Source organism: Lepidochelys olivacea (assembly GCF_965140295.1).
Source record: "Lepidochelys olivacea isolate rLepOli2 genome assembly, chromosome: 5".
NCBI classification, from domain to species: domain Eukaryota; kingdom Metazoa; phylum Chordata; order Testudines; family Cheloniidae; genus Lepidochelys; species Lepidochelys olivacea.
The window spans coordinates 114,188,143-114,332,321 of NC_140415.1; the positions used below are offsets into that span (position 1 = coordinate 114,188,143).

At 43.1% G+C, this 144,179-nt stretch overlaps 3 protein-coding genes across 3 annotated transcripts; 1 reads left to right on the top strand and 2 right to left on the bottom strand.

Moving 5' to 3' along the window:
- Positions 1-19,783: 19,783 nt before the first annotated feature.
- MTAP (methylthioadenosine phosphorylase) lies at positions 19,784-75,546 on the top strand. Its single transcript, XM_084629105.1, has 8 exons — positions 19,784-19,928; positions 31,398-31,484; positions 39,084-39,142; positions 45,145-45,312; positions 58,726-58,828; positions 63,547-63,786; positions 67,621-67,743; positions 74,156-75,546. The coding sequence occupies exons 1-8, from the start codon at positions 19,896-19,898 to the stop codon at positions 74,192-74,194; spliced, it is 852 nt and encodes a 283-aa protein (XP_084485231.1). The 5' UTR covers positions 19,784-19,895; the 3' UTR covers positions 74,195-75,546.
- Positions 75,547-94,815: 19,269 nt separating this feature from the next.
- On the bottom strand, positions 94,816-98,407 carry LOC311520569 (cyclin-dependent kinase 4 inhibitor B-like; the record flags this gene model as incomplete). The annotated part of the gene is made up of 2 exons (XM_084628126.1): positions 94,816-96,049; positions 98,261-98,407. The coding sequence occupies 2 exons, from the start codon at positions 98,405-98,407 to the stop codon at positions 95,768-95,770; spliced, it is 429 nt and encodes a 142-aa protein (XP_084484252.1). The 3' UTR covers positions 94,816-95,767.
- Positions 98,408-116,954: 18,547 nt separating this feature from the next.
- On the bottom strand, positions 116,955-120,945 carry LOC311520568 (cyclin-dependent kinase 4 inhibitor B-like). The gene is made up of 2 exons (XM_084628125.1): positions 120,400-120,945; positions 116,955-117,525 (listed from the first exon to the last, which is right to left on the bottom strand). The coding sequence occupies exons 1-2, from the start codon at positions 120,526-120,528 to the stop codon at positions 117,244-117,246; spliced, it is 411 nt and encodes a 136-aa protein (XP_084484251.1). The 5' UTR covers positions 120,529-120,945; the 3' UTR covers positions 116,955-117,243.
- Positions 120,946-144,179: the final 23,234 nt, after the last annotated feature.

Consider the following 144,179-nt stretch of genomic DNA (forward strand, 5'->3'; position numbering starts at 1 on the left):
AGCACAGAAACAGTTTCCTTACCTCGTCAAATCTTTTTTTTTTAAACTTTCCCTTTGTTTGTTTTGGTCGTTTACGTTTAACACAGTACTGTACTCTATTTGCCTTCTTTTTTTTTCAGTCTCTGCTGTTGCCTGATTGTGTTCTTCTGGTTCCAAATGAGGTGTGTGGTTGATCGGTCAGTTTGTAATGTTGGTGTTCGTAACTCTGAGGTTCCACTGTAGTAACTTCTGTCAGAGTCCAATTAACCCCTTCACAAGAATACTAAAAACAAATCAATGGCAAAGTAACGTGAACTGCTCTAGCTCTTCCGCTTTTCATTTTTGCATAATGCGTGTAAAACTAAATCCGCCACACAAGTTACAACGAGCCATGGGAAGCACACGCATGTTGCAGGTCAGGCCTGAGGAAGCAGTGGCAGAGCTGTGTAGGGAGCGTGGCCACACTGTATCTGGCTCTAGTACATATTATAAGCACTTTTATGAACAGGTGGTGTGATGAATCCACATGCTGCTTGCACACAGATTCATTAGTTGGTAGCTAACCCATACACATGCAGCATCAGGGATAGACCCCAGGAGCTCTGGCTTTAGAAACACAGGACTCTACACTACTTTTACTTGAGCTGAGATCTCTCTCAGCTGATGCCACTAGAGGAAGGTCCCTTCTCTTGAGAAGCCACTGGAGAGAGAGGGAGACTTGATCACACTGAGCCAGTACATTTTATAGGGAAAGGAATGTTGAAGGTTGTACAATTAGCTAGTTACGTTGCGGATTTTTTGTCTGAAGCATCATGTATTGGCATCTTTGAGGGACAGGATTCTCGACCTGCTGGTCTGATCCAGTATAGCAAACACTATATTCTTATGTGCTGTGCCTAGTCTCAAATAACCATGATGCATTCATTCCTCTAAATATTGAGAAAAGCTTTAACAACTAGAGTAGAAAATCGGTGGAACAACTGCAAAACTCTTTTTGGCAAACCTTCTCCTAAGAAGCTAGTGGACAGAATCACCCCTGACTGTGGGCTCCAGTTTCTCAGTCCCACTGTCGCTGCTTGGGTTTGTGCTCAGATGGCACAAAGCAGCCATAACACCAGTTGGACTAGCTTTCTGAGGATTCCCCTTGTATACCTTGGATGAAGGGGAAGGGGGTGATTCGATTGTTTGTATACATCAGCAACCCTTGGTTGTCAAAACAGCCCCTTAGAGGCAGTTGCAACTGAGAATAATCCTAAATTATGCCTCAGGACCAACAACCCTAGAATCAAGGAGCCCTCCCTCCCTGGGCTACTCAAGCGTAATAAGGCCAGTCCTCAGGATCTGGCCCACAATTGAGATTTGATGCTTCCTAAGTTGTTGCTTAAATCTGTCTGAGAAAGAATTAGTGCAGGAAACTATGATGATTAATACATTAGAAGTTTGTAATAGTACAGATGATTTAGGAATACTTATATCACTTATTACAGTTTTGGGGAATGAGATATTTGGATCCACTATAGGTTCTTTCCAACCCCACTGATCTATGTAGGGGGACAGATACTTGAACAATTTAATGGTTAACAAAAATACATTTACATATATTTTTTTCTGTGCACATTGATCCATGGGGGTTTGACTGACTCAGGCTTGTACGTTGATCTGAAATACAAAGTGAAATATATTTCTGCCTCTGCACATTGTTAGGCAATGAGATAAAAAGCAGGCCAGGTCTCCGCTAGAAAAGGTGTCCCGGTATAGTTCTACCTCTAGAGCTACACTGGCAAACTCTACCAGTGTCGATGTGCTCATACCGGGTATCACGTATAACTAAGGCTGCCAGTCTGTCATGGAGGTCATGGAAGTCACGGACTCAGTGACTTTCCAGGACCTCCGTGACTTCTGCAGCCAGCTAGCATGACTGACCCCAGGGCCACCCGAGCAGCTCAGGTGGCCCCGGGTCCAGCTGCACTACTCCCCCTCCCCTCAACAGCGGTGGTCCTGGGCTACCCCCTGCCAGCTGTGGCGCGGTGGTCCCAGGCCAGCAGGGCCGCCCCCCACCGGCAGTGGCGGCAGCGGTCCTGGGCCAGTAGGGCCACCCCCTGCCAGCAGCAGCCCCCGTGCTGCCCCTCCCTGAGCACCAGCGGGCACCCCGGAGCCCGCCCCCAGCACCAGCGGGTGCCCTGGAGCTGCCCCTCCAGAGCCCCCCAGAACAGCAAAGATTTAGTCGGGGGTATACAGTACAAGCCATGGACAGGTCACAGGGCCGTGAATTTTTGTTTATTGCCCAAGACACCCCCCTGAGCGACAAAAGTTTTAGCGCTGAAGGGCACCAGTATAGACAGCGCCTTCTCACCAGGAGCTGTGCTCCCGGCAATAAAGCTACCACCCCCAATTCGGGGCGGGTTATTTTATCACCGGGAGAGCTCTCCCCTGCGGATAAAGCGTGACCACACTGCCCACGTAATGCGCTGCCGCGGCTGCGCTGTAACATGGGCAGTGTAGACATCCCCTCAGACTGCTGAAGCATGTGGTGAGAGAGACTTTTGCTTTGAATCCACTTAGCTTGTTAAGTTAGATCTGAGTTGTGTTTTACATTTGTTTTCTTGTAACCAATTCTGACTCTTATGACTCATTACTTGCAATCACTTAATGTTTCTTTCTGTAGTTAATAAACTTGTTTTATTGTGTTATCTAAATCAGGGTGCTTGGATTGAAGTGTTTGAGAAACTCCATTTGAGATAACAGGATTTGTGCATATCTTTTTCTATTAATAAACTGATATGAGCTTGTGTTGTCCACGAGAGAGCTGGGCAGGGCAAGATGAATATTTCTAAGAGAAAGTCTGGCACCAGGAGTTTTCTGGTGTTACTCTGCAGTGTAATTCAAGAGTGGCTGGCCATAGCACTCATACAGTATAGCTGGGGGTGACTTACATACTGGAGGCTGTGTGTGTGTGAGCAGACCAGGCGAGGTTGTTCTAGCAGCGAAGCCGTTTAAAAGGCACCCCTGGCTGGAGAACTGAGGGAACTCAGCTGTTCAACAGTCCAGATTGTACCCGGGGTAATATCACAGTGCTTCAGTGTGAAAGGTGCTATATTATTACTTGTTCTTAATCAGACATAGTTACTATGGTGGCCAACACAAGAAAACATAATTCTCTCATTGTGTTTCAGTTTTCCCGCTACCTATCCGCGACTGGTGGAGTACAGGATCATTTCCAGTATATTTCCTTTCTGGCTTCCAGGCTACAAGCTATTAAGCTATTAGTAACATTTAGTGATCTTCTACATTAGTAGCTCTGTCTTAAGTGGGAGGGTGAGTTTTCCTCATCTTTATATCTTGACATATGAAATTTTGAGTGTGCTTCTTATCTCAGCCCCCTGAGAATTTGCCATGATAGTAGCATATCTGACCCATCCGATGGTCCAGGGACATCTACATCAAACACATCACTGGCCACCAACAGTACCAGGAGGTGTGAGCCGGAACGACATCGTGCATCAACTATGGGAAAGGGACCGAGAGACTTTTTCCATTGGACCATATGAACTGGAACCATAAACTCACTGAACATTAAATCTCACCAAATGAGGGTCAATCCATCCTCATCACCGTATCCACTCATTATACTCCACACCTGAACATAGCCATTATATGAACAATGGACCCCCATATCTCAATGTCTGTACTTTGACCCGTCAACCTTTTACCCCCAATCGGGGAGCTTGCAGATTATGTATTCCTTACGCCACCTGTTCCTAAACAGATCGTCGCACCCTTTGATAATCTGTACCTTATTCCCTGATAACCAGAAACTTCTACGCTTCAACTCTGCCTTTTTCTCTCTTTTTTAACATCATCTTAACAAAATTATTATATCTGAAAAGATATTTCAAATTGAATTTAAGCCTGACCCTGGTGCCTTATTCTGTGCAGTGCTGGGTGCCCTGACTTCCCATTGAGTCAATCAAATAGTCCAAGAAAATACTGGAGCTTCAGCTCCACGTTCTGAGAGTCGGAAGTTGAGAATGCTCAGCATCTTTCAGGCTTGAGCACGAGCCGTTGTTTCTAGTACACAGCTGAAGACAAGGAGTTAATAAGTACTTTATGTGCACAGGTTTGTTCATAATCGAATACACAATAAATCATGTGTATTTTCTTTTTTTCTCCCCTCTTTTCAATGCTACAAGAATATGTGGAGTCCGTTCTCCCTTCGGCACGTGCACCCAAGTCCCATCAGTCTCAGCATAAATTCTGCGTGAAGGGGAGAACAAACATCGAAAGTGTTTAAACAGTCCAAGGTAGGAGTCTCCGAAAGTCAAGATCTGCATGAGTCAATGCGAAAGTTGTCAGTTTGACGTGACTGTCTTTTTCTTAAATATTTTTTTAATATGAATCTTCTTGCTTTGAACTAGCTTTAGCATAAGCAATGCAAAGTCCTGATGTGTGTGATTGGGACAATTACATCTTTACAGCATCTTTTGGTAAAGATATAATAATAATACTTAGTGCTTTTCATCTTCAAAGCATTTTAAAAATGTTTGCTAATGAATCTGCCCACCTCACTGAAACAGGTAACTGTTGTTATCCTCATCATCATTTGACACATGGAGAAACTGAGGGAGAGAGTTTGTGGTCCAAGGCCACAAAGGAAGTCAATGTCAAAAACGAGATTAGAACTCAGGAGTTCCTGCCTCCTAGGGCTGCACTCAGACCATTAGACCACACCTCTAAACCAGTTTTGCAGTGTTAGCCTATTTGAGAACAGAGGTTAATCTTTGTTCCCACAGACATTTACATATACAGTACAGCTGTACAGTGCTATACACACACACAGATGTGCATGGCCAAGATTTCAGTATTGGAGACGCCCAATTTGAGACCCTTTACAATAGGGGTGGGGAATCTATGGCCCACAGGCTGGATCCAGCCCTTTGCTCATTTTCATCTGGCCCTTGAGCCACAGACGTTCAACTCACCCACAGAAGGGGGTCGCCGAGACTCGGGGATTCCCCCCGCAGTGGGGTGACCCAGCACTCGCGGCTCTGAGACTTGGGGCTTTCCCCCCGGCAGCGGGGTGAGCTGGCACTTGCTGCCCCAGCCCCATGTCTTGGGGCTTCTTGGCACTGCAGGGCTGGAGCCATGTGTGCCAGCTCTCCCCACCACGGGAGGGAAGCCCCAAGCCTCCGCACTTCCCTGGGCAGGTGAGTTGAATGTGTGTGGCCCACCGTTGATTTTTCCAGTGGGTCAATGGCCCCTGATACAGAAAAGGTTCCCCACCCCTACCTTCAAGGCCTGATTTTTAGAGTTTCGAGCAACATATTTGGGTATGTACTGTTCACACTCACTGTTAAACTATCTCAGCTCTTGATTCTCATTTACACTAGCCCTCTTTACACTTTACATTTAACAGCGTAAAGGGCTTTAAACTAGGTGTAAATATAGTTTACTCCTACTTTAATGCCCTTTTGCACTGCCAGAGAGGTGTAAAGTAGCCTCATGTAAGTGAAAATCAAGCTTTTATGCATCATAAAATTATAATTTAAATAATGAAAATGTTAGTCATTTGCCAAACCATTCCTACCCACCCCCCAACCCTTAAATATTGGGGAGGAAAAAAAGCATTGTGTATTTCTTCCACTTTTGTAAAACTGACATGAGATTTCATTGAAAAACTCTTGCTTATTATTATTCAGATAAATTGATTTACATTCCATCATTTACAATATGAAGAACAAAGAGCTCCCTCTGGGGAAAATGCAAGGCTATAATTTTGTTTCAAGGGGTTCTGTGATGTCATAAATAAAAATTGAGCAGAAATTATAACCTCTTTAGTAATCCCATAAATGGTGCATTTTTTGATAATATATGGTCGTCCTGAAACAAAAATGTTGCTTTCATATTTTTTGAAGTGCCCGCTCCTAATTGAATGTGGCTGCTGCAGAGAGCTGACTACATCTTCAGAACACAGCTGTGTGACAGGGGAAGCAGCCCACAATGATAAACGTTAGGTTTAGAACTTCAAGGTTACAACCTACTGATGAACTGTCATTGAATGAGATTCCATTTCCCACTCCTGATGACATTTTAAGTTTTACCTATTTAAACCAGAGTTACCAAAAACATTTTCCTACTGGGAACAGATGCAGTAGGTGCACATTTTAAAATATTTAATCAATATTGTTACCCATGAATGAGTAAATAAAAGATCCCTCTAAAATCTTGGAAATTTGTATATTATGAGCCAGATTCTTAGCTGGTGTAAATTGAGGTTGATTTACACTAGCTGAGAATCTGAATCTATGTATTAATAGAGTTAAATTAGTGGGGCAGGAAGTTGAATGAAAGTTCCATACAAAACAACAGGATCTCAACTCCATCACTTTCTGAGAGATTTTTAATATATAAGCCAGATCCTGGTCTCAGTTATACTGGTATGTTTCGGAGTAGCAGCAGTGTTAGTCTGTATTCGCAAAAAGAAAAGGAGTACTTGTGGCACCTTAGAGACTAACAAATTTATTTGAGCAAAAGCTTTCGTGAGCTACAGGTATAAATCTGCAGTAATTCCACTGAAGTCATTTCGTGTCAGTCCAGAGTAGCTTCATTGTTGGATTTATACTGATATAACTGAAAGCTGAATCAGCTCTGTGGAACAGATGGAGGACCTATTTTTCATTCATTTTGCAAAAGATACTTGTCTTTCAGTCAAAGCAAATGAAATATATATATTCCTCCCCAATATATAACAATGCGTTGCATACATCATACATATATCATGTCAGTGTCAATGTCTCTGTTTTGTCCCATATATCAATCAAGCAAATTCCACATTAAGGTTGATCCTATGTCTGCGTGTAGACTGCACTATTGAACACAGAATCTGCCATAGGTCTAGGTACCTCCTATGTGAAAAAAACTCAGGTATCTTCCCCACAAATTTTGGGTCATCCAAAAATGAGTGAAGGCATGCCCTGCCCCAACCAGCTGCTATGAAGGAAACACCACAAATTGAAATTCATGAAGTTTCCTCAAAAAGATAAAGAGGACTTGTGGCACCTTAGAGACTAACAAATTTATTTGAGCATAAGCTCAAGATGAAGTGAGCTGTAGCTCACGAAAGCTTATGCTCAGATAATGTGTTAGTCTCTAAGGTGCCAAAGTACTCCTTTTCTTTTTGCAGATACAGACTAACACAGCTGCTCCTCTGAAAAATGAAGTTTCCTGACACTCTCATGGGATTATTTTCATGGTTTAACACAGTATCAGCAGCTGTGCAACTGAGCAAGAAACAAAAGCAGTAATTCAAATTCAGTCTCATAAAAGTACTGTAATTGTATTAGAGATTTGTTGATCTGTAATGTGAACCAAAAAATGTACATTTTGGTATTATTACAGCTTCTTTTACAAACTGTTAAATAAAACTGCTAACAACATGTAGTCACAGTTTTAAATTTAAGGTGCTTGGTATTAGTTTTCATGAAGATCAGTATTTCAACTGGTTTTTGTAGTTCTGACTGTGAGTATCCACCCACTATCTGGAATGTGTCAAAACAGTAGCTCAGCAATGCCAGGATACTTTGTCATATGGATGCATTAATTAGATCAGTTCTCAATCTTTTTCTTTTTGAGGCCCCTCCAAACATGCTATAAAAACTCCATAGCCCACCTGTGCCACAGCAACTGGTTTTCTGATTATAAAAGCGTTAGGGCATAGAAACCAGGACAACTGCTCAGTGCCCCATGCCACAGGGAGCCCCAAAAAGCTAAGTTGCTCAGGCTTTGGCTTCAGCCCCTGGTGGTGGGGCTCAGGGCCCCGGGCTTCAGCCCTATGCAGCAGGGCTTCAGCTTTCTGCCCTGGGCCCCTGTGAGTCTAACACCTGCTTAGCAGACACCCTAAAGCCTGTTTGAAGCTCCCCAGGGGGCCCCGGACTCCAGTGGTTCTTAGTCAGAATTAGATGTTTTAGGTGTGCACATCTCAGCTTCTCCACTTATGTATTTTTTACTTATAATCCTTCTCCAGTGCAGACAATGCCACTTACTTCAGAAACATTGTGAGTAGAGTTTTCCGATCATCATGAATGACATGCTCAGATTTACACAAGAAACCTGCAGAGCTGTACTCTGCAGGAGGGCTGATATCCCTTTGGACAATATTAATGTTACTATAGGAACTAATCCTGTTCAGATGAACTCAGTGGGAATTTTGCCACTGACTTGACATGGGAGCAGGATGTGATCTGTATATTCAGTGCTTAGACATCACAGTGACAGGTGTGTTGGAAATATCTAAAATAGATTACAGTAAAAGGTAAGTCTTCACGTTTACAGAAAAACGATTGTGTGTGTGTGCATATCCTAAAAAATGAATACTGTGATACAACTGTGGTATTTTTTTCTGTGAATAATTAAAAACTAGTAATTCTACCCCATGCATTTTTGCCAGATGATTCATAACTAGATTCCATTCAATGAAGGATAAAGGTAAATCTGAATACTATCCTTGATAACTCACACTTTGAATTCAGCTGTCACTGGAGAATGAGAAAAATCCCATTGCTTTCATTTACCAAATGCAGTATTATGACTGCTGCATTGAAATAAGAACCAGAGTTTAGCTTTACTAGACTCAGCTACTTTTCATTTGAACTCATTTCAGGTGACCTAAAATTCAGATGACATAAATACAATCCAGTTTTTACTAAAATGAAAGGTTTAGCAATATCTATTGCTCTATATAAAGACCTCTAACACAGATTGAAGACATAAAGAAGTACAGTGCTGGAAGGTAGATGAAGATCAACTTCCAGCTGAGACAAGTCTACTGTCTTGGTCAGAAGGAAGTTCCTTTTTACCTTTTTTTGGCAGGGTTCTTATATAACAGACTGTAAGGGCCTGGGTCCAATTCTCAGCAGCAGTACTGTACAGGACACACACGGTGAGTCCAATAACTGGATGGAGGACGCTAACAATTGGCCAAGTGCACTTAATTGTTATTTATTAATGTATATTTAGTACTTTTGTACCACCTTAGTCTGGCCACCATCTGGCAAATGTGAGCACTGCATCTCTGGACTGTTGATGCCTGCATTGTGTAATCTATGATAGATGAGAATGAATGAATGCAATAACTAGACCTTTTTGTATTAAGGCAGGTTTCAGAGTAGCAGCCGTGTTAGTCTGTATTCGCAAAAAGAAAAGGAGTACTTGTGGCACCTTAGAGACTAACCAATTTATTTGAGCATAAGCTTTCGTGAGCTACAGCTCACTTGACTGGATGCAACTCCGATGAAGTGAGCTGTAGCTCACGAAAGCTTATGCTCAGATAAATTGGTTAGTCTCTAAGGTGCCACAAGTACTCCTTTTCTTTTTGCGAATACAGACTAACACGGCTGTTACTCTGAAACCAATTTTTCAATAAAGTAACTTTTAATTAACAAAATAATTGCCAACTTTTCCAAAGCAGTTCATAAAATATGAAATGACTTGTTCTGACTAATAATTATTAAATATACATTTTTCCTATTTCAACTCTTTTCATTCACTGTAAATACTTTAAATAGTATATAACAGACAAACATCAGAAGAAATTAATAAGAAAGCACTGTCTTTTCAGTAGGAAGAGTAGGGAAATTTATATTTGTTCTTATGTGGACTGCTGTTAAATGATCAATATCAATTTCTTTAGGGTCTAGGTATGAGGTTACATATGAATCTCAGAATCTCTGCCTACGTTCATAGGTTTGTGAAAATAAGACAAATACAAGAAAGGAAACAAAATAATTTTGTTACTTTAATCAATAACCAATTAAACAGGTATCATTGCCTTATTCAGGTCATTGCAAGTGGTATTAAACCTGGAGAGATGTATTTCTTTATTTATAAAGAAAATAAGGACTTGGAAAATCACAGATTTTTTTAAAGTTTAGTTTTCAAATGTGCTAAGAACTGTTCTCAGGATTTTTCCTGGTAATTCTCAGATCAGCCTTTATTTAAACTGTATTGATCATCTAAAGCAACTGCTCTTTTAACTGATAACAGATCTCTTCAACTAAAGCCCAGTAAATAAAATCAAATTATGAACTCTCTTACAGCATAGATATGGAGTCCTTTTATACATGTGTTGCGGATGCGAGTTTGGTGGACTTTTCAGTTGATCTGTAACTGAGATACACTCTGATGTTTTGGGGGTGGTCTAACACGTTAGCACATCTTGCTTTTCATTTCATAGGATCAACAGCGTCAGACTTCTCAACTGTCTTTAACAGGTTACCTTTCCTCCCCTCTCATCCCCCCCAAGCCCTTTTGTGGTGGTGATGTTTGGAAGTGAAGGAATTTTTAGGAAGAGCAAGCTCAATACCAGAATGTTTCCAGGAATGTGTGAGGAGATTGATGAGAAATTGAGGGTTACCTCTTGAACTGTCCCACAACCAGAGACATTGTTACACTCTAGGGCACTTAGCATTTTTAGTTGATGCTTACAAATTGGATCAAATTAATTGTTTCTCCATATTATCTCATCCAGAGACCTGTGGAAAGCTATTCCTTGAAACTGTGGCATAATTCTGAGATGGATTTTAACTCCTCAGGACGCAATAAAAATGAATGTGCTTTCTTGTATGAAGTGGAGATTTCTGGAGAGTCAGAAATGAAGAGAAAGAGTCAAACCTAAATTGCTGAAGAGAAAACAGGCTCAATAAACAAGGCCCTTACTCAGCAAGCTACTTAAACATGTGAATACCCTCATTGACTTCAGTGGGTCTACTCTCATGCTTATGTGTTCCAGTAGCCTGCTAACTTGGGATCCAAATGGGTTACACTATTGCACAGTCTGCCCAAAGGTAATCCACTCTGTATGTTTCCAAAATATTCTGGAACCAGTGTGAGGATGTTCTAATATCACTGTTCGCAAAATATAGATTAGGACACAGCCACTAATGCTGCTGCTCTCAATAAAAATATTTAGGAATAGCTGGTCTGACAACAGCCACTTTGGGTGAGCAAAAAGCTATTACACGTGTGAAGAGTTCTGATCCAAATGTATAACAAAACAGAAGAAATTACTCCAACAGCTGATCTGCATTTTATTTTCCAAATAATCCCAGCTATTGTTCTTTTTGTAAATGTGTTTTAAGCACTTATATGCTTATCCAGCCCAAGCAGTTCAATATCTGTAAAAGGTGAAGGGCTAACCATATTTAGAGATTTAGATGCCCTCTGCTGATTTTCAGAAGTACTGTGGCCAGTTACAATATGTGAGCTCAATTAACACTATGATTCAGTAATCTAGAAACACTGTCTTAAGGCTATCTTTGTGTGGGTGTGGGAAGGGAGAGTGATATTCTCTTTCCAATGGTGTCTTACCCTTGTTTTGGTTTTAATAAAATCTGTCAAATATACAAGTATGCAGGGATTTCCCTATGCACACACACCAGGGGGGTGTACACTGCCCCCCTGATTTTCCCCAACACCCCCCAATGGTTAACTAGTTACATCAGTGTTGCCAATTTAGTCATTGGTTGGAAATTGGAATTGAAATTGAAATATTAATACACACTTTAAAAGCAAATACTGTGTAGGATAAAATGCTTGTACCTGAAAAAGTATAATAGGTTTGAAAAGTATGAACAAAGACTAGCTTCTTCACATAGCTGTTGTTTTTTCTGACAATTTTGGCACATTATAATTTCAAATTTATGATTTGTAAGCAAGATCTGAATGAGCTCTCCCCTGATAGCTAGTGATGAGCCAGGGGAGAGGGGAAAAGCTTCAGGACCAGACTGTATTTTCTCACCCACTTTGCCTAGGTAGACAGAGCTGTGTTGCCCAAGTAATCAGTTTTGGCTGGTGTTGGGTTACAAATCTCTTTAGTATTGAATGTGGGGGTCATGAAAAGTTGTTATCTTTATTGTATGAATAAAGGGCAGCGGAACTCTAACTTAGAGGGGGGTCACCCTCAATGCTTAATTTTTCACAGGGCTGAGCCCCAGAACCTCTAGGCTTGGCAGTTCATAGCTCCGGGACCTCTGGGCTTGCTGCATCAGTTATGAAAGTAAAAAACTTGCTTGAACTCTGGCACCTCTTTCATTACAAATTAAGCACTGGTCACCCTCAACTGAACTGCTCTTGCTAAGCAAGGGGTTTGGATGGCAGATCCCAGTGGACACGGGGGAGACAGGGGTTTTGCTTGGTGGTGTGGGCTCTGCCTAAGAGTCACAGGCACCATTTGACTTGCTCCTCTCCCCTATTTAAAGATAGAGCTTATTAGGCTCCATAGAGTCTTTTGTTTTGTTAAGTGACCACTAGAGCTGAAATCACTGATGATCAGGTTTAAGTGAAAAGAAAAGGAGTACTTGTGGCACCTTAGAGACTAACCAATTTATTTGAGCATAAGCTTTCGTGAGCTACATCGGTGCATCCGATGAAGTGAGCTGTAGCTCACGAAAGCTTATGCTCAAATAAATTGGTTAGTCTCTAAGGTGCCACAAGTCCTCCTTTTCTTTTTGCGAATACAGACTAACACGGCTGTTACTCTGAAACCTGTCATATGGGCTCAGATCGATGGTCTATCTAGCCCAGTACCCTGTCTTTCGACAGTGGCCAATGCCAAGTGCTTCAAAGGGAATTAATAGAACAGGGAAATTATAGAGTGATCCACACCTGTCGTCCATGCCCAGCTTCTGGCAAGCAGAGGCTCTCAGACCATGGTGTTGCATCCATGCCCATCCTGGCTAATAGACATTGTTTGACATATCCTCCATGAACTTATCTAGCTCTTTTTTGAACCCTGTTCTAGTTTTGGCCTTTACAACATCCTCTGGCAAATATTTCCACAGGTTGACAGTGTGTTGTGTGAAGAAGTACTTCCTTTTGTTTGTTTTAAACCCTGCTGCCTATTAATTTCATTGGGTGACCCCTAGTTTTTGTGTTACGTGAAGGAGCTTATTCACTTTTTCCACACCAGTCAAGATTTTATAGACCTCTATCATTTCCCCTCTTAGTCGTCTCTTTTCCAAGCGGAAAAGTCCCAGTCTTTTTCATCTCTCCTCATATGGAAGGTGTTCCATACCTCTAATCATTTTAGTTGCCCTTCTCTGTACCTTTTCCAACTCCAATATATCTTTTATGAGATGGGGTGACCAGAACTGCATGCGGTATTCAAGATGTGAGCATATCATGGATTTATATAGTAAAAGTGGAGAAACCAGACCGATCAGCAAAGCCAATGTTGACAAATTATGTGAAAAGGGTGCAAAACACCAGTCCTCTGGACTGCATCGACATGCAGAAAACCTTACAAGTCAGTCATTGTCAAAGCCAATTTTAGAAGTACTTAACAAGGCAGTTAAAAATGCTAGAGACACAACACAGTTTATTGAAACAAACATGGCTGTCACATCATACTTTCTCTTTAAGCAAGAGATACCACACACTACAAACTAGAGGCCAATGTTAAGTGCATTGTCATTTGTTAATCCTGAAATTGGACACTGGTTCCGATCAAGACCAGCAAATGGTCACTATCTTTCTGCAAGAAACTCAGCTGACTGGTTAGAAGCATGCGGTGTAACAGTGAAAGACTCAGCAGTTGAAAAAGTGAAGAACTCTCACCGCATTCAGAAAATGTGCATACATGGCTGATGAATGCAACAGTGCAAATGGGTGTCCAGTATTAGGTCTCTGCGTACGTTATCTTGATGTCAGTGGTAGGCCAGTGGATGAATTTGTAGATGTTCAGGTTATAGAAGACACATTGGCTTCATCTCTGACAATCCACGTCTTAGAAGAGTTAAGTGCTTGTAAATTGAACCCGAAAGAGATGGTGGTTTGTACATTTGATGGAGCTTCAAACTTCTCTGGAAGAAATGTGGAGTACAAGCTTTCCTCAGAGAAAAGTGTAATTCTAAACTCTCCAATACACACTGCAGAGGCCATCTACTCCAACTAGCGCTAGTATGAGCTCCAGAATTTTCAAAAGGCATTTAAAAAGCCATAAACTCTCTTTTTTTCAGCAAGAGTCCAAAAGGACTGAACGTCTTGTAAAATATAGAAGATACACTGGGATTGAAGTTCAAATTAGTCCAACCTGGGAAAACCCACTGGCTTTCTCAGGAGCGATCTATGGCTGTTGTCTTAAAATTACTGCAACCATTATTATTGGCTTTGGAAAGTATCTACTGAGATGGGACAGATCAAAGTAGTGGTGGACTACTATTGCTACTAAGTTCAGAGAAAACAATCACCATTCTCTCTCTACTGTTGAAACCACTTGGATCATTAACAATGCCCTCCAGGAATCTGCTACAACAGTAATAGATCTCTGTCCAGCAATGGAAGCTACACTTGGATCAATCAGAGAGATATCATTGAAAATGTACTGGAAGAAGCAAGATTTCAGTTCAGAAGTTGATTAATTAGCGCCCTTATATTGACTCCTTAAATGGCGCGGACAAGAAGTGTTTGTTAAGCCAGCTGAAAAAGTAAAGTACACTGACTTGATTCTTACATCGCTACAACAGCAACTTCTGGATTCTGTCAACCTCTATGTAGCTTTTACAGATGCCTATCTTATAAAACACGGACAGTTGAGTGAAGTGAGGCACTACCTGCAGTGGGGCTGCCATGTGATCAGGACAGAACAGAGAATTTGAACACAGAGTGGAATATCATACTATGGACAAATGAAGATTTGACTTCACCTTCTTTATCATCACTAGTGGTTCGACCCAATTTTAGTGCTATGGTTCCTGGGATGAAAGAAGTAGGAATTCATCTCTGTCTAGTCCCAGTCACAACAGCTACAGTTGAGTGTTCTTTTTCCTCATTGAATAGAATTTTGTGTTCTGAAAGAAGTTGCCTTCTGCATGATCATGAGCATATCTTGAAGGACTTGAAGTACCGGACACAAGAGAAGCCACCAAAAATGAATGCACTGCATTCGAGAAGTTCTTTAACAGAGTTATGCAAAATTACAAGAAGAAACCAAGAAGGATGTAGATATAGTGCTTCATAGTAGGCTTGTGTAGCCAACTTTAATTTGTGTGATGATTTAAAAACATTAGTTAAATCTAATAAAATGGTTGTGAAACATTTTTCAGTTTTTACTATGGTGCCATACAGCCCACCTTTGCCCTAACAGTCTCACCCCTCATCGGTCAACACCCCCCCCCCACGATTTCAATTTTTGGGAAAAACACTGCAAGTATGTCACATTAGATGTGATCTGGATGAGGCCCAAATGGTTAGGGCATGTTCTCTATCTGGTACTGTATTTTACGGATGCAACTAAGAAAAAAATTTGCACTCCTGGGACCAAATTTTGCATTTAGACACTCATGTTTACCTCTTATTGATTTCAGTAGGATTTGCTCCACTGCATGGATGAAATCTATTCTACCCTTATAAATCCCAAACTATCAAGATCTAGACTGATGGTGCACAGAAGTGTTAGGGAGGTGAGGCCGACCCCATAGACAGGGACTGGGCCTGTTGTACATCTACTATTCCAATTTGTCGACAAGAATAGCAAACAGCTCCTCAGTGGGTACTGGGGCCACTGGGTCTAAACATGCATTCTGTGGGTACCATTCCTTTGGGTCAAACTGCTTTATGGCATTTGTCATAAATATAAAGGAAAGGGTAACCACCTTTTATAGTATACAGTGCTATAAAATCCCTCCTGACCAGAGGCAAAATCCTTTCACCTGTAAAGGGTTAAGAAGCTAAGGTAACCCTGCTGGCACCTGACCCAAAATGGCCAATGAGGGGGCAAGATTCTTTCAAATCTGGAGGAGGGGAACAAAGGGTTTGGTCTGTCTGTGTGATGCTTTTGCCGGGAACAGATCAGGAATGCAGCCTTAAAACTCCTGTAAAGTTAGTAAGTAATCTAGCTAGAAAATGTGTTAGATTTTCTTTTGTTTAATGGTTTGTAAAATAAGCTGCGCTGGAGGGCATGTATATTCCTGTTTTTGAGTCTTTTTGTAACTTAAGGTTTTGTCTAGAGGGATTCTCTATGTTTTGAATCTGATTACCATGTAAGGTATTTACCATCCTGATTTTACAGAGGTGATTCTTTTACCTTTTCTTTAATTAAAATTCTTCTTTTAAGAACCTGATTAATTTTTCATTGTCCTTAAGATCCAAGGGATTGGGTCTGTGTTCACCTGTACCAATTGGTGAGGATTATTATCAAGCCTTCTACAGGAAAGGTGGTGTAGGGATTGGGGGGGATATTTTGTGGGAAGACGTCTCCAAGTGGGCTCTTTCCCTGTTCTTTGTTTAAAACGCTTGGTGGTGGCAGCAAACTGGGACAAGGAAAAGTTTGTACCTTGTGGAAGTTTTTAACCTAAGCTGGTAAGAATAAGCTTAGGGTGTCTTTCATTCAGGTCCCCAGATCTGTACCCTAGAGTTAGGAGTGGGGAAGGAACCTTGACAGCATTCTATCCTGGCCTATGGAGGCCCAGCAGGGAGACCCTTTCTGCAGCACATAGGGTTATATAGGTACTAGTACCCTTATCCACTGTGCTGCTCCTACTGGGGGCTTAAGTAGTGCAGAGGGATTTGCCCTGGCCACCACACCAGGTGTGAATGTCATCCATGAGCATATCTGAGGACAAAATTTTTCCCACGATGTCTGGGATCATTCTATTCAGAAAAGAAAATAGCACTTGGGAGTCAAAAATTGGATTCCTTTTTCTGAAGCCATTCATCTCCTGTAAACCACATTGTGTCTGTGCACCCTCATTTTCTGAGTCCCATAGTAGTGCATGGCGCTGTACAACCACAGAGAAAGGTACAGTCACTGCCTCAAGGAACTGTTTACAGTTAATGTGAAGCTATTGACTTTTATGCCGATTACTGAAGTATACTTCTAGGGTTAGCTCTTTCCAAGTACTGAAATAGTAAATGGTACTTTCCATGTCTTTCTCTCATAGTGTTTTAATATCAATAGCATGCAAATATACTGCCACCTGCAGGGTAGTGATTACTATCTATTTACAGTTTGGCAATAGTTAACTTTCTCACTATTTATCATAAACACGTGTTATCTTGAAATGGAGATATGTTTCCTTGTGAAAATATTTTTCTCCACTACATTCTAAAGGTGAAATGGGAGTTTTCCCACTGATTTCAATGGAGTCAGAATTTCATTCTTAGAGTTGAGGATGAGAGAAACATGATTTATTGTATTTTTGCTTACAGGACAGCCCAGCTTTTGATGCAGTTTAGTACCTGCACTTTTAGATGGCGCCCACTGACTTTTTTATATTTGATATGAACTTCTGTGAACAGATCTTCCTACCGAATAAACACTGGGTTTAGTGCGCAGTTTCTGCTATTTGCATCCTGTAAATAATACTTAATCAATCATTTATCAGTTTCTCCGCTCTTCCTTCTTAATTTTAGACGACACTGGATACATAGCTACAGAAAACTCTGTTTTGACTACACACACACACACACACATATATATACATATATATATATAAAACTCTGTTTTGACTACACAAATGCATATATACATCAGATCACTTCTAAGTTCATTCAGATCATATTTTCTGTAGCTATAAATCCAGTGTCAACATTTCTTTCTAATAAAAGAAAATCTGAATTTTAAAACATTATAACCTGCTTAAATTTTAGGACATACATCTTATTTAAGGTGGAAGAGGATTAAGAAGGGATGTGGGGAGAGATGATTGATTTATTTACGTTTGATGTTCTGATCCCACTGTAAAAGAGAAGAGGTGGGAAGAACCATTGTAGTATATGTCACCCACTGTAACCAGATGAATGTCCCAGAGTTGGCATTGGTTGAATTACTTTGTATGTCATAATGGCTCCTTGGCAGATGGTGCAGGCTGCTTTTACCCACAATAAAGGACAGGCCTGGCAGAAAATGGCCCCAGGATTGGGGGAGTGAAAAGGGCGTGTTTGCATTCATTCTTCTCTGCTGTGCAGAAGGGTCCTCATCTGCAGCTGAGGCTCTAGACTGATGCCATGAGCATACCACCTAACAATGAAGTGTTCTTGGGGCAGCAAATAGTGGGAGGAAGAGGGAAGAAGAGGAGGTGAGCAGAGCATCACCAGTTACTTCCATTCTGGGGTGGGCTGCCAGCTGATTTATTGATAATGTGTGGCACGTGTTTTTCTCTTCTGGCTCACATCAGGTATACACTGCCACTAGACACAAATTGAAGGTCTTCAGTCCCCTTGTGGACAATTCAGCTGAGTTCAGGTTTCACCTAGCTAACTTCTTTGATCTCCCAGGTGTCTCCCAAGGCTAGTTATCTTGGTTCCAACTCCTCAAACTTTTAAAATGTGATTGTCTTGGGTAATAGTGACTGTGGTCTGCTAGGTTAAGAAGAAAATCTCTTACTGTGCATAAGCAAAAAGGAGAGCTCTGTGCAAATCAGACTGTTTTAGATAGAATCTGCAACAATGTAATTTCAAACCCACACATAAGAATATAAGAACAGCCATATAGGAGTTCCACAGGTTGACTGTGCGGTGTGTGAACTCTTTGCCAGAGGATGTTGTGAAGGCCAAGACTATAACAGGGTTCAAGAAAGAACTAGGTAAGTTCATAGAGGATAGGTCCATCAACGGCTATTAGCCAGGATGGGCAGGGATGGTGTCCCTAGTCTCTGTTTGCCAGAAGCTGGGATGGGTGACGGGATGGATCACTTGATGATTACCTGTTCTGTTCATTCCCTCTTGGGCAACTGGCACTGGTCCCTGTCAGAAAACAGGATCCTGGGTTAGATGGATCTGTGGTCTGGCCCAGTATGGCCATTCTTATGTGTGGGTTTGAAAGGACATTGTTGTGGATTCTATCTAAAACAGTCTGATTAGCACGTTTACGAAATGTAGCATTGCAGGCATGGAAGCTTGGTCAGTACCCAACACTGCTATTTTGTTTCACATCACTCACCAGGGCCAATAATCCTCAAATATTTTGATCAAAATATTTATCTGTGAACATGTTGTGTGTCTTTTTGGTTTGTTCTGCACACTGCAGCGCTTATAGTAATTCTGTGAAACATCCTTCAGAATCTGTGTCCCCAGATGGAACAGGGCACCCTTTCCTTACCCATTTTCCAAGCGAGGAACAGTCCAGTTCTGAATAACAACAGATAACTGTTTCATGCTTTTTCCCTTTGAATAAGAACACGATGACTGTCACATTTGTTCAGGACGCCGTTATTTCTCTCCTGGAAAATATCAGTAGTCTTGCTAACTCTCTCAGGCACCAGTCTTGTGATATTTAGTGCTTTTGTGAAAGTGCCAGGTACAGAAATTGGGTTGTTATGTGAGAATCTCAGCTTTTTTGCCCCCCCCCCTTTTTTTTTTCTTTTTTTACAGTAAAATTTGTAGCCTTCATGCTTGTGAAAAGCTTGAAAACACGAACCCTCATCACAGGAAGGCAACTTTTTAAAAAAACACCCTTAAACGGTAATGGGTAAACTAATCTGACTGGGGGGAGGCCTGGTTCATTTGCGTACACTAGGGCTTGGTACTCCTGCCCCTGCCCTAGGCCGGCCGGCGTCGGCTCGCTTGGGAGAGGCAGATGCCCAGGGGCGGGTTTTCACAGCGCTCCGCGGGGCAGCAGCCGGCGGGCCCCCGGGGGGGAGCCCTGCGCGCGGGTAGCACCGACTAGCAGCCATCCTCCCCCGGGCTACGGCCCCGCAGCCGGCGCTGGACGGCGGCTGGCTCCCTGCGAGCGCAGACTGCGGGGCGGAGGGCGAGGCTCCCCGCGGCGCAGTGCGGGGCCGCCCGGGGAGCCGGCGCTGCCCAGCGGCTGCGGCTGCCTCCTCGCAGCAGGGGGCGGGACTCGTTCCGCCGACTGCAGCCCCCCGGCCGGCGCTAGCCTGGGCGGGCCGAGCCGGGACCGCCCCCTCGTCCTTCCTCTAGCAAACATGGCTGCAGCCGCGGCCGCCCCGGCCGCCAAGGTAAGAGGCGCTGCGGGCTCCCGCCCGGGCCCAGGCGGGGCGATTCCCGCCCCCCGGTCCAGCCTGTGGGTCCCCCCCCCCACGCGGGAGCCCCTGGCGGCCGCCGCGGGGTGCAGGCGAGTCAGGCTGGGGCACGTGGGCTCCGAGGGAGGCGCCTCTGGCTGCGGGGTGCATGTGGCAGGTTCCTGCCCGCGCCGGGGCGCATGGGCTCGGGGTGAGCGGCGTCTGCTCTGCTGTGATGCTCGGCAGCGCCCTTCGCTGCCCACCCTCCTGCCCCCGCTTCGGCCCCGCGCCCTCCCTGCTGGGGGGGGGGCACGGCCCCGTCGCCCCCCCCCCCTTTCTGGCAGGGCCCTGCTGCTCGTGTTACAGGGCACCCCCCCCAACGGCCATAGTGCAGACGTGTTGAGGCCTCCCACATGTGTTCTTGTCCAATAAAAGTCTCTTTGTCGGGTTTCCTTGTCGAGTCTGGAGGGGAGGCAGGGAGCTGCGGTCATTTACCATAAAGGCTCACAGGGTGCTGCCTCGGCCAACTAATAATAGTCAGCAGCAGCTGAGCATGGCAACGCGACAACGCTGGGTGTCTAAAAATCCAACCTTTAAAAGGAAAAGTTAGAGGCTGTTGTCGCACTCGGCATCCTGTGCTCTACCAAAAGCTATTTCTGGGCTCTGGTCAAGCGATGGGTAAAAGCATGATTGTTCGCTAGATCAGTGTCTTGTTTACTGTAGGTTTGCCAGGTATTGATTTGTTAACTGGCTGCTGGTTTGGGGATTTGCTTTCTCCCCCACTCCATTTATAGTACTCAGTGCCATAGTTAAGGCTAGGGGACCCTGCAGAATTCTGTTGTAGTCCTATCTTCACTGACCTGACTTTCTGAAAACTGTAGATGATCCTACATACGTATCTTGTGGAATAAGAGCTAGGAGAGGCCAGGTCCATCTGCACTGAGGCTCTGTGCCATCACACACTAGCTTCCCAGACCCCCTCTATGGGAGCGCTGCTGCAAGGGTCCACTATCCTCCAGCTCATGTGATGATTCACTCTGTTAATACTGATTTAGCATTAATTTAGGTGTTAAGATTGTAAACTCTTTGGGAGCAGGGACTACTTTCTGTTTTATGTTTGTACTGTAGCCTGTACAATGGGGTCTCTAGGCCCTATGATGCACACCAATGTCAGAGGCTCTGTAGTTTTAGCTGCTATGCTTAGCCCTTTGCCTGCCTCTGTAGGACATGCTTTTTGGACCTGGGAAACAAGGAAGACTGGAAGAAGCTCCCACAGTTCTTGAGGTCAATGTGTAGACAAGCAATTTTCCCTGTCTTGAGAGAAAAGGGAAGCTAATTTGGGGTATCTCGGTTGGTGTCTGCCTTTTCCGTGATTGGGGTGGGCCGAGTCTCTCTCACAGGGATATCTGTCCATTGAGGTACTATCTGCGCTGCTGTGCCCTGACAACCCACAGGAAGGTCTATGAAAGCAGGACTTGCTGCAGCAGTAAACTCTGTGGTTCCATGCTGCCACCAGGCCCACCTGCTGTGTTGCCTAGTTCCAGCCTCTTCTGACCACCCCAGGGGCCTGGGAAACAGGAAGAGGAAGAAGAGCAGCTGGACTGGCTTGTGGAAGGGAAGCATGAAGTCCAGTGCTGGAGCTGATGTGGGTTCTCTTCTTCAAGTGGTCACAGCTGTGTATTCCCCTCAGGTGCATGCATACCTGAGGGGAATGCATATCTGCACCCACCTCTCAAAGAACAGTGGTTACAGGTAAATAACTGGTTTCAGAGTAGCAGCCTTGTTAGTCTGTATCCGCAAAAAGAAAAGGAGGACTTGTGGTACCTTAGAGACTAACAAATTTATTTGAGCATAAGCTTTCTTGAGCTACAGCTCACTTCATCGGATGCATTCAGTGGAAAATAACTGGCTTTTATCTGTCAGTTCCTCTTGTCAGAGGGGAAGCTGCTCTAATGAGCCTTTGCTGGCTCCTTTAGAGAGAACTACCTGTCCGAGAGGCTGAAACCTGTCCCCAAGCATGATTAGCACAGTTGTGGCACAAGGAAAGAGGGACGGTGATTTCCCCCAGCTCCTAGTTAGCTCATCTTCTTTCTGCAGCAAACTTACTCTGACTCTGCATTGCCCCTCCCCACTGTGAAGCACTCGTCCTTTCCTCCCCAGCTCTCTGCAGTGGCTTCAAGTTGTTGCCAAAGGGTAGATAAGGGTGCTGGACTCATGCCTCTATGATTCATTCCCTCCCATATTGCACTAGGTTGTCCTCCTATTTGCCAATCTCCATTGTTCCATCTGCAACCACCCCTAAAATCCCTACCCACTTTCATATTCCCCCAACACCACAGGGTAGGTTGGGGGGGGGGGGGGCATACCTATCCCCCAGCAATGCCCACCAGTGTAATCCACTCCTCCATCCCCATAATGATGACAGCCTGCTCCTCATTCCTGCAACTTGACATAAGACCTTCCCTGCATTGGTGGCATTCCCAGAGATGAAAGCTGTCTGTGGGCTGTGATGGTAGCTCCAGCTCCTCAAACAGCGTCGTAGCAAAGGGCCCCTCTCTCTGACACCTGCCCGTGAGTTTAAATTGTCAGCTTTATATTACAAAGGGAGTGTGTTGAAATCCCATTGCACCCGTGCTTTTTGTTACTCGAAATTTAGAAACAGAATCTACTTTCTATTAGTGGAACTAAGTTTTGCTGTGATTTTTAAAGCAGAAAATAAAAAATAGTGTCACATGGATTGTGTTTTGGGAGGAGGGAAGGAGTAAAAGTAAGGTCAGTTAGGAAAAAGAACAGTTTGGCTGTATTGTGGATTCTCAATCAGGGAGTCACAATCACCCTGCCCATCCCATATTGCTTAATGAGAGGGGTTACAGCTATATCCTGGCTAGACAAAAAAGTAGTAGTGAAAATCAAGGAGGTAGCCCAAGTTCTACAGACATCGGCCTGTTTCATCAGCCAGCTGATAATATGATGAAGAACCCCATATCTCCAGTTTGCATTGTTGTCTTTAATTACAAAGTTTATCATTTTTACTGGATAGAACAATTCAGTTTGAAAAGCACTCTCTGTGGAAATTATCCTCAATCTTAAATTCTGGGCTGCAGTTATGTTGGCAGATATGTGGTTCCTAACTAAAACTAACTTAATTATTAGCCCCTTTTATTCATTTTTTTAGAATTTCAAAGAATAATAAAAACCTTTCACAATTTCTATCCTGATTTGTATGAGTTACAAAATTCAGCAAACACTGAAGAGTATTTGAACAATTTCCAGCCTCTGTTTAGATCGTAGTTTGTGATTGGTCCCATAAGGATATGGCTATACTGCAGTCACAGGTGCAATAGCAGCTTTTGTAGACATACTTTCTGGGCGAATTCTGTGCCAAAAAAATTAAAAATTCTGCGCACAATATTTTAAAATTCTGCATATATTATTTGTCAATAACACAATATAATCACTCCAGTTTCAATTATTTTGGTAACTTATTTCAAAATACCTGTCAGAAAGTATGTCAACAATACAGACAACAATGAAAAAAGATTCCCCCAGGAGTAGAGAGTTAAAGAAACCCAATTGGGGGTATGCTGGAGGGGGCTGTGTCTGCTCCCTGAGAGCCCAGACACCTCAACTCCCTCCCCCCAGCCGTGGAGCACCTCCCAGCTCCAGCACCCTCTTTCCCCCCAGAGCCCAACTGCAGGGCGCCCCCAGAGCCCAGATGCCTGCACCTCCTTCCCCCCAGAGCCCAACTGCAGGGCGCCCCTAGAGCCCAGATGCCTGCACCTCCTTCCCCCCAGAGCCCAACTGCAGGGCGCCCCTAGAGCCCAGATGCCTGCACCTCCTTCCCCCCAGAGCCCAACTGCAGGGCGCCCCCAGAGCCCAGATGCCTGCACCTCCTTCCCCCCAGAGCCCAACTGCAGGGCGCCCCCAGAGCCCAGATGCCTGCACCTCCTTCCCCCCAGAGCCCAACTGCAGGGCGCCCCCAGAGCCCAGATGCCTGCACCTCCTTCCCCCCAGAGCCCAACTGCAGGGCGCCCCTAGAGCCCAGATGCCTGCACCTCCTTCCCCCCAGAGCCCAGATGTCTGCACTTCCCTCTCCCCAGAACACAGCCACCGACAACTGCATTCTGCTCTCCCGCCAGAGCCCGGCTGCGGGGCACCCCCTGGCTCAGACACCTGCACCTCCCTCCCCCAAGACCTTTACTCCCCCCAGCTTCTTTACTGTCCCACAGAGGGACGCAGTGCCCTTCCTCACCCTTTGCCTGAGCTGGGACTCCCAGACCCTCTCCCATCCCTAGGCCGATGAGGATCAAGCAAGGCTTCAGAACTTGCAGAGCCTCCATCCCCACCAGGCTGGTGCTCTGCGAGCTACAATGACCCTAATGGCCACCAGCAGCTCTGCAGCCCCAATGCTGCAGGGGAAACATCAAATTCTGTGCAAATTCTGCATTTCACAGTGGCGCAGAATTCCCCCAGGTGTAATAGCTAGTACAGCTAAAAATAGCACTGAAGATGCAGCAGGGACCTGCGTACGTTTTCACGTTGCTAATCTGTGCAGAAGTTCATAGGTGCTGGAACTAGAGGTGGTGGTGGTGGGGTGCTGCAGCACCCCCTGCCTTGAAGTGGTTTCCATTATATACAGGATTTACAGTGTGGTTCAGTGTCTCTCAGCACCCCCACTATACAAATTGTTCCTGCACCCATGCAGAAGTCCATGCCAGTGTCATCTCTGCTACTTTTAGTATGCTAGTTAGATTAACGCTAGTGTGGGTGTGTCTACGTGACCTGCAAATCCCACCTTTGATTGCCATGTAGATGTTGTTTCTACTCCATATGAGGATGACTGAAACTTTGGACTCTGGAGTAATAAATATCTCATAATACTTCAGGTACAGTTTTTGAGGCAAATAATCATAGCTTTCAGGACTCTTGAGTATTTTCATGAACAAAGCAGTATTTGTCCAAATACTCATGATCTGTGAATAACACTAAAGCAAAAATAACCATTCTTATTACAAAAATTATAAGCAAATATTAATGTGATTTATTTTTCTTCCCTAGTCTGCCAATTTGGATTATACAGTGTATTAAGAATTTAGTTGTTTGCCTGCAATAACACACATACAGCACAAGGTGGCACCAAAAGGAAAAAAATCTGTTTATATACTACCGCACAGCAGATGACATGAACCAGGCTTTCACATGGAAAAGTATTTGGCACGTAACAAAGACCACAGTCTTTGCTTATTGAAAAGAGATGCCTGATGAGCTAATTGCAATATAATGACACGGCATCTGTAGGGTTTCTATAAACGTAGGGTTGTAGAAATTGAGAGCAAGAGACAGATTTTTGTTTTAGATTGTCACTGGGATTTCCACGTGGTGCTTTTTTATTATTATTATTTTGTTAAGAGATACACCTCCTTAGTTGTACAGCTAGAAACCATTCTGAGAGTTTAGATAACATACTTTTATTACTGACAAGGTATTGGGGGGGGCAAGAGAGGGGGTATGTGGTTTTGTTTGTTTTTTAAAAGCTCAACGTGATTTGAGTTCTTCCACTTAAAATTCAGACAAACACTGCAACAGTAACTGCCAATTGAAAAAAGCAATATTTTTGCTTTGTGTAACAGAGGGCAAAATTTTTATTTCTTTACGTGCCAACAGTGTGCTTGGGATTGTAAAAGACCACACAGTTAAAAACAGCCACTACTCTGAAGAGCCTAATCTAATTCCCATTGAAGTCAGTAGAAAACCTCCCATTGTCTTAAGTGGGAGTTGGATCAGACCCTAAAAGACACAAAGATGACTGGTTCCACCTGGAAGCCCAAGGAACATATAACTTGGAAGTGTATGTTTCTTTCTCGTTGTATTATTAATTTGATTGTGAAGGCTGCACAACTTTCTTTGATTGAAATATGCAGTAATAAATCAGTCTGCCCTCGGTATTCATTGTGAACGTGGGGCACTGACAGCTTAACCGTTTTGCTTTTCTGACTGACCCAAGAGAACATGCACCAAATCCTTATTCCTATGGATGTAGCTTTGTTGAAGAAGTCAGCATTTGCTAAAACTAAATGGAGATTCCCTCTTCGTTGCTAGCGCTACGCTGGAACTTGTTAACTCTGTGTGGGCTGCACCAGAACACAAAGCTTTTTAAAGAACAAAACCAAACCTGTATCCCCAGCAGAATACGAATTCACATTCTTCATACTTTCACTAACAGAAGATGCCACCATGCTGGCTGTGAATACTGTCCCCCTGTCGGGCACTCTGTGTAGAGGCCTGGTGGTAGAGCCAAGAACAGAAATGGTATTTCTTTGTATGTGTGTAACTTAGCTTGGTAGCAGCAGGTGGAGCTGGTACTACTTTGTAAGGCAATGGCTGATTGTGGCGGGCCTTGTTTAGAAAGCAAACTCCGCGTATGGTAATTAGCTTTTTATAACACAAATACAGAGTTATGCTAAACCGCATTGTTACATTTCAGGTATTATTAAGCACCACTCTTTGAAGGTTACAAGGTTAAAAAGAATACTCTGAACCCAAAAGTAGGTCCAGGGGCACAACTATGAAGTCCCGAGGGGGTTCTGTGCATAGTGGAAGTGTTCTCTGGTCCCTTTCCAGCATTCTTCTGGGTAAGCAAGGTTGAGTAATTGTAAAATAAGGTGTCTCTGTAGGTGCAGTGGGTTAGTTGGACTATAGCTCCTTAAACCTAGAAGGATACATAATTCATGTATCAAAAGCTGATCAAAACTAGAATTTCTTTTCTGTGGGAAATTCCAGCATTTCAAAAAATTTCATTCTGAATTGGAATGAAAATTTCCCACAAAGCATTTTCTGAAAATGTTTTGTTTTGGGTCATGTTTGTTTCATTTATGGCTTTTATATACCGTATTTTAATATTTTATATGTTTAAATTTTTTTTGTTAGGGTTTAAAGAATTTAAAATTTATATGAATATAAAATATATGAAATAGTGATTGGTAATTTGACATTGGTATTTGATTTGCTCATTTCTGGTATTCTGACTGGTCATTTGTAATATAATTATTTTGTTATACCATTTTTACAAGAATAAAAAATTATAAATAAATTTCAAAATAAAAAAGTTGTTTCAAAACAATATACCAAAACATTTGTATAAGTCTGAAATGGAAAGTTCCAACATTATCAAAATGCTTGGTTTCAATTTTTTTCTAAATTAAATTTTTATCCAAATCAACAGTCCATGGAACATTTTGACCAATGGAGATTTTCCAGTGGAAAAACATTTCTTCATACATTTTTTTTGACCAGCTCTAGATTTAGTGGTCTCTCTCTTCCCTCCTTTTTTATGTGTGAGTGGATGAAATACTCCTATATCTGATGATCACCTTTAAAGTAGCACAAATTAGTTTCAGAGGCATAGTTTGCTCTCATATTGTTTTTTAGAATAAATCCCTAATTACTGTTTCAGACATTGCTGGGACCTCCTGTGTCTCCATCAAAAAGAAGTTGAATGGACATAGAACCATCGAACCATAGGACTGGAAGGGACCTCGAGAAGTCACTAGTCCAATCCCCTGCACTCATGGCAGGACTAAGTATTATCTAGACCAGTGGTTCTCAAAGCCGGTCTGCCGCTTGTTCAGGGAAAGCCCCTGGCGGGCCGGACCGGTTTGTTTACCTGCTGCGTCCACAGGTTCGGCTGATCGCGACTCCTACTGGCCACGGTTCACCGCTCCAGACCAATGAGGGATGCAGGAAGTGGTGCGGGCCAAGGGATGTGCTGGCCGCCCTTCCCGCAACCCCTATTGGCCTGGAGCGGCGAACCACGGCCAGTGGGAGCTGCAGTCAGCCGAACCTGTGGACGCAGCAGGTAAACAAACCGGTTCGGCCCGCCAGGGGCTTTCCCTGAACAAGCGGCGGACCAGCTTTGAGAACCACTGATCTAGACCGTTCCTGACAGGTGTTTGTCTAACCTGTTCTTAAAAACCTCCAATGATGGAAATTCCACAGCCTCCTAGGCAATTTGTTCCAGTGCTTAACTACCTTATAGTTAGGAATTTTTTCCTAATGTCCAACCCTAACCTCCCTTACTGTAATGTAAATCCATTATTTCTTGTCCTGTCCTCAGAGGTTAGGAGAAAATTTATTTTTTTTTCTCCTTCTAACAACCTTTTTGTATTTGAAAACTTTTAAGTTCCCCCTTCTGTCTTCTCTTCTGCAGACTAGATAAACCCAATTTTTAAAAATTTTCCTCACAAATCATGTTTTCTACACCTCTTTCCTAAAATGTGGCATCCAGAACTAGACAGTCCTCCATATGAGGCCTTAACAGTGTGGAGTAGAGTGGAAGAATTACTTCTAATGTTCTGCTTACAACGGTCCTGCTAATACATCCCAGAATTATGTTTGCTTTTTTTGCAACAGTGTTACACTGTTGACTCACATTTAGCTTTGAAATCCACTCTCATCTCCCTCTCCCTCCCCCCCCCAAGATTCCTGTCCGCAGTACTCCTTCCTAGGCAGTCATATCCCATTTTGTGTATGCAATTGATTGTTCCTTCCTAAGTGGAGTACTTGACATTTGTCCTTATTGAATTTCATCCTGTTTACTTCAGACCATTTCTCTAGTTTGTCTGGATGATTTTGAATTTTAACCCTATCCTCCAAAGCACTTGCAATCCCTCCAAGCTTGGAATCATCTGCAACCTTTATAAGTGTACTCTCTATGCCATTATCTAAATCATTGATGAAGATATTGAACAGAACTGGACCCAGAACTGATCCCTGCAGGACCCCACTCATTATGTCCTTCCAGCATGACTGTGAACCACTGATAACGACACTCTGGGAATGGTTTTCCAACCAGTTATGTACCCATCTTTAGTAGCTCCATCTAGGTTGCATTTTCCTAGTTTCTTTAAGAGATCATGCAAGACAGTATCAAAAGCCTTACTAAAGTCAAGATATACCACATCTACCACTTCCCTCCTATCCACAAGTATTATTACTCTGGTAAAAGAAAGCTGTTAGGTTAGTCTGACAGGATTTGTTCTTGACAAATCCATGCTGACTGTTATTTATCTTGTTGTTATCTTCTAGTTGTTTGCAAATTGATTGCTTGATTATTTGCTCCATTATTTTTCCAGGTACTGAAGTTAAGCTGACTGGTCTGAAATGCCCCGGGTTCTCCTTATTCCCCTTTTTATAGTTTGGCACTATATATGACATTTCTCAGTCTTCTGGAATCTCTCCCATCTTCCATGAGTTTTTGAAGATAATTGTTAAAGGGTCAGATAACTCCTCAGTCAGCTCCTTGAATATTCTAGTATGTATTTCATCAGACCCTGGTGACTTGAAGATGTCTAACTTGTCTACGTAATTTTTAACTTGTTCTTTCCCTATTTTAGCCTCTTCTGATCCTACCTCGTTTTCACCGGCATTCACTACGTTAGCCATCCAATCACCACCAACCTTTCTGGTGAAACCCAAAACAAAGAAGTCATTAAACACCCTGCCATTTCCACATTTTCTGTTGTTATTTTTTCCCCCTCATTGAATAACGGGCCTACCCTGAACTTGGTCTTCCTCTTGCTTCTAATGCATCTGTAGAATGTTTTCATGTTACTCTTTATGTCTCTAGCTAGTCTGGTCTCATTTTGTGCCTTGGCCTTTCTAATATTGTCCCTACATCCTTGTGGTGTTTGTGTATATTCATCCTTTATACTTTGACCTAGTTTCCACGTTTTGTAGGACTCTTTTTTGATTTTTTTAGATAATTGAAGATCTCCTGGTTAAGCGAGTGTGGTCTCTTGCCATACTTCCTATCTTTTCTACGCATATTGCAGGCAAGCAAGGAAGGCTTCTTTGGTTGACAGCCTCCATCCTGGGTAAAAGTCTGTTCGCTCAATGTGAACGTCTTACGCAATTTAACCTGAGATAAAATGGTGTGGGGCACTGTGTAGGTTTGGGTAACTGAGTGCTTGGCTGAACTGGGGCTCTAGTCAGCCAAATAATGTTTTTTCTAGGAGGCTACATGGCCTGAAAGTTAGTAGCTTCTCAGCTAATAGCTTTGTGTCAGACAAATCTAACTAGTTGCCAACACACTTTCCTTTTTGTCTCTTCCCCATGCATCTAGAAGCAACTGCTATTGGGAGAGGAAGAAACTTAAGAGCCATACCTTAATGGCAATCAGGGTTAATTATATCAATTCAGGAGTTGCATTTCTGGGGACCATTATGTCCCTGGTGACCAGAGCTACTGAGGGCTTGGCTATGCTTGCAAGTTAGAGTGCATTAAAGCAGCCCTGGGTGCCCTAGCTCACTACCCGTCCACACTGGCAAGGCATGTAGAGCGCTCTGACTCCACGGCTAGAGCGCTTCTGGTACTCCACCTTGGCGAGAAGATTAACGCTTGTTGCACCTTGGCTGAAACGCCCGGGCGTCAGTGTGAATGAGGTTTTGCATTACTGCGCTCTGATCAGCCTCTGGAAACGTCCCATAGTCTCCTTAAGTCAAATGGCCACTCTTGTCATTGTTTTGGAATCGCTGCAAGAATGCGGATATGCCCTTTGAAAGCTCCGTTTCTGACATCCGGCATGCTTATCTGCTCTGGGACAAAGCAACCATTAGCGTGGACTTCTGTGTGGGGTGGGGGGGTGTCTGCTGTTGTCTGACCTTACAAGACACCATGCTGACATGCTCCCAGCCCCCCCACAAACCCACTCTCTCTCCCCCCACATAGACACAGCACATTCCCTGTCACACTCCACCACCACCATTTGAAAAGCACATTGCAGCCACTTGCATGCTGGGATAGCTACCACAATGCACTGCTGTCTGTGGCTGTTGCAAGAGCTGCTAATGTGGCCACGCCAGTGTGCTTGTAGCTGTCATTGTGGACAGATTGCAGCGCTTTCCCTACTGCGCTCTGTGAAGCCTAGTTTAACTCAAAGCGCTCTACATCTGCAAGTGTAGCCATGCCCTCAGTCTTTGTCCTTGTTCTTCCCATTGCAGAACAGGTGTACAACAATCTCGTATGAATACTATTTGTGTTACAGCCTTGATTACAGCATAAGTTGTGCTGATCTCTTTGGCATCAGTTATCAAGTTTGCCAGTTAACACCCATGTTTACTTTCACATTGGGGATAAATGATTAATCAGTGGCTCGCTCTTCGTGCAGTTTGATAACTTCTAAATTTGGTGTCTGTTTGAACTGGGGAGTGGTAGTCAAGCCTTTGTACTTGGGGAAAATTATATGAAATATGGCCTAAAGTGACATGCTACAAGTCTTCATGAGAAACCTGAGCTGTAGCTATAATGATTGGTGCTTTTTGGATCCTTGGTTCTGGGCCCATCTCAAGCAGAGATGAGTCAGAAAATAAACTGGGTAGCTGGCTAGAAATCCAGGGTTAGTGTCACTGTCAGATTTAACATGCAGTGTAATCTCTAGAGCTCTAATACTTATTTTTGTTTGTTTGTGAGATTGGAATTATTGGTGGAACTGGCCTGGACGATCCTGACATCTTGGAAGGAAGAACAGAAAAATATGTGGATACTCCTTATGGCAAGGTCTGTATAATATTTTTCTTATGGCTTGCTAAGATGCTTTTTTTTTTTTTTTTTTTTTAAGAGTCTTTTACTTGTGTGCTTTATGGTAAGTTTTTCAGCCTAGGAGGTACAAAGTAGACAATGCTCACAATAGATTGCTGAGTGTTGGTCAGTGTAATAGAGTTCCTGAAGGTCAGGTGGCAGTGCTCCCAGCATCCAGCCTCGCCCTGCCCAGGACAGCTTTTCAGTCTAGTTCCTCACCTGTGTGTTGACTTAGCATCATCTTGTGTTTTCAGTGTCCTTGCCTTCTCCTTACTATGAGGCTTATGCTCCATCTGCAGGAGAAGAAGTTGGTAGGTCAGCCTGTGCCTTCCCACTCCATCGGGCTCCAGCCCAGGCCCTATAAGAGTTAATTAGGATCTGGCATCTTGCAGTCTCTTCGGAGTTACCCTTCCTGGGTCCCTCCATCTCTCCCAACAGCTCCAGGTACAACGTAAGATATCAGTAGAAAAGGCAGCTAAACCTTCAGCCCCAACTGGGCACAGCATGCAGTCCTCTTCCTCACAGGGAGGCTTCTTCGGCACCCTTCTCCAGGAAACCCCAAGGTAGATGTGTCTTCCTCCCCACCTCCCCTTCTGAGCTGAGTTGCTCCCTCTTAAGCCTGTTCTGCAGTTGGAGGATGCTCTGCAGGTTTGGGGAGGTGGGGATACCTGGGCGCAGTGTGGGGTTTGTACACCGTATCACAGTCAGCTTATAATGACTGCGAGAAGCAAGGTGTTATAATGACAACCAAGTGTGGAAGAGAATACACCCCATTCTCCCCCACATCCACTGTTCTTTAAATATGATGAGATAAGAAACACAATGGAGAATTCTCAGCCCAGGGTTGGGACATGGTGGTTTGCAACTTTCCAATTCTGGGCTGCTCCACAGCCTCTGGCATAATCTAGACAGCCCTGTGGGCCTTTCTAAATTAGAGCAGCCTTCCCTGGCAGCCTCTGGGCCTCAGCACTACTTAGGATCTCTGCAGTATTACTTGCTGTGACCCCACCCTGGTACTCCCCCCTACACCAAGATTTACAAGGGGATCCTTGTGAGGCAGCCTTACGACTGTCTTTTGCTGGTCCTGTGCAGGGAGGAATTCCCTACCAGCCAGATTCTAGGCTTTCAGAGGCTTTATGTTACTCCATCCCTTTTACCAAGCAAAAGTGGCTGGAGCTAAGGTGAGAATCTCACCCTATGTCTGTTTGTTTAGCCAACTGTTTATACCTATAGTGCAAGCACATAGTAAGAGACAGTCCGTACCCCAGAGAGCTTGTAATTTAAATAGACCAGGCAGAAAAAGGATGGAAGAAAAGGAGTGTTGTTATTCCCATTTTACTGGTGGGGAACTGAGGCAGACAGCGTAAGTGACTTTACGTAGGTAGTGTATAATAAAATGGGAAATTAAACGCAAATCTTCCATAATATCTGCAAAACAGGAAACTGAGCACTGTTCAGAACAACCATCCATGTGATATTTTGCTGTATGTTTACCATCTTCTACCAGTGCAGTTCATAAGACATATGATACGTGGCAATAACAGTTATTTTATGGGGAGGAACCTGTGTGGAAACCTAAACCTGTATATCTTTTTCATGGGGTTCAACACTACCCTGTAGGGTCCAAGATCTGGAAGGAGAACTCTACCTCCAACAAAAGTGGTGTTGGGGAAGACTTTGTGAGTGTAAGGGACACGGGGGGAGAACAGAGTAAATGTGGACTCTGGCAATTGGCCATGGTGGGGAGGTAATAAGGTAGGGGGAAAGCTGAATTAGAGGAAGATATTTGAATTTCCAACCACCCTGTAAAATCTGCAAGAGTACTGGGAAGAGGATGAAGGGGACTTATTCACGTGCATCCCTCCATCTACCCCACCCTGCTCCCAAAACTAAAACAAGCGTCTCATATAGAACAGAGATCCTTTCACCTCTAAGATGTTGTCTTGAATCCAGGCTAGAATAGCAAAAACAAAATGGTTGCCATCTGACATTTCCCCTATATGAGATTAGCTGCTGGTTTTAGTAATGTTCTCAGTGGAAATTGTGCATATTGGAAAATTGCCATTGCAATTGACACCTTTTTATTGGCTGTCTTAGTATATAATTCTGGGGCTTTATGTACATGGAAGATTTAACTGTCCTCTTGCCCTTGGAAAGGTCTCTTCAGATCATAGTTTGGGGTAAATTGGTGGGACAATGTGGGGAAACTTTCATTATTATTAAATGTGCATATTGATGTTTTCTCACAAGCATATAGAAGGAAATTGTGCCATAGTGAGGGAAATTGAGAATTGGACTGATTGGTCTTGCAACTTTGAAATCTGACCCGGTGCACTACTGCTATGCCATCACAGGGATCCCTGCATTTCCCCCATCAAACCTCAGACTGCAAAGTGTACCAAAATATGATGATGTGGAAAAATGTCTCATAGCATCTAGATTGAGGCCACCAAAATAATTTTATTTATAATTCCAAATACACTTGAATCTACACTTTGCAATGTGAAAGAGCTAATGCATCAATCTACTGTTCTGTTCTCTGATTTTTCTTCTGATATGAGGTATTCAATTTCAGTAGATCTTATTAACTGTGGCTTTAAACACACACATTATTTTACTATCCTGCAGCATTAGCTCTGAGCTATGTTATGGATGATTTTAAGGTACACAGCAAATTTGCTGCGATACTTCATAAATTGATAAACACTAGCTGTGTAGTGAGTTGTGTTATGGAATGTTGTAAGAACAAAATCGCTTGGTAACTAGACAATAAGGGTTTTCTCTATCCTGATGCCTAAGGAAACTTTGCTCTCCCAAAGCCACATCTGGCTCAGAACAGTGAGTAAGCATTTGGTAAGGGATATAGCCAGGTTAATGAGATGTTTCAAATGTCAGTAGGTTAAAATTAAATAGGGACTTTCTAAAAAATCAGGATATGATAAATCCTCTGGACAATTCCCTTTTTCTAAAGGCATTGTGATTCCATTTCTGGCAGACTTTAAAGCATGATACATAGTCCAATAAAATACAGCACTTGAAGAGACCATGTAATGAGAATAAAACAGCAGATATAAAATCAAATGACAACTGAGATATTGTACTTAGCATTAAACTACAAATAGTGTTCCTATGGGAAGTATTAGACATCATAGCATTTCTAAAATTGTATGGGTGGATATTTTTAAACATTGGGAAGATAGTTAATAAATTAGTAATTATGATCAAGAAAGAAGTAAAATTAAAAGATTTTGTAAATGTCTATTTTGGTTCTAAGACCCAGGATAACAGTGGAATGACTGGCACTGAAGAAGGTGGCTTAAACTTTTTGGTGCACAGCTTCATTTCCACTAATTTAGGGCCTGGTTTTCAGAATCTCGGAGGAGTTGCCATTCTAATTTTTGTCAACAGGAGCCGCAGAAGCTCAACATCTCTGAAAATGAGGCCCTAAACCAGAGATGGGCAAACTAGGCCCACGGGCCACATCCAGCCCGCGGGACCCTCCTGCCTGGCCCCTGAGCTCCTGGCCCTGGAGGCTGTTTCCCGGCCCTTCCCTGCTGTTCCCCCTCCCCCACAGCCTCAGCGCACCACGCCACTGGCGCAATGCTCTGGGCGGCCAGGCAGCGCAGTTGCAGAGCCACCAGTGCTCCAGGCAGTGCGGTAAGGGGTGTTGGATAGAAGGCAGGGGAGTTGGGGGGGGTGGTCAGAGGGTGGGGAACAGGGGGGTTGAATGGGGACAGGGGTCCCTGGGGGGAAGGGGGGTGAATTGGATGGGGCGTTGGGGGGCAGGGAGAAGGGGTGGTTGGATGGGGCAGGGGTCCCGGGGGGCAAGTCAGGAATGAGAGGGGGGCAGTCAGGGGTAGGGGGTGGTCAGGGAGCAGGGGGTGGTGGATGGGGCTGGAGTCCCGGGGGGGGCTGTCAGGGGACGGGGGGTTGGATGGGACTGGAGTCCCGGGGGGGGGGGGCCGTCAGGGGACAGGGGGTTGGATGGGGCTGGAGTCCCGGGGGGGCCGTCAGGGGACGGGGGGTTGGATGGGGCAGGAGTCCCGGGGGGGCCATCAGAGAGCGAGAAGTGGGGGGAGGTCGGATAGGAGGCGGGGGGCCGGGCCATGCCTGGCTCTTTGGAGAGACACAGCCTCCCCTAACCAGCCCTCCATACAATTTTGGAAACCCGATGTGGCCCTCAGGCCAAAAAGTTTGCCCGCCCTAAACCTTTTAGTAAGGTAACAGGTTTGAGGATGGCAGAGTTAGTAGAAGTACCATCAACTTATTAGGGTATATGGCTCTATTTAAGCAATGGTATTTCCCAGTGATGGAGATGATACCACTGTGGGGTAAGGTTGGGAATAGGTAGGCAGGAAGGGGAGGGACTTTTCCATTTGATATACTGAGGCTTAGAGCTAGGTGAGAAATGGCTTTCATGAAAAGTTTCAAGATTTCAAAAACAACAAAAAATCTTGTTGTGTATCAGGATAATAAAACCCTAAAACTTTTCTAGTTTTTCATGGAAACTTGTGAGACAGGCACTTTGCCACCTCACAATAGCCTGCTGGTTAGGGCACTCAGCTGGGACATGGGAGACCCAGATTCAAGTACCTGGTTTCCCACATTCAGGTGGGTGACCTAGCCATGGGGCTGTGAAGTCAGAGTCTCTGTCTTTGTCTGGTTTTGACCAGAAACTCCATCCTGGACCTGAGAAACCTTCCCAATGAAAATTTCATCAAAATCGACCCTTTCCACTCTAAAGTTTTGGTTTCAACAAATGGACGTTTTCTGATGAAAACCCATTTTGTTGAACAATTCCTGACCCGCTGTATTTGTGGGCCCTCTAGAACACTAACAAGTAGGCTGCTGCCTAGGGCCCTTTTCTTCTCCCTCCTTCCAAGCTTTTAGGATGTTAGATGCTGAGGTGCAGTCTCTTCACTTTTTATCCAGAAAGTATGTTATCAGCATAAATGAAGGTAATGCACCATGAGTCCCTCTTAATGTCATTTTCAAAATTAGTGGCTGACGTTTTGTAGCACTGATTATGGGTATATAGAGCAAGGGAGATGGTTTGTAAGGCTGTCAAGCGATTAAAAAAATTAATCGCGCTGTTAAACAATAATAGAATACCATTTATTTAAATATTTTTGGATGTTTTCTTCATTTTCAAATATATTTATTTCAATTGCAACACAATACAAAGTGTACAGTGTTCACTTTATAGTTATTTTTATTACAAATATTTGCACTGTAAAAATGATAAAAGAAATAGTATTTTTCAATTCACCTAATACAAGTACTGTAGTGCAATCTCTTTATCATGAAAGTTGAACTTACAAATGTAGAATTATGTACAAAAAATAACTGCATGCAAAAATAAAACAATGTAAAGCTTTAGAGCCTACAAGTCCACTCAGTCCTACTTCAGCTAATTGCTCAGACAAACAAGTTTGTTTACGTTTACGGGAGATAATGTTGTCCACTTCTTAATCACAATGTCACCAAAAAGCGAGAACAGGCGTTCGCATGGCATTGTTGTTTTTTGGTGATTTGGGGTCTGTAGTTTCCTCATCTGAGTGTTCTTTTAAAACTTCTGAATGGTAAGTGTATCTAGCCCCCCCTCACACTACACTTCTAAACTCCCTCGCAAAACTCTCCTGTTCGCTAGCGCCTAGGGTGACCAGACAGCAAATGTGAAAAATCGGGATGGGGGTGGGGGGTAATGGGAGCCTATATAAGAAAAAGACCCCAAAATTGGGACTGTCCCTATAAAATCGGGACATCTGGTCACCCTACTAGCGCCTCTGGTCACATAGGAGCGGGCTTTTTAAAGCCCTGGTCTTCCTGAGTAGCCTTGCCCCCTGGTTAAGGGCTGATGGGTGCTAAAGGAATTAGGTATCAAAGCCTCTTTAAGACGCTCTTAGCCTTGTCTAGCAGGCCATTAGACTCAGCACACGGTCCCCCAAACAAACAGACCACACAGTATATTTCAGTTAAGCAGTAAGCACATCACAAACACAGACATTACAGACAACAAACTTACCCCAAGGGTCACGTAACCGCCCCTCCTTCACGTGGAGAACTCTCTCGCAAAACTCTCCTGTTAGCCACTCCTGTTTGCTAGCTTCCTTTTATTTACACACATGCCACACCACATCACACCCCTACCTGCTTGTTATTTTCTCCCTCCACCCCACCAGAGCCCCTCCCCCCTCCGTGCACTCCAGCCAGAATCCATACCTTTAGTCTAACCTCCTTAGACCTGGGTAGGAAACTGTTTTCCTGTATCATGATATTTTCATGATTTCAAAAAATGTTACTGTTCTGCATCAGGATGAAACTGAGATCTCTCGCAGTTTTTAACAAAAAACAAACCCCCCAAAATAACACAACAGAGAGAGATCCCTGACTTCAGAATACATAATAGCCTGATGGTCAGGGCACTTGTCTAAATCAGGCAGACCACAGATTTGAACCAAGGTCACTCATATTCTAAATGAGTGCCTTGACCATCACACTATTGTGAGGTGGGTCTGTCTCTGCTTTTGACTAGAAATGCCATTCTGGGTCTGAGAAAGCCAATAGGTTCCCACAGAATTTTGGTTTCAACAAATTGGCATTTTCCGACAATAAACTATTTTAATGAAAAATTCCTGGCCAGCTGTAAACCTCATGTCCTGTAGCCCTTCCACCCAGGTCCCTTCTCTTCTTATTTTTCCCAGGCAGATCTCCACCAGCCAAATTCAAAACTTGTTTTAAAATGAGTCTGTAAATACTTAAGACTATTAAGACCTAACATCTTTTCTTCTAAGAAGGTTGTATATGATGAACCAGTAAAATATGGGAGCCACTGATCTACTGTATTTCAACACTGCCTGAATGGTCAGTTTTTGCAAAACTCTCTCTAATAGTGCTGTAAGAAAAGAAAGTGTTATTTATAATGTTACTTGTATATCTTCTGTGTATATTTTTAATCATGTATCAAATTAACAAGTTTCCTGAAAACTCATCTGCTAATATCTTTTTTAAAATGCAGATGATCAGTTAACAAAATAATTAGCATTTCCAATTAAGGGGTGACACCTGTATTACATAGAATGCTATGAAAAAACAAAAGTTACCATGGATGCAATTACTTTTAAAGGTAACCTTAGTGTATTGGGTTTTTTAATGTTTATCATAGAAATTGAGGGCTGAAAGGGACGTTACAGATTTGTCTAGTCCAACTCCCTGTGCTGTCGCAGGGTTAAGTATACCTTTATAGATGTTTGTCTAACCTGTTCTTTTGTAACATGTTTGAACAGCTGTGTGAAATATGTGGTTGGACTTCAAATGTTAGTGATGGTATTAATACACTGAAACCATGTGATTGCAAAATATGCCCTTCCAGTTCTAGTTTTTAGTCATCTGTTTGAGTCTGCTGGCTTTAGTAATCAGTCACATTAAATTGCAGTTATTTATGAGCTGAAGAAAATGTGAGGTTACAGCAGTAAACTTTTATTTCTTTTCATAGTGATATTGATCAGCATAAATATCGGTTGATGTTTCTGATCTTGCTGGCATATTGTGACTGTTCCTTGTTTTGTTTTTTTGCAGCCGTCGGATGCTTTGATATTGGGAAAGATAAAAAATGTTGACTGTGTGCTTCTAGCAAGGTAAAGAGCTCTTCAAAGGATTTTTGCGTTCCTCATGTCTTAAATAAAGTGGTTTGTTGAAGACGTTTCCTTTTTCTGTCTGTGTCAGATGGACTAACTGCTTCTTATGACTAGCAAATTAGGTCTGATCCTGCAAATGGCAAAACTTCCATTGACTTCAGTTGGGAGAAGAATCAGGAGCTTAAAGTTGGTCTGTGTGACATAATTTTGTCCTTTATAGAGCAGTTCAGGCATCTGGAACTCTTGTAAAACACTATCCATTCACAAACCCTAGCTCAATTTCAGTCTCCACTGGTTCAACAGAACTTTGTTTTAGTGCTACACTGGACCCTCGCTAGAACGTGGGGTTCGGGATCCATGCGCGATACCGCATTAACGCGGGGATTGCATTAGACCGGGGGCTGCGTTACCATGGATTCCAATTTAAATATTTAAATTTGGGATCCATCGCTGTGACTGCCCTGTATGTGAATCCGTGCTATAGCAATGTGCTCTCTATCAAGGGTCTGCTGTATTAGAGACTAGAACTTTATGTAAGAGGTACAGCTGTTCTGATTCAACTCGTCCTTCCAGGCATAATTGATCCTACAGTGATCCAATCCACCTTTCAGTGACAAAGGCATTGTACTCTTTCAGATTTAAAATGAAAGCAGATGCAGTAAAAGAATCTGCTTTGTGGTGTTATCCAATAGAGAGAAAATACCATAGAAATGTAGTGTGCCTTTCACTTGTAGCCAAAAAAGGTTTATAACCACCTCATAGCTTTTGCCAGATCATTTCTGGGGTCCTTTGTAAGGCTGGAAATAGGTCTAAAGGTGGTGGGGGTGGAAATTTGAGGAAATGTTATCCAGCCACGTTTGAACTTAGTAAGGACTCTTCCTAGGTTTTTGGAATTTTTTAAATCTAATTTCATCTAGTCATGATGACAGCTAACCTGGGTGAAGGTTGAAACTTTGCATGTAAATGGTTCTTAAGGAGTTGTGCCCTTGCTACTTTTTGGGGGGGCATGTGGTTAATTTTTAGATGTTGGAAAGGAAAAATCACTCCTGTGCATGTTTAATGAGCATCTAAACAGTTCCTGTAGCTTCATGAAGCATTTCCCTCTGCTATCGGTGATGTTTTACAAAGGATGTTTGGGGTACTGCACATGTTCTGCCCTGACTGACTGACAAGAAAAAGTGCAGCTGCTGGAGACATTTGCTTGAAGGAAAATGTAAATGTGTCACTGTGGTTTCATCAGCAGAATCATCCGGTCTAATCCCCTCCACATAAAAAAAGAAAAGGGGGGGAAAAAAAAGAAAATACAGCCTTAAAGATGACTTGCAAAAGTGAGGGGTAGGAAGAAGGGGCTTGTTCCCTCTTTTCCCCCAAAAAATTGGCAGACTTTTTTCTGTTTCCTTTTTAAGTTAGAAATCTAGATATTGTTTACTCTGAAAGACACTCTGGCACCTGTAGAACTAGTGCAGTTATGCCATCACAAGGAACTGAAGGCCGAACAATTATGAGAGGTAAGGATTTTTAGCCAGACTATTGGAATTTTGTTTGGTTGGTTTTTTGTTGTTGTTAATGCCTCTTTAGCTCCAGTGAATGCTTGGTTGAAAAGATGACTTTGTTAAAGAGATAGGGAGAGCTGGGATGTGTATGCGTGTGCTGAAACTTTAGTGATAGAGAGAGAGCTCACAATATACGTCTTTGAGACCTCCAAGAGATCCTCCAGCAAATCTAGAGAAAATTGGATTTTGCATTCTGGATACAGCCAAGGTTTAATTTTTTGTAGGGCTGTCAAGCGATTAAACAAAATTAATCGTGATTAATTGTGCGATTTAAAAAATTAATCGCACTGTTAAACAATGATACAATACTATGTATTTAAATACTTTGGGTGGTTTTTACATTTTCAAATATATTGATTTCAATTACAACACAGAATACAAAGTATACTGTGCTCACTTTATATTTATTTTTATTACAAAAATTTGAACTGTAAAAAACAAAAGAAATAGTATTTTTCAATTCCCCTAATACAAGTGCAGTAGTGCAATCTCTTTATCATGAAAGTTGAACTTACAAATGTAGAATTTTGTACAAAGAAAACCCCTGCATTCAAAAATAAAACAGTGTAAAACTTTAGAGCCTACAAGTCCAATCAGTCCTACTTCTTGTTCAGCCAATCGCTCAGACAAACATGTTTGTTTACATTTGCAGAGGATAATGCTGCCTACTTCTTGTTCACAATGTCTCCTGAAAGTGAGAACAGGCTTTTGCATGGCACTGTTGTAGCCGGAGTCACAAGATATTTACATGCCAGATGCGCTAAAAATTCATATGTCCCTTGATGCTCAACCAGCATTTCAGAGGACATGTGTCCATGTGGATGATGGGTTTTGCTCGATAAGGATCCAAAGCAGTGCAGACCGATGTATGTTCACTTTCATCATCTGAGTCAGATGCCACCAGCGGAAGGTTGATTTTCTTTTTTGGTGGTTTGGGTTCTGCAGTTTCTGCATCAGAGTGTTGCTCTTTGAAGACTTCTGAAAGCATGCTCCATACCTCATCCCTCTCAGATTTTGGAAGGCACTTCAGATTCTTAAACCTTGGGTTGACTGCTGTAGCTATCTTTAGAAATTTCACATTGATGTCTTCTTTGCATTTTGTCAAATTTTCAGTGAAAGTGTTCTTAAAATGAACAACATGTGCTGGGTCATCATCCGAGACTGCTATAATATGAAATATATGCAGAATGCAGGTAATGCAGAGCCGGAGACATACAATTCTCCCCCAAGGAGTTCAGTCACAAATTTAATTAACACATTATATTTTGAATGAGCGTCATCAGCATGGAAGCGTGTCCTCTAGAACGATGGCTGAAGCATGAAGAGACATATGAATCTTTAGCACATCTGGCATGTAAATATCTTGCGACGCCAGCTACAACAATGCCCTGCCAATGCCTGTTTTCACTTTTTGGTGACATTATAATTAAGAAGTGGACAGCATTTTCTCCCATAAATGTAAACAAACTTGTTTGTCTTAGCAATTGGCTGAACAAAAAGTAGGAGTGACTAGACTTGTAGGCTCTGAAGTTTTACATTGTTTTGTTTTTGAGTGCAGGCATGTAACAAAAAAACTATATTTGTGAGTTTCACATTCATGATTAAGAGATTGCACTACAGAACTTGTAAGAGATGAATTGAAAAATACAATTTCTTTTATCATTTTTACAGTGCAAATATTTGTAAACAAAAATAATATAAAGTGAGCAGTGTACACTTTGTATTCTGTGTTGTAATTGAAATTGATATATTTGAAAATGTAGAAAAACATCCAAATTTTTTAATAAATTTCAATTGGTATTCTATTGTTTAACAGTGTGATTAATCACGATATTAATTTTTTAAAATCATGATTTTAATTTTTTTGAGGTAATCACATGAGTTAACTGTGATTAATTGACAGCCCTAATTTTTTTAATTTAAAAAGGGGGGGGGCAGAAATTTCCCATATTTTCTTGTGCTGCTATCTTCTTTTCTACTATGGTCTTTTCCTCTAGTAAAGTCACTGTCATGTGGGCAGTAATATGCCTCTTTTATGCACTATATAAAATGCGATCTATTTTACAGTTTCTCTTAAAGGTAGATAGGCCTTGGGTCCTGCTTGGCTTACTCTGGTCTTGACACCTCCTGAGGCTTACATAGTAAAATGTAGGATTTTGGAGTGGTTGCCATCTTCATACTACAGTATCTAGTTCTCTGCTAAGTAAAATCTTTTTTTGTTTTTTCTCTTCCATTTTCTATACAGAATTGAGTTTATAATTTTTAAGGGTGGATATAGCACACCTGCTAATATGTCACTATTTGAGTATGGTGGGTAGATTCTGTGTTTGCCTTAGTTTGCGATTTTATTTTCCTCTTTATTTTCTCCTTTCCAAACTCTTTTGTGGCTGGATGCAATTGCTGATTGTGGAAATCGCATCTGGTTGGATTTCTCCAATATTTGTTTCTTTGGGTACTTTTTGTCTTCTGCTGTGTTTCCGTTGGCCTTTTTCCCTTTGGATTCTTTTCATAGCCTTAACTATCTAGTTTATTAAAGATGAGGTCATGAAATATTTTCCAGTAAAAAGGAAAAATGTCCTATTACATAAGCACAGAAAACCAAGAGAGGCTTGAATTAAAAAAAAATAAATCTGTGAATTGGGTGGGGTAGTCACTGTAGTTCTTTCAGAGCTGAAGAATTTGAGGTTAGCCATATTACTTACCATGGCCCTTCATGTGATTACTGATATCCTTGATTATTTTGGTTAAAATAAGTTATGTGCCGCCCTGTGGGAAGTCTTGCATTACGTCCCAGGATTTTGCCATGTAAGTCCCATTAATATTAGTGGGGGTCGTGTGGCTACCTCCCACATGTTACTTTGAAATATAATACTGTCTGATAGCCTGTTTATATTACTAGTTTGGGGAGACTTGGGTCATTTCATTGCACTTATGTTTATGTAACTATTCTTTTTTTCCCCTGCCATCTATGCCTTAGTGTGATACTCCTTTCCCCTTCCCCTGCTCAACAAGAACATGGTACTCTGAGATACAGACATGCAAACTGGAACTTATAGTGTGTCTAATTATGCTTCTTTGTATATCTTTAAAACTATACACTAGGATTCCCAAGGACCAAACAACAACAACAAAATATTAGTAGCCTTATCCTGATATTAGGTGTATACCATAGTATTTTTGTTCTGCCTCTTTAGACAATGTCAAACACGACTCTCCCATATACCTTGGTCAGTATAGAACTTGATTGTCTGGACTGACGTGGACAGCAGTGTTCAATATCCTTTTTAACGTAGTGTATTTGACTGACGTGTGGTGGTCTAAAAATGGAGTTTATTACCATTCTGGAGAGGCTGGGTAAGCCATTTTAGATGCTAGTTTAGCAAACCCGGATGTAAGATTTTAATGTAGACCTAGCCCCGGGGTAGTATTGCATCCTCTTCCAAAGAAAGAAGGAAAGATTGAATGTCATACACCTTCCCCACCATGATTTGAAAAGATGAGGGGTGGAGGAAATACCATGTTTGTGCACTTTTTCGAGAGGGATGGGGTGTTAAATCTTCCACTCCCCCCTTTAACTTTTTTATCTTACTACTACAGGCTCTGTGAGAGCTGTGGATGGAAGGGTGAGCTGGATACTTTTCTGCCCATTTTATCATTAGACATTGCTGGTTTTGTTCTGAGTGCAGAATCTTATCTTTACTACTTATCTCTATTTATAATAGTGAAGATGTAAGAGGTAAAAGAACCCAGCTTGACTTTCAGATCCCAGATGGTGGTCATAATGCTGACAGAAAAATAACCTTTATATTTATAAAATTAAACACATCTGCTGCTGGAGAGGGATGATAGAATATTACAGTGTCACAGAGCCACTCTTCTTCTGATAACAGCACTGGCACATCATACGAGAAGTAACAATGGGGGCCAAGTAAATGGAACCTACAGACAGAATTTTTGTGTGGGCTCTTGTGCAAGTAAATCCATAAATGGATTACAGTACATGGGAAGTTCAGTATTGTCAACCCCTTGTCAACCAAGGGGTTGTCAACCAGTATTGTCAACCAAGTATTCAGAAACCATAAGATTTTTAAAAAAATAATAAATTTTGGGTACTTCATATTTACTTTCTGGGGTTTCCTACCATTAGGGTGCACTCAGGTCATGTTTTCAAGCTTTTCTCTACAACCATGAAAGCTAGAAACTTATTCTTTTTTAAAAAGTGAAAGCTGAAATTCTCACGTTCACATGACTCCAGGAGCTGATACTTTAAGAAATACATCAAATATCCCAAGACTCGTGATAAAATCCTCAGAGTTGGCAACAGTGTAAGTTATAATACAGTTCCATTTGTAGCTTTGCTAGGCAAATTAAATTTCCTGAACTCCTCATTGGTTGGTTGGTTGTTTAATTTTATTTTATTCATCTCACTTCCCACTTCTGTCTTTGCAGGCATGGGAGACACCATACTATTATGCCAACAAATGTCAACTTCCGTGCCAACATCTGGGCATTGAAAGAAGAGGGTTGTACTCATATTTTAGTAACTACCGCCTGTGGTTCATTAAGAGAAGAAATACAGCCTGGAGATATTGTTATGATCGACCAGTTCATTGACAGGTAAAGGAGCAATGTGATGTGTTTTGTAAAGTAGAGCCATCCAGTCATATTTGCTTTTAACTTAAATGGTAAATTCATTAGGGCAGGAAATGTCTTTTATTGTGTGTTTGTACAGCGCCTGGCACAATGGGGTCCTGGTCCATGACGGGGGGCTCCTTGGTGCTATGATAATAACAATTAATAAACATTTAAGGCTCACTGGCTTGAAGTCACAGTCTTCAGTATTGGAGCCAAAAAGGGAGCATCTTATGAGATGGGGAAAGGCTTTTGACTTCATTTCATGGAGGAAGTCACCTTGATGATTTTATTATTTGTATTATGGTAGCATCGAGAGGCCCCAACAAAACCCCAGTTGTGGGTGCTGTACAAGCACATAGTAAGAGGCAGCCTATGCCTCAAATATCTTACAGTCTAATAGACGAGAGAGAAAAGGTTGAAGAATGTGAGGATTATTATGCCCATTTTACAGATGGGGAACTGAGGCACAAAAATACAAAGTGAATTGACTGAGTGAGGATTGGGCACTTAACCAGGATTAGTGCATTCAAGTAGTAGCCCTTGCAAAAGAAAAGCTTTATTAAAGGCATTAAACAACCTGTATTTTTGTTTCAAATGCTGTTGAAGTTTTGTCTACTGTGTGTACTAGAAGAAATCCTGAAGCAATGCTTTCATGGCTGTGTAAGTCTAGATATGGACAAGGCCCTTTAGAGAATAAGAAAAAATAGGTTTGCTGAATCTGCACTGCACTGCACTGATCTGATCAACAGTGAAGATCTAAATAACTAGGATTCATTGTCAAGGCTCAGTTCCTGTATCAGATGCGTGGGTTGCAGCAACATGCATTTAAAAACACGAGCTACTATGTTCATGCACGCAGAAGCAGTAGCTATATAGGAATGGGAAGCACACATCTGACATGAGAATCTGGCCCTTGTTGCTACCAGATAAAACCACAGCTCTATTCTTCTTCGTCTCCTGGACTTTTAGAAGCATAAACTCAAACATAATGTAATAATGAGTGGATTGTGCTTGTCAGTAGCCTTTTTTTTTTTCTTTTCTGACTCTTCTTAGCTTTTAATTACTCAGTTTGTAGAAATGAACATATAAACAGCCTGTGACTTAAACTTCGTTAGTTTATTTTCCTAGTGTCTCATGACTTACCAGAATGAGATATGTCTGTTTGTGAGACTTTAAATGTTTACCCTTCAGCTCTCAGCCTGTCTGTGCCCAATTACGTGACACTGGCTTTCAAAGTATGTGCCCAAAAATCAGGGACAACACAAACTTATTTAAGGAGAGGAAGTATGACATTTACAATAATAAACAGTGAGGCTGCACTAGGACTGTGGGCTGCAAGGGTAACTTGTGCTCTGTTATGAGTTATGGCTTACTTAAGAGGTGTGAAACCTTTATTTTCATTTATAGCCCTGATCTTGAAGAGCAATATCTGTATTAGAGATGGGCCCAAATCACAATGTTCTGAACCCAAAGTGCACACAGGTAAATGGATCCAAGGTTTTACTTTGGATATCTACATCTGTTCTAAGAAAAGGAGTACTTGTGGCACCTTAGAAACTAACAAATTTATTTGAGTGTAAGCTCTTATGAAAGCTTACGCTCAAATAAATTTGTTAGTCTCTAAGGTGCTAACATAGCTGCTACTCTGAAACCTACATCTGTTCTGAGTGCATGTCTGTTAAACATGCATACAGTGACAACCAAGTTAGCAGATCTTAGTGAGGCAGAAAAGTAAACAACCAAGGCCATCATTTTCAAATTCAGGTGCCTACATTTAGGCACTCATATCATCTTTAGGCACCTAAATAAAAGAGGCCTGATTTTCAGAGGCATTGAGCATCGACAGCTCTTATTAACTTCTGTGAATGTCGTTCACAAGCCTACACAGAAGAGTCCATAGTAATTGTGCATATGACCGTGAACTTGCAGTGATAGTAGCTCTAGGAGAGAGTTAGTTCTTTAAGAAAGTCTTTAGAATTATTTTTGGGAGTAGCAGACTTGACTTATGCGCTTATCTCTAAAAATAAAAGCAAAAGCAATAATAATTTCATCTTTATAAACTGTTTTTAACTTGACAAAGAACTCAGCTTTGTTAAATTATGAATTGGGACAGAAATTAGGCCTATTTGAATTGTCTATAGAATTCTAAACACTTTAAAAGTGGAAAGAATTTTGGCAAGTTTTTTTTTTAGCACTGGGCATCTCTGGAGATAGACTGCCAGTTTTGTCCAACTGCATTGGTTGTGCTCAAGAATAAGGCCTCAAAATTCTGCTTCACTTGTGATGGAAAAAGGGTCCGTTGAGACAAAGCTAGGGATTTTTTAACATTATCTTGTTCAAGGACAAGCTGGATCTATAAAGTTTGGTTGGTTGACACAAAAGAAAATATGATTGTCTCAATGTCACACATTTTCCCCGCTTCCCTCCTCCGCCCCCCCCAAAAAAAACCCATACACACAAACCAGTTGTTTTGCATGTTGTACAGTGAGCTCCTCCTTCAAGGGCAAGCAACTTTAGGATTCTGTGTGATGACTTTTGGGTTGTGTAATTCTCACAAGTGGTGAGGCCAGGAATGATTCATTTTGGTCATCTCAAACTGTCACATATTCTGTATATGACTTATGCTATAGGGAAGTTATTTTAAGACTGATTTTTAGAGTTTTGAATCTTTGAGGGATATTTTGTATCCCTCCATCTGTTAAGCCAGGTGCCTTATTTACTATGACCCACCTGTGCAAGGTTCACTGAGGTTTCTTTATGGCTTTTTCTTCAAGCAAAGACTTGAGAGAGGGAGACGGCAGGAGAGAGAGAGAGAGACACACACATTCTTACTATTTTTTAGTTTATATATATGCATGTTATTTTCTGACAAGTAGCTCATTTGCTTAAAGAAATGTTGGATACTTGAGCATTGTTTATAGTGATTCAGGGGTCAAAGGCAGTGTATTTTCACTATGTATCTATTTTTGTCTCTTACTACATGATCTCATTGACACTATTCAATTAGACACCAGTAGAGGTGTGCTGATGTGTGGATGGATTTTTACTCTTGATGCTGACCAAAAACACTTCCGTGGTGTGTGTGGGAGCCACTAGAGTTCAGTTTGCTGCAAGATCCTGATTTTACTCTGACATCAGTGGATAATGGTTGTGAAATTATTATTTTCAACAGGAAATGAGGAGTAGTTTATGACATTTTGGGGTGCAGTCCAGACTAGTGAAGGGCTGTGTCACCCTGTCCGTGCAACATGGGGTGCCTTATCATGCTTTGCTACTGTAGTTCCCACCTGGGCCACTCACCAATAGTCTAATAGCATGCAGGTCACACCCTGAGAGTCTGTGTATAGCCACAATCCTGGTCCAGCAATTCTGACCTATCAGCAAACACATTTCAGTTCGGATTTTGGCTTCTGTTACTAATTTTGAATATAATGTTGTTGCATACACTTTACCATGATATTATTGACCATTGAGTTCTGAGTTTTCAAATGATATCTTACAAGGCATATTTTTTACAAATATTATTGCAGTAGTGTGTAGGGTGTGAGTACAGGAGTGTATTCCGCCACACACATGAAATTCAAGCATCTGCAAAAGAAAAAAATCAGCAGAGATTTGAATTAAGATGGGGAGATGCAGGAAAACTGCTGTAGATAGGAGCTATACAGGAAAAGACTCTTGCAGAAGCAGTACAGTGCTGAGACTGTGCAGCAGAGGGACCAAGTGGAGAGCAGTACAGTCAAGTGATAGGAGCACAGGGAGGGAAACAGACACAAAGGTCAAAGAAAGAGAGTGGAACAAATCCTTGGAGTGTTTTAAAAGAAGAAGGGTTGCTAATAACATTTCTGGTTTCCCAAGAATCCTAATGAAGGTGTAGTGTGTACAGTGCTTTGCTTCCCAAAGAGTCCCCTTCATTGCAGACTGCTTCCTTGATTACCCATTCCAGTTTCTAACAAAAACCTGAGAATGTTTTGGGGGATTAAAAAACAGTGTATTTATACCTTTTTGCAAATATGTGAATTTAATGCCAACGTTTTGTAAACGTACTGCATGTGTAACTTTTTGTTTGTGTGTCTCATCCTCTAGCAACTTAAGAGGAGTCTGTGGGAAAATTCCTCATTCTTTTATCCTAGCTTCTGGCAGTTTTACACTGCCTGTTAAGGCTGAATGCTTGCATGTCTAGGCTTGTTTTCTGCAGTGCCATTAATTTTAAATTGTAACCTCTCACCAAGTGCCTTTGGTTGTATGATGTGCTGTTTCTTGGAAAACTGAAACCAGTGTGATTTTAAATATAGCGCATGTCTAAGTGGCTGAACCCCTGATAGAAGCCCTTTTTGAAAAACTGTTTCCTGTATTTGCAGGTCATGCTGTAGCTCATTTATGTACATTTTGCTTAGAATGCAGTGTTGCCAACGCTTACAAATTTATCACAAGTCATGGTTCTTTTTATCACCTGCTCCTTCCTTCAGGCGATTTGGGAGCAGGTTGCTGCAGTCACCTCACTCTCACTTGCAACAGCTCCCATTCCCCTGGCCTCTGCAAGTACCTGCTTCCCTAGCTGCACCCTTCTCTCTCCTGCTGTCTCACCCCTCGCTGTTCCCTGGCTCCAGCAGGAAACTTCTACCCACCCCACTCTGCCCCAAGCCCTCCCTCCCAGTTCCCCTGGAGACCCTACTTCGTTAAGCTGCACCTCCACATTTTGTCTGTCCCCTTTGTCATTTACCCTGTCTGCCACTCCCCTCCTGCTCTTGTGTACTTAACCTTTTCCTGTCCGCCCATCTTCTTTCTTTCTTTCTTTCTTTCTTTCTTTCTTTCTTTCTTTCTTTCTTTCTTTCTTTCTTTCTTTCTTTCTTTCTTTCTTTCTTTCTCTCTCTCTCTCTCCCACTCTTACAAATCTTTATTTCACAGTCACCTCTCAGTTTTCCTCCTGTTAGCTACCTGGGGCAGCTGTACTAGTCCTAACCCATTGGGCATCCCCACATCCCTAACTACCCCTTATTCTTTAGTCTTTTTTTCTCTAGTTCCACCTCTGCCTTCCCTCTTGAATGCCTGCTTAAAAAAAAAAATTTGAATACCTTCAAAACGTTCACCTCATGAGTCCAAGTAACCATGTGATCTTACAATTGCAACTGAGGTGCTGTTTCTCCTTTCCTCCCCCTATTATTCGTTGCTCTCACTTATTCTGTCATGCCTAAAAGTGAGACAGTATAAGCTCCTCAGGGTAGGCACTGTATCTGTCTTGTTTTGTAAAGTGCCTAGCAAACTTAAGGCACTGTATAAATAATAAATTAGCTTTCAGTTATTGGTACAAATAACAGCACACTGATTTTCTCATTTCCTCCTAGGCTTCTTGCATTGCTTCTCTTTACAGGGTCCCAGTATGACTACATGGGTTAAAGACCTTTTGCTCAGACACACAATTGCAGAGAATCATGTACAACCACGATCTGAGTCTCAAAAGAGCAGAAAGCGTGTATAACTTGGCCCCAGCAGCAGCAGTCCCTACCACCTCCCCGCCACATCTTGTGGGGGCATCACATGAGGCAGGAGCCCCCACCTCCTAGAGTAGGAAAGAGAGAACACCAGATTGACATCTACCTAAGCATCGTCTGGACCTAGCACGTTGCCAGCAGCCCACCTCCCCTCACCCCTGGATAACAGCCTTCTGCTGTTGCCAGTTAATATAGTTCATCCTGTAGCTAAAGGGGGAGGCCGTTATAATTGGACATAATAGAATTTTGTTTTTATCTGTTTTTTTTTTTTTCTGGAAATGAACAATGAAATTACACACAAAAAGACTGCATGTAAAGAAAGTCAAACAGTCGAAAACTAGGAAATGCTAAATTTGCTGTTGCCTGCACAACCTTAATGCAGCCCCCTTGTTTAACTACATGATCACACACTATATTTCCTGCAGGACCCCTATCTTATGCAGTGCCCCGGCTGCATATGCAAGAGGGGGGCAGAATTAAGGTTGCAGGGGCAACTGTAAATTTAGCATTTTCTTAACTTTTGAGTGCTTGACTTTGCAACCTAAGTACCATTCTTTTAAAGTGCTTTTTTGTACGTAATTTTATTTATTAAGGGCCGGTTCTTTTAAAAATGTTGTTATTGCCTTTGATTATTTCTGTGTGTGCGTGCAAATTGTAGAAACTAATGATTTTTGTTTTATAAATGTAATGAAATAACTCCCTGATCTTTTCCCTGCTTCTGTCCAAAAATCCCAGCTGAGCCACAAACCACGTTGTAGGCAGTGACCACCACCCTCACCCTTTTCATAGACATTGCCTTTGAGAGAAGTAAGTCTGGAAGAGTTCTTTTGATGATACAAGCTGTTGTTTGTGAAGACCTACTGCACTGCTCCCCGAGGCACTGTGCAGGTTTCTGTCCCACCTGTTGCAGAGAGCTGCTGGTAAAAATGTGATGAGAATGCAACCTGTAGTCTGTTTGCACTGGAAAGTTCAGTGGTGAAGGTATGCAAAGCAAGCTTCTGGGAAGAGGTGTTACCACATTAAAAGGCTGCTTCTACATTTGTCAGTTTTGTTCCTCGAACTTTCTGTATGACGTACCACTGAGACAGTTACAAGGCAGGAGCTTCTTGCCTGGGTGGGAGGGAGGGGGTTCCTTAATGCCCCCGGAGACAGAACCGAGATACCACAAAAAAGAAAAAAACCGAGCACTAGGATTAGCTTTCATAATGAATTTTAGTTTTGCCACTTTGTTACTAGTAATGCTTTGCAGAGGAAGAAAGGGGAATGTGGGATGGACTTAATGGGACTGGGTGCGCAATGAAGTGGTTTTAGATTTAGTCAAATTTTGACCACTGGCATGGACTTAGTGATATAATATAACACTACAAGAAAAACGTAAGTTTCCATACAAAATGAAAACATTTAGCAAAGGCTACTTCTCTCAGCCAGTCTGCATATTTACAGTTTCACTTTGAAGAGTGGCTGTAAAAATAATATTGTCTGGCTCCATGTTTCTTGTGCCTCAGTGACTCCATATCAGATTCGCTCAGAGTACATTAACCCTATGGACAGCCTGCTGCTCTGCTTAAATCCAATAACAGGCTGTGTAAAGGGAGACACAGGCACAGGGGCCCAGCAGGGCACGTTTGCACACTCTCTTAGTCCATGGAAGGGTGGGGCCTCTGCACCAGCCCCACATAACATCCTTGAGGGCAAGCCAGGAAAGGAGGCCATGGATCCACCATTACCTGAATTCTGCTGCCTTCCTACTCTGTGCAAGTGGAATGAAGGGCTGGAATAGCAGTGGTGAGGGGTATACACTGCTGTCCCCTTCCCTGGAGACAGTCTGAGGTAATGGATTTCACCCAGATGTGTATACCTCCAAACAGTTCACCCCCATAAAGCTCAGTTACTTGAAATTCACTTCATGTGTATATAAGGCCCACTCCCCTGCAAGTAAATCTTTTTACTGCAGACTTGACCTAGACCTGAAAGTCAAACCTTGTTCTTTCTTGGGTCTTACATCATCATAAGTTCAAAGATTCCACAACAGGAACGTAGTTTTTAACTATTTGTCTTATAATGGGGCAGAAACCAGAATACAGTCTGGCTCCCTCTTGCCATAGCTGCATTGGCTCTGCAGGAAAACAAGAACCAAAAATTAGAAACCTCATTGGTAGATACAATTCTGGGGAGAAGAGAAACAGGGTACGGTTCTCATGGGTAATGTGATGCCACTATTGCATAGCGACTTTTTTTTCCTGTAACTGTTTGTCGTTCGGTTACAGGTAATTCCAGACTGTCTGGCAATATCTGCAGCCGTTACAACTAGTCATAACTTGAAATCCTGTTGCACCTATAAATCTGTCAGTGCACCTAGTAGTAATCACTTGAGATGGAGAAAGGAGCATGCCAAAAATCAAATTAGCGTACAGTTATGAAACAATCACAAGTGCTTTGGTAGTAATGCTGACTAGCAGTTATTCAGGTAATTCAACAAACGGCTTCTGCTAACTAATTGCATCCACATAACAAGGAAAATATCAATTATTCCTTTAGGATTCAGTCTTAAAACAGCAGGTGAATAGTCAGCCAGAAAAAAAGAAACAATAATATATATTTCACAAAGAGAGAGACACCTAAAGAGAACACAATTTAATGCTGTAATACAGGTAAGGGACCACTGATCAAAGTGTATGTGAGCCATAATGCTAATAGGGCCAAATTGTGGCTTGGATAGCGGGACTGCACAAGTAAATAAGTAAGAGGCCGTAAGGCATTCCCTTTCACTAGCTACCCACATCATCATAGGTAGCAGGGTAAGTGAGGAGGGAGGCTCTGTAGAGATACTCCATATCTTTCCCCCCCTCCACCTCCTGCCCTCTACACAAGTAGGTGAGAGGAGGTGGGCAGAACCTTAGCTCTTCCCCCACGCGCGCACACACATTCACACCTCACACACATTCACACCTCACACACCCATGTAACTGGCACATCTAGAGTGACAAGGTGTCCTGATTTTATAGGGAAAGTCCTGATTTGGGGGTCTTCTTCTTATATAGGCTCTTATTACCCCCCACCCCCTTTCTGATTTTTCATATTTGCTGTCTGGTCACCCTAGGCACATCAGACATTAAACCCAGCACAGTTTATTCCTTCCTTGGAACAGTGGGGAAACTGGGAGGGAGATTGTGACACATTGAGTGTGAAAACATTGTCAGAGTAGATATAGTCACGATCTATCCCTGGGGTAGCAGCTCCCACATATTTGAATCTATATTGGAAAGTCTTTGGTAAGGTTTCTCTATAACCTTTGGTATATGAGCCACAACTAGGGGCAGAAATAGTTCAAATATGGTAAGCAAGAAACTCCAGTCTGGGATTTGCTCAGGATCATTTCAAGTGAAAGTGACTGGCTAATAATGTCTAAACTAGAATCAAGCAGGAATAGGATTATCTCGCTTTTCATTTCCTCCCATTCTAAATAATTCATTAGCAGACACTTGACACAGGGAAATCACAGACTAGTATGTGATATTAAATTAACTGGATTCTGGTTGCCGCCCTGCTTTATCCCATAAAAGGAAAATTATGTTACTGTTTTGACACATTTCATATAGTGTATACAGTTTTGCTTACAAATTTAAATTGCTAACCTGTCTTGCTGTTGAATAGCTTCATATTGAAGAGAATAGTACTCCTTTTTAAACTTTAAAATGTTTTCTTCAAGCTTCCTTTAGTATAAACCATGCCACTGGAATTTAGTATTTAAAATATTTTTAGAAAAGTGCTTACTGGTAACTTGGAGGAGAGATTTTTTACAAGCAATGTGAATAATGCAAAGTTTTCTGCACACATCATTGTTCATACAAGTGTTTAAAGACAAGTAGAAAAAAACAAGAAACTAACTGTTCAAATATTGGTTTCCCCTCTTAACATAAACCAGAACTTAAGTGACATCACCACTTATTAAAAAGCTGGTGCTAAAATATAAATGAAAAACTGATTAGAATGTTGTACTACAGCTGAGCATGCAATATGAGCCAAGTCTTGAAGCCCTTATTTAATTTTTTTTAAACCTACCTTGTGCAAAAGAAGTTTTGCCCAAACGAGGATTGAGGAAGGACTTCAGACTTTGGCCCTCTCTCTGCTGCACAGGGGGCAGCATTTCTGAGTGATTTCCCAGTTATTCGTAATTCCTCCCTTTAAACCAAAAAGCCTAGCCATCAAACTATGCAAATCAGACAATATACACAATACATGCTTATAACACGGGACGGTGGAAAGGCTCCAAGGGATTTATGAGGGAGGAAAAATCTTGTGTGAATCTATCATTCTCAATTAAATCTTTAGTCTTTATAAGTGTTTGCAGAAAATCTTCTGTATTGTTCACAAATGTGGCTTTTGTTGTCCTTTCATTCAAAAATGTTAACCATAACTGTATTTTAAAATAGGGTGAGTAAAGCAGTGGAGAGTCAATACAATACGGTCAAAAATTATTCCTCTGACTCAGAAAAGCACTACAATATGTTGTTAAAGCTGTCCCTATTCAGGAACATACACACTCAACTCTCCAGATATGCTTAAGTCCCATTCGCTTCAGTGTGATTTAAGCACATGTTTAAAGTTGCAAGCACCATTCCTGAATAGGGATTATTTCCTAAATCTGACTTAAAAACCCAGTTAGGGAAACCCCCTTCTTTACAAACTTAATTTTTTTTCAAATAAAGCATTATCAAAAATACTGTCCCTTTTCTCTTGCTTTCTTCCCACTTTCTTTTTCCTTCCAGAAAGTAGAGAAATGTCACAAAAATAAAGCAAAACAAAACAGAGCCCCTTTTCCCCCCAACCCACAAAGACCCCAATCATGCAAATGTGCACGTGCATTACTTTTAGTGTGGAAAAGTCCTATTGCCTTCAAAATAAGACATTTTATTAAATTTGAACTGGGTCCAGCAAGGAGAGATACCAACTCTCCATTCATCAGAAGTTCCCGGAATGTTTCTACCTGTGATCCCTTTGACCTTGATCCTGCAAAGATGTCAGCATAGGCTAAAGTGTTTGCAGGATCAGGGCCATCATTATTTTAAAAAGAGTAGACTAGAGGATTTCATAACAGAAATTAAACTTGTTTGGACAGCCCCTGTTGTTTATAATGGAATAATGGACTAAGTGCTTCCAGAATACAGATGCAATCTCCACCTCTCTACTTCTGTGTCTCAAGCTTTTGATCAAATTAAAAAAGAAACTTAGAATTTATTAGGCATGAAAATAAAAAAAATTGTGGTTTAATTATGAAAAAGTTCGGTCTTCTGGGGGGAAATGTATAATATAAAAATATACTAGGCAAGGATTATAAACATTCAAGCATAGGGTCAACAAATAGTTAAATGTTTGGCATGAGGGTCAAATTTAAATATTAAAAACTATCTTTTTGTATTATAGCCCTTCCCCCACACACACACACTTTTTCTCTGTAATTTACCTTTATTTGTAATTTGTCCTATTTGAATTCTTTGGGCAGGGGCCTGCCTATTTTGCATGTATGCTAAACATCTATTATACCTTTGTGCACTATGAGTAAGGTTAAGATTTTCTCATGGTTACTTTTAGTAAAAGTCAGGGCAATAAACAAAAATTCACAGGAGCCAGTGACCTGTCTCTGATTTTTACTAAAAATAACCGTGGAGGAGGGTTTGGAGAGGAATGACAGCTGGAGCCCCATACAGAGGGACTGGCAGCCCCAACCCCAAAGTCCTGGCCAAAGCCACGGGGCAGGGACGCCAACAGCCACAGGGAGTGGGGGGAACATACAGGCCCGGCTCCAGCCGCAGTCACAGGTTAGGAGCACACACTCCCAGCTCCAGCCATGGGTGGGGTGCACAGCTCCAGGCCCTGCTACAGCTGCTGACAGCTGAAGCCAAAGAAGTCACAGAGGTCCAGTAAAGTCACAGAATCTGTGACTTCTGTGACTGAATCTTACACTTAACTATGAGTCGGATTTTCAAAACTTACTAGGAGATTTGGACACAGATCCCATTGCAAGTGTCCTTCCCTCTTATCCCTTCCTTTTATCTCTCTCTCTCTCCCCCATATGTTTTGAAAGAGTACAGCTGAACCAGGTCACTCAAACGGCAGAGAGTATTAAAGAAGCTAAAGAAAAATGGCCTTGTGTTCATGACACATGAGAGAGTGTTGGGACACCTGTGTTCCATTCTTCGCTCTGCCATTGATTCTGTGTGAACACGGGGCAGTCACCTCAGCTCCCTGTGCCTCCATTTCTGTGCTCCCGGTGATGAAGCTACCACCACTCGTTCGGGGTGGGGTTTTTTTATCGCCAGGAGAGCTCTCCCCCCAGTGGTAAAGCGTGTCTACACTGCCCACGTCACAGTGCTGCTGTGGCCATGCTATAACATGGGTCGTGCAGATACACCCTTACATTCATTAGCATTTGTGACGCACCTTGGGATCCTCAGGTAGGAGGAACTATAGACCTGCAAAGTAGTAGTGTTAAACTCCAGTAGGGGGACAAGTCATGTGTGTGCCATACCTTTGGCAGTGAATTGCTGTAGCAGGTTCCAGTGGCAAATAGTTACCACTTGTTGTGTATGTTGTGCCTCGGGAATACAGAATATTTAGTATTCTAACAGTATCTTGCCATCACACATTTATGTTCATTTGCAGCTTCCCACTTTGTAATGACACAGCCGTTAGAACAGAAAAACAGTTACATAGACTTAGTTCTTTTGTGTAGAGCTCAATGCAGCCTTCATATACGTGGGCACAACTCCCATTGCAGTCTATTTGGGTCATTCTTCTCAACGCCATGAAGTAACTTTAGATGGTAGCACAATTGTTTCCAAACCAGAAAGCTCAAGTTAAATCTTGGGGGGGATTCAGTACCACTCATGCCGAAACAGTGGTACGCTTGATGTATTCTGATTCTTATCTTGTCCACGCATAAATTATTCTTCAGTGTAGAACAGATCAGTATTAGGTACACATAATATTAACATACTCATGCCTGTATGCATGACTGCATCACTTGTCTAAAGGGGGGAAATCAAGTTAAGGTGGAACAAAAAGTTACTTAAAGTGAAGTTAACCTTTCAAGTCAACTAACTCGAACTTAAAAAGTCAAATGACAGGGCAAATGTGTTTTTTCCTCTTACTAAGTGGGGAATGGTTCTTGGAAGGTTTGTTTTCAGAGGATTTTCACCACCCAATTAACTGAATGGGTGACTCAGCACTATTGAGCGCGTAATGATGTCTTAGTCACAATTCTGACAGATGGCAAAATGGAAAGAATATGTTCTGTTAGCGATGGACAATTCTGCATTGTGTTGAGCTGCATGTTTGTTTGGTTACTTTCATGCAGGGAAGCAGTTTCCCATCTGGAGGAAGGGAGGTAGGGATCACCTTTTCAAATGGAAAGGTCTGCTTTCAGTTTCAAGCTGTGGACATGGATATAATTCTTTTGAGAAGAGGAGGACTTCTAATTTCAATATTGCTGTGGTTGAATTTGTGCATGTTTTGTTCCCCAAAGTGCCCATTTGTTCAGTGTAAGGTGACTGCCGCTGCTTTTTTTTTTTTTTTGGTACATTTATGAGTCATTCAAACTGGAGTTTGTTAGGAACTGAAAATTAATTGTCATCTTTTTATAGAAGTAATTCATACTTAGATTCCACTTGACTGAACTTAATGTTCTGTAATTAACTGATAATATGCTGCTAGAACTGCTACTTCATTCCCTTCCACCACAATTTCAGAAGATGTATATCAGGGCAAAACAGGTAAAGAATAGTGTTGGAGATGTTTATTAACATGATTTTTCATGCCCTTTCCCCATCAGTTGACAACTTAATCATTCAGCATCCATGAATTTCCTGCTGCTTCTATCTCTAAATATGCTCTTTTTTTCCAGGACTATCAAAAGACATAACACTTTTTATGATGGGTGCTATTCCAATCTTCCAGGAGTATGTCATATTCCAATGGCTGAACCATTTTGCACCAAAACCAGAGAGGTTAGTGGATTTCATAAGAAAAATCAAATATTTAAAAGCTGTTTGGACATGCTATAGACTGACTAAGTGGTTCCATAATCCAGGTGCAGTCTCCGCCCCTCTAGTCCTGTGTCTCAAGCATTTGACCAAATTAAAAATAAAATTAGAATTTGCTAGACATGCAAATAAAAGATTTTGTGGTTTAATGATGAAAAAGGCAGACCAAGTTCTGTCTTCCAGGGAAAAGAATGCCGATTGTGTAGTCATTCGTTTAAGAAAGCGTTTGGCAACCTGCATTTCCCCAGGGACTTTCATGGGGATGAAAGGCTTCTAAATTATTAATTACCAATCCATTAAAATGACATTGTGGGCAAACAAGGGAGAGAAAATTGAGGCATGCACCCTCTTTGTACTGTGTATGTTCTGAACTAGCACAGTAGGTCCTGATCCATGGCTCGGGCTCCTCGGTGCTACTGCAATACAAATCATTAATAATAACAACATAACAGTCACAGAAGGTACCAATGTGGCACTTGTTTTTTTACACAATGTCTGAGCAGCTTTACCCATGTATAGCATGTGACATAGCAGGATGAAGGCTTGTTGTCTTCATTTGATGGAATATATGGGCCCAAAGAATTAAAGGGGTTAATACAACCCAGTCATTAAACAGTTTTAACCAAGATTCAGCGTTTGGTATAGAGAGACTTTAGCCTGCTTAGTACCATGGCAAACACACCATTAAACATCCTTTTTAAGCTTTGAGTCAAGATAAGAAGCTTGATAAGAAGGAAAAAGAATTAAAGCATTTGAAATGTAAAGTAGTTAAATAAGGCTTTTATTTTAACATTTCTTGTTTCCTTTTCCTTTAACTGGAGAGTTTGTATAAGGAAAAGCCCCCATGTTTGACAGTCTTTTAGATGGTATTAAAGATGGGAATGGTTGTCCTTTTTTTGAAGAAAAGAGAAGCTAGTTGAAATGGGCTGGAGCTGTTGTTATTGATGATGTTGTTAAAGTCCAATCCAGGTTCCTAAGAAGACAAACCAAGACAAACACACACACAGGGGAGAGAAAAAACAGCCAAGATAGAAATGCAGCTTCTATCTCTGGTGTTGACTTTCATGTGCAACCTCGCTGCTGGAAAAACACAGTCCCAGCACATTGTCTTATTAGCCACTCTGAGACTGGGCAAACTCAGCTTTTATCTGCCTCTTTCTGTCAAAGGCTTATAGCAATGTTGTAAAATATGTAGTCTTGGCTAGCTAAGACAGATTCTTCTTAGACAGAAGGAAAAAGAAAGAAGATAGCACAGAGAGAAATAAGGCAGGGAAGGGAAAAGGATGCATTTTATGGGGGGTCTCACATCTAGGGTGACCAGACAGTCCCGATTTTGGGGGCTTTTTCTTATATTGGCACCTGTTACCCCCCACCCCCTGTCCTGATTTTTTACACTTGCTATCTGGTCACCCTACTCACATTCGAGATGGTGTTCAGGATTCAGCCGGAACTGGTGGAAGTGGTGATGTCATCTGCCTCTCTCAAGCCCTGTCTGCTCAGGACATTTCTCAGGATTAGGATGAAGAAGGTCTGGGGTCCAGGAGACAGTGCGGGTGGCAGCCATGATGGTAAAGCTTGCTAGTCAATTTTTCTCTCCCGAAGTTTCTTTCTTTAAGGACCCCAAAAGGAAGTGATGGGTGGAATAATCCATCCCCTGGTATCTGATATCCCCTAGTATGTTGGATACTAGGCCTAATGGATGGACAAAATAACTTTTGCTCATCAGCTGCTCCTGTTTACCAAGCGTGATCTTAACACAGTCCTTGAGTTACATCAGTAGGCCTTTTTATTTAGACTAATTCAGTCTTTCTCCCTTTTGTACCTTTTCCCATCAGCATTTGTGATTATAGGTTATTGTGACATCTTATGAACTTTTACTTACTTTTAAAGTTGAGCTCACAATCATGGTAAATTTGTAGGCCCAATTATTACAACAGGCTATATTTAATACTTTTAAGGATGGAGACTAATCTATTCTTATCCTTTTTAAATATTGCTGGTCTTATTGTATGTACCTTGGGATTTCTGTTATTTGGAGGAGGGTTGTGCTATTTTAACAATAGGAAATGCTGCTGTATTTTTCAGTATTGTTGTTTTAGGGAAGAGCTTGTTTATGGTTAAAAATGCCTTTTTTCAGTGGGGCCAGAATGTTCTTCCATCTGAGCAGAGGGAAAATGAAGAAGGAGATTCATGTTAAGAGTCTCTGCAGAATGCAAGTTGCATAATGGCATATACAGAGAGAGCACAGAATCACTTACAGAAATTATGGTCAGATTAGAATTCTAAAAATCTTTCAACCCACTTAGTCATCATGCTATCAGTTACCATTCCAAGGCAGACAAAACAATAGAGTGCTAAGCAGGTGACTCAGTCTATGTCCAGAGCATTTAATATATCAAGTATCAGTGCTGAGCTGTTAGCTCTTTTTACCATTTTGCATCATTGTAGGTAGATATTGTTTCTGTATAATTAACAAAAATAGTATTTCTCAGTGACTCAAGTTAGTCCTTTGCTTCTTACAGCAGCAATAATAAAAGGGAAGTTCTACACACACACAGTCATAACTGATGGAACCACATCACTGTTTCCAAAACAAAAAAATAGATAAATCATGAATCTAGGGCTCTTTGCAGTTAAATCGATAAATTATGAAGTTAAAGATAGATAATTTTATTGCAATTCAGATATTTTTCTTCAAGTTCTGATTTTATCATAATATGTTTGATCTATGTCCTGGAGCTTAGCATGTCATCAGAACCCCTCAAAAGGTGTATATTAGTATAATTCCCCTAACCCAATTGTAATAATTAAAACCATACAAAAATCCAGAACTATAAATGTGTTGTGGCTGGATGGAACAACTGGGATATGTAATTCGTAGATTTTTTTTAACAACTAAATATACAAAAAATATCAGAGAAAAATAAACTTTCCAGAATTTTTATAAACTGTAAATCCAAAAACTAAATTAAGAGAAGTTGCCCTGAAATACAGAATGAAAAAGGAATGATCCTTTTCTGTGTTATAATAAAAGGAAACTATTTTGGAATACTGTGACAGTTGATACTAGTTCAGAGATTGGAACTCACTGGAAACAATTTACAAATAGTAAAAGTGAACCGATACAGCAGGGGTGGCCAACCTGAGCCTGAGAAGGAGCCAGAATTTACCATGTACATTGCTAAAGAGCCACAGTAACACATCAGCAGCCCCGCATCAGCTCCCCCAGCTCCCAGTGCCTCCCACCCACTGGCAGGCCCACCGATCAGCATCTCCCCCTCCCTCCCCGCACCTCCTGATCAGCTGTTTTGTGGGGTCCAGGAGTCTCTGGGGTGGAAGGGAGGAGGAGCGAGGGCACTGCAGGCTCAGGGGAGGGGACAGGAAGGGGTGGAGTGGGGGCAGGGCCTGTGGCAGAGCGAGGGGTTAAGCAGTGGGCACCCCCCAGCACGTTGGAAAGTTGGCGCCTGTCGCTCCAGCCCCAGAGTCGGTGCCTGTACAAGGAGCCGCATATTAACTTCTGAGGAGCCGCATGTGGCTCCGGAGCCACAGTTTGGCCACCCCTGCGATATAATATTCCTGGTCAGGATTGCACAGACTAATGACCAACATCTAGTGTACGTCAACACATAGAGTTTAGCCACTGGCGTGGGAATTAAGAGAGAGGTATAACCCTCACATCTCCAAATCAATGCATTTCTCTCCAGATTTCCACCATGTTTCCCTCGCCCACATACTTAGACTTTTCTTAAAATTTCCCACCCTTGCCATCATCAGTTCAGCTCCACCTTTGGGAGCAATGGTGGTATTGTTCGTGTAAACTGGCCACCAGCATTTCCACTACCACATTGTTTAGACTTGTTCTGACCAGAAGTCTCACTGTAAGCAAGGCCTGGGTATCAAACACACTTGCTTCCTGTCCTCCTCACCCAGTGCTGGAAACAGAATCCCACTGGTATAATCTGGATTAGATGAGTTCAGCACCCACTACAGCAATGCAGAGCAGGCATCCAGGTATTTAGCCTCCTTTCTGACAATGGATGTTAAAACACAGTTGATCCTATCGTCATCAGTAGGACTATTTGTTTTCAGCCCTGAGAGAGGAAGCTGAAATGGGAGTGGGTTTCCTTGTTTGACACTTGTTGTCAAATTAGGCTCACATTCATAGTAAAAAGCAGGTCTGGCTAAACGATGGCTGGCGAGCCGCATGCATCTCTTTTACAGTTAAAGTGCGGTTCGTGGAGTGTCCCCTTCCCCCTGCATCCTACCTGTTCTCCACCTACCAGACTGGGGGAAGGAGTTCGGGGCTTCTGCCCTGCAGCAGGGTGGTGGGGCTAGGGAGGGGAGAGGGAGTAGGGAAGGCACCAGGGCTCGGGGCTTCAACCAGGCACCACCCTGCAAGGATGAAGCCCTGAGCCCCGGCAGGGGCCACCCCGCGGGGCAGGTTGTGAGTGTCTTGTGGGTCTCGAACTTCTGAAGATTATCGTATGCAGCTCTGAGGGTCAGTAAGTTTGGTCACCACTGGTATAAAGACAGCCTTATTGTGTGAAAGTTATTCAGGTGAGAGACAAGAGTACCCCCCAAAGAGAGAGATTTGTTCTTTACTTACTTCTCTTGTATGAGGAAATAGTTGGCTTCACGTAGGTGATTAATAATTTGCTATTTCTGTGATAATATTTTTGAAGGTTCTTATGGAGATTGCCAAGAAGCATGGGATTAAGTGCCACTCAAAGGGGACAATGATCACCATTGAGGGGCCACGTTTCAGTTCTCGGGCAGAAAGCTTGATGTTTCGCAACTGGGGGGCTGATGTTATCAACATGACCACAGTTCCCGAGGTGGTTCTTGCAAGAGAAGCCGGAATCTGCTATGCAAGTATTGCTATGGCAACAGATTATGACTGCTGGAAGGAGCATGAAGAAGCCGTGAGTGAAGCTTCTGTTTTGTTTGGTCTTGTTGTTTTAGATTATGGCAAATTATATGTAGTGCAAGTGCATAAAGTTATACAGTTCTTGATAGAAATCACAGTAGGCCCTTTTATACCAGACAAATTCTGCTCTTAATTATACCAGTTTATACCCTAATTCACTCCGTTGAAGTCATTGGAGGCATTCTGAAATAACAAAAGTGTTAGTGAGAGCAGGACTGAGTCCAATATCCCTGCTTTTTCCTTTAAAAAGTTCTCTTATCAGAATAAAACTGTTCACCTCTTATTGTGTGAATCAGGGTATGTGTATAAAGCCAGTTGTGACATCATTTTCCTGTAACTGACCTTGTCCTAAGTCTCTTGAGCTCTCCACAAAAAAACATATCCTTTTTAGTTCTTATACCTCTTTCTCATGTAATATATTCAAGAACAACCACTAACCAGCAGAATGCTTACGGTGCTTGCCAGTTGAACCTTAGTCATCACAGAAAATGGCAGCATCAACTGTAGGACTTGCAGAAATGCAGACTGTTGTATATATTAGTTAATACATGGTCAAAGCAACACTGTAAAATTGTTTGTTCTATATTTTTTATGTTTATATGAAATCTTTCCTAGCTTTTGGGTGGCATTTTGGTTTTGGCCTGAAAGCAAGTGTATTTAAAAAATAATTTATACAGAAAACTAAATAATTCCAAACTGGAAATGTGGCACTTTTTTTTTTTTTTTAACAGCAAGTGTCATTAAACATTGGAATCACGATGTCAAGAGATGTGGTGGATTCTCCATCACTTGTAGTCTTTAAATTGAGATTCATTGTCTTTTTAAACGAGACCATCCTGTTCAACCAATAGTTGAAAATAGAAAAATACATAGGTGAACTTCTGTGGCCTGTGTTGTGCAGGAAATCAGACAAGATGACTACAGTGGTCCCTTCTGGCCTTAAAGGATCTGTCTTGGATGACTTAGAAACAACAAATCCTGAATCTTGGCGGGGGTTACACTAGAAGTAATGGAGGAGGAGAAGGATCTTGGAGTATTGGTTGATCATAGGATGACTATGAGCCGCCAATGTGATATGGCCGTGAAAAAAGCTAATGCGGTCTTGGGATGCATCAGGAGAGGTATTTCCAGTAGGGATAAAGAGGTTTTAGTACCGTTATACAAGGCACTGGTGAGACCTCACCTGGAATACTGTGTGCAGTTCTGGTCTCCCATGTTTAGGAAGGATGAATTCAAACTGGAACAGGTACAGAGAAGGGCTACTAGGATGATCCAAGGAATGAAAAACTTGTCTTATGAAAGGAGACTCAAGGAGCTTGGCTTGTTTAGCCTAACCAAAAGAAGGCTGAGGGGAGATATGATTGCTCTCTATAAATATATCAGAGGGATAAATACCGGAGAGGGAGAGGAATTATTTAAGTTCAGTACCAATGTGGACACAAGAACAAATGGTTATAAACTGGCCACCAGGAAATTTAGACTAGAAATTAGACGAAGGTTTCTAACCATCAGAGGAGTGAAGTTTTGGAACGGCCTTCCAAGGGAAGCAGTGGGGGCAAAAGATCGATCTGGCTTTAAGATTAAACTAGATAAATTTATGGAGGAGATGGTATGATGGGATAACATGGTTTTGGTAATTAAATATTCATGGTAAATAGGCCCAATGGCCTGTGATGGGATATTAGATGGGGTGGGATCTGAGATACCCAGGAAAGAATTTTCTGTAGTATCTGGCTGATGAATCTTGCCCATATGCTCAGGGTTTAGCTGATCACTATATTTGGGGTCGGGAAGGAATTTTCCTCCAGGGCAGATTGGAAGAGGCCCTGGAGGTTTTTCGCCTTCCTCTGTAGTATGGGGCACGAGTCATTTGCTGGAGGATTCTCTGCTCCTTGAAGTCTTTAAACCACGATTTGAGGACTTCAGTATCACAGACATAGGTGAGAGGTTTTTTGCAGGAGTGGTGGGTGAAATTCTGTGGCCTGCGTTGTGCAGGAAGTCAGACTAGATGATCATAATGGTCCCTTCTGACCTAAATATCTATGAATCTATGAATCTAGATGACCCTTGCAGTCCCTTCTACCCCTATGATTCTAAATCTATGAAAGAAAAATCAACATTTAGGGCCAGATCTTCTATTGGATGTGTGTGCACAGCTGCCACTTAAATCATGGGGAGGGCATCAGTAGCAGAATTTTACTCTTAGTCCATTTATGAAGGTGCTGGTCAAAGCTCAATAGTTAAGTTTTTGTTTGTGGGGAGTGTTCTTTGTTTTATTGCATTTGAAGCACTGGGGGGAGGGATAGCTCAGTGGTTTGAGCATTGGCCTGCAAAACCCAGCCTTGTGAGTTCAATCCTTTAGGGGGCTATTTAGGGATCTGGGGCAAAAATTGGGGATTGGTCCTGCTTTGAGCAGGGGGTTGGACTAGGTGACCTCCTGAGGTCCCTTCCAACCCTGATATTCTATGATTCTAAGTTGGGATTCAATATCTTTGCTATCTAGGAAGAATACAGTGTAGCCTTCACAAAATTACAACACAGGTAAGGTATCTAAACAGCCTTATTGCTGTCCTGTAGTGATGCCCTGAGATAACGACACAATTATGATAAATGCAAAATGGTGTATGTAATCCCAGATTAAATGCAACTGATTTTTAAAGATGGATTTGGTTCTTTTTTTCCAGGATGATACCTTTACAAGACAGAAGGTTGTTTTGGTTCCTTAACTGTATATTTCCATACCTTTTGACATATTTGGATTTCTTTCAATTTTAACCTTAACTCTGAATTTTCTGGGTTTGCAGTGCTTGTGTTTGGGATATTTACAACACCCCTGTAGTGTATTTTACCCTACATTACTTATATGCATTCTCAACCCTACCTCCATCTTAACATAGTTTTGATCTGGAAAGAACCATGTTAGTTGCAAAATTGAATCAGTTTTCTGCAATATTGATCTGTCTGTGCACAGATGCGTCACAAAGATGCAGGCAAACAGCAGCGAGGATATGGATCCCTGAGAACTTCACTTGTTTTCTGCATTGATAGTCCCATAAAATGCATGTAATGGGATAGACACAGTCAGGATATTGTAGATTCTTCAGTTGAATTTTTGAAGACTGAAAATATTTATGTGCCTACAGTGTCCATTATTATACAGTAAGATTTCAGCCAGTGATGGCCCACTAAAATCTAACTTATACCTTCACAAAGAACATTGAAGCTTTGACTGATGCTGTGAAAATTACCTCACTGCAGCATTTTATTTAAAGCTGCCAATGTCATCCTGAGAATAGCAGTGGAAATTTTTCCTGCAGTTAAAACTTAATAGCCACTTTCTCAGGTTGTCCAAGGTTGTCTTTGTATAAAAAGTAATTTTTTACATTTTCAAACATTCTGTGGCAAGAGGTCTCACTCTACTCAGATGTGTCAGCTCAGTATTATTATAGTTACGAAGCATAAGATGGCTAGAGTAAACATAAGTCACCGTTTCCACACCAATGCCCCAGTCCTTCAGTCCTTACTCTGGTGAACAGTTTCATTGAGGTATCTTGAGTATGGACTTTGTAGAATCACTCTCCCATTGTACAATGTAACAAAAAAAGAAACTATTGAGTCTTTAAAAAGATCTCCTCTGTGGCTTGTTGTCATCTCAATTTAAAATGCATAGAGGATTTTTTGTTTTTATTCATGTGTTCTGTTCTGAGCTAAAACAGTTGGATGGGGGATGATACGTAGGGTGTTGCTTAATTAGGAGTTGAGTTTTGTGCAACATTATCTATTTTACAAACAAGTTTGAGAAAATCATTATTTTTTATTGTATTTCTAGGTTTCAGTGGATAAGGTTTTAAAGACTCTGAAAGAAAATGCAAACAAGGCAACAAGCATACTTCTTACTGCTATACCTCAAATAGGTTCCATGGACTGGACAGAAACTCTGCATAACATGAAAGTAAGCACAATATTTGAACAGGTTTTGGGGGGCACTGTGGGGAGAGGAGAAGGAAAGAAGTGCATGCTGTGTAAGTGTATGGCCCACGATACTGCCATTCAAAACACCATTTAAAAAAATGTGTGATTCAACAATGTCGCAATAAGCAAGGAAGTCACCAGGGGAGAAAGGTTCATTACAGAGTTTGACAAGCTTTATTGCAAACAGGTAGCCTCAATTTTACAACAAGTATTTCAAAAAGTAGAGGGACATCTGCAGTACATGTATTAAAGCTGTGGTACTCCTATAGCAAGGAAAAGTACAAATCTGCATGAGTCTCCATATTACAGACCTACATCTCTATTCCATGGAGAGCTCAAAATAATAGTGAGCCAAATGGAGAAGGTTAAACCCAATTGCACTTGTGAGTTTGCAAAAGGAAAGTCGTTCGGTGGGTAACACGAGGAGAACAATGTAGATGTTCAGAATTCTATTCACCCTGGCACTGCTGTGACAGTAGATGCACAAAGGGGGATTGCTAGGTTGAAAAGGAAATACCTTTTTGAAGTGTTATGGAGAGAGAATTTCAGACAACACTTTTAAAACATACAGGGTTGGCTTATGCAAATTCTGCATCTCAGCTTCATCCAGTCACTTTATACCTTTGCCTAGGGGAGAGAATCTTTGTCTCAGATGTTAAAATGTTGATCTCTTTCCTACTCCTCCCCATGCCTTCCTCATGCATAGGCACTTCCTGACTCCTCTTGACTCCCTTACTTTCTAGTGTCAGAGGAGCTGAGGGGGACAGAGGGCGGAGTGGGGCTGTGAAGGGCAGGCAGCAGAGGCAAGCCAGGTATGTGTGGCAGTCTGAAGGAATGAAGGGCTGTGTATTGGGGAAGGAGGCTGTGTTAGGGAGAGTGGTGCTGTTTAAGGGAGGGAGGCCTGGGGACAGTAAACAAGACCAGTCCGTGAATGCTGATGTCTCTGCACTTTAAGGGCTCCCTCTGTGCTCCTCCCTTAGCACTTGAAATTTGAAGTTCCAACAAAAATTATTATTTTAAAAATCTGTGTTTTCATGTGGTCCAGTTAGCAGGGTGGATTTTATTTAAATCAAATTGATTTAAATCACTAGTCAGGAAGACTCTATTTAATCGTGGTTTTCTACATAAAAGTGCATTCTTGTTGGTTGTTATAACCTTAATACATATTCTTCACAACTCAGAGAGAGATGTAGGTTTCATTTTTAGAAGGTACACACTATACATTTTTAAACAGTGATTTATTTTGAAAACTTTTCAGATTAGTTTTACAGCTATATCAGAAAATGAGTGAAAATGAGTTTAGTTATTTCATTTACCAAAGGTAATTGAAGCAGATATTTATGAAGTCACTGGGAGGTGAACTATCTCCAATTCAACATGTTAATCACTAATATTTGGAGGATATTCTTGCCCTGCTGTATTAGGAGGAAAACATCACCAGACAAACATTTAAACTGTTTTTATTTAACTAAAACAACAATGTTAAGTATTCTGGATTTTTTTCTTCAACAGCAAACATATAGTATTTTAACAAAAAAGTTATGTCCCTCCCTTCTCACATTTATCTCCAGACTTCTTCTCCTTGTCCAGAGCTATTCCACCCCCAACAATCTTCTATTCATTGAACTTTTTGAAACTTTGCACTTTTAGAGAGAGGTAAGGGATTGACTCTGTGTACACAAATTTGCAGAGGGACAATAGAGTTGAGGTCTGTTATTTCTCACCTCTATATATTTATTTATTTAAAAACATTTTTGCTGTTAACAAGCATGTTACCTCTGGAGAAACAAATCCACAGTCTGAGAACTGTAAAACTAAGCATCTCTGATGGTATCTTGTAGACTGTCCCATTCGGTAGATAGAAAGATTAACCTAAATAATCTATAGAGAAGCCTGTAGAACCCCATAAGATTGGGTCCCTAATCCATGAATTATTGGAACTCATTTACAACACTTTTCTTAAACAGTACATGAACATATTATCTCATACTATAGAATTAGAATTTATAATCCCTATTCCATGATGAAATATCTTTGAGCTATAATGTATTTTAATTAAAACTATCTTTAGATAGGTTTTTTCCTCAAAAAGCATTTTATCAAAAAAATCTGATTTAAATAAAAAAAATCATTGATTTTTATTCACCCTGCCAATTAGTGGAGGAGATGTGAGTCTTATGTTTTTGATGTATTCAAAACCACGCTGTCTCAGGCAAAACTCAAGCATGAATCCTTAAACAAGTTTAAGCTTTGAATTGACCGTAGGGTAGGTTCACATGGCTACAATACAAAACCATAAGATGGGTCCCTGGCTCACCTCTTCCCTGCTCCAGCCTTGATAAGCCCTAATATTGCTTTGTCTTTTTCTGTCTTCTGGGAGGGGAGTTTAGTTACCTGTAATGCTGTCTCCTCCTCCCAACACTTGTGTGGGAGGCCAGCTAGCTCTCTTCACCCTCCTGCAGTCTTTGGGAAGTTGTGAAGCAGGTAGAGGAGGGGGGTAGTCAGCAAAGTCAACCTTCTTCCCCCTTCCCAATTCACAGAAATCATCCTCAGGGAAATGGACTCTAAAGTTTTTGGCTTTTTGGGTTTGTTTTGTTTTAATTAAAAATGATCCAGTGACCTCTGTTTGACCCACAGATGTTTTCAAGTTCACAATCACATGTCTTGCCGTGTCACTTGGCCACCTTGGGTATGTCTACATTGCAGTTAAACATCCATGGCTGGCCTATGTCAGCTGGCTCAGGCTAGGGGACTGTTCAATTGTGGTGTAGATGTCTGGGGTCCCAGAGCCATGGAGTCTATTTCCCTAAGGATGATTTTTGTGGATTGAGATGGGGAAAGAAGGTTGATTTTGGTGGTTACCCCCTTATCCCGAGTCCTGTGAGCCCGAGTCAGCTGACATGGGCCAGCCATGGGTGTCTAATGGCAGTGTAGATGTACCCTTTGTGTACTTCAGTGTCAGTTGTGGGGTTGTCCTGTCAGTTTGTACATCAGGGTGGGGCAGTGCTGCTGGCTGGAGAGAGCTGAGGTTCCCTGTGCCCTGAGTCATGAAGCTTCAGTCCTTCCCTTGTTGATTGTGGTCAGGTCTGAGTGTTTAAGGAGTGGAGAAAACGATACTGGGAGTAGCTTTTGGAATTTGGGATGAGGGTCTTGGAAGCTGCTAATGGGGCTGGGATCAGGAATAGGGAATTGCCTGACGTGAATAATTAAGGAATTGCTGGGTTGGAGTCCTGGAAGGAAGCTAGGAGGTTTAGAAGTTGTGCCAGGCCTGTGGCACTTTGGGAAAGTGGTAGGAAAGGCTGAGGGTTAGACAGTTTGGTAGGTTTTGCTGAGGAGGACTAGGATTTTTGAAGCACTGAATGGTGGTAAATAAGATTTGGGATTGGGCCTTATTGTTTGTAGATAGGGATAGAAACAATTATGGGATGGAGTAGGGACAGAGATACACTGGGTTTATGTTATAATTGAACCATACAGTTAAAAAATCCCCTCCCCCACTTTGGAGCTAGGCAAAGCTTTCTTCCATGTAAATTCTTGTTTGCCCCCTTTAAACGTCAGCAGTTTATTTTGTGATTAAATTTGTTTTTCTGACCCTGTCCTCTCTTCCTGTTTGAACTAAAAACAAAGTGGCAGCACGTGCCAGATCCCAGCTGGTATTCTGGGGGCCTGCTACACAGGTAAAAGAACAATCACCACTTCCATGCTTCAGCAGCTGTGTGCTGATGGACTGCTGTAAAAAGCTTGCTTCCATGAACAGCAATTCTGGGAAGCATGAGACTGGGGTCAGAGCCTTTGCCCTCAGCCCCTACTGGTAACACCACATCCCCTCACCCACTCTCCTTCCCTCTGCTCATTACTGTGGGTGGGGAAACTTACTCAGGGAGGCATTTGCCTCTTTCTCCTTCCCCTGCCCCCACACCTTGCAGCTGAAGTTTGCATGGGCCAACCTCCTCCATTAGAAGTTTTTGCAGTGTTTAACAGAGATGTTGAGTGAAATGTTCTTACTCCTGTGACAAGATTTCAGCATAGCATCTTTCACCCTGCCTGTCGTCTCGTGCCTGTTCTCCTGTCTTTTGCTCTCAGATATATTTCTGATCACCCTCCCTGGTCCTCTCTTCAGTGAGAAAGAAAGTGAACCTTAGTTTGGAGGTCAGAGATATAAAAATGAGCTTTAACCGTTTCATGTGGGTGGTTTGGTTTTTTGAGGGTTTTTTTGTTTGTTTTTTTTAAATGTCAACTCATCGACAGAGACACAAGGTAGGTGAGGAAACATTGGACCAACTTCCGTTGGTGAGAGAGAGAAGCTTTTGAGCGTACACAAAGCTCTTCTTCAGCCTGACAGCTTGTCTCTCTCACCCACAGGAATTGGTCCAATAAAAGATAATACCTCACCCATTTTATTTCTCTACTATCCTGGGACCAACATGGCTACAATAACATTTCATACAGCTCATCTACAGGTCAATTTTATATATTATCGAAGTTGTATTGAGTCAAACCAAGAGTCATCCCTGCTTCAGACTCTCCCTGTATTTCATAGCCTTCATAAATGATCATTAATAATAACCTCTCTGAAGGCATAGCAGTTGTACTAATGCTGCTCCTTTAAGGAACAGATGGGATAGAATGCCTGTAGGCTTCCAGAACAGTACATGCTGATGTCATTGCATTTGTGCCACCAACCAGGAAATACCAAAAATGTTAACTAACTTGTAAGCCCAAACACAGAATCAATTGCATAAGTGATGGAAGACTCATTTGATTTGAAAACAGATCTTATGTTTGTGATACTTTAGTAACAAAGCTAAGTAAACTATGTAGAGCCCTACATAGTTTTGTTTAGCAAGTGAAAGCTCATGAATAGCCCTTTGACTGATACATGTTTAGACTTGCTCTTTATTTAGCATATCCATGAGGTAGTCTTAAGTTTGTTACTATGCTATTCTATCTTGAAAGTATGTCCTCTATCTTTTGTTAGTCATTTGACTGGGGAAAACATTGGACAGAGAAAAACTCAGTCTCTTTGCTGACCAGAATTTCAACTCATGGGCTAGGTGATGATCAGTGATGGTGTTTGGACCCAACACAAAAACACAATACAGTTTAACACAGTGTGGCACAACCAGCAGTCTTGGGTTGAGAGTAGCTGAGTACTGGGATAGAAAAGAAATTTCATGTTAAGACTGCCTTCTAGAGCACATGTAGGGAAGTCTGTTCACACAAAGTGTGAGTGCCACACAGACAGACTCCAGTCCCCATACAGAGACCCACTGACTTTTGATACATTTAAAAAACAAACAAACAAAAAATCCCACAACATTTATTTGCCTAGATGTTTTAAATAATTCAAAGGCCTAATGTAGACAGGGCAAATTGTATTTTAACATGTTGGCTGATCAAGGTGGTTAGTAGGTAAGAGTTCAGGGATCTCCTTAACCAGTTAACACATGCTAAAATATAGTTTGCCCCTGTCTACAGAAGGGCTTTAAAATGTGTTTCCTAGCTAACCTTTTTTTTTTTAAATTAAATCTGAGTTTACTTGTACCCTAAGTGACATGTGTAATCACTACACTCTTGAGGCCCTGATCCAACAAAAGTGTATGTACATGAAGTAACTATATTCATGGGAATGGTCTCAATGAAGTCTATGTGCTTAAAAGTACTTGTGTGAAATGGGATTCCATGCAGGGTTTACTGCAGGATCAGGGAGTGGGGTCCAAAAGGGCCGAGCTTCTCCCATTAAACTCAGTGGAAATTGCGAGTGCTCAACATCTCTCAGACTCAGACACTCAGCTTGGCCCAGGCCAGTCCTTAAGTGTCATGAGCATTGTATTCGCTGCATACTATCTTAAGGAAAACAATAGTTTCTCATTACTTTCAATTTTCTGATGCTCAGGGGTTTTTACATAAGTTAAAGGAACATGCAAAACCCATTTTCTTTTTTAGCATTTTGTTATTTTCAGAATTTTAGGATTAAGTTTACTTTCAGATTTCTATAAATCCAAAGGGTGTGACCAAGATGCTACTTTTTAAACAGTTAAAGTACCCAAATATGGGACTTTTCTTAACTTTAGTTTTTAAAGCTAAGTATTAATTTTAATCTAGAACTTTGTGGAGTTGATTTGTAACAATCACCAGTTAGTATGTATGGAAAATTGTAATTACAGGGTACTAGGTTCACAATTGTTGGAGGTTAAAGGATCTGTTCTCCTTGTCTCACCATCTGGTTTTTTTCAGGGCTACTGCACACATCAAGAGAATTCATACCTGTTTCTAATCTGCATGCAATCAGCATGGTTTGCTGTTGAGAATGCTTTAAAATGTAAAGGGTGTGTGTGTGTGTGTGTGTGTTGGGATAGGGTATATTCAACTGTTTTGATTTTGTATTTCAGTGTACTGTGCAGTGCTCAGTCATGTTACCAAAACATTAAAAGCATGGATGGGCTCTGAAGTTTGGATGCTCAGAAGAAAGGAGAGGATCAGTCTTGAACATCTAACAGTTACAATGTTTTGGGAATTTGATGTTTAGCATGAAAGAATACAGTAAACGTTGCACTGGTCTATTTCTTGTCTGCTAGTAAAGTATCATGCTAAAGACTGTTGAAGAACTTACCAATAGCCTTGGAATTTGTTGACTGTGTGACTTGGTAGGGCAATGGGATAAGCATTCCATAACAAATTATCCTATTTAAGATCCTAGAACTTCTGTTCTTGTTTACAAACTTCAGATGAGAAAGTGCTTCATTCATCCTTTGCTCAATAATAGCTGTTCATTCATGGCCTGGAAGAAGGCAAGAGAAGAGGAGGGTTTAGATTGTGTACTCTTATTGATCAGTTTAAAAAAATAAAGACTTCAGAAAGTTAAAACGACAGAGCTATTAGCTGCTTTGCTATCTCCTTTTTCTGAGAGCAAACTATCTTTTATCACAGAAATATAACTGAAGGACTATAGGTTACTTAAGAAAATACACTGCAATATTTTTATATTTTTTTATATATGTTACCTGTATTGATTTTCACTGTTCACTTATGAAAAAAATTGCTTTCTGTGGGTTTGTGACTTGGACATCTTAAGCCCAAATTTTAAAAGCATGTCCACTTTTACTGCCATACTGTTTCCCCATAAGTAACTGTGCCAGCTGTTTTGCAGCAGCAATAATTTGGAGTTCAAATGTCACCATTTTAAATGTTTACTTGATTGCATGAGTAAATCAGGAGACAAACATCCAGATTTGTGTCTGCAGTTGATTGCAGGCACATATATTTACAGGTACTTAAATATTCCTGCAAAATTGGAGTCTGGATTTCAATCTCTTTAAAAAATTAGACTCATGAAACTTTATGAACTTATGTTTCTCAATTTTAGCTTGAGCTGCTTGAGTTTCGGAAGGAATGATGTCCATCAAGGATCTGATCCAGGGCCCACTGCAGTCACTGGAAAGACTTCCATTGTCTTCATTGGAGTTGTCTCAGGCCCTAATTAACTAAAACTGAAGTGACAAATTTAGAACAACATTTTGGCCTGATGCCACTGTCTGTTCTGTACACCAGGGGTAGCATTTTCTGTTACATTTGTCTACAGAATTCTTTTTCTTTAGTTTTATTCTGATTTACAGCTATGTTAGTGATGAATGTATCTGCTGTTGATTGTATCCCATGTATATATTCATGCACTCTACATCTTCTACTGCATATGCAGAATGAATACAGTTTGCCTTCAAGAAAATAATCTGCTGCTGCTTGTCTAATAAATAAACCAAATGTAACCTCCTGCTTCTATAAATTGTGTGGGAATGGCTTTGTTTTCTTTCTGGACATTATTCAGATAACTGAGTTTAGCCATTTGAATTCAAAAATACTGGATCAGCATGGAATTAGTCTATACGGTAATTCACTAACACTGTATTAATGGGAGTTGAAGATCTGGGAGTGTATTGTACTACTTTTGTGTACACCTATGCAAAACCTTGCATACTTAAGCAGAAGAGTACATGAGTTTAGATCTTAAGGACATATACATGAGTTTAGATCTTAAAGACATATTTCAGAAAGTAGAAATCCTGCCCAAACAATACAGATGAAAACACAAACCAGGCCAGGTGAGAAGATTGGAAATGAAAAAGGCAAATTATCACGATTTGTTAAGATAAAAATGAAGTCCTACATGAAGAAAAACTAAAGCTAAAGTATTTTAAAACATTTTAATTGTTGTTGTTATTGTATTGCGGTAGAACCTAGGAATTCCAAGCATAGACCAGCATCCTATTGTGTTAGGCACTTTATAAACACAGAACAAGAAGACATCGCTACCCAAAGAGGTTTACAATCTAAAAACATTAAAAGCAAGTAGTTTCCATGTGTGTCTCACTGTAGGCCCTTGAGACCACTAAGGTTAGGAGAGAAATTTAGATGTCAGAAGATAATTTAGTTCTACTTTTTTGCATCAGTCATCATTACTACAACCAGAGTTCTTTGAAAAAGTGAATAACTAGATGAAGGTGACCAGGGGGACACCATCATTAACATTTTCCAGAACTTTTTAGTAAGGTCCTCCATAAGATATTAAGACAAACAATCCTGATTGTTGTGGGAAAGGCCTGGCATGAATTTAAACTGGGTGAAGCAATAGAGAATAATTGTAGTAAAGGGTGGATCTTCAGTTCAGAACTGGCCCCAGTGCTGTGTTTTTGATTTGGACCCTGTTCCTGGTTTGAGAATTCTGCAGGTGGAAACACACTTGGGGCCTTGCAGAAGAAAGTGGACATCTATTAGTGAAATTTGCCAATAACGCAAAGTCATTTGTGTTAGTAAAATCTATTCAAAACAGAAAGGAATTCCAGATGGGATTTAATCATAGATGCTGGAATGTACCTAAAAAGGGAGAGCCTGTCGTAGGCCTCCTGCACCACTTAAATCCATTCCTTGACATTTCTAAGCCCTCTCCTGCTGCATTCTGTACAGCTGCTGCCAGAGACATGACGTTGGGTTAAATGCTCCAGTGGTCTGATCTGCTGTGGCTATTGGAGTTGTGAATTTAGTACTCCAATACTACAGAGAAAACACACATTGAAAATGGTTTTATGGAGTTATATTGTCATTTTAAAAAATAATTTGCTTCTGTCGGGAAGTGTTTTTGTTTTTATTCGGGCGGAGTAAAAAAGGAGGGCAGGTACTGGTAATGCATCCTATCTAAAGGTTGCCTAAAACTTTGTTTTAAATCCCCATTTGTAAAAGCAATACAACTTTGCAAATCAAAGTTTTTGGACTGAAATTTTCCATGTTCGGTGTCTGCCTTAGATGGAGTCCCCCCCATCCAAAAACACAGGGCAACCATTTTGAGAAAAAGCTTGTGGGGGAAAAAAGGTGGTTTTGCCAGTTCTACATATTTTCAGACCAGTTTTGTAGAGCTCTAGCACCTCAGAAGTTTGGATCCAGAACTTGAAATTTGACAGAGGGATAATCCAGTGGTCAGAAAACGTTTTGCTGTCCCCATAGAAGTCGGTCTCGATCTGACTGAGTTACAAACCACAGAAAATTTCTATTTGCACATGTGCAAAAAAACGTGTTCAAGGCTTGTGCCTATATCCTCTGACCAGTCTTTCTGCATTGTACATACTTCCCCGAGTCACTGAGCCTACTGCACTGTTTTGAAGCAGCCACCCAACTGACTTGGATGGGACACAGGCAGCATGGATCCCCCCAGGCATCCCTTGGTATAAGAGAAGATGTGCTGCTTCTGCTATGCCAACAAAAGACCCTTTGGCCAAGTAGAGGTACACTAAACTGGAAGCCAGAAGATTGAGTTCTTCTTATGACTGGTGCTAATAATTTCATGCACTTCACAACCGTTAACATTGAGCAAGGCCTCATACCCCTATCTTAGGTAGGAAACACAGCCTGTGAGGAGCAAGGGCGAGGATAAAATTTGCGTGTCTCAAAATTAATGTATGAAATTAGAAAGGAAGAATGGTATCGTCATTAAGGCTCTGGAGTAGAGTTTGGGAGATGTGGGTTCAATCCCTAGCACTATCATGAATTCACAGTGTGACCCTTGGGCAAGTAATTTAATCTCTCTCCCTCTGTTCCCCATCTGTAAAATGGGAATGCCACGTCTCCTGGCCACTTGTCTTGCCTACTTAGATTGTGAGCTCTTTGGACCAGAGACTGCCTCACAAATCTCCTGGGGTGTGAACCCAGGCAAACTGAGCCAGCTGGCCTTGGTTTGGAAAGCTTTGCAAACTGAAAGTAGCAGATTTCATATAGCTCTGGAACTTGGTTTGTGAGCAGAATCACTAATTAGTCACTTGCCTTTAACTCCCATTGCCCTGATCCACAAAAGCAACTGTTCAGCTAGTTCTGTGCTCTCAGGATGGAAGCTTTTGACACAGAGCAGAGCTATGCCTACTTAACTGCATGGTATGCAGTCAAGGGCATAACAGCCGTTAAAGGGTTAAAGATGAACAACATTTGTATTCAGAGAACTGTGATGTGTAGTCATATTTCACATTTATATTGGACTTTTCCACTGGAGAGATCCTAATGTGCTTTGCAGACTACAGAGTTTTACATATATTGTGTTATAAAATTTTGTACATAGACCTTCAAATTACTTCTGAATGACCCATTAATTTTTGGACTCTTGAGTGTGATAATTTTGCTTCTCTATCACTGAGGTATTTTTTAGAGATGGGTCCAGGACATGAAGTTCATATCCAAAATTTCTCAATGTTCAGGGGTGCCCAGTTCTTGGATTCCATTCTGAGCTCACCTTTGCTTTTTACATTGTCTATTAAGCTTTAAGGGTGACTTGCAAAGATCTTGTTTAACAATGAGGTCATGTCAGGTTTATAAGCTAAATGCTTCCACTAGCACAGGACAGAGGGGGCATTCAGCACCTACCTTACTTCACTTTCTGAGTTGTATCCCCTCCTCACAATGTTACAGGCAGATGAAATCTGCCAGTTGTGACACACACACACACATGCCATCTCCTGCAACTCAATCAGCTAGTAGGGATCCCCAGTGGAGCTTGAACAGGAGTCTGTTAACTAGCCTATTGTTAGTACACAGTACAACTTTACTGCGTATAATGTATATTTTATAAGCTAAAGGATATTGTGCCGTACAGCCTGCAAATAAAGCCTTAACTTCTCAGGGCATGAACTGTAAGGCGAAGATGGTAGCTAGTAAGAGAAGTAGAGACAGATTGTGTGAATTACATAAATTTGAGCTTTGTGAGTAAACCTGATGGTTCATGAGAGCCTATTTTGGCACTGGGAATCCAGATAAAGTGGTAGTTTATGGGGGTTATCCCAAATAAACCAAGCTGACATCTTACAAACAAGTTTCTCACCACACAGGGGAATTACTCCAGCCCAACTTGTGAGTCTGCATGGCCTGAGGTGTGGTATTGCAGGTGGACCAACCTGAAAAAGTCCACTTTTGGAGCTTCCCAGGAATAATTCAGCCTCTAAGACCTAAGCCTGGTCTACACTTAAAAATGAGCTCGATCTAGCCATGTTGTTTTGGACTATGAAAAATTTTGTACCCTGAGCACCATAGTTGGGCTAACATAATCTTTGGTGTAGATGCTGCTATGTCGACAGAAGAATTCTTCCATCAGTCTAGGTACCACCTCTCTGAGAGGTGGATTAACTAGGTCAATGGAAAACCCCCTCCCATTGCTGCAGGAAACAGCTACACTACAGTGTTACAGCTGCAGCACCGCAGCTGTGTCACTGTACTGATGGTAGTGTAGACATGGCCTGCCATACTGAGGTGGAGGAAACCTTTTGGGGGTGTGAGAGTGAGGTTGAATGTGGAATTCCTTTGCTTCCTGCTCCCGTCCCAACTTGTTCCACTGTCAATGTGCTTTGAGGCCTGGTCTACACTTAAAGATTAGATAGACCTAGCTACATTGCTCATGCCTGGGAAAAATTTTGGGCCCTGTGCAACAGTTTGGTAAACCTAGCCCCCAGTGTAGATGCAACTAGGTTGATGGAAGGAATTCTCCCTTTGAGCTAGCTACCATCGCTCAGAGAGTTGGATTAACTACAGCGATGGAAACACCCGTTCCGTCCGCATAGGAGGGGTCTACACTACAATGTACACTACACTACACTACAGTTGCAGCTCTGTAGCTGTGCTGCTGTAGCGTAGACATATCCTGAGGAGAGAATGAAGGGAAATTAGCAATTACCTTTGGAGCACAGTATTAAAAAAAACAAACCAGGAAGAATAAGAACATAAAAACAGCCATACTGGGTCAGACCAAGGGTCCATCTAACCCAGTGTCCTGTCTTCCAACAGTGGCCAATGTCAGGTGCCCCAAAAGGAATGAACAGAACAGGTAACCATCAAGTGATCCATCCCCTGTCACCCATTCCCAGCTTCTGGCAAACAGAGGCTAGGAGCACCATCCCTGCCCATCCTGGCTAATAGCCACTGATGGACCTGCCCTCCATGAATGTTCTTATGTTCAGAAGAGTCATGGGAGAGAGAAATCAAAATGCAAAGAGATAATAAAGTGAAAATGGTAGAAATATTCCTGCTCTCAGAAGTTCCTGCAGGGCCATCCCCTACAGCACGGTTTCTATTATTTTGTTCAGCCTAGATTTAAATGTCTCAGGAGATGGGACTTCTGCCACTTCTCTTTGGAGATATTTCCAGAGCCTAATAGATCTCACTCATCAGCATTTCGGCCTAGATCATCCCTTCTCTCAGTTGCATCCTAGTACTCCTACGTATACTCCTCTGCATCACGCAAAATGATTCCTCTCACTCCTTCACACCCTTCAGATATTTATAAACTAATAGTGTGTCCCACCCCTTCTCCCTTGGTTCCCCAGCCACTGCTTAGCCAAGCCACATTTAGTTCCTTTAATATTTCCTTATACATCAACTCCCTCCAATGCCCTGATCATTTCAGTTGCTCTTCCCTGGGCACCCTCCCCCTTGTCAGGATCTGACTGGTAATGAATGTGATGCCCAGAAGCAAATACAATATAGCAGGTACGGGTGCACCACACTCACATAGTGATGGGATCATTTCCCTCTCCCCTTTCCTTGTGAAGTCCAAAACTGGCCTTGCTTGCAGCTATATCATATTGCTAACTCACGTCCAATTTTCTGTCTGCCATAACACCCAGGTCCCTCTTAGCATCTGTCAGGTGGCCTAGACTTGACATAAATATCATATGCATACTGAAAACATTCCAGCTCATGCATTGATATAAATACTAAAGACAATTTAACAGCTTTGATAACACTGTAGTGTTCTGGTGGTCCTAGTTTGGAAAAGGGTTTTTTCTACCCAAAGCAGATAGGTGCTTATTAGCATTAGGAGCAATCTGCAACATTCAAGAAGAACTCAGCACCTGGCAGAATCAGGCCCTTAAGACAGAGACTGTGGGCTAACCGTTCTAACGGTTGCTTCCTCTCACCCACCATCATTATGGTAATGACTGAAGAAGGACAATGTGAGAGAATGGAACCTAACATTTCGCAACACACAGGGGTGTGTTGCAGCCTATTCTGATTCTTATAAAAGTAATTATTTACTCATGACAGGGAATTGGCCTTATGTTGTAAAGCGTATATGTATTTAGGCAAGTTTGAAAATGTGGTTTAAATTTGAAAATGTGGTTTTAATTTCTGTACATGCTTTTTGGACAGCACTTTCTCTGTAGCTGCAGCCCTGAAGAAGACTGACTCATTCAAACATGAAATTCACCATCTGCTCTCAAAGACAAACTGCAAACTGAGCAGGACCGTTCTCAGATGAATTTTAAGAGAGTTTGTACTCACAAACAGTGCTGTATTAACAGTCATGACAGGGCAGAAAAGCTGACCGTGGCTTTATCACATCAATAGCCCTCAACTCCCTTCTAGAAGGACTACCTCTTTGGAGTCTCCATACCCTTTCCATCCTGAAGCTACCAGCAAGGAGGCTCAATTATAATACAGTAGAACCTCAGCATTACAAACTGACCAGTCAACCACACACCTCATTTGGAACCGGAAGTAGGCAATCAGGCAGCAACAACAGAGACAAAAAAAAAAACCAAAAACAAATACAATACTATGTTAAACATAAACTACTAAAAAAAATTAAGGGAAAGCAGCATTTTTCTTCTACATAGCAAAGTTTCAAACCTGCATTAAGTCAATGTTCAGTTGTAAACTTTTGAAAGCACTAGAATGTTTTGTTCAGAATTACAAACATTTCAGAGTTACAAACAACCTCCATTCCAGAGATGTTCTTAACTCTGAGGTTCTACTGTACACACTTGCTCATTAGAATCTGAACTAAGACTCGCTAACTTATTTCCCATAACCGAGGAGCCCTTAGGAATAACTCCAACAGTAGTTCATCACAGAGGCTGGCCCTTTCAGGGGAATCAGGGGCCAAACTACCTGTGATAGGCTCTGCTAAGGAGAACGAGCCAACTCAGATCTGCTTGTGAGTAATGAATTACCTAGATGGCTGAGTGACAGTTAATTACTTAGTGAACACCTGGGCCTCATAAGGGCTTATAAGGGCTTGGGCAGATAGCCCTTAACACCTGAAAAGAGGGACTTCTCAGGGAAGCTGGTTTGAGAGTTTACTAGAAGGGGATGGGCGGAGGGGAACTAAGTTCTGTGAGAGCTATGAGTGGTGACAGCCTGGTCCCCATGAATGGAACTTACTAGAGAGCAGCAAGAAGTCAAGGTTGTTTAGGTACTTTAACTTGCTGCTCCAAAGAAGAGCTGCAGCAGTTTGACCTCTGCAGGAGCCCTGAGATGGACCCCTTATCCAGATGATGGGAGGAGAGGATCCTGGTCTGAGAAGGTCTTAGTGGTGATGGGCCTGGATGGAGATGGATGGACTCAGGTAGGACAGACTAATATTGACTTGCTTACATGTTTGTTTAGTCTTTGTTAAATAAATTAGACCCCAGAAGGGGCACTGTTCATTACATAACAGCATCTCTGAATTAACTGAAAGCCCATTAAGGGAAACTGAGACAGGGATACTTTTGTTGCTCTCCCCTGGGCCACCAGAGTATGTATGAGGTGACACCAGAGGACATGGGGGTGGGGTGAGGTGAGCACCCATGCTATCGCACATTGCCTTGCAGTTTATGTAGACCTTTGGCCCTGTGCAAAATTAATGTAAAGCACTAACATTTAATTTAGTAGCACTGTCATTCACTTTGTACAGATGTAAATGACAGAGGCACAAGAGATGAGGCAGGGCAAACTAAACCCTTTAAAATATAAAACTGTCAACCCATATTAGAAAAATCTATCTTAATCCAGAAAACTTTCAAATGGTTCCTTAAGTAGACTTTCCTAGTGAAGGTCCCCAAATTTAGATTTGCTTAGAACTTTTCATTTTTTAACTAGTAGAGCAAAACTGGGTGATGTGAAAAAAGTTTTGGGTTTTTTTGTTTTCCCCTTCCACCTTTTTCTGATTGCAAATTTGTTTGGGAATAGACTTCAATCTTCCTGAAAATATTCTTTATTTGCATCCAATCAGCAAATAATTCCTTTATCTTCTGACCGTTTAAGAAGATTTTAAATGAAGCTGTTCTGACAGGATGCACAGATCAGATGACACGTCATCAGTTTCTGTTGACATTTGTTGCATCAGTATCTGTTCCTGCCAGCACATATGATTGCTAGACTATTTATAGAAAATAAATAGGAAAAGGGGGGAATACAGGTGAAGTACTTCATTTACAAATGTGACTGTTCAGTTTTTATGAATGTTCCAGCTCTAAAGAGAAATTAGTTATAAAACTTTAATAGGGAAAATCTTGGAATGTGTAATGTAAAAAGCACTGGATATGGGGCAATAATGAATTAACAAACCCTTTAAGGTACCGGCTTCAACCTGCTATAGAAAAGAGACTGAAAGCTTTGCCCCACCTACACAGGCAGGTATAATTGAGGATGGCACCTGGGCTGGATGGTACAGCCCCTTTGGGACAGAAAGATCCCCATGATTTTGGTCTCCCCCCTGCTGAAGTCTGCTGGGATTTTGGGAAGTTTGGACCCTGAGGAACCCTCACAAGGTAAAAAGTTTCTCTGTTAACAGACCCTTATAGAAAGTAGCCAGAAATGGTGGGGGGGAAGAGAGTCCTGTTCTGTGAAATCAGCTGTCCATTCAGTGAGAGTTCTTTCAGTAATATATGTACCTTTGTTTTGTTTTGAACGGTGGCTAATATTTAAAAATGTTGTGAAAGTACATATTTTGCTGGCTGCCTGAAAATAAAATTAGCTGGTCTCTTTAGGAAAAACAAGAGGTTTGAGGGTTTTTCCCTCTGTCAGCCTGTGAGAAGGACTGAATTGGCTCTCTTCCATCACCCCTAATAGAACTAGTTTTTAAATGTAAATTTCTCATCTCATGGGATTACTGACTTTACTCAGCATCCTGTATCTGGTCCTTTCTCCTCTTCTCCCCCAGGCTGCCTGCAGTTCTGTTCCATGCTCTTTTCTACTTTGTTCCTCTCCTCTTTGTTTGCATAGGGGTGTACTTTTTTCTCTTCACCCCCACCACATTGGCACTTCCAGTCTTAGGTTCTGGCTACTCTCTTGTTTCTGCATCAGAATAGCTCAGTAACTATTCTAACTTCCTGCTGCCCCTTCCAGAGAGCTTCCTTGCATTTTAACGAAAGCAAACAAAAACCGTTAGCTAAAAAGTTGAAGTGGCAGTGCCTAGGCACCTAAACAAATGGCCCGGTCTTCAGAATTGAGGAGCACCCCCTTCCTCTTGACTTCCATCTGGGAACAAAGTTGCTATCGTCAACCAAAATATTAAATAACACAACAAAATCCCAGAAGTCCTGCCCTGAAGGATGCTACCAGTTATGAGCTACTTATTCTACAAAACAGGTGTACTTACAGCCACAAACAGGCTTCCACATCACTCAAGTTCCAGCTTGATTTTGCTCCGTTTCCAGGGACCAGGCTGTCTACAACTCTGTACCTCAGACACATCATTCTGCGGGTAGGTCTATGTGCAGTACATCACTATGCCTTGGACACAGCCAATTGCATGGTTGGGAGCGGTGCTGAAGCAGTGCCCATGCCTCGAGGATCGAATCCAGCTCCCATTGCAATCCATAGAAAGGATCCCATGGACTTCAGTGAGGGCTAGAGCAGATGCAAAGTGAGAGAGAGAGAGTTCCACATTTGTGTGTACTTAGATGTATTCTCCAGATTGTCCTGTCATAAGGTGGCTATTTCTAGCCCTGTTGATCTTCATTGCTATTGGGGGGGGGGGGGGGAAGGGGGAAAAACTGATGTTCTCAAGTAGACATGTCCCTGTCTTGCTGAACTTTTGAAGGCCTTACACTTAACTTGATCGCACTTCTGTATGCAATGCAATAACTTGGACAGCACATCCAATCAATTCCAAAATTTCAGGAAATGTTCCAGGCATCAATGGCCCAACTGATCTGAAGGAAAACAAATGCGGGGGAGAGCCTACCATTTGTTTAGCATAGTCAAAGCCTCAAGTACCTCTGCAACTGTCCACAGCTCAAGTAACTGGCTGGTGGCACCCATTAATGCTTTCCATCATAACAATACCCCTCCTCATCCTCCAATATAATCTAACATGTTGATGAGCTAATGATTTATCTCCCAGGCGAATAGGGGAATAGGGGTGTGCATACCTCTCCTGGTATAGGGAATGTGGGAAGCTTGTATGGAGGAAGGTGGGAATGAAAGGCAGACAGAACCCCTGGTGGGGAGATTGGGGACCCTAGAATGGGAAAAGGGAGCACACAGAGCTGCTTGTGGGGGGTGGGGTAAGGGGAATGGAGGGCATGGGGATGTGGAAATAAGCAAAGAAATGCTGCCATTCAGGGGAAATGGGGGGGACGGACCACACAACCCCCGGTTAAGGGGAGATTACCGGGAGATGCAGAGACTGTCTGAAATGGAGGGGGATGGGAGGGGTGGTAAACAAAGAGCTTATTGGGGGGCGGGGGGGGGAAATGTGTGTGCTGTGAGCTCCGCCTACTGAAGCTAGGAAGGGTGACTCCCTAGTAATCTGATGGCTCTATATAATCCTCCTAATGGTGGCTACCTTCTAGAAAATGAGTTTATAATTCATGCTGCTTTTAGGCCCCTACTAATCTCGGTGGGGCAACAATCATGCCCGTTACCTCCGAGAAGCGTGCACATTAGAAAAGCAAAAATCGGTGGTTAAGGGTGGGCCAAAGGAGACAGGCACCCCTTAGTGACCGCTCCCTACCAGGGTCCCTCTTTTCTTCCCCCGGCCCCACCGGTAGATATTTAAATCCTCTGTGTGGAGAGGTCCGGAACTGCTGCCCTGGCATTGTCCTGCTGTCGAAGCCGGGCATGGTCCTCCTTTCAAATTCTTAGCAAGGCTACTTCCTGAAATGCCTAAGGCGTGTTTAAAGCCCGGCCTTCTCTCAAGCCCGAGAGTGCAAAATATAAATAACCCATGAACAACTGATCTGACAAGACCGCTGCGCTCTGGTTCAATCCAATGCCAGGACACCTGGAGCCTCTTTGGGCTGAAGCCTGTCCTGTCTCGGCCATGATCTGTACAGCATCAAGCGCAGAGACTGACCAGGGGAGCTGTGACCAGGGAGAAGAAGGGAGGGGACGTCTGAATTCCCCCCCCCCCACACACACACACACCCCTACCTTTAGCATCGTGCCGTGGGTGTGGCCGATGGAGAGCTGCGGTCGGGCTGCAGAACGGGGTGGCTTCAGGCGCGCGTTCTTCATCCGCTGGCTCACGCTCCGGCTTCCCAGACAGGAGCGCAGCTACTGCCGGCTTGGACCGCGTGGCTGGTCGGTTGGTTTTTAAAAGCAGCCTCTCTCTGCTCAGATACTTTCACCCATCTGGGGCAAACTGCTCACTGGGCGGGTGGTTCTGGGTAAAGCAAAGCTGCTTGCCGGCGCCCCTTTAGGCAGCCGAGTCAGCCCCGCTTTTCACCCACTTGGCGTGGAGCAGCCAGATCCCACCGACAAGCATTAGTCGAGGCCGGCGCCTGATGCAGCTGAGTTTCCTGGCTTCGATTCACTTCAGTGCTCCACCAAGTAGCTTAGCTCACTGAATTCCCCCTCGGCACCTTCTCTTCAAGAGCAGAGGTCAGTGGGGGCGGAAAGAAAAGAACCAGTGGGCGACTTCTGCACACTGGAGTAAGTGCACGTGGGGGCGGTGGAATCCATTTTAGGTTAGGAGCAACTACTGGTATCTGGGGCTTGATTGTTCACTGCGCGGTGCAGAGTAACTCCAGCGTAAGCCTCCGGCTGCTGGCCCCAGGCCCACTCTAGTGGGGAGGGTTCCTCCAGGCCGTTTAAATAAGATCGGAGACAGCTGGCTCAGGGGCACAGCACGGAAAACATGGACCTGGGCAGCCGCTCTGCTGGGCTACATTACAGAGCAGCTGGGGGGATTTTTTTTTATGAAACATTTAGCTCAGAAAATGCCCAGTGGTGGAAACCAGCCCATTTTCATAATCTATCTGTCTTGACAGATGTCAGGAAAGATCGAGGATGGCATTTCTGGTCAAAACCAGGGAGTGAGCAAACACAGCCCCTCCAACAGCCAAGAGGGACTCGAATCTGGGCCTCCTAGATCCAAGTCTCTGCCTCCATTCGGGCAGAGGAGGGACTTAAACCTGGGCCTCCCAGGTCAGGGGCCAGTGCAGAAGGAAAACCACCTCTGAAAGCTTTGGATTCTTGTTTGCCCCCCAGCCCTACTATATGAATCCTAGACTGCAGCCACAAACGGGGCAAGCGGGCTTCAAAGACCCGGCGCAATGCAGCGGGTGTGTTGCGGTGCTTTGCAAACTGGACTGGGGCATCCCTGATCTTCACTTCCCCGATCTGGTTCTTTCAAACAACTAAGCCACCTATAAAGATACATTCCTGGTGAAAGCTCACGCACGATAACCTAGTGTATAACAAACAGCAGGAGTGATGTGCAGGGACTCCTTTCCTTCAGCTCCCCATGTATGAACTCGAGCCCTGTGTACGCGCAGTACAGACCTGGGAGCCAGGAACCACCCTGAACTCCTCTCCAGACTGTGACACCGACAGTCTGTCAACTTGGACTGAGTCATGTTACCCTCCGGCCTCAATTTCCCCATATACAATATCGGGTGTGGTGGGGATTGATCAGACAGGGGAAGTTGGAAAGCACTATACAAATGCTAAATTCAGTGCTTTGTTATATCTTCATGATGGTGGGCGGGTACTCATGCAAACCGTTTTATAAACTCCACAGCTAGATTGGCCCGTTAAAAGACGCGTCTCTCAGTGCGTCGCTGCCAGCTGAACTTATCCCGTGCATGTCTAAAGGTTGCAATTTCTTTCACTGTAAGAATTATCCCTAATTCTTGTAAATGACGCTTAGCAGTGGAAAGAATGTGGCTTAGTGTTGAGACTTCTATCGACTCCTAAATTACCTTAGCATCTCTCCCCCTCTTCCTCCCCCGCCCCAAAAGAAAAATCGGTTTGCAAAGTCTGCTCAGCCTTCAATTCATGGATGACTTTCTAGGAATCGTTTAGGTCTCCACCGTTCCCAACCCCCCAGCTCTGGATCTGTCTTAAACCACAGACTATCGGTTATTAGAAAGGGACCTTTTCTCGTGTGTGTGTGTGTGTGTGTGTGTGTGTGTGTGTGAGAGAGAGACACAGCGAGATTAAACACCCCGTTCCCCTCCATTGAAACTCTTCACAGTGTGGAGTCGTTGTGACTGGGAATAATCTACAGGGGATGAAAATATGAACGGAGCCGGTCATATTCATTCTCCTTTTTACCACCTTTTTACCGTCTGTCCCACGGGTGAGCATTTATTTCCGTCAGACCCTATAGTCTGTTGGAGGAGAAACTGGACAGCTGATAATTCTGCGAGCCCTATGGTCTGGGCCTGAGCCATCCTGTGACCTACCTTCTGTGCCCTCGTTGCCTGTGGGATGCTGCCCACTGCAGCAAACTGGAGACTTCACGTCTTCAGGGACCCCTACACGGCGGCCAAGATGGCTGCACTGAACGCAACAGCGCCGTGGATTCGCTCTTCCAGTGTAGCCTGTCTTCCACGGCGTTTTACGAGGCCGCTCCGGGCTTAGGTCGCTGCGGCGGGACCCCGAAGCCGGCCTCGCTGCGTAACGCGGAGCTGGCGCGCCATCAAGCGCGCACGGGGTGGCAGCTGTTCTGGGGACAGTGAGAAGTGACTACCCGGAGAGGAGACTCTCTAAAACCTCCCGAGCGCCGCCTCGAGGAACTCCTCTGCCCCTGAAGGGGCACTGCCCATGCCAGCCCTCCGTATTTCCAAATGAGATCAGCCCCTGTAACCTGTGCTGGGCATCTTTGATTGACCAGCTGTACTTGATGAGGTTGTAAATGTTTAAATCTCTCTCACTGGGTAGAAAAACCCACCTATACCCCAAGGGAACCGAGCTAGCTGCGCAAGGGGGGAGCCATGGCCCTTCCCCTTGGCCGGCTCTTAGAGGAGACCCCCCGCAGCACAGGAGCTATTGGGCTGGGGCTCCCGCATGCCCGCCCAAAGGGGCAGCTCCATGCCGGAGTTCCAGCGTGGGGAGGGGGCGCTCCCCGAGCCCCTAGGCCAGGCAGCAGCGCCCTCTGCCAGCCGTAAACCGAGCCCTTCCCCTGGAGCACCTCGCCTCCCACGTCTCCTCTGCCCCGGGACAGGCGCCCTACCGGAGAGGGGGCCTGTCCCTCGGCCCCCTTATTAGAAAAATTCCGGTTGCGCCCCTGGGGGGGGGGGGGTGAAGAGTGGAACTTGCTGTACCCAGGTAATGTCAAAACGCACCAAGGGAAAACTGGAGTATGGGGGGCGGGGGTTACGCGGATCGCTTTTATTACATAGACATGTCAGCCGCTATTTCAACCACAGACACGATGCCGGGGTCTCTCTAAAGGGCTGTAGAAAGCCTTTTGCCGTGGAATTAAAAGAACTGCATTGTTACCACGAGTTCGGGGGCTTTTCCTGTAGCCAGGAGGGCAGGGCTGCTGTTGAACAACGATTCAGTTGGAATGGGGGGGGAGGATCTTTATTAATTCAGTATTAACCCCCGCCCCTCCATTACAGCGGTCCTCCCTCGAGCCGGGCGGGAGGCGCAGGGGTGGAAATGGGTGTCCCGCAGAAGAACGAACGCCTCCCGCATTGGCCAGCGCTCCTGCGTTTACTGGGGGGGTGCTTAACCCACGCAGCGCTGGGTCGGGGGGTGTCTTCCCCCTTTAGAGCAGGGGGTCAGTAAAGCCCCTGCTGGCTGGCGGGCGCACCCCGGGCAGCGCAGAGCTGCTGGCCAGGCTCCATCCTACCGCCACTCGGCCCAGCGCTGAGGATCCGGGGCTGGGTTCTGCAGCCAGCCCGCTCCTGCACTTGTGAGAGCTCTGCCCGACAGAGGGCTGAAGGATCGGCCCATCCAGCTCTTCGAGGCTGGGATTCCGCCTCCTCCCCAGGACCCGTAAGTGCCTCGACTCTGCTTTTATCCCCCGACAACCCCTGGGCACTCTCGCTTTACTGCGTCTTCCCCCCGCCTTCGGCTGCACAGCGGCTCCTTCCTTTGCTGCCTCCCGCCCCTCCGAGCGTGCAGGCTCCAGCGATGTTCCTGGATGCTCTGACAGTCCCGTGATAGGGGGGCAGCCAACCGGGCTACCTTCTCCGCCCCCTTTTCGGGGCGGCCCTGGCTGGCTGTCCCCGCCTCTTCCTCCCCCTCCACCCCCGGATTTCTACATCCATTCGCTGATTTCTACAGCCAAAGCTAAAACGGAACGTCAAGCTAGCCACGTGGGAGGGCTTTGAAAGGAGAAGCTTCTGCGCCATTGATTCCCTTTGTCAGCGAGTAGGGAGCCTGAGACTGTGAGAGCAGTAAAGACCCCAAGAAGAGCCTATGGGGAGCTTGAATCTGTATGAGCCTGCACACTGCTGTTAATGTAAAGGGGTTAGCAGAGCCTTGCTGGGCCTGGAAAATGGAGACGGATTTGCTTTAGAAGAGCTGGGATCAGTGGTTTTTGTTTTCTAAAATGAGGAATATGTTTAAATACATGTTGACTCTTCTCTAGGACTTTTCAGACTGAAGTAACACACCTTTCTTGAAGATGACAAATGGCCATGCAGATCCTGCTTTTCCAGTCTCTGTGTGGAGGCAGCAAGGACATGTGGGTGAAATCCTGGCCCTTTTGAAGCCAGTGGCAAAACTCCCAGTGACTTCAGTAAGGCCAGGATTTCACCCAGACATGCCAGATGTATACAAAGATATTTGCAAGATATCCTAAAACATTCTGTAGACAGACTGCTCATCATCCATGGTTTCATTGGGAACAGAAGCAGGGAGTTATGCTGCAACGTTTGAGTCAATTTTCCAGGGAGAGAATTGCTATGACAATCAAACGTCTCCTCCTTGCTCATCACAGGTTTATGAAAAGAGGGACTGGAGTCAGATTTTCCAGGTATGACTTTGCCTAGAGTGTGATCTAGACACAGAGGGCAAAATCGCATACATGCATAACTCCCCTCCCAACTCCGCCAGGATAATTTTGAACCAGTTGACCTATATGGATATACACACTACATCTAACTGATTCAGCAGTATCCTTGACCCTCTTCACTGTCCGTGTCTACAAATGCAAAGTCGCATCAAATGAAACCCTAGTCCCCCTTAGGCACACTCCTGTGTACTTTTCCCCCCCTCCAGAGTAAATTTGGCTACTCTCACGTTACTTTCAAATTCCATGGAAAAATTCCATTCACTTCAGTGGCGGCAAGATCTAGCCCAAAGATTACCCCAGTTGCTTAATTCGGAAATAGGTTTTTATTCTCCCCCCGCTCCCACTGATGTCCTGTCTAAGTATAGATACATAGAGTTAAACTTTAATATAGATCGTTATTAAACCTATAGTGTGACACTCCGACGTGCTCCCAGAAGAACCGGCGTATAATTTCCGCGGAGCTCGTATACGAAGTCCTGGCCCCATTGAAGTCAATAGGAGGTTTTCCACTGATTCCAGTGAGGCCAGGATTTCACCTATAACTGCGTGTAGAGTCGCCTTTGATGTACGTGCTGCGCCATTCATAGAATGAGGTGCGTTTAATCTGGAAAAGTACTGAGGTCTCCACCCCTTCTGGGTAATAAAGGCACTCCTAATACACGCATGCGCCCTCCCCTTTTGTCAAAACGGTGTAATCATTCCTAGGCACCGCAACCCACAGCTCTTTGAGATTCATATGAAGCTCCCCTCCCTAGAGGACTCTACATGCTGTCGGGGAGTTCATACTACAGCACATTCATAGCAAGACAAAGGCTTGTGCTGACTTCTGTGTCCTGTGAGGGAGGGCTGGGACAATGTGACTTCAGCGCATTGCACCTGATGGACCCTTGCACCTGCACACTTAATAGTTTTTTGCACCATGTGAGGAAACGCGAGCGGAGTCCGATCCTACAAGGTGCTGAACGCCCCCCAACTCCCTTAACTTTAAGAGGGGTTGCGGGCGCTCATCACCTTGCAAGATTGGGCCCTGGGTGGCCTGATTTTGAATAGTGCTCTCATCTCCCTTACCGAGCAATGGGGACGGTAGCGGACGAGCACTTTGCGAGATCAGCCCCTTCCTGCGAGATCAGCCCCTTCCAGCTGAGCCCTTTTTCTTTTCTTTTCTTTAAAGTAACCTCCAGTCCTGGGTTTTTCTCCGTAGGGTTCCGCGGTTTAAACTGCCGCTGACCAGTGGGGACGGAAGGACCTGAATGAGTTAAGTAGCGCTCGAGTATCCAAAATGCTTTCAGGATTTTCTTGCTGTGAGAACTTGGAGCAAAGGATGACCGTGAAAGTCTTGCCGGAGTTACAACTGAGGAAGCTGCACGCGCGTCGCCGTGTGCGGTGGCGTTCCCTAGCGCCTCGACTGCAGAATAAGATCCCGAGTTGCCAATGGGGATTGTTTTGTTTTCCGGGGAGTTATCGGCAAACTGAAATAAAGTTTCTTAGACATGGATCCAAAACGGTGTAGTGCCGCCTATTCCTAACCTAGAATTCAAACACAGCCCCAATTGCCGTTATGGGGAACTATTTTTCATTTTGGCAATCTGCATGGGTAGCATGGTACACTACATTTTTTAAAAAAACAGAAGCAAGAAAACTCTGCTAAGTTTGGCATCACTTCAATACTCTGAGAATGTAATAGATATAGGTATAAAGTATTACAGGTGTATGTGTTATCTTTATCTTTAATATTTAAGAATTATACATGACGTTTTAAATCCACAGAGTGGCACTGATACCAAGTCTGGTAGAATTTTCTTGCTTCTCTGAAGTGTTTTATCCACGCAAATTGCCAGACGAACTCCATTTTCCATATTAGTGATTTTTTTAAAAATCTGCTATTGAAATACACATGGTGTTCAATTTGACATTTTATAAGCTTTCTGACAACCTATCTCTAACATAACCTCAACTAATAAATATTGAATTTTATATTAGAAAGTTTAACAACATTGAGAGACAAGGTGGGCGAGGGAATATTTTGTACTGGACCAATTTATATGTGAGCTCCAAAGCTTGTCTCTTGACCATCAGAAGGTCCAATAAAAATATTCCCTCATCTCTCTAACATCCTGCGACCAACCTAGGACACTAGTGCAAACATAAAATAACCATCACTTTAGATTCTCTGATTAACCCACTTTAATATTTTGCACGTGAATAATAACCGCTACTTAATCAGCTTAAGCAGTACTGAATGGGAAGCAGAAGCGATACACAAACATATTTATAAACTGTTCTTTCATTGATGTCCTTTGGGGGGGAAAGCTGGTGGGCATATAGCTGGTGGGCAGATAGCAATAATAACGAACATTCACACGCTCTTCAGCTGTTGTATTGGATGTCCCTGTTGCTTGTACCCATTGCTTATTTGCGGATTTTAAAAACAAAACGCCGTAATAATGGTCCCAATCCTGGTTCCATTAAAATTAATGGCAAAGCGCCTATTGATTTCATAATAGGAATATTTTCTAGAGATACACGTTCGCATTGCTAGTATAAAATTCATAATTTGGAAAGGTTTCTGAATCTGAGTGTATTTTCAGAGTTTCCCTCCTGGTAGGAATTGGAATGGGATAATTAATGTGGGTGTATGCCTCGAAAGTAAAATTAGACGGGAAAAGTTCCTCATAGTGTGAGGGATCTAATTTAAAATAATCTAAATTAAAATATCGGAATGCAGATCTGTCTGTTCTAGTACTGTTATGAATAAAAGCATTACTCTGTGATTTAGCATTGATCTATCACTTAGATCACTACAGAAATCAATAAGTCAACTTGCCTATTTTGAATCCTGTTATGAGAGGGGTCTAATACCAATCACAAAAACCACACTAGTATATCTAAGAATTTAATATGCTGAATACAACATTTTCCCCTCCTCCCCCCACTGTGATGATCTACAATATACTCTCCCGCTGCTTCATCTGCCCAGGGAGACTCTCTTGGTGGATAATAAGGAATATAAAGGTCCTTTACCCCACATTGTGAGGTTTTTATAATTTGGGGGTTTTAATCTAAAAACCAGACACCAGAATCCTCCCAGTCCAGTTATTTAAAATAACTGTACACAAACACCTCTCTAATGTTCGTGTGCATATATCTCCCTTCGATCTAATTGGAAGTAGTAGCTCTCCAGAGGTAAGCTATTAGCTTCATAAGAAGCTAATATTCTTCAGATCATTTGCTTCGCCCTAGAGGGCTTGATCCAATGTGTATTGGTATCCAGAGAAAGATTCCTATTAGTGTCAGTAGGTGTGGGATTACGGGCCCATAATCCCGTTACCAATGCTGAGCAAATGTAACAGCAAGGGTTTTCTGACTGTAACAGAGTACAGCTAAGGAAAGGCTGCCATCCAATAAACATCCTCTTATCTTGATGAGTAAAATATACTCCTTTTTTTAAGTAATAATTGAAAGCATTCAGCAGCTTGCAGGATAGCTTCCTCGGAAGTTTTTATGTAGTAGGTACTGTTTAAGGAGCCTATTTATGACTGTACTATGCATGTATTTATTGCTTATATAATGCATTTTAGCAGGGAAAATACTGATGGTTGCTCAGAGAGAGATCCGGCTCTAGATTTTAGAAAGTCAAGGGCTTCTAGCTGTAATGCAGGTTATTTAGCGTCTTTAAATGAAGGGCTTGATTCAAAACCCATTGAAGGGGGTGGGAGGCGGGGGAAACACTTTGAGTCACGCCCTAATGGGCACCCTTGCAACTGATGCTGCTTGTGTGACATTTTAAGGAATATATTGTAGCTGTGCTGGGAAATTATGTAGCATTATTGCTGCCTTCGTGAAGGGTTTAATGGGAATGGAATCAGGCTGCCTACACGACTATGGGATTCTTTCCATTGCTGTTAACAGGGAATTAGATCAAGCTCATGGTCCTGCCTGCATTCTGGAAAGGTACCCCATTCCGTTCGGTTATAAGGTGGATAAATCCCAGACAACACACTCACTGGAGGAAAAAGCAGGCATGCCCCCAAGAGTGCTACCAGCTGGGGGCTGCAGGCAGGCAGGATGCCTCCTCCATACAGTGCAACCTTACCGACCCTTTTACCGTGAAATCTTCTCTTGGAGCAACTTTACTGTAACTGGAAGAATAATCTGTTTGCCTGCTCGCTATCAAAGGAATCTGACTGTATGCAAGTTGAGTATCAAGCTGGTCCTCCAGAAGTGGGTTCTCTCTCTCTACACGCTTTACAGTTTGACTGGAACCAAGGAGAGCGGCTGTTTTCTACCACAGCCTGTGAACCGTCCATCCCAGGCAGCGCAGTCTCAGCGAGAGAACCACAAGGCTGCAGCTGCCTGGCGGATGGGTCACCGGATGCCGTAGAAAAACCTGGGGTGAAATCCTGGCTCCACTGAAGTTAACAGAAAAATTTCCATTGACTTCAGCGGGGCAAGCATTTAATGAGGCCCCTGTGGCTGAGCTGTTAGCCCCGCAGACGGCTGGCCACACGCCCGTGCCCTATGCCTGGGGCGGAGCGGCACCCCTTGCAGGCTGGGCGCGGAGGTAGCTGACCACTTGCTGATGCCCGCTCTCGACAGCTAGGTCAATGGGGAGGCGGCCCCATGCGTCCCGCAGATCCAAGCGAGCCCCGCCCCGGTGCAGCGCCACAAGGGTGTCCAGGAAACCTTCTTGCGCCGCATCGTGCACTGGGAGGGAGCCGGTGCGCGGGTCCGGCCGGTTGGGATCCGCTCCTCTCTGCAGCAGCAGCTCCGCCACCTGGGTGTTTCCCATCATCATGACCTGGGAGGGAGAAGCCGTCAGTCAGCCTTGATCGATTTAGGGTTCGGTCTTGCTCTCTTAGCAAGAATCTCGTTTGGTCTAATGGGAATGTTATCTGAGTTAAGGTCAGAGTCTGAGCCGCATTACGCTCTCTAGGCGTTACTCTGGATTTACACCGGCGTAATGGAGACCAGAATCTGGTCGCTTGACTTTGGAATTACATCTGTGTTCCAAGGAGGTAAATCTTCAGGGTGATATCCGGACCCCGTAGATGTCCATGACAGAACTGCCATTAGCATCAGTAGGGCAGGCTTTCTAGGGTTTTGTATATTTAGCTACTTGCATACGGTGCATAGCTCTTGAACTACATAAATACATATTTCAAATGAGCATGTATTCTGATAATATTATTCTGTAAACTTCATCTTAAACACTGAAAAAGGTAAACATTAAAAAGAGTTTACCCAGTGCAAATCAAGAGCATATGTACAAAATACATCCTTAAGCCCCCTCGCTCAGTAGCGATGTTTTTTGACTGCACTCCTTTTTATATTTGATAAAAAATAAAACTCGCCATCACATTTATCAAGTCAATTTACGCAGACATGACCTTCATTTACAAGTGGTGAATGAGAGATGAACAGTTCTTTGAAAAATTTCCTCTGTGCAGTGAACTAGGAAAATGTACTAGAAAACTAATTCATAAAAAAATTAACTGACTAGAAGAAAAGACTTTCATTTGACAGATTTCCATTGAAAATTAATGCGCAAAGAAAGGGCGGCAGAGCTGGAGGGGAAGTTTTGTCTTTGTTTTAAATCATAAAAGGAAATCCAAAATAACTCTTGACCTGGGTTTAATATACTTGATTGATTCTGCAGCATACTTAAATATTAAGTGTGTAAAATTTGTTCATGTGTATTCCGCTTCACATGCACAATCAAACAAGATGTAGAGTTACTTTAATATGCTTTAAATGATTAGTAAAATATATTTGAAGTTTCACTATATTAAATGTGTCCAAATTTCAATTTATTTTAACCAACAATCTCTGTGGGCAAGATAAATAGAAAGTGGGTTAAAGGATGCACTTTTTAAAAGAAGAAAAAAGGAATAAAAACTCATCATAGAAATCGGTTGCAACATTTTTATCAAATGTAATTGAGCACAGACAGAATCTATGTAAACTGGTCTGAGAGACAGCCATTTTAAGGGCAGCAAAAAAAGGTTTTTAGTTTTTTCTAAACTCATCCACATATATGGACATAATTTTAAAAAAAAAAACCACACAAAAAGCAATAACAACTCATCCACCTATGTGGATAACTTTGTGTGTGGTTTTTTTTAAGTTATCTACATATGTGGACATGAACTTTAGCCACAAAACCCTTTCTTTTTCCCCTCTGCCATGTTTACTCCTTGCAAATATAATTCCTTCCCCCTATAAACAGTCAAACAAAATGGCAGTCATTCAGAGTCCAGTTATGCTTGATTAAATGTATTGTGATCTGGCATTTTATATGCTCAAGAGATTGTTTGAAATAGTAATAGAAACAAAGTACCATTTCCTAAATATAACTTTTAAATTTTTAATGTTCTGAAATGAATGAAGTTGATGCTAAAACATCTAAAATAGTGCTGTTTAATGTAAACCTTTTATCACAACACTCCTTCAGTTTTTTCTCCCTCTAGAACTTATTAAGGGGTGAAGAATCGAAACGGGGCACCTATAATTGTGGGATATGAACAATAAAGCAAAGTGGACCGTGGTATAGAAATTTAAGACGATTTCTATCCATATTCATACATAATGAGCTAGCACTTTGCTTTATTCTTCTTGTCCCCCATAATTACACGCGCCCCACTTCGATTCGTGTTGTGGAAAATGTATACTTTAACTCCTAAAATGAATAATACCGATGAATAATACTTTTAAACGAGGGGCAATGAATTTTTAAACATCACATCTCTATTTAGCCAGCCAGAAGCAGAATTCGTTTCTCTATTAAGTGACTCCCATGCGCTCCCCTTAATGGCCGACTCAATAGGTGTACAGAAACTAGAGATTTTTTTACAATCTCTAATTTTTCCATGTTTGGAGTAGGCTCTCCCCCCACAGGGCGATCTCCCCTCGAACCAGCAGCGCTGGACAGCTGCTGTAAAATGCAAAGACCCTCTAGCTCGCGCTCCCCGGTGCCTGTGTCCCCTTCCAGCTGGGCTCCGTGACCCTGTACCTGAATCGGGGTGCTGCCGAAGGCATTAACCGTATTGGGGTTCACTCCGGCTTCCAGCAGCAGCCGCACCCTCTGCCCGTCCCCCTGGGCCGCGGCGTTAGCCAGCAGGTCCCTCTCGCCGCCTGCAGCTACAGCCCCCGCCTGCATGCCTCAGGGCGCCAACTAGCCAGCTCGCCCCCCCACCACCACCACTCCACCGCCTTAACTAGCGGTTCTGCTGGCACCGCCCAGCGTGACAGTTTGCACCGCCTTCTTTTTCGTCCCAGGCCCCCATCCTCCAGGGGCACGTGCGTGCGGGGCTCCCCCCGCCCGCCAGCCATGGGTGTCACTGCAGCCCCCCAGCCCCGGGATCGATGCCAGGAGTAACTTGGCTGTGGTCTCCCTTCTCTCGCGCGCCCCGCCGGCCCGCTGCACGCGCGCTCCCCCGCCCCCAGAGGAAGCCCTGCCATTGCGCGGGGAGGCGGCAGGGGCTGCGGCAGCGGCCGGGATTGGAAAGCAATCCCTGCCCGTCACAGGCGCCCTGGCGGGAGCTGTCCCCTCCCCCGCTAGCGCTGCGCGCCCTCCCAGCTTTTCTCCGCCCTGTTGCTTCGCCGCTTGCACACCCGCTCTCCTCTCCTTCCAGCCGCGGTGTGTGTGTCCCCCCGCCCCCCCCCGCGCCTCGCCCAATCACCCCCGCACACGTGCATCCCCCCACGCGTCCCCCTCCACGGTGCTCACCCTCCTCCTGCTCAGGGTGATCTACAAGGAGGGGCGCCCTGTGGCTCGGCTCAGGCGCCGTCTCCTCTACCTTGCCCGTTACTTTGCCACTTGACAGCGAATCCGGACCCAAGGCGACCTCCGCCGGTCAACATCTCTCTCCTGATCTCGCCAGAGCCACCCACGCGAGCTCCGGGGAGAAAACTTCTTTCGATCGGGGAGGTGGACCGAAAATAAGTGGGTGGGGTGGTAGGTGAGGGGCAGCGCCCTGCTCTCTTGGAGACACCCATCAGAGCGGTGGGGGAGGAGGGCAAGCCAGGGCAGAAGGGCGCAAGATAAAATAACTTGACTGCTGTCCTCCATCCATCCCACTGAGTCAACCACCCAGACTCCCTTGCTTGTGCGGTTACATTACCCCTCATCCGCACCTCCCAGGCACCTGTCCATCTCCTTCAGTCCCCCGCGCCCCCTTTGCCTGTAACCCCTCTTCTTGATCCCCTTCACCCGCTGTCTACAGCTAAAACTACCGTCTTGGCCACCCCCGGGTCTTTAACCATTTCACCCCCCGGGAGGCTCCCATTTGCACACCCGGTCTCGCCGGGTAAAGTAGATCAAGGAGGAGAGGACGCTCCCAAATTTCGCTGGCAGTCGTGGTTCCATTATACAGTACTGTCATGTGACTGTTGTGTTGTCTGCTAACCAGTGATGTTGCATGCATGGCACTGTGTGAGTAGATATTTCTAGTAAAGGTGCTCATGTTCCCAGGAAAATCCTGGATTCTTCACCAGCCGCGACCGGTACCTTAGATAGCGCAAAATAGACAGCACCTGTGCGGGAAAGGGCTGTCAAAGCACTTCCCGTTACAGTGCCATATTTTCGAGTCATTTCTAATTTTTGGAGCAATACTCAGGAAGTGGAGGCAGAAAATGTGAACAACGCCGATTTTATTCACTTTACAGCAAAAGTTTCCATGAACAGAGTCATCCGTAGAAGAAGTCTACGCGGTTTTATTTTAGATAACCCAGCATGATTGCACAATCCGAGCCCTCTAACTCGTAAATATAGAAGCAGATAATAAACTGCTAGACTTACCTGAATATGTATGTCCATTCCACCCCGGTGAAATTAACACAGCAGCGTATTTATGCATGCCACTTAACCTACAAAGAACAATGCCAGCAAGTAATCGCCATGAGCAACATCCCAGCAAGTAAGTAATCGCCATGAAAGCAAAGACGAATAGTACCTTCTGAAGCTAGTAAGATTTTCCTGTTTTCGCTAGAGGTGAAATCCACCTCCACTGTACGTGCCAAATTCTGCCCTGTAGAGCGCTATAAACTTATCACATTCAGTTACAACTCTATAACGCAGTCAAGAGTCTCATTACCATTTTGCGAGGTTCCAGCCCAGAAAATCTCACAGTCCACACTCCGTTTAAAATGAGGGTAGAACCCAACACTAAGCAGGTTAATGGTATCACTTCCTGGACTGTAGTTTCATATTCATATTGTTCTGTAAGGTGGAAAAGTCATGCTTGTAAAGCCGGTAGTCAATCTGAGATCACGTGAATTAGACGGTCAGACAAACGTGGTGTGTGTCCAGTGGGGGGAAAAGGGGGGGAGGAGGAAGAAATGCCCCAGGCAATAAAGGCAGATTGCAGTGCGGAGCACGATGCGCGGTGGAAGGTTGATACTAGATCCTGGGATCCGTTTGAACAAACGTCACAGAGGCGGAAAGTATTGCAGCTCATCACTAATACCTGCAGCCACCCAGAGACACACGATAAAAATGCCTTTATTTTGTATCCGCAGGCCAAAGCCCTGGCTATAGAGCTGTATGGGCACCCCTTCCCCCCCCCCACCACATACTTACTCCGTTGCTTCTTACACCAGTGATCCTATTGAGCTCAATGGCAACACAGCACGAAAAAGCTGACAGAAGAACCACTGAATGGGGAAACAGATATTCTGACATTTTGCCAGCATTTTATAATGTAAGGTTGTCCTTGAGGGGAACCCAATCGGCTCCGCCCATGGGCAGGTTAGGGTCTTGGGCGCCCTTGCACTTCTGCACAAGCAAGTAACCGTTCTGGATCCGGGCCTAGCATAGAAGGGAAAAAATATCCTCTCCCTCAACCCCGCAGTAGCCCCTCTCTGGTGGGCTGCAGGGATATGTGGGTCATCTTTGTGTTCTTCCTTCACATACCCATGCAGGAAACCAGCAGAAGTTTAGATGCCAGACTGCGTGTTAACTTATGTTAGCCTCCCCGAGGGGTGGAGTGCCCCTGTAGGGGTTGTGGCAGGGCACGAGGCAGGCTGCTTTACAACAGAGTGGGGGCAGAGGGCCCCTGTGTGAACATGCCCGCACTCCATGCCCCCACTCCGAAAAGAAGGAATGATTAAAAACGGCTGTTTTCAGTTTGCTGAGGCCGATCTTGCAATGTAAGCGTGTCTGGACTGATCACTGCGCCTATCTGGAGCTCCATACTCTAGTCGGTGAAAATCTTGGACCCCGCTCCCCAGACAATGGGAGTTTTGCCAGGACTTCTATTGCGGCCAGGATTTCATTCATAGACTCCAACGGGGCTCCCCATGGGCGCAGGGGTCGATCTATGCACAAGGCATGGCAGGATCGGGGCCTGGGCTTCGTAGGTGAGTGGGAAATAGCGCCTGTGTCAGGGGCGACGAAGCACTTAGTCACTATAGTGTTTTTGCTGATACTGACTAACACGGCTACCACTCTGAAACCTCATTATGTGTGTGTCCTGCGTCCCTTTTTACACATTCTGAAATGCCTCCCTGCTGGTAAGACACCCGCTCCTCGTACCAGCACGTCGTAAGCCTACATCTGAAGCCTCCGCGTAAGACACGGAAGTATTCCGTTTGGATTTGACAATCTTGCGGGTAGCTTTTTAAACATTACAGAGAGAATTATATTGTTTACCCCTCCCCGCCCCACACACCTCAGCAAACCTCCTTTCAGAGGGTTTTAATTCCATCCAGGACACATTCCAGTGTCACATTTAAAATCACTTGACGGGAGAGGTGGAAGCTGTGAGTTGGTGGCTCAGTAATATCAAATAAATGCATCCCTATTAACTAGTATTTATTCTCTTGCCCCCTCCCTTCACCTCCAGGCTGTAACCAAATCTTGTGATTTTTTTCTCCATAGGGGTGTGTGTGTGTGTAAAATCTCCTGTGGAAAAAGAAATTACATATTTATATATAACTTCTTGTTTGTCCCCAAACCTGAAATACTTGTCCACATCTTAATAATTGAGGACCAGAGCTAAAGTTCACTGAAGTCAATGGAAATTTTTCCACTCACTTCAATGGACTTTGGATCAAGCCTACACCACATCACTAGAACTAGTTCCTCTTTAGCCTTCCCAGTAACCTCACGGTACCCCCCTTCAGTCTATCCTGTAGGTAACTTGCTGCCTTGTGACACTTGCTGTGGACTGTTCTGAAGGAGGGTGTTTTTTGTGAGTTCACAAGAAATGTATCACTGTAAACGGCATGTGATCAGAGAATTTTGTGCTGCAAGAAGTTTGTTCCATCTAGTAGCTATTCACAGAGGAGGGAAGAAATAGTGATTGAGTCAAGCCATCAGGGACATGCTGAGGATAGTACTGATGACAAAACACAGCTCTTATATCAGTTGTAGTAGAGAGAAAAAACAGCAGGAGGTAGAGGCCAAATGTTTGGAAATCAAGAGGTAGTTCAGGTTTTTGAGAGGCCTGTGTGCTTTCACTGTACCTGGAAAGTATCTTTCTGTTTTTTTTTCCCCCTGGGTGAAATCCACTCCTAGGAAGAAGGCCATCAGGAGGCCTAGGCACCACAGAAACCTTGCTTAGGCCTTGTGTAGTTCCTCTACTTTTCACCTTCTGATAGGAGAACTAGTGCACAGAATGACCTGAAGGTGATGTTGTTCTCCCATAGAAACAGTGCTTCAAAGTTACAAAATTGCACTTCCTTTCCCCCCCCCCCATCTTACCAAGATCTAAATTAATAATACCAAATACCAAAACCACAAAGCTCTGAAGTACTTTAAAAATTATTTTGCCAGAACAAGAATATTTAGGAACAAGTTACAAGGTGGCGAAATTGTAGCAGAGATTTAGATTTTCACATTTTAAACTACCCACCTAAAATGGTGTTATGCTCAGAAAGTGACTGTAAAAACAAAACTACCTTATTCAAAGCATCTGCTTCCTGAGTCAGATACTGAGTCAAATGACTCCTTGGTTTACTGGGGAGGGAATAAGGCTTGGAACCTGCAAAAATGGGAGCAGCCACATTGAAGGAATTATACACGAGCATAAAATTATTCACGTGAAAAAGGAATTTTCAGGGTCCTGGGCTTTGTTTGTACTCCTGGTATCTCTGCAGGGACAATGGGCAGAATTCTGATCACATTCCTACCTTGAATTTTCGCTAGTAACTCCCGTAGCGCTGCTGTGAATTTTTTACCGGCGTGAAAAATTCCGCAAAAGGCAACGAAGTTACCTTGGATTTTCTCCAGTGGGAATGAAATTAATCAGGCCCTAATTCCAGTGGATGTGCACAGTCTGATGCTCATCTTTGATTTTACAGCTTCCGGAGCACAGTGGGCAACTATACAACTGATTTGTATAAAGGAAAAAACCGAGACTAATAAAAACGAAACACTAGCTGGTCGGAATCAGTGCCCAGATCCTACGGTGATAAACTCTGTTTAGATACAGAGATTAGATTAAGGAAGTACAATTCTGAAGTTTAGTTCCTTAATCTTTTCTGTTTATAGTAGAAAATGGTGGGATGGCTACAGAAATACTAAGAAAAAGCAGCTGACAGATTAAAAAAATGTTTTTGCTTGCTGCGGCAAGCAAATCCAGGAGTCCCAAGAAACTTCAGAGCTACCCAGTTACCCGAATTAGCAGTACACACATTGATAAGGGGGTGACTTTAGAAGATGCTCTTGTGTATATAGAGCACGGTGCTATTTCATACCAGACAAAAGGCGATTGGCGTAGGAGTTGTGATAGCAGCCCTGGTATGTACGCACACGGCAAAGAGAGGATCCCACTAACTGTCAGGCAAAAAGTGTATCTTGAAAATGGATGTCCACAAATGTGTAATGTTTCCTTATCTGAGCCCAGCTTCTCACTAAGGGCTCCAAGTCTGGCACGTTTACAATGCAATGCAAGTTCCACTGGATCCTTCTGGCATCTTTCTTTACAGGTCCGAATTTTTCATCCGTATTGGGGTGGGAATGGGCTGCAAAAATGCTGGTTTATTTTAATGTTCTGGAAAATGCATCGAGCTATCATGCTAATATAAAGTAAATAATCGTAAAAGCCTTTATAAACCAAGAAACTGACACAGCACTCGGGTGTCCTGCATAGATTTGGCCCAATCATAAGAGAAAAGAGTTATTTTACGGGAACTGACACAAGCCACAAAACTGCAGATCAGCATCAAACAAGATAGCAGAAGAAAGGCTCCGAGAACCCTGCTAATAAGATCCCCCCCTCCATCGTCAGTTTTCAACCTTTTCTACCCATGGCCTCAAAACTATCCCCTTTTCCTTCTGCACCCCCCTTAAATCCATCTACGCTTCTCTCAGAAATCCACACCATAGAATACCTTGTGCTGTTTCAGTCAAGCAGCTCGCATTTACTAGCAGGTACCACAAAAGAATATCTGAGATGACCACAATATTGCTGAACAAATGCTGATCACAGAATTATATTTGATTAACCTAGTTACTGCACCTCTTTACTGCTGGGAAAAATATTTTGTTGCAGCGGAAGGGATAAAAAGAGAATTATACTTTTTGATGAAACCTTACTTCCTGTATAATTTTTTCCATTTCACATTAAACAATTTAGCAACCCCAATTAACTGGTCTAAGGATTTTATTTTTCTGCCTCTCTCTAAAGCTGCACTGAAAAAATAATTTGGAATAATGATGAAAACAGATCTAGTTGGAAGCTGCAATTATACAAAGTTAAACTATTTTGGTTATATCCGAAACAGAAAACAACCTATTTTACTATTTAAAGTGCCTCCACTTACCAGCAAAGTGATATAATTTTTTGTTTGCTGTGATAGGTGAACATGCAAATAAGGGAAAAATGTGCCCCCCTTAACAACGGATAATTGAAATATTTTCTCTTTGCTCTTTTCTAATATAGCAATACATTAGTGTTAAATCGGATGGATGGGTCATGGTTTTATGATAACGTAGTACGCAAGGGCTTTCTTAGTCTCTGAATAAAGTAACTAAAAGGATGGATTTAGCCTGTATGCAAATAGCTTGACTAATTTTAATAAATCTAAAAAGAACTATGGTAGAGGATAACTTTGGTAGAGCTATAATACGAATAAAATATAAGCAGGTGAATGGCAATTGTTGGATGACGAATGCTAAGTAACTATCTGAGAGCGCTTTACAAACATATAATTAATTAAGCCCTCCCCACATTCGGTAAACCTCGAACGTGGACGTAGGAGCAGAGAAACTGAGGCAAAGGGCGATTGTGACTTGTCCAGGGTCGCATAAAAGGTAGGTGACATAACCAGGAAAAAACTCCTGGTCTCCTGAACCTATGGTTTAACCAATGCCACAAAATGTTCTCTGTATTTTACTAATAGTTTCATTTACCGTGCTGTATGCATTTTCTAGGTTTACTGTAACAATACAGTAGTTTTATTTGAAAGGCGGGTTCAGGCCCATTACGATATTCAAGAATCTCACGGTGGCTGCGGATTAATCAGAATGCAGGGGTTTCCTAATAGCATTGTATAATATTTTTTACGGCTTTGAAATCAACAAACTACTTTATGTGCCAAATTAAAACAAATGTCCCAAGTTTCAGCACAAATCCTACATGAGTGCATACAAAATAAGTAACTTTCTGCCTAATTTTCACTTACATTCATATACGCAGGATTTGCTTTAAAATGTAATCAGCCATTTTGTAAACTTCGGGATCTATCTGGTTCGGTAAGTGCTTTTAGAAGCAGTTCCTTGGCACTGCTCCAGGGAGTTAGAGCCGAAGCCCTGTTGGAGTTGGGCCCTGTGTTATTTGTTTTCAGTCGGTTCATCGCTTTTTATTTCCTCCCGGATCTTTCCCTTTCTGATAAAACAACTAAATTAGAATAATTCTAATCCAGACGAGAGGGAAAGGGAAAGATCAGTGCAGCTGCTGTATTTTCAAATGAATGTGTCCAATTCTACCCTCAGACACACACACACACACAACTCCCAGTACCCTCAGCAAGGGCTATGAATGCATCTGCCTACAGTCTGGGCCCTTAATTGTTTCTCTTTTTCGCGATTCACTTTAATCTTCTCCCAGGCTTATTATTATTTATTTTAATATAATTATATTGTATAGAACAGCTATGATAGGGCCGGAGGGGGAATTCCAAGTTTTATAGCTCAGTCACAACATAACTTGGCCTTCCAAGAGAAAAACAATCATGTTTTGAATACCTTAGTGAACTTTTTAGCACTAATTTGCTTTTTAATAGTTTTTAAAAAAATGAAATTATATAAAAATAGTTCTTTGGGGGCGCAGAAACACAGAGCAAAACACTGCTGGCCAGAGCAGGGTTTCTGACCCTGGCTTCAGTGAATTGACTTACAGGCAGTAAATATTTTCAGGATCAGTCCCATATTTTGGTATTTATGCTTTTCAGGTTCATCACAGAGGTGATGTTGATGAGGATATATTTTTTAGCACTTATTATCGCTGCGGTTGAAGTAAGGAGGCCCAACATCTAGTTTAAATATGGATATTTAAAGATAATGATGTACACTGCATAATTGCTCTTGATCAAAACCTTCCCTGTACACTGGCCTAACCAGTGCTCAGTATTCCATCAGCAGCACAGAATTATTTCCTGCTCCAAACACTGTGATATATATATAAAAAAATCTCAGAACCAAGGGGGCCTCTGGTTTGGATTTTTTAAAAGTGTGTTTTTATGTCCCCACTAATATCGGTCTTGGCACTTCCTATTAGACTACAGAAATCGTGTTCTTCCTCTGTTTAACATTGCTCCACATTTTATAATGCCCAGATAATCCACAGAATACTTTATGCTTATTGTGTATTCAATAAATCATAATAAACAATGCCTAAACTGCACTGTACAGGGCCAAATAGACCCTGCGAGGGCCAGTTCTGAAGTCCCAGTTCAGGCAAAACTCCCACTGAAGTGCTTGAATTTTGCCTGAGTGAGCCCCTCAGGATCTTTTAGATATGAATTTTAATAATTAACTCTATGAACTGATAATCTGATACACTGATACCTTAGTTTTGGATGTTTATACAATAACAAATATAAAACCTGGCCAATCGATTTCACTGTTAAAAATATCACAATGAAAAGGCAAACATGCTGACTTTCCTATCTGGCTAGTCACAAAATAGTGGTGTGTGTGTATAATCGGCCATTTTCTCCCTCCAAAACACTATTTTTGGTGCCTACTCACGAGAACGTTTGTCTCCAGTTTGTCATACTTGATGGTGATGGTAGGTGCACTTTAATTACTCTAGAAAAATCGCCTGTTGTATCTGATTGGAACAAACAAGGTGCCACAACGATGCCGCAATAGTTTGTGGGCGATTACTGACTGTCATGTATTGTAACGTTTACAAAATCTGCTGCTGTACACTAAAGAAAATTATAGGGGGCCAAAAGAGCGCGCCCTGGCATATGGGACCACCTCGTGCCATCAGTCCGTAAGCAGAAGTTCCTGAAATCAGTCGGGACAGCAAGAAATGACCCAAGAGCAAGAGTATCCGTAGGACTGGCTGTCTCTGCACACAGCAGGTTCCTATGGTGAAGCCAGCTCCTGGCGTTGCCTGGCTCCACCGAAGTGGTTGGCAATTTTTGCCATTGACCTCCGTGGGGGGGGGGGGGGCAGAATTTCACCTTCAGTCTCAAGAGTGGCACCTTCCAATCCCACCCCTCTCTGAGGTTGGTTCCTACCTGTTCTCAGCGGGGTGCCCAGGCTCAGCCCGCCTGCTGCAGCGCTTCCTCAAAACCACCACGAGGGAAAGGCGAAGGGGCCTGGATCTTGGATAAGCCTTCAGTAAGCCTTGGATGATCTTGAGCAAAACAGCCCTGACGCGTGGGAGGTTTCTCGGGCGCTTACATCGGACGGTGCATTTTATCCTCATGCCCATGCTGGCTGGGGCGCTCCTGGCAGCGCGCAGCGGTTTGGAGAGCGCACCCTGCGGGGCTCAGGTTAGTAACTGTCCACGCAGGGCAGAAGGAGCGGGAAATCTCCCCCCCCCCTTTCTCCCCCCCCCCGCCTTTCCCCCCCGAAGTGTTGAGCTATATAGATACCCCTATAGGCAGGACCAGGCCATTGCACGAGCAGCCTCGCGCTCCATTCATTTGCAGACAGTTCTGCTCTTCTTCCTCTCTCCCCCCTTCCCCCCGCGCCCCCCGCTTGCTCGAGCCGAGCGGGGAGTTCCAGTTCCGCCGGGGGGCAGCGAGGGGGGTCCCGCCCCCCGGCCGGCAGGCGGCAGCCAGCCTTGCGCCTCGCTCCGGCGAGCATCGCCGGCTGCTCCACCAAGTGCACGAACGCCGCAGGAAAGCCAGCCAATCACAGCCAGCGGTTTAAATAAAGCCTCTTACGACATTATTCGCTCTCCTCTCTAGCTTGGTGTGTTGTTTGCTTTTTTTTTTTTTTTTTTTTAAATCGGACCCTTTTTGGGGGGAGGCGCTCCGTCCCCCCCCCCTCTCCCCCAGCCTCCGGCGGAGCGGGGAGGGTCCCCACGGGCCGGCGGGGCGGCGACGCACGCCCCGCGGAGCCGGCTCCCTGCAAGAAGGTAGGAAGCGGCGCAGCGGCGAGAGCCAATCGCGGAGAAAAGCCCGAATAGCGGCCCGTGTCGCTTTACAGCGACAAACAGTGTCCGCGGCTGTCACATGGCCCCTTGAAGGAGGCGCGGAGCCCTGCCGTTGCTGTCTGTGCCGCCCCGCAGATCGGGCCCTACTTTTACTCGCGACTTACAGCCAGGGGTAACTAACTGCGCGGCTGATTTCGTGTGTCGCCCCACCCCCTTCAGTTGCTCCCGATAGGTGACTTTTTAAAGTCGCGGTTCAATAAGCAAACGCCGTTTCGGTGGCTTGGGGGAGTTTAAGGATGAGCTCTCACGCCCCGCCAGCGTTTGTGCGGATGCCCGGACTTGTTTTATTTTCGGTTTGATCCCAGTGTGTCACGTTGTAGAGAAGCAAGATATCTGTGAAGTGTCAAAACAAAGACACAAACAAACACAAGCCTCGCTCGTGATGGGAAGCTAGCGGCGAGGGTGAGGGGCGGGGGAGTATTATTAAAAAGAAATTGCATGCTCCGTTTCTCGAGGAAGTCAGGTTTGAGTCAATGTAGTAACCCCCCTGTGTTGGGTAAGCAAATTAAGAAGATGCCTCAGAAAACCACGTTTGATCGGGGCTTGTTTACATCTCCTTCCCAGCGGGTATTAAGAGCGTGTCGAAGGGAGTTCCTGGAATTTTTGTTGGCTCAGAAATGGCCCAGCATTCCCTAGTTTACTAAATTGTGGTCTGGGGGCAGCACCCACGAAGTAAATCCTGGCGAGATCGCTGATGTCTGGGGAAGATACTTTCTTCCCGTCCTTCCCATGCCGCTGAGCAGATAGAAACGAGAACTCCTGCTCCTCTCAGCGCCATTTCAGCAGAGACACAAAATGGGCTCAAGAGTCTGGCTCAGGTGCGCGAATTGGGCACTACGTAGCAGCCGCAGCCTTGCGGGTCTGGGTTAGGCCGGCCGTTGTAGGGCGATGGAGCTGTGCCAAGATAGCCTCCTTCGTGTAGACAGTTCGGTTTTCAGAAGGCCTTGCGTTTTGCAGCCTCTGCACATTCCAGACACCCAGAGAAGTGTAGTGAGCGTTTGGGGTGGGCAAAGAATGCAGGGAACACTTCAAGGGCAGGAAGTCTCTAAAGATGATTTTTGAACATTTCTGAATTTGTTTTTATTAGGGAGGAGGACTCCAGGGCACTTGGGTGAGTTTGGTTTTGTTTTTAATACTGTAAACGTGGGACGGGGGAGCTGGGATGGCTCATATGTACAGAGAGTGAATATTACATATTTTCAGAAACCGTCTCCTCTGGGCTGTCAACAACAACAAAATCAATAGCCTGAAAACAAGCATTTAAAACTTTATCCAACACCTCTGGGGAAAGAATGAGTGAAAACAGGAATTTAATAAAGTGGCTTTTTTTGGGGGGGGGAGTGGGCTAACAAATTCTTACAGCAATAAAATGTAGATGAAGTAATTAAACAAAATGGGCCAAATCCTGCTGCCTTGCCTTAGCAAAGCTGGTGGTCCCACTGATTTCACTAGGACTATTGGTGTGAGTAAAGGAAGGAGCAGTTGACCCATTGTGTTACTGGTGGAAGCAAAAAAAAAAAAAAAAAAAAAAAGCTTTTTCAATAGTTATCTATAGTTACTGCGAATACCAGTTCAAAAATGGTGGTGGGAGTGCCCCTTATCCTGGGGACGTATATAATGCCATTATGTTAGATACGTTATTCCAAGTCAATTACAATGGTATTATTTAATACAAACTATAGACATTTTGTTAATAAACAAGCCGTAGTGTCCAAACCCTGTAATTCTATTCGAGGCAAAGAGAATGTCAGGAGAGCCTAATGCTGCAAACAATCAGCCAAGGATGCTGCCCTTGAGATAATATGGGCTCTACGTTCAGAGGGTTCAAAAGTTTATGGTAAAGGCTCGGGTACTGGTAACCTTCCTCACGTGCGATAAAATTCACCCCTGCGCTGACCGCCAGCACAAGCCCTGGGCAGTTACTGAAGTGCCATTCCAGCCCTCAAAATAGTGGCACTCGGTTGCTGCGATAGGCTTTGTGTTTCCACCTCTGTACGGTGGTGAACGTCACCGCCGAATAGGCCCCTTGCAGCTGCTTGCGTAAGTAAGAATGACTCACACGAGTTAGAGTAGCAGGATCAGCTCCCAGTTTCTGAGGTTCTTCCGGTATGTTTCTGGTTGCGGGAGAGCCAGTTGCAGGCTTGGGCAGCAGTTCTAATTTAGCTAAAGAGGAAAATCAGCTGTCTGGTCATTTTACTCACGGGAATAAAGTGAGCAGAGTCTGGATTAAAGTTAGGGAAACTGTGCCCGAATGGGGAGGAGGGCGGGAGGGAGAGGAGAATTGAAAAAGAAGGTAAGTGACCTCCTAAAAGCCCCATAGTTTCCCCAAAAGCTTAATAGAAAAGCTTCCACTTGCGTCAGAGAGCATAAATAGGCCCCCAAAGGACAACTAGTGTGAAAATAATATTTATGGGCAACACCTACCTGTGTATCAAATAGGGTTTAATCCATTGTCAAATAAATGTTGGGATACTGTGGGTCAAACCCTCTGTAAATCTGCAACTCTCCACTGACTCCAGGGGCATTATGGTGCCTTACACCAGCTGAGAATGTGGTCCTATGTGATACACTTGTGCCGGTCAAGTTTTTGCTCTTTTCTTTCTGTCTGGGGGGACAAAACCGCTCACCTTTTGCTCTTTTCTTTCTCGCGGTCTGTGGGAGCGATTTTCCTACCGATGCGTCTGCATAACCTCCGTCGAGTGTCTCGGCTACTTCAGAAAACACGCCGCGCTGCTAACCATGAAGACGGCGACTTCGCAATGAAGTTACACTAGCCGCGAAGATGTTTAGATACTGGGCACTTTGTAGAAATGTGTAGCCAAAGTGTAGCTTCGGGCTAGATATAGCGGTGCACGGCCAGGCGGAACACCCTTGCTGCAATCCCACGCCTATTACCCCTCCTCCCGCCTCCCAGTCTGTAGAGTCGACACTGCAGGATCTCAATGAAACCTTCCACTCGCTGAGCCGTGGTTTAGACCTGGAGACATGGTGTCCGCTTTTCAGCGTGAACATCCTGCTTTCCCCACAGTCCCTCGCACACTTCTCGATGGTCCCGGGTGACTTGGGGAGTGCTCAGAGGGGGTGAGGTGCTCCATCGGAGTAGCCCGGGTATGGGTCCCCAGAATGGAAGTAGGAGTACATTCTGCCGTCACCTGCCTACTCTGAAAAATGGGGAGAGCTTGAATTAGGTCTATTGATGTTTAATTGTGATGTCAACTAGGGGAAGTTAAAATTGGTGGACACAATTATCACTGCACACATTTCTTGCTGCTGCTCCCATGGAAGTCAAGGGCAAAATTTCCAGAATGGAGTCTAGAGAGCAAATACTGGTTTTAGAGAGGTTGCTAAGGAAGGTCGGGAGAGGGATCCTCTCTTTCCCCAGAGTTCAAATGAAAGTAAATAATGCCTTTTAAAAATCTCCATTAATCTGTCCCCAAAGGGAGGAGAATAATCTGTTTTAGGCCTTTGGTTGGTGAAGAGCCCATTAGTGGTTACAAGAGATTTATTTTGTAGATGGCAGGGATGTGAACAGCAGCAATCCAAATAAGGGGCCAAATCCTGCCTTCTAATTTGCCCAGCTAATACCAGAGAGACCAGTGGGGTTACCCCTGTGAGTAAATTGAACAGGATTTGCTCCAGATTTGTTAGAAACATAAATAAAACGTGAAGAGCAAATCTGTATGGAAAATAGTTTAACATTCACCCCTTGCAGAGGAGCTGCATGAGGCCTTCAAGTACACTTATTCCTCGTGGGCTACCCTTAGACACAGGATTCTTGCTAGCCCTCTTCATGGGGTGAATTTCATTCTGTAATGAGCAGTTGACACAGGATGTCTGATATGATCAAGGTCATTCAAAGTCAGAGAACAGAAAGAAATTTACTTTTATTGTGAGTTTTTGCCTCTTAGTGTGTTACCAGCTCTGTTCTATTGCTACCAAAATTTCAACCCTACAGAGATAAGAGTCTCTCTCTCTCTCTCTCTCTCTCTCTCTCTTTGACCACACAGATCCAAAATAAAAAATACAAAAAATTGGAGTGTGTATTGACTTACTGGATTCAGTTTTCTATTTTTTGAATTCTGGGCTACAGCTTTTTGTTTTCCTGCTAAGAAATTATGCCTTTGGGTACATTATCAAAGGCTTGAAATTGCTTAGATGAATAGTCCTTTTTAAACATTCCTTCCCTCCCCCCGCCCTTTTGGAAGCTCAACTTTTTCAGTGCAGTTTCTCCCTAAGATGTATTTGAGACTTCTTTCCATTTTGGGGTGAGACTTTCCTAAATTGATTGTGAATGTACGTACACACACACACACGTACACACACATACAGTTGGTCCTGAATATTTTGCTTTGGGATATTGTGTGATAGTTGTTTTTTAGGGAATTAAAAGAGAAATGAAGACTCAGGGAACATCAGGATATTGAAATTTATAGAACTATTTTGTATTTTCAGTGTCAGGCAGCATAGGATTTTTAAAAACCTGTATCATTCACGGTTTCCTGCTTGTGGCACTGCACTTTGTAAAGCAATCTGGAAAAAGTGTGGGGCAAAGTTTGCAAAGCATACAAAAAGCATAGTTAAGTCCAAAGCTGATCGTGAAGAGTTACAAAGGGATCTCACAAAACTGGGTGACTGGGCAACAAAATGGCAGATAAAATTCAGTATGGATAAGTGCAAAGAAATGTACACTGGAAAATGTAATCCCAACTATACATACAACATGATGGGATCTAAATTAGATGTTGCCACTCAGAGAGATCTTGGAGTTGTTGTGGATAGTTCTCTGAAAACATCTGTTGAACTTGCAGCAGCTGTCAAAAAAGATAACAGAATGTTAGGAACCATTAGGAAAGGGATAAATAATAAGACAGTAAATATCCTATAATCCCTGGTACTCCCACACCTTGATTACTGTGTGCAGGTGTGGCCATCCCATCTTATATATATATATAAAATTAGAATTGGAAAAAGTACAGAGCAGGGCAACAAAAATTATTAGAGATATGGAACAGCTTCCCTACGAGGAGAGATTAAAAAAAAACTGGGACTGTTCAGGTTAGAGAGATGAGTGCTAAAGGAGCACTCAAAGACGATCAGGCCATTGCGGAGAAACTAAATGAATTCTTTGCATCGGTCTTCACTGTTGAGGGTGTGAGGGAGATTCCCAAACCTGAGCCTAGCTTTTTGGGTGACAGATCTGAGGAACTTTCCCAAAATGAGGTGTCATTAGAGGAGGTTTTGGAACAAATTGATAAACTATACAGTAATAAGTCTCCAGGACCTGATGGTATTCACCCAAGAGTTCTGAAGGAACTCAAATGTGAAATTGCAGGACTACCAACTGTCATCTGTAACCTATCATTTAAATCCGCTTCTGTACCAAATGACTAGAGGATAGCTAATGTGATGCCAATTTTTAAAAAGGGCTCCAGAGGTGACACTGGCAATCACAGGCCAGTAAGCCTCACTTCAGTACTGGGCAAATTGATTGAAACTACAGTAAAGAACAAAATTGTCCAGACACATAGATGAGCATAATTTGTTGGGAAATAGTCAACATGGTTTTTGTAAAGGGAAATCATGCCTCACCAATCTACTAGAATTCTTTGAGGGGGTCAACAAGCATTTGGACAAAGGAGATCCAGTGGATATAGTGTATTTAGATTTTCAGAACGCCTTTGACAAGGTCCCTCACCAAAGGCTCTTAAGCAAAATAAGCAGTCATGGGATAAGAGGGAAGGTTCCCTCATGGATTGGTAATTGGTTAAAAAATAGGAGACAAAGGGTAGGAATAAATGGTCAGTTTTCAAAATGGAGAGAGGTAGATAGTGGTGTCCTCCAGGGATCTGTACTGGGCCCAGTCCTATTTAACCGATCTGGAAAAAGGGGTTAACAGTGAGGTGGCAAAATTTGCAGATGATACAAAACTACTCAAGATAGTTAAGTCCCAGGCAGACTGTGAAGAGCTACAAAAGGATCTCACAAAACTGGGTGACTGGGCAACAAAATGGCAGATGAAATGTAATGTTGATAAATGCAAAGTAATGCACATTGGAAAACATAATCCTAACTATACATATACAATGATGGGATCTAAATTAGCTGTTACCACTCAAGAAAGAGATCTTGGAGTCATTGTGGATAGTTCTTTGAAATCATCCACTCAATGTGCAGCAGCAGTCAAAAAAGCAAACAGAATGTTGGGAATCATCAAGAAAGGGATCGATAAGACAGTAAATATCATATTGCCTCTATGTAAATCCATGGTACGCCCACATTTTGAATACTGCATGCAGATGTGGTCACCCCATCTCAAAAAAGATATATTGGAATTGGAAAAGATTCAGAAAAGGGCAACAGAAATGATTAGGGATATAGAATGGCTTCCATATGAGGAGAGATTAATCAGACTGGGACTTTTCGGCTTGGAAAAGAGGTGACTAAGGGGGGATATGATAGAGGTCTATAAAATCATGAGTGGTATAGAGAAAGTAAATAAGGAAGTGTTATTTACTCCTTCTCATAATACAGGACTAAGGGGCCACCGAATGAAATTAATAGGTAGCAGGTTTTAAAGAAAACACAAGAAAGTATTTTTTTATGCAACGCACTGTCAACCTCTGGAATTCCTTGCCAGAGGGTGTTGTGAAGGCCAATACTATAATAGGGTTCAAAAAGGACCTAGATATAGATTCATGGAAGATAGGTCCATCAATGGCTATTAGCCAGGATGGGCAGGAATGGTGTCCCTAGCCTCTGTTTGCCAGAAGCTGGGATTGGGTGACAGGGCATAGATCACTTGATGATAACCTGTCTGTTCATTCTCTTTGGGGCACCTGCCATTGGCCACTGTCAAAGGACAGGATACTGGGCTTGATGGACCTTTGGTCTGACCCAGTATGACCATTCTTATGTTCTTATGACTAAGGGAGGATCTTACAGACATCTATAAAATCATGAATGACGGGAAAAATGAATAGGGAAATATTATTTACCCTTTCACACAATGGGTGACCATTGGTTCTTGCAATGAAATTAATTGGCAGCAGGGTTAAAACAAATATAAGGAAGTACTTCTGCACACAAGGCACAGTCAACTTGCGGAAGTCATTGCCTGGGGATGTTAAGGTCAAAGGTATAACTGATCTCAAAAAAGACTTAGATAAGTTCATGGAGGATAGGTCCATCAATGGCTATTAGCCAACATACTCAAGGATGCAATCTCATTTTTTGGGTGTCCCTAAACCTCTGACTGCATGAAGCTTGGACTGGAAGGAATGGATTGTTACCCTGTTCTGTTCATTCCATCTGAAGCATCTAGCACCTGTCACTGTCAGATAGGATACTGGGCTAGATGGACCATTGGTCTGACCCAGTGTGGCCATTCTTATGTTCTTAATCTTTGTGGGACACACTGTAAATATTTTATTCCTATAATGACTTTTAACAGCTTATATGATTTCACCTGATTGTATGGTCTACACCTTCAGTTGGTAAGTGAAAATATGAGTCTAAAATGCAAATAGGAGTATCCCTAATGATTTAAAACCATGTTAAATAAAATAAAATAAAATGATCATTTTAGCACTGTGAGCTTCAGATAGCTTCTATTAAAATCAAAGTCAATCATTAATATCAATGGGAGTTGGATCTGGCCCTAGGGATCTAAAATTCTTAGACTCTCTCTGGTTTCTATGTTTGAAAAGATGTCTAGCTTATTTCCTATCCACATCTTTTGGAAAATCCAGGCACTAGGAATCTGTTTGTATTCCAGATCTGGGAAGGAAAACTGCAACCCAAGAACTACACAAAGCTTTGGTTTCTGTCAGACTAGTAATAGTTTATTAATTTAAGTTGTATATTTACCTTCATGGTTTCCTTTACAGTGGTTGTGTTTGAACGTTCATTTTTTTCAAGTAAAAGTTGATATACATATTTGTGCAAAGTAAAAATCTAAAAAAAAAAAAAAAAAAAAAAGATAGTGTTTGCTTTTAGTGCATTTAAGAGAACATTTCCAAGTGGCATATTTACAGTATATTATTCCTCTTTATTATACTTCATACGTTTAAGAAAAAAAACGGACAATAAGTTATGTTCTAGGAGGAAATATTATAACACCCATGAATGTGGACTCTTCTGTAAATGTGGGGAGGGTACAGTACTGGATTAAAGATGAACAAAATTGGGTGAACCCTAATGAGTGGTGGCCACAGCATTCCCCTGCGGCCACCCTCTGCTTTCCAGCCTGATGTGTCAGGGTTACTCCTGAGGGGTGGTCCCCGGCTGCTGGAGACAAACCTGGTGCCTGCAGTTCAGTGCTGTGTGTGGCTGAGCAGGGCAAAGCCCCGCAGACGGCTGGCCACACGCCCGTGCCCTATGCCTGGGGCGGAGCGACACCCCTTGCAGGCTGGGCGCGGAGGTAGCTGACCACTTGCTGATGCCCGCTCTCGACAGCTAGGTCAATGGGGAGGCGGCCCCATGCGTCCCGCAGATCCAAGCGAGCCCCGCCTCGGTGCAGCGCCACAAGGGTGTCCAGGAAACCTTCTCGCGCCGCATCGTGCACTGGGAGGGAGCCGGTGCGCGGGTCCGGCCGGTTGGGATCCGCTCCTCTCTGCAACAGCAGCTCCGCCACCTGCGTGTTTCCCATCATCATGACCTGGGAGGAGAGGGGCAGAAGCCGTCAGTCACTGACTCCGTGTTTGGCCAACTCCCACTGGTGGCCAAGCCTGGGTAGGGATTGAACTGCAGGATTGGGTCTCTGCAACTAATGCCAGCGGTTTAACTACCGAGTTTCAGTCTGAGCCTGATCCAACTACCATTAAAGTCAATGGGATCGGATCAGGCCCGCAGGTTAATAAAACAGGTTAATAAAATGTTGACCAGAGTCAATCGCCTCCTAGGCTCTAAAGGCGTCGAATACCACAAAGGCTGCAAGACCAAGAGAAACAGGAAGCTGCTTGAAATGGCCAGAAAATCAAGTCTCAGGTCCCCCCTCCCAGGTATGTAAATGTGGATATTATATCATGTATGTATTAAATATCAGTGTGCATACAGGCGCGCACACACGTGCTGAACTGTAAATAACCCCCTCTTAATGCGCGGCACGCACAATGCATTTGGGGGAAAACTCTAGACCAAAAACGCATTTAGCTTTTGAGCACATGTACAGAGAAATGCTACCGACCATTCCTCTGCACAAACGGAAACCCCGGTTTTCGGAAAGTCTGAAATTTTACCAAAACGGAAGGTTCTTTGGTGGACCCAAAAGGCAGTCTTTACTCTGGCAAAATTCCCCTTAAGGCAAACAGAAATGTGACCTGAGTAAGAAGCTGCTCATTATGAAAATACAACATTCAAACTGGAAAGTTCATTTATAATACTCACAAGAGCCACCGCAATAAAAACAATAACTACCGCCCCCCTGCTTTTTTGAATAGTAGATATAGATTTAAATCTTTCCCTCTGTATAAAAATATTGAATTTCAGTTTAAATATAATTAACTTTCCTTTAGTTTATGGCACTTCCGCCCTCCCACCCCGGTGCTTAAAATAGTAGATCGTTCACTAGCACTTACGCTGCTGTTACCCTTTCTGCCGGCACGATTTTACTAGACCAGTGACTCGCCTGTGTATATGTGTTTCGTTTTAAGGGATTTAAAATACAGTTTTAACTTAGTCCAGTGGCCACGAAAACACTACAATTTCTATTGACCTTAGAACCATACTAGAAAGCTCACTGCTTTTGAAGTTAGTTTTTTTTATGTTGAAATCTAAATGCTGAAAGATACTGCACAAAAACGCAGCAAATTAAATGGTGCAGCACCATGTCTACTGAAGGATTATTATCAAATGCACAAATTACTCCCTTTTCAGTAAAATGTTGATGTTGTAATCTAAATTGTCCTTGCATCTCTTACAACATAGCTTTTCAGGTAATTCCAATTTTGTTTTGTGCGAGAATATACATAAACGTTTGCTAAATACATAAATAACTGAACCTAAGTAGAAATCAAGATTGAGAATGTACTTTAGTTTCTAGTACTCCTGAAGGAGATTAAAGTTTTTAATGTTTGTACTTCACTATATATGACATAAATAACTCACTCTAATGCATACCCCCCTTTTTTTTCTGCATGAGCTAGTGTTTCTACGCATATATCGTTTAGTTAACGTATTTGGTCTCGGACGAAAATATTCTATCACTACTTCCAGTAGTGAGATTTAAAATGAGAGGGCACCCTTTCCGAAAATGATATTTAGGCACAGATATAGCAATTGCTGAAATTCGAGAATTTAAAGCACTTGGTGGGTTTGAGTCATCGTGTCACAATTACAGTTACCGATAAAAACTATAGGTTATTAAAACTAAAACTGCTTTCAGAAAGATCGGCGTGTTTGTAATAGACTTTCGGTTTTCTGGTTAAGTGAGATGAACTAATTTTCTTCGATCATTTCATAAGTGTGGCTTTGGTGCCTACTCCTTCGGACTGTCCTCCCTCATGCAGATCACCCCCATAGAACTCAGTGGGGGCCCCCATAGAACTCAGTGGGGGCCTCCATAGAACTCAGTGGGGGCTTTGTATGAGTAGGGCTGCAGGATCGGGCCCTGAAAACGACCAAGAAATACTAGAGGATAAATATTCAATGGGGTATAGAGTTATATCTTTATTAGAACAAGCCAACTGAAGCATGCATGTCCTTTTAGCATGTTAATAATGTCTGATGTTTATCTGAGGAGTCAGATTTAGTGTTTTGTGACTTTAAATACCGATGAAGTGAGCTGTAGCTCACGAAAGCTTATGCTCAAATAAATTGGTTAGTCTCTAAGGTGCCACAAGTCCTCCTTTCCTTTCCTTTTTTTTTTTTTTTTTTAAATACTGTGTTCCTTCTACATATTTCTGCGGACACCGAGATGGTGTATCGCCATTTCAGCATTTTGTTAAGCTTGTGAGAAAATGGCTAGCGTTTGTATGCACTGGATAGAATTTCCCATTCCGCTTCGCCTTTTGATTTTATCGGCTATTATAGTGTCAACTTTAGGCTCGCGGCAGAAGGGGTGATTTTTGGCACATGTATGAGGAACAACACTCCCTGCGTAAAAACAGTCACAAAATGCGACACACGCTAACAAAACTAGGTTTACTTTTGTTAATCGCCAGCAGCCTGATTGAGTGCATGGCGAATAAATAGCGAAAAGAACAATCGTGGAAGGGGATCGGCTGACTTTCTGAAGGACTACATTGATGTGTCGCTTTGCCACCCCCACGCTATGAGCAGTCAGTCCGAGGTGAAAGTAACAACTGACGCTCCCCGCACTTTGGAGCTGCTGTGTGTGATGATAGCTGTATAATGTCTGCGAGGCTTGTAAAGGGCCCGAGTCTCCCAGGCGCTGCGTTCACTAAAACCAGAGCGTGCTAAGCGCTCAGCACCTGCAGTCTTTTTGGTTTGCACCCTTTGTACTTCCCACCTCCCACCGGGTCTTGAGTCTCCTGCCTGGCTCCCCGTGAACCCCCCTCGCTGGTCCCTGTACCTGGATCGGCGTCCTGTCGTAGGAATTGACTGCATTGGGGTCCGCCCCCTGGTCCAGCAGCTCCCTCACCTTCCCCAAATTCCCTAAGGCAGCGGCGTTGGCCATGTCGTTGGCCCCAGGCTGGCCCATGCCTCTTCCTCGCCGCTGGATCTCACATCTATTCGCACCAGTGTCCGGGGCACCCGTCTGGCGCTTCCCCCTTCGGCAAGCTCTCGGGGCTGGTCCAGCTCGCACAGGTCTCCTAAGCCATCAGAGCGCGGCGCGGCCGCCGGTCGCCTCTCCTCGGAGAACCCCGAGGGGCAGCGGCGCTTCCTGGGGGAGGGGGGCGGGGAACAGCCGCTCCAGCGGTGCCCACCACCGGGCAGGCGGGTCTGATCTGAACAGCTCCCCGGGCTTTCTTCCTGCGCTCTCCCGCTTTGCCCTCCTCTTTCTTCCCCTGCTGCTCCCGGGCCCAGGTTCAGCACCTCCGCGGCGCCCAGCGAGAGGTGAGGTCCCACCGGCAGGCAGCAGGGACGCCGCCTCTGCGGCTCAGCTGGAGAAGCCCAGGACTTGTTTTCTTCGTTCAGCTGGCGCCCCTCCCCGCCCCGCGCCTGTCCCCTCCCCGGCCCTGCCGCCCGGTACGTGTTCTGACTTGCCCAGCGCCTGATGTCACGCACCCAGGCAAGCAGCGGCCAGCCAGGGAACAGCTGGGGAGCGCGCGGCGTGAGAGCCCGTCCCGGGAGGCGCATGCGCTCGTGGCCTCCGACTGGCGTTCTGTTGTAGAACGCAGGCAGCCAAAGGTTCTGGGGAGGGAACCTTCCCCTCTCCGTCCCCCCGCCCCCACGCACGCCCTCCCCGCTGTCGCAGAGTCAGCGGCGGACTTGCGGCGGGGGCCGCTGCTGGACGGCGCTCCCAGGGCCAGGGAGGGGGGCGGGGGTAGGGCGGCCCGGCGCTGGCACGGGCTCGGCAGGAATCTTGTCTGCCTTCAGCACAGGCGGCTCCTTCCCCGGGCTGCGGCCCCATCTCGCCCGCCAGCCCCACGCGCCGGAGGGAGGGGGGGAAGATCAGCCCAACAACCCCCAGCCCCTCCAGAGCCTTCGTTCAGCCTTGGCAGTGGCCACTGAAGCGCGAGGCTTGTTGCTGACGGGCAGAGTGACCTTGAACAAGCCGTCTCCTCTGTTTCGTGCCTCAGTGGCCTCATCTAGAGAGTAGGGCCGGTCCTTCCGCAGCCTCACAGGGGACGTGGAGCCCAGTCCACGGGCGGTTGTAAAACGCTTTGAGAGCCTCAGATGACAGGTACTATAGATACGCAAAAAATTATTCATCCTGCTTTTCGCTAGGACAAGCTGGGCGGCCCAGTGGCTAGGGCACCAGATTGGGACTGGGGAGATCCGGGTTATCTTCCCAACTCTACCACCGCCCTGTGGTGTTACGTTGGGCAAGCCATTTCAGCCAACCCGTGCCTCAGTTTCCCGTCCCCCCCCGCTTATTCTACTCAAGTTTTTATACTGCCCCTTGTCACCTGAGCTCCTTTCAGAAATTGTCACTTCGCTGCTTTGTGCCTCAGTTTACCCATCTATAAAATGTGGTTTATAAGGCTGATCTCCTTTGTGAAACACCCTGAGATTTACTGATAAAAACCACGATATAAGAGCAAGATATGATTGTTTAATAGTCATATGTGTTTCTTCCCTTTCTTTTCTCACCTCTCACTTGTCTAGTTTGCAAGCTTTTTGAGGAAGTTTATACAAACACATACTAAGAAATAAGATGCCTAAGGCAAAGGGGCTCCTGTATTGGTTGGGACCTCTAGGTACAACTAATAGAAGTCATATGTCTCCACCTCCCCTTCCAAATCATCCATTTTTAAAAACCAGACTTAAAGACTTTGTACCTTCCAGGTAGGTGTTGGAGAGTATGCAGGTTTCACTTTCAAGTGTCAAGATATTTGTACAATTCTTGTTTTCCTTGCCTCTGCCAATAAAAATATAGTACCTTGGCAAAACCAGCATGCTTATCAATTGCGGATGATAAAGATAAAGTGAATTCAGATAAATAGAATGAAATATGATGATGTAGACGGCTGTTGTCATGATAAAGTTGAACAAGGCTTGTGAACCCTTTTCAGGAATGCCACAGTACTTGTCGCAGGAAGAAATTTTCTTTTCTTCAAGAGTTTTATTTTTAAAAGTTCTGCGAGATGCAAACAAATTATGGGTTGGCATGTGGCAGCTGGGAATGTTGCTGTATATCTTTAAAAATATAGATGTTAGTCGATTAATAAAAAATATATAGTGTGGTATTTGGAAAGCTAGACCGTGAAAGCAAATATTTTTGCATGTTGATTTCTGTAGAAAAATACTGAAAGATGAGAGAGAGAGGAGGTGGTGGAAGCAGCACAGTGATAGTGTTGGCGAGAAAGAGATTACAATTTAGCTCTGACTACCAGAGCATTCATCCCATGGATTAGGAACCAGGCACGCATTCCTCGGTGGGAACTGCGGCAGGGATCTTTGGGGGAGCCACTAGCACCAAGGACAGCTCTCCTGCTGGCAGCTGTTCAATGTGGTTGTGCAACCCAATCCCTCTACCGGGTGGGACACCAAAAGGTAACTGAGGGCCTTAGCCCCCAAACCATGTAACTCTATCTGGATCCCTCACTCTTAAAGCTGGTCTTGTCTGTCCTCTCCCTTTCATGGTCATTGGAGAAAATTCAACTAGTCCATTACTCTCTGGGAACCTCATTTTCCACTCTAAGGAGTAAATGAGACTTATGTGACAGTGGAAAAGCTACATTTAATCATGTCATCATACTAACCATGTTGTGGGGTTGCAGGGATGCTGACAGATGGGAAGGTTAAGAGATCAGATGTGTGGTAAAATGTTAAGAAAGAGAAAATATCAATTTGGGCCTAGGGCCTATAATTTCCATGGCCCAGGGCATTCATCCCAGGTACTTTTCACCTTTAGAATGAAAGATTTTGAGGAGGAAAAAAAAATACAAAAGTCCTTGTTGAATCAAAAACAACATATTGCTCTACCCCAGAGCTTCATCATTCTTCCAGTTTTCACTAACACTTTAAGCCTTTACCTTAAGTAAGTAAAAAGAAAAGAATATTTATTTGTATTACAGATTTTCCGCTATATCTTTAGGGCCCCATTGTGCTAGGTGCTGTACAAACATATAGTTTAAATAAACTTTAAAAGCCAGATTGTGCCCTCAACTGTGTACCCATATAGCAACATATTGAGTGTAAGAACTCCCTGATACCTGCGCATGGGCTACTTGGACATGTACACCTTTCTAAGATCATTCTTTCATGGAATTTGAATGCTACCCATATCTTGTTCACTGTTTTGACTGTTATGTTGTCCAGCTATGGTTGTCCAAAACAGCATGAAATCACCTATTGACACATCTTTTAACTTGAAATAACTAAAACAGTGGAATAATAACTTAATTGTTTTCTCTCCTTGTCTCTTTATAAAGGAACATCCACATTATCAGGAAACACTTTAAGTTCTACATTATTGCCAATAGATGATCCCAGCAATTTCTGCCAGTTATCTCTTGATAGGGCTAATTCTCAGTAAAATACAGAATAGTATTTTACTTTGCAAGTAGTCCCATTAACTTGAGTGGGAGAACTTGCAGGATAAAATACTACTCAGTGTGAATAAAGGGGCAAACTGGGTCCTTTAGGGAACTATTTTTCAATTAGTTCTTTATCTAACAGAACCGCTATATATATTCCATTGCTTCGTCGTGTGTTGTTCATTTTCATGCTCTTGGTATCCCATTCAACGTTTATTTTTTATGGTGTCATAAATTATATTTATGTTTAAGTGATGGGAACCTTAGAAATAACCATGATACATATATGTCAGAACTATCTATTGAAGAAAGAACACCTTCTTCTTTTTAGGGAATTAGGTCACACAGTAACTTGTCACGTAGACCTCAGTTCAATGGAAAAAATATTAAGGGAAGACATTGTCTTTTAATACTTACAGATGCTACAAAGTAATTTTAACAGTAGCAGGAGTGAATATTAAAATAATTGAATAAATCTGCTAGATATAGGACACAACTAACTAAACTATTATTGGTTTCAGAGTAGCAGCCGTGTTAGTCTGTATCCGCAAAAAGAAAAGGAGTACTTGTGGCACCTTAGAGACTAACCAATTTATTTGAGCATAAGCTTTCGTGAGCTACCACTCACTTCATCAGATCTGTAGCTCATGAAAGCTTATGCTCAAATAAATTTGTTAGTCTCTAAGGTGCCACAAGTACTCCTTTTTAAAACTATTATTGTACATCATGGGCCTGATTCTCATTTACATTCAGGCCCCTTTTCACCGCTCTGGCAGTGTAAAGGGGCCTTCACGCGGTTGTGACTGTTGGAGCACTGTAAAGGAAGGTCTTAATGTAGATGAGCATCAGGCCCCATTTCTGTTGGGCCCATCTTCACTTTTTAAACTGGGTGCTTCAACAGGAAGTTATAATCAGTAAGAAGACATATTGCAGATTGTATGGTAAAAAGGTGAGCTCTTTTATTCACTTGTTTAGTTCAAGGACTGTTGCTCCTAGGCTCTGTGGTTCATACAGACACTTAAAAATAGCATTCTGTTTTCTGCCGCTTCCAAAGCGGGTTATTATGTGACGTACACCTCAAGAAACAATGTTTTACAGACATACAGCAAAATGCAAAAGTAAAAGGTGTTTTCTGATTTTTCAAAAAGTTAAAAAAACAAACAAACTAGAAAAGAATAACAGCACAAAATTCTTAAAGATGCAGCCTAAATAAAATCCCACATGTTGATTCTTAGAAAGGAACAAAAACCACAAGAGAAACCATGGCCGAAAATTTGATGTTTTAGCTGAAACCTACTGTGCCACAGAGTTTAGGTCTCAGTGTTTTTCTTCTGGTTGAATATGCTGTTGGTTTGAATGACAGAGGGTATATCCAATCATTGGTGTTTCATGTTCTCACCCAGTTCACAGCAATTACTTCCGGTTTCAAAGTTAATCGTGTGAGAGTGAATTAGCTGCATCACCACCACCACCACCACCACCTAAAAACAGTAATTTCTGATTATGCTATTCCTTTCACACATATTGCCACAAGTGTATAGTGCAAACACATCAATCAGTACACACATCATAGAGAGAAACAGTAATGCAAACCAATCCCACAGCAACCAGACAAATACTATATGGTCTGAAATAATTTAAGATCTACAGTCAAATGAAAAAAAGACAAGTTTCAAGACGATAACTTAGCATCTGCAATATGTATTCAATAGAATATTACTCAGTAGCAGTTTATTATTTGTAGCAGAATCGTACTAATAGCAAGATGTCATTTATCACGAGTGTGACAGAGAAATCCATGCTCATTATCATGATTTCTATTTCACAGTAAGTAGAAAACAACACAATGCCATAGTAACATTCAATTAATATGTATTAAAGAGACGTGTACACCCCAAACCCTTTCAGTAAATGAAAATGATGTTGATAGAGGGCAGGCTTAAGACATCAGCTCCTACTATGTTTGATGAGGAGGAGCATGAAAATTAAAATGGTCAAGTATATCTCTATTTCTTTTTATTTTGAGAGAGTAGACATCAGCTCCTACTGGAAGGGACAAGATATCTCCCTCAAAAAGGGTGGACCTGTATAGGGATAACAAGAATAGTCAAAGATGCAGTAGTAAGGATTAAAAAGCCAAACTGTTTGGAAAGAGATATAAACCCTCGTGCTTCTGGGCATAAAACACATGCTAATTAATGTGAGCTAAGAAAATGAAAGATGAGATCCTTGTGTGTGATAACCAGGAACTGGGATTTTAAGAAAAATGCCAAATGTCACAAGAACACAATGCTGATACTGGCCATTTCCAAAATGTGTTAAATGTCGCTCTTCCTACATTATGTCAGTTTCAGGGGCTTGCACTGTTTGCCTTTGTTTGTAAGGGAGCCACCTGGTGCTCCTCTGGTATTCATCTGCCAGTGTCAGCTGGACTTGACATCTATAGCAGGTTCTGAATTTGGAAGAGCAGTTCTCTAAGCTCCATTACAAGTCAGTCCTGCTCCTGGAGTTTCTGCTGTTTGCACAGACAGTCAAGGCTGTTGCCAAGTAGAAAAGAGCTGTACATCAGTGGATGATTAATTACAGTAATCCTGTTTGTCACAGCTTGCTCTCCTTCCAACCTAAATCCCATAGTGGATTTTGCTTGGAGTATGTTGTCTGTTCTTTTTACTTATTCTACTCTCTCTGGAAAAAGGAAAGAGGGGAGATGGAGGTCTAAATGCTGCTGTTGATAGGCAAATTTTGATTCCTGTTTGGTACCATAACACTGATATATTCAAGGCTGTTGGAGTGTAGGGGAGAAGGGAAGAACATGACACTCTGGATTACTGGTGAGTAAACTTTCTTTATCATTGTCCAAAATAAATATATGAACAGACAGTGGACGAGCATAATGATAAGGCCATAAAATGCCTCTTTTTGCCTGGAAGTACAAGCAGAAACTGAAACTACATTAGCCATGGCCATTGTTAAATGGTGTTTATATAATGATGGAAATTAAAGGCTAAATTTTCAGCTGACATTGTTAACTGTGTGCAGATGCAACACCTTGCATTTGCACACGCAGCTCTACTAACTTTATGGTCATTTGCCTTAGCTGCGTCTGTAAATGGGCGATCTGTGGGCACAGTTACCTATTTTGCACATGCTTGTGTAATTAAGGAGGCTTGCTGAAAATTTGGCCCCAACTATGGTTGCTGTGTCAGAGGCTGAATTAATATTCTTTAAATTGTTGAGCTAAACCTTCTCCCAATAGAGTTTAGCATGGCAATATACTCACTGTGTGGGCTACAGCAGGAAATATAGGGAACATTCAGAAAGGGGCATTCATACAAGTAACCAGTGCCTTTCATGTGTCAGATAGCTGTAAAACAGACTATTATATTAGGATAGTGATTCTCAAACTGTGGACAACAGATTGCCTCCCTCTAAACCACTCTAACCTGTTACTTCTAGGGTCTCAAAATATTGAATTGTGTTGAGCACCAGGAAGGTCTTCATGGACCATAGGAGGTCCAGTAAGATGATCTTTCTCTTCCATGTGGTTTTTAGGATGGACATTTTGGTGACCCACTCTATTAGGAACGACCTATATAATTTGTTGTATAGTCATTTTCCAGTGACAGGAAAGTCTTCAAATCCCAAGGTTTAGTTAACTCCAGAAGAGGAGATGGATTCAGAACTTGGAACAAGAACAAGTTCTCCAGTTTGAAAAGTCTCCTTGCTGTCTTTTCTGAATGAATGCTTTGTTTGTTTTCATGACATCTGTGGGCAGAGTGGTCTGGAAGAATAAGTGCAAGATTGGGAGTCATGAGCTTTTTGAATCCTGGCTCTGCGAATGACTTGCTGCGTGGCCTTGGGAAAGTCACTTTGTCTTTCTGCCTCACTTTCCCCATCTGAAAAGTGCGAATAATACTTACCCATCTATTTCCCAGAGCTATTGGGGATGACTAATTAGTTAATCTATGAAGAGTTTTGTGCCTGTATGGTCCTACCTAAACGTGGATTTTTGTGCTTGTGGTTTCCAAGTTTGCATTTCTAGACCACTGGAATATTCTAAAGCAGTTGGATGAACCAGACTGCACTCAATCTGGGTAGCCAAATGGTACTCCATATTTGTCAACTGCAGAGTAATTTCTGAAGTCACGAGACATGTCACTGTCTTCACATTTTCTCATCAGAAAAGACTTACTCCTAAGAACAGGTCTTTTAGTTAGTGTAGAATCCATTCTACACACATATATACTGGGAATGGCATTGTAATACGTTCCATTTAGATTATAATGAATGGGTCAAAGTGTATAGGGTATTCAACCATATGGTGACTGATTACTTCTGATAAACAAGTTCTTATAGTGTAATTGCACAGCTGTGTTTTATTCAACCAAATTCCAAAAGGCTATTGACTTTCTAACTATAGGTTAGATGTGTGCACAGAACTATGAACCTTTAGACCCATTTTATATTCCAATTTAACTGTCATAATTAATACAATTATGTAGGAGGAAAAAAAGAGACATTTCCCAAAGATACTGGATCCAGTCATGTTCACATGAGTAAGAATTACTCCTATGACTAAAATGAACAAAGTTTAAAACTTTATCCCTACACTTCAAAAACATTTGGAGTGGAATCTTGGCACCATTGAACTTAATGGGAGTTTAGCCTGCCAATCCACCAGTATCATGGGCTAATCACATTGTGCCCAGTTCTTCACTCCTTGTTTAGGCAAATGTTTAATTGACTACAAAGAGAGCATTACACAAAGAAGTAAGTGCTCCTAGATTTTTCCCTTAGCATACTGGGCTACTCAGGGCCATCCTTAGGATTTATGGGGCCCTATGCAGTATTATTAAACTGGTGCCCCTATGCTCCACTGAAGGCGGTCCCCAGCCGGCGCTGCTTACCCCCGTGTGTCGAGGGGGCACAGCCACCAACCCCACCCGCAGACCCCCAGAACCCTCCCCATTGCTGACACACAACGAGCTTTGTACACAACAGATGCTGTGGCAGTGGCTCAAGGCAGGCTTTGCACTGTCACGGGGGGGCTGCACCTTGCCAGAGCCCACAGCCCTCCTGCAGCCCCTCGCCACTCCTGGCTCACCACGAGCATTTTGACAGGTAGTACCAAGCAGTAATAACAACAACAATAATACAAGCGCGCGTGTGTGTGTTTGTGTGCGTGAGAGAGAGCCAGTGCATATGAGAGAGACAGGGAGAGACCCTGTGTGTGTGTGTGTGTGACTGTGTTGGGGACTGTGTGACAGAACGTATGTTTGGGGAGTATGAGACTGTGTGCGTGTGTGACAATCTGTATTGGGGGACTGTTACTTGTGAGAGGCAGAGTGTATGTGGGTGTGAGAGCCAGTCTCTGTGTGTGTGTAAGGGAAGTGTGAGAGACAGTGAGCACATTGTCACTTTAAGTCCTCCTCCCCCCTCCCCCCCCCCCGACTCGTGGAAGTTTCGCTCTTCCTGTCCTGGCCCCGCCAGAGACTGAGCAGCCCAGGCAGGCAGGGTCCAGGGAGGGACTCTGCTCTGGGGGTGGGGCCGGAGAAGAGAGGATTCCAGCTGTGGCCAGCGCGGGGATGGTGCCCCAAATTTTCGGGTGCCCTACTCAGCCGCTTATGCTGAGTATGCCTAAGGATGGCCCTGGGGCTACTGGCTGAGGAGTGGAGTCAGGAGGCCGCTACACTTTTGAGTACCCCCCGTGTCAGTGGGGAAGCCACGACTTTTTGAAAAGTTGTCCTGAAAAGGATATGATTAGATTAGGTTTATACCCTTTATGGCTTCTTGAAGATGATTTGTGGGAAGGAGGAAAGCACCAGTATTTACCCCCCCCCCCCGGCTTATTAATTGCTTTGTAAATCAATAATCAGGAATGTCAAATCTCATGTTCCATGGCTTGCTGGAGGAGTCCTTGAGGATTTTAGGAGATGTAGCTTGTGAGTTCAGGTATTGTCAAACACAAGTGTTGAAAAATCATGATTTAGACCTCAAAATCATGGGATTGGCTTAACTGATCACATTTAAAACTACCAACAACTTTGGGGGTCCTTAATTTGTCTTCTGATGTTTGTAGCCGTTAGGGTTCATGTTTTCAAGCTTTTCTCTATAACCATGAGGGCTAGAAACATATTTTAAACCTGAAAGCTGAGATTCTTATGTAATCAGATGGATCCAGGAGCTGGAGATTTAAGGAAAACACACTGTTAATTGAGATGGTGGTGTGTGTGTGTGGGCAATGTTTAAACTTTAACAAAAACATCCTTTCTCCCATGTATTTACTGGACATTGGAGTTCAATAAATGTTAGTGAAAAACCAAAGTTTTAAACAGTCTGACTAAAACTCCCTACCCCTTCCAATTGCTGAACTTAAGTTCTTTGACTCTTGACAAGACATAATTTTACTGGTTTTCCAAATGCCATAGAGCCTTCCTAGGTAGACAAGACATGAATTTCTAACTTTTGTTAAGCACTTTTTTGTGGGGTGGGAGAGAGACACAACACGTTTCAGGCTGCTTTTTAGGTATTGCAAAGAAGAAAAAAAGACATGAACTCGATCTTTTTCCATTTGTTCTTTACTTGTAAAGCTTCGTTGGTGTAGCTGAAAGGCAGAAATAGAGGAGGATCATGGCTGAAGCAACTTGGCAGAAGCCTGAGTTGACAGCCAAAAGCCAGAGAATAGGCCTGGGTGTAGGGTTCTGTGCTACAGAAGAGAAGGTGTTGCTGCGTGTGGAGTTTTAGTTTCAGTTCTGCTTGCAGCCCAGTCAGTGAGTATCTGAGTTTGACCTTTGAACCATTCACTAGTTTTGATCCTGCTTATTCAAGGACTGCTTGTTGAATTTGTGTGTGCTGTTGTTCACCTTTAACTGGAGACAGGATGATTGTCTCTGGCTTGTTTCTTCTTTGCCGTGCTCCAAAAATGCACAATACTCACAAGCCTTCCAAGATCACTAAATTCCATTACGAGTGCAACTCTGGCAACATAGGTGAAACAATGTTGCCTGGTTTTACGGTTTGTGAATTGTCTGTGAACAGATCACATTTTCCAGAAATTTCTGTTTGTTCAAAATCCTTCAAGTGTTTTATGCCAACATAAAGCCTCTGGATTGCTCCTACTGTTCACAGGGAGCATTGCTTGGAATAGTCTATGCTATGAGTATTCAATATTTGCAATTCAAAATGGCATTTTGAACTGCAAACATGTGTTGTTTGCAGTTCAGAATGACGTATTTTTGGTCCCTGATTGGATGAGTGCAAGTCTGAGGCCTTGTCTGCAAACAAACTTGCACTAGTTAACTAAGTGTCTGCTTTTAAATCTAGTCAGTTAGACTGGTTCAGATTTGTGTGCGGACAAGGCCTTTGAATCAGGCTTCTAGTGAGATCAGTCAAGAGTTGGAGCTTGAGATTAGCTTTCCACGAGTGTTCTGCGGTATTCACTTACAATGCACTGTTTTGACAAAACCTACTTGCTCGTAAACTTGTTCACTAGAGTAGTTACATTGCCAGCACAGGTGAAGTGAATTAATTTAAAAATACTGAATTAATATTCTATGTGTAGGATTTACTCAGGTCTGTACTCAGCCAAGTATTGCAAAAGGCCCATCTTCATTGTAGAAATAGCGGTGTTGGGTGACTCAACCCCAGGACAGCAATACTCTTATGTTCAAAACATAATTTAATCCTGCAGGGGATGGGGCTGAACTTTATTTTATTTTAACTGTGTTCCTGACTCCTGCTTGGCGACCAAGACCAAAGCTTTAGCACGGTTCTGGGACACAGTTAAACCACAGTGCACAGTCTCCATTGCAAGACAGTTGTGTGTTTTAATCGTGTCAAGGGACCATTGTGTTGTAGGCCGGTCACCCAAACATGGTTGTTTCTAGAGGCCAGAGCAGCCTGAAATAAGTCAACCCTAACCATGCAATAAAATGTGGTTTAACTCTACGAGTTTGTACCAATATGAAACTTAATAAATGTCAGAATAAATACAAATAAATGAGTTGCGCAATAAAAAAATAACACAACAAAATTACAATAACCCTACAAAACACAAATATAATTAGTCAACCACACAAGAGAAATAAGATGAGACACCAGACTTAATCTGGTAATTGTTTTATGTTGCCAGTTATGGTCTCTGCTACAGCAGCATGTGTTGTAATGACATAGATAACCAAATTAGGGTGGGCCAGTACTTGAATGGGAGACCTCCAAGGACCACTGAAGTACTGCAGGAAAAGGTGTTGGTGAGTCAAGAGATGACACTCTTCCTCTCTGAGTCAGAACTGAACCAGTTTCCCAAGACAGTGTTAAAAGTATGCTGATGCTGGAGGAGCTACCTACTGGATGATATGTGAAACAAGCTGCTTGAGGTTACTGGAAATCTCATGTCACTTTTTATGTGAGCAGGGTTGTTGTCCTGGCCACATTCTAACTCAGCTAGTTATATTAGGTTTCATTATATTTCCCTGCTGTTTCAGTTGCATACTATATTTTTAATCATTTCCTGTCATAAATTGTTTTGGAATGTTGCTACACACTGTTAAACTCACTGTGTTGCGTCCCACAGCTGGCGGCATTCTACATTAAATTAGTGAGTGAAGAGATCCTTTTCTATCCCTTACCACAAGACTTACTATGTTAATGATTATATAGTGCTTTGAAATCTCTGGAGCTATAGAATGCAAAGTATTATCATGATTATTCCAAATGAATTTAAAAAGTTAAGTCCCTTAAATCAAGCTTTGATTTAAATAAAAATTGATAATTGCTGCATTGCTCTGTACAGCTACCAAACTGTGTGTAGTCATTGTATGTAATACTCTGATTTAGTGCATCTGTCTGATCATGACTCCCTCTAGTGACTGGTCCCAATAAAACCTACTATTTCACAGCCAAGGAGCTCTCCTATAGATCTGTGTTGTGAGTAGTAAAGGTCCTAGGTTTGTTCCTGTTATTAACTGTGTGTGTTTTTGTAGCCACAGTTTGGTACGCGAGCCCAGGAAAGGTTTTTATCTACAATTATGTGCCAGCAATATTGAAGACTAAGATCTTAATTTCCTCCTGCATCAGACTGTTCAGTGTGTTTTCATTTTGTAACAACCATTGTCCCCCAGACAGGCAGGAAGAAGGCAGAATCATAACATCTCTCCTACATAGACCTAGCGATGTACTCTATAGGCAGGGAATTTTGGGGGTTGCTGCCTCCAGGGTGTTGCTGCTGGCTGGTGTTGTGACATTCAAGAAACTGGGTATACAGACACTCCCTGGGTTACGCAAGACCTGACTTATGCAAATTCGCACTTACGGAAAAAGTTCCATAAGCCGGAAATAGGATTTTCGAGTTGCGGAAATTTTTGTGTAACGTATGGGTATATGTTTCCGACTTATACAAAATTCAAGTTACGCAAGGCTTTCCGGAACGTAACGATTGCGTAAGTCAGGGGGCATCTGTAGTTGGTCAAGAGAGGTTTCAGATTTCTAAGGCACAAAAGAGAAGTGTATGGTTTCCTCCATTTGTTATGACAACCATAACATTTTCTGTGCCCTTAGAAGAATGGACAATGTTTCTAACTAGCATCAGTTTTCAAAAACAAACTTAGAAAGGTCAGGAAATGGTGAGTTACAGTCAGAAATTTTAAAACAAGAAATCTTGGAATACATGGATAACCACAGAGAGTTATCCCATATAACCTTAACTTTGCCCTGTATCCCTACTATTCTCTGCAGCTCCTATGTAAGGCATACATCTTGGACAGGTGTTACTGTATCACAGCTACTGGACATCATGAAGCCTGTGTATTATTATTTAATATTAACCGGTTGGGCCCCCTTGTGCAAAGTACTATACAAACCCATAACACAGGGAGATAGGGACCTCTGACACTAAATGTACTTTAGCAGTTTGCCTGTACTCCCCTCCATCCTATCCCAACATCTTTAACAGCTTCTATGCTAATAACAAGAATAAAAGGTATGAACTAAGTCCAGAAATACACAACAATGAACAGTGTGATTAAGAAAAGGTTAAAATGTTTAACATGGCTGCTGTGAGGCAGCTGTATTGGAAAGGTGGGATGTGTAATGGATGGAGCTGGACAAAAAACTGAATTTTTGGTTTGGTGGCAGTTCTGAAAAATTGAAAAACATTTAGGTTCTGGTCAACCTGAATCTTTCAAAATTTGTGGTGAATTTTTAAAAAAAATCTATTTTGGGCCTGTTACAGAACCAGAATTCAAAGCTGGATCTCCCACATCCTAGGTAAGTGCTCTAACCACTGGGCTAAGGTTATGAGAGAAGAAGGGGGTGGTACAGCAGAACCACCATCATTCCCTCCACCTCCACTGCCTCCGGCCATTTTGTGAATGGCCAAAACTATGTGCGTCAAATAGTTTTGGGTTGACCAACGCTGTATTTTTCCTCATACAGACTATTCATCTGAAAAGTTTTTGCCCAGCTCTCATGATGAATCAATCTTTTCTATGGATCATAAGTGCAAGTGATGAGATGCCAGTGCTTTGTGCACACAGGCTGAATTGAAGGGGTTGAATTAACCCGTGACTGTGCAGGTTGCAGAGATGTAGTAGGTAAATTTTGCATGAATTACCATATTCAGTATGCTCTGCATAGCAGAATATATGACTCCTAATGTCAGTGCTGATGTTTGGTGTGGATACATAAGATCTCTAATCCTGCTAGAGTGGGCAGGGTGATGGGGCACCGTTAAGGGTTTCTGGGGTACCACAACTGTTGTTCTTATATTTTAAGGTGTCTTTTTAAAAAGTCAGACCATACCCTCATCGCTTACTGACTTTGTAAAGTAACTTTCGGAAGACTTAATGTGTTTTTAAAAGTTTGCTCTGGGGACTGATGACCTTCACTCTTTTAACAGGGCCTTATCTGGGACTAAAACTGCAATGTCCTGCTGTGTTCCTCACATTATTCTGGCAACAGAGCCAACAAATACAACTACACATTGGTTGAAATAAGCTCTTGGCATGTTTTATTTCTATTGCAAATTCTTTGTACAGGATCTGCAAATTGTAAGCTCAACAACAGAAGTCTTGCAGTGGCTTTCAGATGGCATCTACATTTTAAGAGGGATGAGTGCACCACCTAGAGGAGATAATGGTACTTTTTTTGCTGACTGTTACAATACTTTCCATTTGGTGCAGTAGATTTAGTGAAAGTTAACACATGGCACAACGGACCATTGAGAAGTTGTTGAATTACTTTGTCCCTGCTGGCCTTTCTGGTGAATACAAAGTATATAAGAATCCTTTCCAGGGCACCAAAAAACTTTAAATAAATTTGAAGACTGGTGGTTACAACAAAAAAGAATCCAGACATCCTGACCTTCAGTCTGTTGACCAGCTGTGGGACCTTGGAAGACTTGGTAAACCCGTCAGTGCTGAGAGGCTGAGTTCATTAAGGTTTTTACAGTGCTTGGATATCCTTGGAAAGGGGCTCTAAGTGCAAAATGTTTTGTTTTATTATTCATCTGATAACATAGATAACTTCTCTGTTTGCATACAGCATAGTTCCTTCTCTGTGTTAATGGTTCTGACATTTAACAGGATTGTCTAGTTTATGTTGCTTGAAAAGAAAGATCATCTTTGCAAACATGGATTTCCCCCTTCCCTTTAACTATTACTGAGGAGGGTTTTGGTTTTTTTACAATTACTCTTTCAGTTTTTGCATGAGATAAACAATGTGGCAGGGCTTGCTGACACCCGAATGGAGACCTATTTACAGCAGGTCCACAAGATCACACATTCAAGATGAAACCGGGGCCATCATGTTCTTCCAAGACTTTTCATGATGAATGGGGCAACACAGAACAGAAAGCAAAGGGTAAAGGATTTTTTTTTAATGAAAAACGTGGATTATTTGAGTTATGTTTCCCCCTGGATCTATCATGAGAGAAGTTCTCCCTGCTGCCATCATAGTAGTCCTTGCATACACAATGAAGCACCTGTGAGAATGGACATGCGGGCAGAACTACTGTCACAATAGATCCATAAGACACATCTTTCTGAAACTGTAAATAGCAGGTGGGAAGAATTATGTTCCCATGCAGTCTTGGGGTTGTGGAATTAAAGCACTTTCAGATAGCTTTGAGCGATGCTGCTCAGCCACCTGATTCTTCTCACTCTGTGGTTTGGTAAGGCTTTGTAATAAACTCTTGACTTAAACAATCATCATGAGAGCCCCTAAGAATCTTTATCTGTTTCAACCATTTCCCTTGTGGTTATAGTTTACAGATGACCTACCACAGATGAAACAAGATAGGTGGCTAAAGTCGGGGGGGATCCTTGGGCTGAATTTGACTAAATGCAAAATAAAGAGTTTTTGGAGTTTATACCATGTAGTGTAGAAGACAGAGAAAGGTTTCTTCACGTCCACTATAGTATTCAGAGAGTCTTGCACAGTGGTTCTATTGCATGTGGTGCATGGCCTGGTTAATCAGGGCTGTTAGAATCAAGCTTTGCTTGCTGTGAAGAATTTTCATGGTATTTTTGGTTGCTCAGAGTCACAATGAGCTGTCTATACCGTTGGAGAGAGAACAGAGTCTCATGGAGACCAGTGCCATTTTTTTCTCGTTGAGTGCGAGCCAAAATCGCTCACTGAGGTTCTGAAGATGCTGGGGGAATTTAAGACAATCTGATAATAGAAGAAGGACAGAGACAAGTGGTAAAGTACATGGATAAAAGTATAGGCAAAGAAATGCCAATTAAAAGAGCTAAAGGGAAGATGTTGAAAAAGGGAGTGAAAGAAAAGAAATTAAGTTGAGAAAATATCATTGCTCCTTCTTCTGATGCCATTGTCCCATTCTGAAACCAGTGTCAACCCTCTGCTGAGTGACAGATGTCCAAGGCCTTGCACATCAGCTTCCTAGCAGAGGAGAAATCAGTGACATGGCATCTAGGAATATTCTTAGTGTATCTTATTTTGTTTACACACATAACCAGTCCTGGACCAGGAGCGGTCACAAACATCCAGACATTCCTCTCCTTCAGAAATCTCAGCCTACACATTAATGCCAGGTTCTCACAGAGCAACTCGACCTCAAGAATTGACTCTAATCAGAGACCAACAAAGCGAGCAAATTCTCCTATTGCTTGCACAGCTCCCTCTCTGAGACTGAATATTTGCTCTCTCATGTTAAGAAAAAGAAAATGGAAGACTCTGTAATAGCACCACCTGCTGATGCCTGTCGTAATATAATAAAGATGGGAAGGATGGAGGTAGAAAACGAAACAAAGCAAAATCGTTTTAAGAAAAAAATATTGATGCAAATATATGGAAGGAAAGATAAAATAGAAGAATAGATTAGAAACTGGAGGCTGGTAATGTACATCTGTTTATCTGAACATGAAGTAGTTATCATTAGCATCAATAATGTTTCATTTAATCAGCTATACGTTCTGCAATTTGAAAAAATGGTGTCTTAAATTTTGGACACTTTCCACCTTTTGTCACATGCCCCCTGGTTATGACACTGAGGGACATGATAGCTGGTGAGAATAACCGAGGAGACAGGTTCACTTTAAAGTGAATGGGTAGAGAAGTGAAGTAGACCTGAGTGGCTTAATGCTGGTGGGTCCAGATATATAGTCACTAAGCACAATGTTACCCACACAATAGACCAAATACTACACGTGTGTTCAGGGCCTGATTCTGTGATGAGCTGACTGCTCTCCATTCCCGCTGAAATGGGGTGCACTCATTACCTTGCAGGAAAGAAGGACTGAAAAATGTTCAGAATTGGACCTTCAGTCCTTTGCTTCACTGCTGGGACTGTCAAATAGGTTTCACCACAGGGCTGTTTGTGTGGTATGGACGCCTATTTATTAGCCATGAATTCACTTCAGAGGTTCTCAACAGCCCTCAGTAGGGAGCAACATTTGGTCACTACCAGCCTGGTATGGATTCCAACTAGTAGTTTAGAGGTGAAGGTGGCTCTTGAGCCATCTGGCCCCTGGAGAAATGTTACATCCAAACAGCTAAAGCACAATTGAAATATACCCCATGATTGTTGCTTCAAAATAAATATTACAAACCTTGCAATGCAGCCACGATGTCCCATTTGCTAACTTTCCCCTGATTTCATTGCACTAAAAGAATGTTTCATGAGTCTGATCTAAAGTTTACTAAATAAAAGCCATGATTGTTAACTATGAAATATCACACGTTTTCCCCAAAGCTCACCCTCATGTTGCCTATGAAACAGTTTGGAATAACAAATGATGAGTAGTGTTCTCCTTAAACTACTCTCAGAGCTACTACTCTTAGAACCTTTGATGATTCTGCTACTTATTAACTACATTTAGAGGATGATTGAACCACAGTCAAAGTATAGATGGCCTGGCTTTATTCACTGACTTCCCTTTTTAAAATTGTCAATGGCATGAGCCACACTTTAGAACAGATTTTGTTCAGCTCTGACTGTTAACTGTCTTATCCCAAAGGATCTCTAAGTGCATTACAAACCTAATGAGCTGATGGACAAGCGAGGATTAAAGAAAATTAGTGGCAAGTAGAAAACACTGTGGCCGGTATGTGAGTCCTAACAGAGTGCAATTTGTGAGACTGATCCGTTCTGCTGCTACTTTTACCAGTCACATTCCAAGTAGCCGTGAAAATGATCAAAATCTGAGATACTCCTCTGAGCAAACTACTGCTGCTCCGAATCGCTCAGCAGCAGCCCAGACATTCTTGCCACTTCTCTAGTGCTAGAGATGTGAGTCTGCTAGTGTTCTGGAGCAGAGAAACTCATAAGCCTCAGGTAGTGCAAGTGAGGAGTAAAAGAGAATAAGGCTCTCCATTGTCAGGGACAAGAGAAATAGAGCATCCCAAGTAAGAGGGGAAGAAAAGACAGAGCTTTGTCCTGTATCAGGAGAGTGATGAAACCATGAATAGATAATTTAGGGAAAAGTAGGAAGGAGACTGCAATGTTCCCCCTCCTTCACAGCAACTGGGGATGGAGGGAGGAGGAGTGCCAAATTTATCAGGCACCGATGAGTCAACTCTGATACAAAAGATGAGGGGGAAAGGGCTAAATAGAGTTCAGGGGTACTGTCCTAGTGAGACAGCAGCCAGGAGGGGAGAGAATGGGTTTCTACCCAGATTTTTCCCCCTGGATCCCTCTGAATGGGAGGGGTAAAAAAAGTGCCTTGTACAATGCTGTCTCCTTTTGGATCAGCCTCTGGCTAATAGGTTCAGTCCTTTAGTGAGTAGGTGTATGTTCAATTTTTTCAAGCTCTGTTTGGGATCCCTTCACTCAACCCTAAAATGGAATAATAGCTGGGCTGAAAGATGGCAGCTGCTGAGCAGTGCAAAGCAGCACCATGGAGCCATTTCGGGCAGGAAGGGAAGATGAATAACCCTTTCATGGAGCTTTTCCTTCTGTACATTCAGAGTGCTTTCCAAAGGTGGTAGATAGCTTCTCCAGCCGTAACAGGGGGAGGATGAGGCTTTGGGAAGTTCAGAATCTGCTTCAGCATTTTACAGCAATTAAATGGGAGAGTTAAAAATCAAATACAGGAATCCTTGCTGCCACACCTATGCCTTCTGCACTGGACTGGACTGGACTGAAGGCAGAGAGGGGTGGGGGAATACTGTGTCTAATTCAACCTGCCTGGGAAATTTAGCAAGGCTGAATACCAATGTCAAATAAAAACCCAGGCAAATTCCAATAGCCTTTTTATGGCTTTCCATAATTGTTCAGGTTTTTCACATAGCACATTCATTATATCTACCAGCTGATGCATTGCAAGACTGTGTCTGGGGATGCAGGACCTTTCTGTTATCTTGATGTTAGGTGCTTGAGCTCTGTTTAGAGAGAGAAAGGCATTTTGGATGAGTCATACTAGCAGGTGGATCTTGTCAACTCTAATGAAGCTATGAGGGCTTTGGAATAACCCTCTGAATCAGAGCAAACTCTGAGGTGGAACAGAGGAATTTATGCAGGGAAAGTCCTAGGGACAGGCAAACTTGAGGAGGAAGTTCAGGTTGAAGTTTTTGTTATGTAAGATAACAGTAGAGGTAAGGCCCAGCAAAGGGGACTACATTAGTTCTCTTTGGAGCAGGGATTGAGTGCTGCATGCTTCTACAGAGTGTTTGTAAACTCCAAGTCTTCAAACAGATGTACTTGACTGAACTCTCTTATGCTTGTGTAGGGTCAATGGGAGTGGGGGGATGTAAGACTCTGTGTTGGCCTATCTGTTTTCTGGATCAGGGCCTTAAGTAAGTTTTATTGTAGGTCTGTAGTGTCTCCTGCCATTGCATGTGTGTCTGATAAATGAACTTTTTCTGAACCAGATCCTCAGCTGGTGTACATTGTCATAGCTCCACTGACTTCACAACTGAAGGTCTGTCCCCTAAGCTGTGCCTGTGATCTAATGGTTTTTCACTTGATTTTCCTTCCTGAGAGAAAACCTTTTACAGACTAAAACAACCTAAAATATGAAAATACCTGCTATGGCTAATGATGTTTACGTAGCCTCCTTAGCCCCTTCAGGCAATGAAGAACAGGTTTTAAATGGTTAAGTATAAAAAATGAATGTTTTGTGCATCAGCTACCAAACGTAATACTGTACATAGTGAATCCGCAAACTGTGACTAACGGGGAAACATTTTTAAAATGCCTCTGATAATGAAAAGATTTATTGTAAAATATGTCTTAAATGGTTTAACAAAATACCCTTTGTATGCTCACAAAATAGCTTCATTCAATAGTGGTTCTAGGATTTAGCACTTGGTGGGGTTTAGATGCAGGAGGAGCAAAGGATTTGACTGTGGGGAGGCTGGAATCAATAACAAACACCTTTTTAATTTAGGGCACTCATGGTGATGTGATTTGGTGAGTTCAAGCTGAACTTGATTATTTTCTTACTGCCTGAATCTATCACTGCATGTGTTGAAATATGCATAAAAATGTACTCAAGATGTTGAGACTGGCTAAACACAATGCAAAAATGGGTGGTGTGTTCCACCCCTGGATTAAAGAGCGACCATTTGTTAAATAATCTCTCAGCATGGGGGAAGAGCCAGTTTCCCTCTTTCTATCAATAGATACACCATCTCTTCATTTCCTGATTACAGTCTGAGAAGGGATTGCCTATCATTTCTGAAGATCGGGCCTTATGAGTCTCAAGTTGGGCACCCAATATCAGTGGATACTTCTGAAAACTTGGGTCTAAAAAGACTTGGTCACGCAGGGTGAGAATCTGCCACCTTTCCTCACCCTGAGTGATACCTTACTCTGTAGGCAGCCCCATAGGATCTGGCCCATAGGGAGCAAGGGAAGACGTCTGAAAAGAATTCTGGCATCCGAACCTCTCATTGCGTGTTCTAAGAACACACCCTCCCTAGTACTATAGCAAGTTCACTTTCCTTTCCAGCTCCCTGACTCGCCCAGTCAATCTCTCTGAAAACCTAAATTTCTCTCTTGCCTTATGCCCCTTAATTTCTCTGTCCCTGTGGTATTGTCACTTAATTCTGCAAAGCATTTTGGGATATAGTTTGTATGGAAGACACTTTACAAAACACAAATTGGATTGTAGGTCAAATTAGCCCTATGTCCTCTGGGGGCATAATCAAGTCATAGACTGTGGGCAAGAGGTCTTGGCTGAATGCTCTGAAAGTCTTGCCTGATTGTCATGAGAATTTTCTAGCCCAGGCACAAAATGTGTTCGTTCACCTTTTCTATGATCATTCATGATAATGAAGGGCTAGATTGTAACTTTACAAGCTGCTTCAAGTAAGGGGAAGCATATGGCTGCCCCATCCCAGGAGCATGCTAGCGAATGAATGGTGACATCACAATTTCTCCCCAGCTTCCTCCACCCCTCTGTCCTTCTGGAGAATTAAATTAATTAAAACCTTATTTTGCAGCTCCTTACTCTCCCAGTGTGCCAGACAACTGCTCTGGCTGACAAGCAAGAGGGGTGGAATTGGGGTTCCTCCCATTCTTCTCTGCCCTCTTACTAGCTGCTCACTCACAGAAGAGAGCATAAGGCAAGTAGGCCCAGATCTAAAAGGTGTTTAGATACCTAAACCACAGACCCAGATGTCTAAGTCCCAGTTTTGGCTTCCCTGTGATCCACCAAACTCCCACTGAATCCGGTAGGTGCCTAAACTCATTCAGCACCTAAGGTTCTCGGGCACCTATGTTGTTGCTGCTGGGCTATGCACCCTGCTGTCTCTCCCTGGGCATCCAGACACACATCTCCTGCCTTAGCCACAGAGCGATCCATGAACTGGGAGATGATAGGCATTTGCCCCCCTAACTGGTGCATTTAGCCTGATCTGGTAGACATACTCAGAGGCTGCCTACGAGATTGGGTCACATTCAAAATCCAGCTGGAGGAGATGGCAGTGGTGGTGGCCATTCTGTTTCCCTCTGGCCCAGTGACTGTTCCATGGGGGGTAAATACTTAAAATGACACTCTCCTTCTGGCCCAGTGACTTTCTGTATTCCAGTGGTTAGGGCACGTACCTGGGAGATGGGAGACCCTGGCTCTGTCCCTACCATCTCGCTTTAATTATTTATTCAGAGTGGAACGGCTTCAACAGGAGATACTGCGGGAAACCCACATCAGAATATCCCAAAGCTCAGTGGTTACAGTGCAACCTGGAAGGTGGGAGACCCAGATTCAGGTCCATCTTCTCGGGGAGAAGGGATTTGAACAGGGTTCTCCCTTCTCCCTCTCTGGCAGAGAAGGGGGAACTGAACCTGGGTCTCTCACATCCCTGTTGAGTGCTCTAACCGCTGGGCTAAAAGCTATCAGAGGGGCACCATCAGCACCACCTCTGGCTGGTTTGTGTGGAGTGAGGCAGGTACCTCACTAATTGCTGTAAGAAATGCCTTCTGTATGTAAGCTCCCTGACTCCAGATGGTGGGTTCCCATTCGTGGATTGCTAAAAAGATATAGGCACCTCCCTGTAGCCTGGACGTAGGTGCCTATCTTGGAGAGAGGACAGAGAATAGCACAGCACATACGCCTCTCATCTGCATCTCCCATTGATTAGCTTAGGCAGCTCTCCGCCTAGCGTGCTAGCTTTGTCCAACACATTCTAAGGGAATGTCTCCCCATTCAGTGCATAGAGAGCCTGGGCCCCTAACTTGGCTTTGTGGATCACGGTGCTTTTCCTACAACTCTCTAGGCATCTAAAAGTTAGACTCCGTGACACTCAACCTAAGTCCCTTTATGGATCCCATCTATAGCTCCTGCTATCTACTCAAGCTGGAATTGAATCTCAGCAGAGTGTGATTTACTCCCTCCTATGGCTGAGTAAATGACAGACTATACTGTTGAGAGAAATTACTTACCCTGAGTGGGTGAATAAATTTTTGCAAGGCTCCACTAAATCCTCTATAATTTGCATCTCAAAATAAATTTGAAGCAGCTGTGGCATTGGAAGTGATTGAAAGGTATTGTTTTTTGGCAACTCATTATTTTAGCTCTTTATAATGAGCCTTTTGAGAAAAGGGGTTTTCCATTTAGATAGTTTTAAAGACAATCATTTTTGATTCAGTTACTGTATTTTGGCTAAAATGATACATTTGGCCTTACAGACTGGTTAAGAAGTCTGGCAGTGTACTGTACTCCTATTTTGGGCGGAGAATGTCTCTTTTTCTGCCTGTCTTGATATTATTACCCTTATTTTGAAAATAAATTGTATTTGGAGATGGGAGAAACCTGCTAGATTTTAGTCCATATAGATACAAGTGCAGGAGACAGTGGGGCAGATCTGCAGCTAGCGTAAATCAGCATAACTCCAATGAAGTCAATCTGAGGACTTGGTCCTTGCTCCCCCAAATAAAGGCTGTATCGTATATTGTAGGATGAATTGGAAAAACCCCAGTGGCACCACTTCTTAATCAAAACGCTCATTTTTACGGGGTAGTCTACTCATTTCTAGAGCTACAGCAGAGAAAAAGCGACTTCTGAATGCAAACACTGAGCTTGGTTCATCGTTACTTATGGGTTATATTGTTTATTTTGCAGCATCAGCAACAGTCAAAAGGCCAGTGGCCAGGTATTCATGAAAACCTCCGTCAATCTCAAACATTTCAGATTTTAGATGAACGTGTAGCTAGCTGAAAATGGATATTTATTATGTATTTTGTAATTGTTCATCATTCTTCTCTTGTTTCGAAAGAGCATTTCGGTCAGGGTCAAGGGCGCTTACTGCG

Coding starts and splice junctions, on each gene's coding strand:
- MTAP (XM_084629105.1), top strand. CDS start 19,896: ATGGCTGCAGCCGCGGCCGCCCCGGCCGCCAAG. Junction 39,143..45,144: donor GACTGTGTGCTTCTAGCAAG/GTAAAGAGCTCT, acceptor CTGTCTTTGCAG/GCATGGGAGACACCATACTA. Junction 58,829..63,546: donor TTTGCACCAAAACCAGAGAG/GTTAGTGGATTT, acceptor ATATTTTTGAAG/GTTCTTATGGAGATTGCCAA.
- LOC311520568 (XM_084628125.1), bottom strand. CDS start 120,528: ATGGGCCAGCCTGGGGCCAACGACATGGCCAACGCCGCTGCCTTAGGG. Junction 117,526..120,399: donor ACGACAGGACGCCGATCCAG/GTACAGGGACCA, acceptor CTCTCCTCCCAG/GTCATGATGATGGGAAACAC.